This window comes from Echiichthys vipera (assembly GCF_963691815.1).
Source record: "Echiichthys vipera genome assembly, chromosome: 2".
Lineage (NCBI taxonomy): Eukaryota > Metazoa > Chordata > Actinopteri > Perciformes > Trachinidae > Echiichthys > Echiichthys vipera.
The window spans coordinates 28,941,257-29,085,435 of record NC_139827.1 but is presented as its reverse complement, the minus strand read 5'-3'; the positions used below and the strand labels follow the sequence as shown (position 1 = coordinate 29,085,435).

Genomic DNA, 144,179 nt, shown 5'->3' with positions numbered 1-144,179 from the left:
GCACAGCTTCACCTCCTCCACCCCCGGCGGCAGTAGCTCAGTCCATAGGTATGTGGACCATGAATGGAGCGTGGACTGGTGGCTGGAGAGGTGCCAGTTCATCTCCTGGGCACTGCAGAGGTGCTGTTGAGCAAGGCACCGAACCCCCAACTGCTCGGGACTCCGATCCATTTGGCAGCCCCCTCACTCTGACATCTCTCCATTAATTTCATGTATATAGTTCCTGTTTGTGCATGTGTGTGTGTGTGTGTGTGTGTGTAACCTGAATAATAATAATAACTGAGTGAATAATATGGTTTATAAGTTTCCTCTTCCCCAGCAAAAGTTACAGGGGGATATCTATTCTTTCTTTTCTGAAACTTTCGGTCTGAAAACTTTTAGAAACTTAATCGCTAAAATGACCCTTTAATGCTGCAAAGGGCCACAGGTCGGAGTCGAATCAGGGCCACTGCAGCGATTTGTCTACAGTGGTGGTTATTTTAAATAGGAGGACTCCGGGCCAGTGTGAGATTGAGGTGGGAGCAGCCGTACATTTCAGCTTCCATGATAACTCCTCTTCACTTTTTATTTCCTTATAATCACAGATGCAAACAAAGTGTGTTGGTGACTGCTCCCATGAAACAATCATTTAGGATATACCAGTGCAGTGACGGGGCGTGCCCATTCTGAGCAGCCTGATCGTACGGTAAATGAATATGCATTGCTTCTCTGCTGGTTGCCTTGCACAATGGCCAGCCAAGAAGTACGGCTGTCTTGCTGGCCAGGTTCCTCACAGTGCATGGACATCTTAAAACCCCACAAGATTAATATCACCCACATCATCTATTTTCATCTTTATTACTTATCATTACGTATCCTCCTCCCTAACTTGTGTCCCTCAGTGTTTTCTTGGTCATTACTTACCACCCACCCTCATTACTATCAAACTCTAATGGGTGCAGATCCTGGGGGGGACATACCAACCTTTTTACCAGCATCACTAGACCATTTCAAAGTTGTACACATAAACATTCTAACTGTGTCCTAGTTTATTTCCTGTTGCAAGAAGATAACAAGGACCGTGAGGCTGTTGCCTAGCAATAGAATTCCATTGAAAATGTCTATAAACATGATCGGTTAGTTTACACGACTTGGTTAGGGCTTCGTATTTTGATATCCATCCATATCAGTGAATCATGCATAAAGTAGTCCCATACACTGGGAGCAAAGGAAGACGCTGAGAAGAACTGGGAGTGACCTGAGACCTTAAAAAATATGATTTGCTAATATAACAGTTTAGTAAGCAGTGATACGTTGGCTGTTTAAACAAGAAAGTTAATCACAGTATATGATTCCATGTGCAGTAGCTACTTTTTGAATGATATGGTGAGCCTCTGCGGAGGTCGTATTTATGGTGGAATGGTATGAGTTACAAACGGGCAAAAAAAAAATAAAATCACTTTTGTGCCTCCAATCCTGACATCTGATCTGCACCCCTGCAAACTCTATCCAAACTCGAACTACTAGATCCAGCATTTAAGTAAATAGAGAAGTGTTTCATGACCAAAGTTCAGAAAAGTCAGACTTGTGTATTGAGACATTAAGTGATGATCTCCACAATTAAGAAAACAGAGAAGCACATTCATAGGCCATGAGTGGCACATACGGTAGTAAACACAATATGCAAAGGATGAAATGCTTTGACAAAACCACTGCCATAAACAAATCCAAACCTTTGACAAGTGGTGGAGGTGAGTTGAGACTTTGACACAAATAGTGATGACCCTCACCCGTCTTCCATTTATATCCTCTGTTGGCTCAGTTTGTTTCCATGCCTTCCTTATATGTCAGCTTGGGTTCAAGTCCATGGTGAGTTACTCTTTTTCTCTATGTCACCACTGTTGAAAATTAACCTGTATGTGCAAGATGTGAGACAGCAACTGCGGTGTCACGTTGTAAGGACCCTTAACAGGTTATGTATTATAATTTGTATTTTCTAACATCTTAAAGTCTGTCACTTGGATTATGCTCTGACACAACAGCATGTGGTGGGAATGCTTGTCTGAATATGCTCAGACTGGTGCAGTATTGTAGCTACACTTTCAATGACTATTATTTATAGTATTTCTGCATGTCTGTCATTTTCCTGAATTTTATTTACGTGCCATTTAAACCGAAAATGGTGAAAAGTACTGTCAGTAAAAGCCAGGAGTCTACAGCATTTAGCAGCTTTACTTTAATGAAAGGACTCAAGCCGCCTAAAGCAAATGTTTTCCTGTGTATTTGGAGGCACATGTTTTTCACTGTAATACTTTGCAGATGCCTCAATGTCTGAGCCACTGTTGGACTCAGGGAGGCCACTGCCCCTCTTGGGCCCCCATGTTAGAATGGGGCCGAGTGGAGCAGAGGTGCCCTCTCGGATGCCCTCATGGTAGATCGAACATGATAACTGGCCCTTTACGGTGGAAGAAAAGGAGATGCAGTGCACTCACGGGTGCAGTTAAAGCCATGATATCTGACACTTCCACATCCAAATGTCTTAAAATTACTATACCTTTGATATATGTTTAGTAAATGTATATTTAAACCTGATTCTTGTCCTGCAAATGAGCCCACATATCTATGTTTTTTATTAGCTTTGTAGTTGTTTCACTAACATTTACAAATGTCATATATATGGTATATATAGTGTAGTACATGAGAGGCACAGACTAGGGCTACAGCACAATATACAGGCACCCATGTTCCATGACTAGAGCAGAGCTATGCCATTATGTCATTATGTAACGTTATGTAATTGCATTGAAGTTGACAATCAGTTCAAACGATGGTCATAATGTGCACTTGAACGCAACATGAGTTCTACCCAAAGGTAGTGACGCCCCAAAAGTACCGCGCGAGAGGGTTGGCACTCATGAACCGCGTGCGCAGCCCACATACTGTATCCCATTTTCCTTTGACCTTTCTCTGACGACATGAGTGTAACCAACCGCGTCCGTTAACGGGGCTGCGGTGACAACAATAAGCCCGGTCAGTCCGTCGAGAAGGCGTCAGTCATGGACGCTTCACCTGAAACACCAATTAAATATTCGGAGGGTGTGAAGGAAGATTTCAAGGCGGTTGAAGCGGCTTCTTCTGCGCGGGGCACCGGTGGTGTCTGTGGCTCCTGCCTGAACATGTGTGGCTTCATACCGCAGGAGTACCGGCATGAGCTGGTACAACTTTTCAAACTAGCCGGACCAGTGGTAAGCCCGAGTCCAGTGTGTGTGTGTGTTTGAGCCCTGGACTGAATGAAACAGTGCCGGTCATTGAGTTATCAGTGCTGGCTTTGAATGTGGACACGTCCCCCTCGCTTTATGTGCAGTGTGTTTGCATTAGTCATTAGTTTGTTATGACGGTATTGAGGTTTTTGTACACTGCTGTGTGAATTAAATGAGTATTGACTCGTTTTATTAAGAACTTTAGTGCAAAAATAACATAATGTACAAGGTTCAGAACGTAAAGTGTCGCTCAAATGACGTAAAGTCGATAGAAACATGTATAGAAAAACATACAATAGACACTTTGTATCATTTTGATGATCTATGTGTTAGGGTACTTCTTCTACCTCTTTGTATCATATCTGCTGTATATGAAATCATGGGTTATGTAATCGAGCTGATGTTGAGCACATTGAACTGTGGTAATGTTAAGTTTGATTATAAACCAAAACTGCAATTTTCAACTGCATTTGTCCTCAGGTGTTTCTGATAACGTTAAGGAGAAGTTTGAGTTACAGCAATGTGCATATCATTGTCAAATTAGACAACGTCATTGTGTGTCATGAAATCTCAATAGGATTTTTTTTCACAATATCGATTCCATTGAAAGTCGATAAATGATCATATTGGGTTATCGCCCAGCCCTACCCTTGAGGGTCTGTGGTCTCTGAACTCTTAAGCCCTTAAATCAAGGTTAAAGTCAACACATAAACCTCATAATCGTTGATAATCACTGACTAAATTCATTTGGAATTGAGGCCGGTTGGCGAAAATGATCCAAAATGAGGAGCCGGGAAAATATGAGCATCACATTATGGATATTGTAAAACAATGCAGTGACATAGGAGTGCATACAGTATATTGTCTTTATTTTATCAGTGTAAATAGTAGTCATAGGACTCAAAGTGCAACAAGCTTGTCAAAAAACAATCCTTATTAAATGAACGAACCAGTGAGTTTTCACTCCATTATTGGACTAAAGGAAAGTTTGAGGCTCTTGTCCTTTACTTGAGTATTTTATTTCCATGTTACTTTATTCATCTGCTCCACTACAAATCAGTGGAAATATTCTACTTTTTACTGCACTACATTTATCTGATTACACCAGTTACTAGTTACTTTACCAGGCTGACAAGTTCATATGAAATATTAGTTTATTCATCAGAAACTGGACAAAAATGAACATAACATAGATGCAGAGTAGCATGAATTTTCTGAAAATGTCTTATCAACGTCTCCTCTTTACACTCCGATATGGCTGCAGAGTAAACACAGGCTTCACAGAGACAGAAACTAAAACTTCTCTGTCTGTTCTCTGGTGAACTGACGGTTTTCTGTGACAACCTTTCTTTTTTCAGAGTAGAAAGAAACATCTATGTGATGATTTAACCACGGATTTAACCAGACAGAAACGATTACAGCAACAACAGAACGGAGCTTAGCGAGCTGTTGCCAAGAGGATTCAGGAACCCACGAAGAAGAGCGTAGCGGGAGGGTGCGTAGCGTTGTGGCCGCGCGCCTACAGGGAGCGCATGGAGCAAGTCTCCCAGCGCGCCGGGACTTGACGCTCTGAGACGGTAGCAGTGAGATGGATACGAAAGAGGACAGCGGTCAAAAATGACTTTTTCACACAGGCTTCTACTCAAAGGGCCAGGAAATATTCCCTGGCGGGCCGGAACTGGCGTGTGGCGGGATGTAGCAGGAGCGTACCTATGTTCCCTGGGTCCCCTGGTCCCCATTTTTCACAGAAAGGGTCCCATGTTCCCCGGTCTGTTATTTATTACAAATTCATTTCCAACTTCCTAAGGCAAATAGGCGTATGTAGACCCTAACACTAGCCCCTAACCTTGACCCTAACAGTAACCCCTATCCTAGGCTTATGTAGACCCTAACACTAGCCCCTAACCCTGACCTTAACAGTAACCCCTAACCTAGGCTTATGTAGACCCTAACACTAGCCCCTAACCCTGACCTTAACAGTAACCCCTAACCTAGGCTTATGTAGACCCTAACACTAGCCCCTAACCCTGACCCTAACAGTAACCGCTAACATAGGCTTATGTAGACCCTAACACTAGCCCCTAACCCTGACCCTAACAGTAACCCCTAACATAGGCTTATGTAGACCCTAACACTAGCCCCTAACCTTGACCCTAACAGTAACCCCTAACCTAGGCTTATGTAGACCCTAACACTAGCCCCTGACCCTAACAGTAACCCCTAACATAGGCTTATGTAGACCCTAACACTAGCCCCTAACCTTGACCCTAACAGTAACCCCTAACATAGGCTTATGTAGACCCTAACACTAGCCCCTAACCTTGACCCTAACAGTAACCCCTAACCTAGGCTTATGTAGACCCTAACACTAGCCCCTAACCCTGACCCTAACAGTAACCCCTAACATAGGCTTATGTAGACCCTAACACTAGCCCCTAACCCTGACCCTAACAGTAACCCCTAACCTAGGCTTATGTAGACCCTAACACTAGCCCCTAACCTTGACCCTAACAGTAACCCCTAACATAGGCTTATGTAGACCCTAACACTAGCCCGTAACCTTGACCCTAACAGTAACCCCTAACCTAGGCTTATGTAGACCCTAACACTAGCCCCTAACCTTGACCCTAACAGTAACCCCTAACCTAGGCTTATGTAGACCCTAACACTAGCCCCTAACCCTGACCCTAACAGTAACCCCTAACCTAGGCTTATGTAGACCCTAACACTAGCCCCTAACCCTGACCCTAACAGTAACCCCTAACCTAGGCTTATGTAGACCCTAACACTAGCCCCTAACCTTGACCCTAACAGTAACACCCTAATCTAGGCTTATGTAGACCCTAACACTAGCCCCTAACCCTGACCCTAACAGTAACTCCTAACCTAGGCTTATGTAGACCCTAACACTAGCCCCTAACCCTGACCCTAACAGTAATCCCTAACCTAGGCTTATGTAGACCCTAACACTAGCCCTAACAGTAACCCCTAACCTAGGTTTATGTAGACCCTAACCCTGACCCTAACAGTAACCCCTAACCTAGGCTTATGTAGACCCTAACACAAGCCCCTAACCCTGACCCTAACAGTAACCCCTAACCTAGACTTATGTAGACCCTGACCCTAACAGTAACCCCTAACCTAGGCTTCTGTAGACCTTAACACGAGCCCCGAACCCTGACCCTAACGGTAACCCCTAACATAGGCTTATGTAGACCCTAACACTAGCCCCTAACCTTGACCCTAACAGTAACCCCTAACCTAGGCTTATGTAGACCCTAACACTAGCCCCTAACCCTGACCCTAACAGTAACCCCTAACATAGGCTTATGTAGACCCTAACACTAGCCCCTAACCTTGACCCTAACAGTAACACCCTAATCTAGGCTTATGTAGACCCTAACACTAGCCCCTAACCCTGACCCTAACAGTAACTCCTAACCTAGGCTTATGTAGACCCTAACACTAGCCCCTAACCCTGACCCTAACAGTAATCCCTAACCTAGGCTTATGTAGACCCTAACACTAGCCCTAACAGTAACCCCTAACCTAGGTTTATGTAGACCCTAACCCTGACCCTAACAGTAACCCCTAACCTAGGCTTATGTAGACCCTAACACAAGCCCCTAACCCTGACCCTAACAGTAACCCCTAACCTAGGCTTATGTAGACCCTGACCCTAACAGTAACCCCTAACCTAGGCTTCTGTAGACCTTAACACGAGCCCTGAACCCTGACCCTAACGGTAACCCCTAACATAGGCTTATGTAGACCCTAACACTAGCCCCTAACCCTGACCCTAACAGTAACCCCTAACCTAGGCTTATGTAGACCCTAACACTAGCCCCTAACCCTGACCCTAACAGTAACCCCTAACCTAGGCTTATGTAGACTCTAACTCTGACCCTAACAGTAACCCCTAACATAGGCTTATGTAGACCCTAACACTAGCCCCTAACCTTGACCCTAACAGTAACCCCTAACATAGGCTTATGTAGACCCTAACACTAGCCCCTAACCTTGACCCTAACAGTAACCCCTAACCTAGGCTTATGTAGACCCTAACACTAGCCCCAAACCTTGACCCTAACAGTAACCCCTAACCTAGGCTTATGTAGACCCTAACACTAGCCCCTAACCCTGGCCCTAACAGTAACCCCTAACATAGGCTTATGTAGACCCTAACACTAGCCCCTAACCCTGACCCTAACAGTAACCCCTAACATAGGCTTATGTAGACCCTAACACTAGCCCCTAACCTTGACCCTAACAGTAACCCCTAACCTAGGCTTATGTAGACCCTAACCCTGACCCTAACAGTAACCCCTAACCTAGGCTTATGTAGACCCTAACACTAGCCCCTAACCCTGACCCTAACAGTAATCCCTAACCTAGGCTTATGTAGATCCTAACACTAGCCCTAATAGTAACCCCTAACCTAGGTTTATGTAGACCCTGACCCTAACAGTAACCCCTAACCGAGGCTTATGTAGACCCTAACACAAGCCCCTAACCCTGACCCTAACAGTAACCCCTAACCTAGGCTTATGTAGACCCTAACCCTGACCCTAACAGTAACCCCTAAACTAGGCTTCTGTAGACCTTAACACGAGCCCCGAACCCTGACCCTAATGGTAACCCCTAACCTAGGCTTATGTAGACCCTAACCCTGACCCTAACAGTAACCCCTAACCTAAGCTTATGTAGACCCTAACCCTGACCCTAACAGTAACCCCTAACCTAGGCTTATGTAGACCCTAACCCTGACCCTAACAGTAACCCCTAACCTAGGCTTATGTAGACCGTAACACTAGCCCCTAACCCTGACCCTAACAGTAATCCCTAACCTAGGCTTATGTAGATCCTAACACTAGCCCTAACAGTAACCCCTAACCTAGGTTTATGTAGACCCTGACCCTAACAGTAACCCCTAACCGAGGCTTATGTAGACCCTAACACAAGCCCCTAACCCTGACCCTAACAGTAACCCCTAACCTAGGCTTATGTAGACCCTAACCCTGACCCTAACAGTAACCCCTAAACTAGGCTTCTGTAGACCTTAACACGAGCCCCGAACCCTGACCCTAATGGTAACCCCTAACATAGGCTTATGTAGACCCTAACCCTGACCCTAACAGTAACCCCTAACCTAGGCTTATGTAGACCCTAACACGAGCCCCTAACCCTGACCCTAACAGTAACCCCTAACCTAGGCTTATGTAGACCCTAACACGAGCCCCTAACCCTGACCCTAACAGTTACCTCTAACATAGGCTTTTGCGACCGAGGGACATTGGAACCTTTTTCGGGGAACATAGGACCCGAGGAACATAGGAATGCCCCCGATGTAGCCTATCGGAGTTGCTGTGTGTGATGCTAATACAGTAGATTAAGTTTGTTACAAGATAAAATAATCCTTTATAGTTGAATTATACACTCCAAGCCACCTCTGATCAGTCACATGCCTTTCTGCAACCATTGGCGTTTAGTTGGTTATTTGGAATATGTATCAAATTGTTACACGTCACATAATTACCATGTTTTGTACAGTAAGGCTAATGGACAGTTATGTGTTTGTTTTTGTACTCCAGGTCATTTCCCAGTTGATGGTCTTTATGATCAGTTTTGTCAGCACTGTGTTCTGTGGTCACCTGGGGAAAACTGAACTTGCAGGGGTCGCATTATCAATTGCGGTGAGGAAACGTTCTTGCATCCTATCTGTGTCTGGTCTTCCTATACTGACCACTGAATGATCTATCCTTTAATATATATGTTTTTCCCTGAATCATGTTTATGCTCTTTTTTTGCAGGTGGTTAACGTCACTGGTATTTCCATTGGCACTGGTTTGTCATTAACTTGTGATACCCTCATATCTCAGGTAGTGTCCTCAACAGAACTTGCTCTTTCACTTCATTTATCTAACCAAGACAAACACAACAGTGCTGCTGGGTTCCCAGGTTTTCCTGGGGTCTCCTTAAAACAACTCAACAATGAGCTCAGTGTCACGTTAGTTTTCTTTGACCAGTTATACCCTTTGTTATCGGCTTGATTTGGTGTTCGCTAACTTTGCTTATTTGAGTATCCGTCTACCCGTTTCATGCAGACGTATGGGAGCGGTAACTTGAAGCGTGTGGGTGTGATTCTCCAGAGGGGGATTCTGATTCTGCTGCTGGCCTGTTTCCCCTGCTGGGCTATCCTCATCAACACTGAAGCTCTCTTACTTGCTGTCAAACAGAGCCCAGAGGTCGCCAGGTCAGTCACTATTTAATCCCCACAACAACAGTCACTGCTGGACAAACTGGTTACATTAAACCTGCATTGATGGCCGCTTATGGGAAGCAGAAGAAAACTCTAAACACAACACTGTCACTTATTAAGTATAATAATGGCATATGCTAGAAAATAGTTGTTAATTTACATATCCAGGAGCACCAGTAGCATTAATCCAGAGCTGTGTTTCTGGCCACCTGATGAATATGAGTTTAACATTCACTCTCCTTTCAGTTTCTTTTTTATCTTCACCAACTGAGGGAAATATGGGACTTTTTAGCTGCTAAATGCCTTTTGATGTGTTAACCAGTTAATCTATGTGTTCAGTGTTTTACAGACATTATACCAAATATGTCTGCTTTTTAGTTTTTAATGCTGTTTTATTTTGGTGATTTATCATGTTAAGTTGTGTGTCATGTTTAGTTGTGTGTTATTTTGATTTTAAATGTGAAACTTGTATGTTTATGCTGCTGTCTTGGCCAGGACTCCTTTCGAAAAGAGATTTTAAATCTCAACGAGAATATACCTGGTTAAATAAAGGGTAATGAAAAAAATGAAAATGAAAAATTGTGTAAAACGAATAAGACCCTTTTCAGAATGTACAATTTTCCAGACATGTGAGTATGATTCAGGTTTTAGATGCATTCTTTGGACGGCAATTTCAGAATATACTTCCCAATTGGGGTTTTTGCAGCAGTTTGAGTCAGTTCACTGCCTCTTGCCTGTTTACACCACACAGTCAGCTCTGTGCATTTCTATAGTTGCTAGCAGTTTGCAAGGCTAGATAGTAGATACGTATGCCAAAAGAAAAGCCTGCATTTCTGGCCAGTAGGTGAAACAAAGCTGCTTTTTAACATTATGAATGATTTGGATATCAACAGGTTTTTGGATATCGCTTTTGAACAAGGTGGTTGAAGGAAACAAAGAGGGAATGCTGTGTTCACATGCACGAACAAGCCCTTTGAAAAATTCCTATTTTGCATGGCAGCCAGGGAATTATTATCGCAACATTCATTTCAGTCGCCATGTATACAACTGGAAATATTGTCTTTTTTAATAATTGCAAAAACCATCATATTTGCTTAATGTAAACATTGTTCCTGTCCTCAGAGGATGAGTCCTGATGATGCATAAACTCATATTAAATATATACAGTATATTTATTATATGTACGGACATAAGTTTCAACCCCGCAATTGCATTTGTTTGTTGCTTTTCTGCGTGAAGTCTCGCCCAGCTGTATGTGAAGATCTTCATGCCTGCTCTGCCGGTGAGTTTGGTGCATTTTAAACACTGTGTACAAAGAAAAGGATACAATACTTACACAGGTTTACTCTCAAGCTCAAATATGCCAAAGCGACACCGATTATGTGTTCTGTTTTCTTCTCTAGGCTGCTTTTATGTACCAGCTGCAAGGGAGGTATCTTCAAAATCAGGTGCAGCAATGATAACTCAATGATGTTACAGTTTATGGCTGGACCATAGTTAAGAAAATTCATACTGATACCCAGTGCTGTGGTTTGCAGGGAATTATATGGCCTCAGGTCTGGACTGGAGCGATTGCAAATATCCTCAACGCAGTCATCAACTACGTCTTCCTCTACCGTCTGGATCTGGGTGTTGCGTGAGTTTTGCAATATTATTTTGTAGAAGAGCTTACACATTTTGTCAACAACCAGATGTGTATTCATTTCTGCTTGTTATGATTAAAGAAGTAAACTGTATTAAATACGGCAGAGGTTTCAAACGTCTGAGACTTTGAGCCTCCCCTCAGACAAAACTTGGAAAAAGGTGCCCCCTCACCACCCTCCTTAGTTGACTGGCTCTACTCCTGGATTCCCATGGAATAATGATTATGTTATTTGATCCCGTTGACGCCATGGATGTTCGACTGAAAATGGCGCTCTGTTCATTCCATTGAGAATTGTATTATTACAAAAATAAAAAGTCCATGGGTTAAAATTTATGATAGAAATGGTCCAATCAACCTCATCTGCAGTTGGAGGTGTCCTGTCAACAGTTTTACAGACATCTCTTTTACAGTGGTGCCTATGGAGAAAGTGCTTTTTTGGTGGCAGGGGGATTTTTCATTGCAGTTCCACGAGTGGCCACTGGAAAGAAATGTCTGCAAGACTGAGCAGGGTCGCCCTGTCCAGGTCTACTGATACAGCCATGATAGCCCAAAACTACTGTATCTCTGAACTGTTGCTTTAACTAAATCACACACATTCAGGCTCTTCTATGTGATCTTTTTTTGATAACTAAATAAATGGTTTATTTACTGAGCCTCCACTCAAACTGTTTGGGGCCCTCCTGGGGAGACCTGCCACAGAAGTACATTTTTTTTTTCACTCTAAAAAATGCATTTTAGCTCCATATCAGAAATAATCTCCACCCATATTCAAATACACTAGGCACATGCTTGCCGGTGTAAGCGTCTCTGTTTTAGGGGCTCGGAAACGCTGGAGTAGTTTGTGTGTGTGTGTGCAAAGTCGAAATGTTTTTTAAACAAAATGCAGTGTGTAGGGTTGATAACGGCCGTCAACGAGATTAACGTTTTTTTTATTTATTTGATATTGTTAGTTTCTTCCTCTGATACTTATTTTTGTTATTAACCAATCATTTTTCTTATTAATATTATTTGTATTATTCTTATTGGTCCAAGGTATGGCAGCTGCTATCCCTTGTCATGCGCCTATGAAGGATTCGGTGTAACGCAAATAAACAGATAAATTCCTATAGATTCTTTACAATTAAAGGCCCCCCTTACTTTGTTATATTAACGCTTTTATTGTGAAGCCACAAAATCAAGAAAAGTCATGTTTTCATCAGCATTATGGAGCTGTAAGAATGCGAAAAGGTAAAAAAAGGAGAAGATATCTGAAAATATTAACAGAAAAACTAAACTTCAAACCACAAAGTTTCAGTAAGAAGCTGCAAAAGTCCTGAAAGCTGAACACAGAGACTTTTGGGAGCGTAGTCTAAAAGTCTCGCAGTCTAGTGAGGATTACCTCTTAGCTAACGGGAGGCTAACATGACCGACCATGACCATGCCAAGTGTAATGTTTTTAACGAACACTAACCGTACATCACTCTCACGTACTGCATAACTCAATTTCCTTGCGGGAGTCGCCCCAAAGGGATCAATACAGAGGAGTCTAAGTCTAAGTCACTCACATGCAGGAAAGCTTGCTTTGCCACCGGGGACTTTGGATATTGAATATCCAACTTAAAACTTACTTCACCCCGGTTCTGTACCCTGTACTGTCTGTTTCAGAGCACCAGAGAGAAGTACAGGCATTTAGGTGGCATTTCGAAATGAGGCGCTAAAATCTGCATTGTCATTCTGTCCAGTAGATACCGTTTATTCAGGAACCAGTGCCATATAGGCACCGTGTTTCGGTACCCAACCCTAGTAGTGTGGATGTAGCCTGAGTAAACTATACCAATTCAATCTGGACACAACATGTACATGACGCCTAGTTTTATAACCATGAACAGCTGGCAACAAAATGTGAATATTATAGTGCTTTCTGTGCTTTGTTTCCCACTAAATGTGCTGGGTTTTTTTTCTTTTTCTTTAAGCGGATCTGCTGCAGCCAATGCTATCTCACAGTATTTGCTGGCTGTGGTCTTATTCGTCTACATCTGCTGCAGAGGTCTGCATAAGGCCACATGGGGAGGTCAGCAGATTTGTCTCTAGCAATTTCATCCTCTTTCATAGTTCAAGTCTCTGGTCTTGTGGACATTCCAGTTATTAATGTTTGACAAAATTAGTTACACTCTATAACTGTGTAATGTAGTGTAGATGAGAGGTTACAGTGATGATGCTGGCCGAGTTAGGATTAACGATGCTCTAGTTTGGCAGAAGGCTGTTGTTAACACTGGCAATCATTTGAACTTTTATTTTACTTGAACTAAAAGTTCAGGATTTAATTATGTACTGATTGAACCTTTTTTTAACTTGGTCTCTGTTAAGCTTTAAGCCCACTTTATAAAAAAAGAATCGTGGTATACCAAGTATACTCAGATTCTTTTCAAGCATAAATCTCACATCCTCATATGTCCATCCTTTTCTGTGTCCTAGTTTTAGCATAACCAACAGGAGTTCTACAGGACTAACACCTGGGAGTTAGCTCTAACAGGAAATGAGAAATGAAAAGATAATGTACAGCTTAAAGATGTACTCACCTCTGACCCGCAGGTTGGTCACTGGACTGTCTGCAGGAGTGGGGACCCTTCGTCCAGCTGGCCATCCCCAGTATGCTCATGCTTTGTCTGGAGTGGTGGATGTTTGAGGTGGGAGGATTCCTGGCCGGACTGATCAGCGAGGCTGAGCTGGGAGCTCAGTCCATCGCTTATGAGCTGGCGGTTGTAGCTTACATGGTATCTCTAAATGTTTTTTTTTCAACCATTAATTATGTAGTAACACTAACCCTCTGCTTGTGTGTTGGCCATTGCTTTAATCAATTATAGTTAAGGAAAAGTAGCTTTAATACACTTTTGTTTATCTATTTTTTTCCCACAGTTCCCATTAGGATTCTCTGCTGCTGCCAGTGTTCGGGTTGGGAATGCTCTTGGTGCAGGAAACATAGAGCAGGCAAAGCTGTCTTGCAAAGTCCCCGTTGTTTGTGCATGTAAGCCCCAAATCATACTCTACTGTACATGTTACATGAAACCACTTTTTACTTGAACGGTAATAGTAGTATGCAGAAAACATGACATCCATGAATATAGGTATTGAAACAGAGAATACATAGTATTACATTCGAACTGCAGGACTTGTTGTTGAGTGCGGTGGCACGGTGGTTTGGTGGTTGGCACTGTTGCCTCACAGCAAGAGGGTTCCTGGTTTGAATCTGTGAGTTTGCGCGTCTGCGTGGGTGTTCTCCGGGTTCTCTAGCTTCCTCCCACAGTCCAAAGACATGCACGTGTCAGGTTAATCGATTACTCTAAGGGCGCACTCACACTGTCCTTCTGGCCGGGGCCAAAACCGTTTTTTCAGCTAAAGTCTAGTACCTTTAAGCATCGTGAGTGCACCCGTTCCGCGCATAACTGCGGCCAGCGGGCCGTCCACGGCCCACTTGAAAGAGGTGGGCTTTAGCGGAGCCGTTTGCACATGTACAAGCACGAGCGTGCGCACGTGTACGAGCACGAGCACGAGCCCTACGGCGGTAGCGTTATGTCCACCTGTTAGGACATAGAAAATAGAAGGACGGACCATGCGCGGACATTTAACAACAACAACAATGGCGGTGAAAGGTTCACGTTGTGGGAGTACGCCCTTAATTGCACGTAGGTGTGAATGTGAGTGTGAATGGTTGTCTGTCTCTGTTTGTCTCTATGTGCCCTGTGATAGACTGGCGTCCTGTCCAGGGTGTACCCCGCCTCACGCCCGATGTCAGCTGGGATCGGCTCCAGCCCCCCGCAACCCTGATAGGGACAAGAGGTTGAAGATGATGGATGGATGGACTCGTTGAGTGATCCGATAGTCATTGGGTCATTATGTTCCACTGCTGTTTTCTGAACGTAATCACCACTCCTGCTCTGAATGTGAGCTTGATGTTTGGTCTGATTGAAACTGAGACAATTCAGAAGTTCCAGTGGCAGCATCAACAATAACACGTACTATTTAATATTGATCATTGAAGCCCAAACGTTTGAATGTATAAACCAGCGTTTTGAGTAACAAACCACTTCTTACAATTGAACTACCCATTCGTAATATTCCACTTTCTTGTGTTCACTTTTTCCCTGGTAACTTTAATATGTAAATTGTTCAAAACACAATATTCGTTCAGTGTTAAATTTATACACAACTTTTGTGTTTCTTTTTTTCATTGCAGTCATCATTGCATGTTTTGTTGGAGCCAGCCTCGGCTTAGCCAGAAATGTCGTGGGCTACATCTTCACATCCGAGCCGTGAGTAAATTCTTTGACACAATAAAAGATTGTCTGTCGTCTGTCCCATCAACAACCTCATTTGACTGCATAAGAGAAAATACACTGTTAACCTGTTTAACTGAAGAGAAGGAGGAGAAGTGCTGCCCAGTGATGCATGAAGCAAAAAAAGTTCAACTGCTGCATCAAAATATACCCAGATGATTGGCACTATCTCTGCAGCATTTAGCGCTCCTGCTAACTTGAACGGGCTGCTCTGTTAGACTTGCTAAATGTTATCAGACCGAATTAATGAAATGCTGATATTTACAGGAGTCATTTTGCCGGGGTTGTGACGCTCAAAAAATAATATAAAATGTATTTATAGACGTCTCTTTCCCCATGTAAGTCCATGGGAAAAAAGTATTTTTGGGCCCCATGGCATCATGGCTGACGTGGAAGTTGCAATTTGGCCTCTAGGTAAAATTGGCTTCAACGTCAGGCACACGGAACTTCTGCTGGTGGGGGGGACTGGTGTGGACACGTGGAGCGAATTTGATGTCATTTAAATTCACTTAACGCTTAAATCATTTACCGGCCACCCACCCAAGTTAATTATTTATACTGCTCCTCTACTAGTCCTTGAAGGCAGTTGCTTTTTAAATGGTGTTGTGTTGATGTATGAGTATTTTCTTTAGCGGCTTACTTGATCAGAGGCCGCTTTCGGTAATTTTAAACGTTTCCATGTGCGCAGTACAGGCAAAACTGTTGATTTAAACTTGACAGAGGAAAAGAACCAAGATTTTAGCTTTTGTAATAATCAATGAAGTTACTGTACCTCATGCGTAAATGCGCACAGTGGAGCAGCAGCTCTGCTATGATCTCTGCTCCGTCTACATTTTAGAGAATGCGATTGCTATTTTCCTTAATACTGATGTATTATTTCATCCATCGTTATTAATGAAAATGTTTTTTTATGACCATCCGTGGATTTACCGCAGGACTGTGGATATTACTGCAGTCCACGTATCACTTATCTTACATTGACCGATAGGAATCTAACGATAATCTGCCAGACAGTACTGTAAATGTGCAATACAAATATGTGACAATTCATATTGGTGACATTACAAATGAATTGCAATACTTTTAAACAGTAAATGGCACTTTCTCGTTGTTCTCCCACATCTCTTGCGTCAGTAGATGGCGGTGTCAAGACAGTGGCAGCTGCAGTGGGCAAGGATCATGGATGAAAATCACAAAAAAATCTGAGTTGTGGCAGTTTTTTGGCTTCCTTAAGTTAGAAGATGAGACGGTATCAGACAGGAAAAAAAACAGTGTGCAAATATTGCACGTTTAACATTTTGTTAAGAGAACCTGGGAAATCATATTTGGAACCCAGTATCATGAATCATGAGTTGAGTGTATCGTTTAAACCCTACTAATGCACCCTGTAAATATACTGCAAGTTTGATTTTAGACCAGGTCAATGGCATAATCATTTTATGCTACCTCAAAATAGCAATGCACCAACAGTGCACCTGACAACTCCTCATTTTAAAACCAACACACTCATGGACACACATGGGGGTCCAGGTACATTTGCTGCATACACAACGTGGGCAGCGGGCGTGAAAATGACAACTGCGTCGGTCTGAAACAACCATGACAGTTGTGTTTCGCTTTGTGTTGGGTTTAAGATGGAGCCCTTAGTTTCATATTTCTGTCCAGACTGTTTTACATTAACAAGGTCATCTTCATGCTGGCTGAAACACACTCAACTCCTTGTTCCTTGTAACCCTGCTAAGACATAATTTAATCCCATTTTCAGAGTCAACCTTACAGTATCTGTTGTCCAGTCTGATCCATTTAAGTTAATCTAAACAAACCTAATCTGAACATGATCTGACCTTGACCTAATATGAAGAAAACATGTTCAAATGTCCATAAAGAATGTCTGTCTGCATGTTTTTAGAGACATTTTACAGAGGGTCTCTGCTGTCATGATCATCTTTGGCTTCTTGCATCTTTTTGATGGTGTTGCGGTAAGAAACGACTTCATGAAAGTAACCAGGATTTTAGACCCAATACTGATAAATGCAAAATGTGATTTGACCAAATCTCTGTTTGATGTGGACAGGGTGTGGCTGGAGGTGTTCTCAGGGGAGCAGGAAAGCAGTCGGTTGGAGCTCTGTGTAACCTGGTGGGATACTACTTCATTGGCTTCCCTATCGGTGTATCCCTAATGTTTGCTGCAAATATGGGCATTGAAGGTAAGACCAGACCTTCTATATACAATTCTGAAATTACTGCCGTATGTAGTCTCATCTCCTGCTTGTCAAGGAGCGTTCAGAAAAGCCATTCAAAATCTTCTCTTATGTCTGGAAAAGGGCTTTGGACAGGACTGACCATTTGTGTGATTATGCAGTCCATTTTCTTTGTCACCTTTTTGTGCAAACTCAATTGGAAGAAGGCTGCTGAAGAGGTTCGTACCGTCCCTTGACCAATCTAAACTTTTTACGTGGTCTTTAGATGTGTTTGAGGTTAAAAAGTCTGCTATGAACAACTGCCTTGAATGTCTCTGATCAGGCTCTTGTGAGGGCAGGAGTGCAGATCAAAGAAGAAAAAGAGATGGTCGGGATGGAAAATACAGGTAAAGCTTTAACTGAAACATCCTTGTATGACAGTATTTCGTTAATGCTAAAGGTTGTCTCTCAAACCTCCAGACTCGAATCAGAAGCAGTGCCAGGTCAGCACAACGGCATCCAGTTGTGAAAGTGCTGAGGAGGAGCACACCTATCAGGAGGCGCATATTCCAGGCCAGAATCCAGCTACTACTACCACAGTTGGAAATGTTCTGTCAATAACACAGCTGGTTTTACGGCGTGGCCTCACATTGCTGATCATGGTGGTCATCCTCGTCGCTGGAATCTTCGCAAGCAACTTCCTCACCATGCTGCTGAAATGAGTCATCCAATGATTTAAAGCCAGCTGTGAGACTGATGGCTGTCAGGATTGATAGTGTCAAGATCCAATCTAAATCATTTAAAGCTACGGTCTACATTCTGAAAATCAATTGAGCCTCTGAGGCAGATTTGAACCCCAAACCAAACCCCTCGCCTCAGTGTTCCACGATTCCTCGACAGACCCCCCTCTGACAGAGCAAGAAGCTGGCCCGTAGACAACAAAAGCCAAGCCAGCCTCAAAAGCAAACTTACAATGTCGGATTTGGAGTTTATATCTACCACGATAAAAACGAGAAAATGACCTGTTCAACAAAGTCTGCTGTCTCAGCATCTGTTTTCAGTCTCAAATCCTGGCGTAGCCTTCTCCATCTCTCAAAGGAATCCCAGATGTTGACTCGTCTTTGGTTCCTATGTAGATCACATTTCCTTTTGGTTTCTGCCTTTTCCTCGCTCCACTTACGTTTTCTTCCAACCTTCGCCTTAGGGGCAAGCAGAGGCCACTTTGGTTGCTCTTTCCTTCTCCATGGCAATAGGAGCTCTGGTAGCTGAGCTGCTAAGCTAATCACTAGCCGCTCAGAGTTTACAGAGAGGTCGGGAGTGGGAGGGGACGAGGCAGGGCTAGGCGGGATGACGAGGAGATTGGATGGAGGGTACGAGCCATAATTGCTGTATAAACGATGTTAATAATAATTACCAGTTCCAAATGGTAGACCATATCTCTAACGTTAACATTGAATCCCCTTGTAGTGAAAGGGTATCTGGTGCTGTTGACCCCCGGACGATCAACACCTGAGTTTGCAGCTTTTTAGCCAACAACCCTCTCATATATAACTTGGCAGTCACTCAGTGGCAGACATCTAAATAAACAAGGCCATGACGTGGGATATCTAGCAAGCCAAAGAGAGCCAGATATTTTTTGAGGAGTTAGCGGAACCTAACCACCTCACTACATGCAGGACAGCAATATGAAACTGGGCCTACTATTGCACATTTTGTATTGTGTGCAATAATGGAACAAGTAGCTCAGGTAGAGTTAAAAAAAAGAAAAGGTTTGCACACTGTGCATTAGGTTCGGGTGAAAATAAGGTGAAGGCACTTGAATGTATTTCTATCATATTATATATTATATATATTATATAGGTATTAGTACAGGCAAATAATGACAACACATCCCCACAGCGAGAAAGGTGAGTGTGGGTAACAGCTGTTAAGTCGTGACGTAACTCCCTTTCAAAATATGATTTCCGGATCCAAGCCTATTTTTACAACGCAGCAGTGCCCTGTTCCCGTTGTTTGAACAGATCTGAGTTTTTAAATAACAACGTAATAGTCATTTTACCTGTTTCTTATGGATGAAAAATTTGTCTAACTGATAAAAGAGGTGATTGTAATTGTTCACAGGTTCGGCTGTTGTCTCATTTCATCTCATCTCATCTTCAGCCTCTTATCCGGGGTCGGGTCGCGGGGGCAGCAGCTTTAGCAGGGGACCCCAAACTTCCCTTTCCTGGGCCACATGAACCAGCTCTAACTGGGGGATCCCATGTCTGTTTTATTTCAACGGAGCATTTAGACCCAGATATCGTATTTTGAAAGGGTGTTACGTCAGACTGAACAGCTGCATAGTACTTTACTATACATGTAGGACCGCTCTCGTGCGTATGGAACGGACTAGAGGGAGTTTCAAAAGATGCATAAAACAAATCATTTTCATGAGGAGGGAGGAATCTGATGGGGTTATTATTATTTATGTTTTTTTTTCTTTTCACTAAGAAAATGCAATCATGTACAAAGTAAGTAAGTATTAGGATGGATACAAGGGATGAGAGTTTGTTGTAATAAATGTATTGAAGATTTCTATATGTATGGAATAGGGGTAGGACTAGAAAAGCACTGTGCTTCTTCCTACTCTTCTAAAACATTTATTTACAAATTTCTTTTCTTTTTATTATGGGCGATTTTGTTTTTGCTTTAAAATATATTTTATTGATTATTACTTTTTTAAATGTGCTAAATAAAGTTGATTCTATTCTATTCTAGATGAATATGTTCCTGAATCAGCGTGTGGTATACTATGCACATGCATTGCATTTAGTGCTCTCTCTTCACTCTTCACTTCTCTTTCTGCCTTTGTCAGCATTGGTGACAAAATAAACTCCAAAGTGAAAATCAACAATACCAGGAAAGTTATGTAAGCAATACGCAGTTTTCTATTATGAGCAGTATCCTCACAGCGACAGGGTTCCTGCTTTGAATCCTGGCTGTGGCCCTTCTGTGTGGAGTTTGCATGTTCTCCCCGTGTCTGCGTGGGTATTCTCAGGGTTCCCCGGTTTCCTCCCACAATCCAAAGACATGCTCGTGTTAGGTTAATTGATGACTCTAAATTACCAGTAGGTGTGAATGTAAGTGTAAATGGTTGTCTGTCTCTGTCTCTATGTGCCCTGGGGTCCTGTCCAGGGTGGACCCCGCAGCTGGGATCGGCTCCAGCGACCCCGACAGGGACACGCGGTTGAAGATGAATGATTGCGAGGTGTTTTATGTATGTGAATATTTAATACTAGATGTACAGTATCTCACACTATCTCATATTCAAAGCTACTCTGGGGATTTACATCACACATTGATCTAATTACCAAAACGGGACGGCATGGTGGAGTGGTGGTTGGCACTGATCGCCTCGCAGCAAGAGGGTGCCTGGTTCGAATCCTGGCTGGGGCTCTTCTGTGTGGATGCTTTTTGCATGCTCTCCCTGTGTCTGCGTGGGTTTTTTCTGGGTTCTCCGGCTTCCTCCCACAGTCCAAAGACATGTCGTAGGTGTGTATGTGAGTGATTGTCTGTCTCTATGTGCACTGTGTGTCCTGTCCACGGTGTACCCCGCTGGGATCGGCATGAGAAGGGTTTGCATGTAAACGCATCTAGGCCCTAATCTGGATTTAAACTGCTAGTTGTAACGGGTAACTTCTTAATGAAACGGTTGTGTCTTGTTAAAAATGACCATTTCCATTACTGCACAGGGGAAAGGCCAGAATCATTATTTGAGGAGATAATGTTACAGCACGTTATTCAGGGATTAAAGTTCTCTGTCGCTATGGATATATTGAAATGGATCTTTCGGATCAATTTGAAAAAATACAAATTGTGGATACGGAATATAACTTATATAAGAATATATATTGTTGGTTGTTTTTTTGTTTTTTTTGCTTTAATCCCTGTGTTCTACCTCAACAGCTTTTCAACAGATGTAAAGTTAACCCAGGTAACGCTAGCGTTACCAGAACAACCGACTGTGGTTGAAGTCAGGATGTCAAAGTAATATGCACCAAAATGTGTTGTGATCTTAGCTATTTTATGTAGCTGGATTCTCTCAGAGCCCATTCTGCTATGCCTTAAGCCCCTGTTATTGCTCCTAAGGCGATGAATACATACTGAATTGAATATAATCTCCTCCACTCGTCATGGCGACCCTTATAAAGATTTGATTTGGCTAACATTAGCTACCTGTAAATTGGTGTTAAAATCAGGGTGCAAAAGCCAAAATAACAGATTTAGTGACCATAATCAAATAAAAACAATGTATAAATGAATCATTAGGCTTACAAACATTAATACAGTACATATTTTTTATGCTTTTACATTATGGTTACATTTAGTTAAAAATATGGAGTCTTCAGTACACATCAATTCAGGAAACTAGATCAAAGAAAGCAAAGTTTATTATTTGCTAACTTTGAATTTACTTTAAAAAAGCTGAATCAGGATTACAAGGAGCTAACACTGCTCCAAATCCAGGTTCATCCAAATCAATATGGTTGCTGTTTGATCCACTCGACCTGCAGAGTTTGGCATTAAAGAGAGAATGTTTGTCAAAAACCAACATTTACTGCTAACTGTTTATCATTATTAATGTTTTGAAAAAGCACCAAGCATAATTTAAGCACACAATTCCAGCTGCTGGAACATCTCCTTACATAAAGTCATGGGGGCTGTTGCAAGAAACCTAGATAAGGGATTAAGCCGGGATATTCCGGTTATCCTGGCTTACTTAATCCATGATTCGGTTGAACAAAAGCCCGGGCTCAAGTTGCTGTCTTTCCGATAAAAAAATCAAACGTGTTTCGCAGCTATTCCATGAGCTTTTAGCCTAATTTAGTTTTTATTAGCCATGAATTTATATACATACATATACACAGGGTATTTACGTGACTTCTGCGGGTTTAGCTAGTTAATAACTATATTCTTCCTCACATCAAACTTTGCAGGTCAAGTGGAACCATCAGCACAGCAATATTGATTTGGATGAACCTTGATTTGGAGTGCTTTCGAAAATGTGACCTTTGTTCCTTGCCAGCCGTGGTCCGTGTATGGTATCTGTATTTGTGTGCTCCATAGGGGCTGACCACCATGGCTCTGAACATCCCTGGTGTGATTGCTGTGATGCTGTTCTATATCCTGATTCTGGGGACAGGAGTGTGGGCTGCCACTAAGTCCAGGAAGGCTGAGAGGAAGAGCCATGGAAGCAGGACCGAAGTGGTGCTCCTTGGAGGCAGAAATATCAGCTTACTGGTTGGGATTTTCACCATGACTGGTGAGTTCTTCTGTGCGGGTTAGAAGCTCATGTTAGCCAGAGTGGGTAGCGGTTCTTTCTATTAGTCATTAGGTATTTTTTTGTAAATTTGTGAGCAGAACTTAGGTGTTGTGCAAAGATGCAGAGGATGACCCTGGTTGCATTTTTTTTATCCTGTTCTCAATCTCCATTTAAAATATGTTACTTAGTTTAACACAAAAGGCTGTTTTCACATTTATCAACTGAACCTCGAACTGTGCTCTGTGCTCATTTAAAAAAAGCTGATTTTAACGGTGGGCCTACAGTCATGATCCGTGATATTAGAACTAGTCAATCCTGCTCTAATACAAGTGTGATGTAGAAACTTGAAGCAGCCAGTGCACACACACTGAGAATGGGGTTGCAGTGAAGGTGGAGACATCTAATGTTGAACAGGGAAACTTTAGTAATTAATTTAATTAGCATATTCATCAATTCTGGTAGAAGGTGTAGATACCTTTTTAAGGATTTAAATGTGGAATACTTTTTTGTGGAAAGGACATATCAGACCTGCTTCATTGTTCCAAGCAGACTGCTTGTATTTGTCATAAACATCTTTAATTGTCTGATTGTGTTAAAGCTGTTTCCTCGTGGTTAATGATCTTGTGGTCTGAAGAAAAGTTTGTTTTGAGAAAACAAACTACTGTCTGTTTCCAGTTCATATATCTTACAACAAGAAGCCAGCTGTTTCATTTCCAAACCTGGTAGTAGTGACTAACATCACATGTAAACACAGCCGAATCAGTCAAATCAAAGTCCAGGTAAATAAAGTGTGTGTGTGTGTGTGTGTGTGTGTGTGTGTGTGTGTGTGTGTGTGTGTGTGTGTGTGTGTGTGTGTGTGTGTGTGTGTGTGTGTGTGTGTGTGTGTGTGTGTGTGTGTGTGTGTGTGTGTGTGTGTGTGTGTGTGTGTGTGTGTGTGTGTGTGTGTGTGTGTGTGTGTGTGTGTGTGTGTCATTCTTCTGCAGCTACCTGGGTTGGAGGTGGATTTATCCTGGGTGTGGCTGAGGCGGTGTACTCTCCTAAAATGGGCTTGATATGGGCTCTTATGCCTTTATATTACTCTGTGTCCTTCATAATAGGTAAGATGAGTCATACTCTATAGAGGCAGAAGGCTGTGCTCATCTTGATAATGTCAACTTATTGTTGAACTCTGTGCAGCATATTTGATCAGTTTTCATAAACATTTTACTAAACAGCTACAGTAAATGTACAACACTTTCAACAGTCAGTCATTTTTGGGCCGCTTAGCTTCAGGAAATACTTGTTCTTATATATATAGCGCCTTTCTAGTCTTCTGATTACTCAAGGCGCTTTCACACCACTTGTCACATTCACCCATTCAGACAGATGGTGGTGGACATCTAGATACCATCTAATCTAATCATTCACACCACATTCACACACCCATGCGCAGCACAGGGAGCATTTCAGGGTTCAGTGTCTTCAGTGTCCCAAGGACACTTCGAGCTGGGGATCGAACCGCTGATCTCTTGAATGGAGGACGACTCACTCTTCCACACCCGCCCCACCTCGGTATCTCCTCTCCTCTTTGTGTGTGTAGCACGATCACACGAAGCACCACGACTTCCATACAACAGCTGTTGATTCTAAAGGAAGCGCTCTGCTGCTCTGTAGCTGGCATGCAGCAGCAGATGTCTGTGTCAGGGTCCTGCCAAGCCCCCACCACAGCCACTTCCTGGTTGATCCAATAAGGAAGTGCCAAAAACTGCAGTTCTCTGACTGTCCACTAACAGAGCAGTTTCTCACTGACCCCCATGTTAAACAGGCTGTTTTCACACCATCATTAAACCTGTTTAAGACCTGTTGACATTCTAGTCTGTATGTTTAGGTCATATCTCCATGACACATGAATAATTAGGGGCGCAGCTTCTTGAGTGACAGCTAGCCACTGGCCCTCACTTCGCCTCAGAGGCTAGTTGTCAGGATTAGCATGCTAACTCCGTCATCTCGACCAGGACTGCGGTCATTCATGTGGAGGTGTTATCATAAGTGAAAGATGGTTTGCTCTTTGATCGACTGTACAAACAGATGTTTTAGGAACACACCGTGTAAAAGTTATTAAAAAGGATTCGGTCCGTGAGGGTCTGTGTTTTACAGTCTGAGTATGGTACTGTGTTGGATATCAGTTTAAATTATAGATCATAAATGCTGGCTGCACTTCACTTGACTGGCCGAGCCGTTGTAATCTCCGCCGGAGACACGGAGTGCCGTGTCAGTCTGTACCCCCTAAAAAATCCTGTTCCCGTTACAATATTAAAAAAATGACTCCCGGTCCCAGACAATAATCTCAACATTGACTCCCACTCCCATTTATGTAGTAGCGTGTGCTGTTAGCCTAGTTCCCAGGCGGTGAAGCTAATGTGGCTAATCCAGTAAACGTCAGCCAGACTGATGTAACCCCCCCCAACGTCACATCAATGCCCTTTTTTGGTCAGAGGAAATGAGGAGGAGTCAAAGTCTGACAAGACAGCGGCTCCCAGAGGCGAGTATGAGTGGATCTAGTTGAGAGAACGGGCCCCGACGGGTATGCTACGTCCATTTTTTATACGGTCTATGGCACCTGCCCGTGTATTTCAACACTCGGTAAAACACAAGAGAAGAGGATATTCATTTTCGTGTGAAAGCAGAATGAATACAGCAGAAACACTGATTGGAATGTATTGAAGAGTTTTAGAAGAAGTAAAAAAAAGGTGCATCCACTCAAAATGTTGATGTTGACACTCATCATCAATTATGATGACTAATTGCGGCATCTCATCCACTGCTCAAGGTGGTCTTTTCTTTGCTAAGCCAATGAGGGATAAGAAGTACGTCACCATGATGGACCCCTTCCAGATAAAGTATGGCAAAGTACTGAGTGTTGCTCTGGTGCTGCCTTCTCTGCTGGTGGATGTGCTGTGGGTGTCCTGCACTCTGCTTAGCTTAGGTAAACATATATACCTACCACTCAAAACCACACATTTTCAAGTAGCGGACTTAATTAAAACATTTCAGTTTCTTTGTTTGTTGGTCTCACTAACAGGCGGAACTATGAGTGTGATACTGGACCTGCCCTATGCCTATTCTGTTTGGATCTCATCAGGTGTGGCCATAATCTACACTTTGTTAGGAGGCCTTTATTCAGTGGCCTACACTGACGTTATCCAGCTCTGTCTAATTTTCCTCAGTTTGGTGAGTAACAGTACAGTAGCACATGTTCATGATGTACAGTATCTGCAGATATGTTTATTGATATCTGATATTAAATTCCACCAGCCAACATGTATATAACTTACATCTTGATAGTATGATTGAGTGCTACACAAACAGCATTTAGTTTGAGGTCATGTCATCAATCAAATAGTTCAGTGACTGTTGTGTGGTTTGTCACCCTCAAGAAGACTTTTCCAAAACTTAGTTCTGAGCAGAGAAAGTGTGAAGGACAGGGGGAAGGGAAAACTGAAGCTGGAGAACTGCTTTGAGATAGGCCGATGATATAGAGCCCAGAATGATACATTAGTAAAAAAAAATTACTAGAAGCAAACGTCACAAACAACCAAAGAAAGTATTGCAATTCTGGGAAGCCTCCTTGGCCTACTAGTTAAAGGGGCATACTGTGTAATTGCAATGTCTCTGGTTTTCAGATTCCAACTAGAATTCTTTGTCACATGTCCATCCCTCACGCTTTCGCCCCATGTTTTCTGTCTGTCCAATGCCAAATGCTGAAAACAAAAAGACAAAAATAAATCTTTAAAGTCACCCCAATCCAGGTAATCCTGAACAGCAATTGACAGTATGGTAGATACTGCCCCTTGGGGGAATATCATCATCATAACAACTCAGACAGTCAAAGTCAATGCAGCAATAAAAGTTCTTTAATACACAGTTCACATCTTTTGAATCTTTCAACGGAAAGGAGGAAAACAAAACGTACAATCAAAACCTCCAAAAGCATCTATGCAAAACAGCAATGTTAGGTTTGGTGTGTCAACACAATGGATTGAATGTAAGGTAATATATGTATTATTACATCTGACAAAATAACTAACTCTGATGTGCTAAGGTCTCCAGTCTGATGATATCAATATCTTTTTGCAGTGGTTGTGTATCCCCTTCCTGCTGCTCAACCCCACATCTGTAAACATTGCCCAAACTGCTTTCAACCACACATTCCAAGAACCCTGGGTCGGCACTTTAGAGCATGACAAAGTCTGGAAGTGGATTGACGACTTCTTAATGATTGTAAGGAAAAATTATTATATAGGAATTGTACTTTCCTGCTGCTGGACAGACAAACCACCATCGATGCCTTTACATGGACTTAAAGTCATACTCTGAAAGATTTGACATACGTTGTTTCTTGCTGCCTCCTTGGTGGTAGGATGTAATTGCAGGCGAGCCTGTTCTTTCAGAGCCCTCCATCTTGTCACATTCACGGCCGCTTTGTTCTAACTTTTTTTTTTAGATGACATTTTACGGATTGCAACTTTAAGTAACCTGAATTCTTCAATGTCATGTACATGAGAAATCCTGTAATTTTAAGGGAAACTTTCCCAATTTTAAACCATTTTGTTTCATTACAGTAAGTACAGATGGATGGTGTATATCTCCATTTTGCCAGCGCCTGGAGCAACAGTGGGTGTCTGTGGGGTGATGCAACGCTGACCATGTTGCAATGATTCAGAGCTGGTTGAGGACTGGCAAAGTTCCCTTATGTGGAGCAGAGTGAAGTGAAAACAAATTACGATGTTGGGTGATATTGAGGAGACATGTCATCTATGTAAACACACTCTGACGATAGCTGTAGTTGCTCCCCTGGCGCTGACTAGCTTATCGTTATTCCCCCCATGGTGCTTACTGGAATGATTGCTTTCTCAACCGAGAATCCACTGTTTTAAGTCACAATGCCAGACGAATTAGTCAATGACTATTGGTTGTCCTTACTTTTGCCCAGTGCATCCTGGGAGTGTAACCTTTGAAGATGTTGTGAGAATGAATGAATCCCAGGCTCTGTGCAATATTCAATCTGAGGGAGGAAAGGGAAGTGCTTGTGTATGAGTACAATTTCTTCTTTGCTTTTCTTTCACATTTTTCCTTGTTTTCAACATGCATCTTCCTCCTCTCTCTTATTTTTTTTTTTTCCAGGGTCTTGGTAGTCTTTCATTTCAGTGCTTCCACCAGAGGACGCTGTCTGCCTCCTCATCACAAACAGCCCAGTTAACCTGCTATGCTGCTGCTCTTGCCATCGCCATACTAGGAATCCCCCCTGTCTTGGTTGGGGCTGTTGCAGCCTCCACAGGTGGGAATTAAGTTAGAGATGAACTGGAAGACTAAATTAACTAGATTCCTCTGAGTCAACAGCTGATTACATTTTATAATTGTTTGCCATAGGATTTCAGGCTTTATCCCCACACTGTACATCCGGTAAACCAGAATAGGTAAGAGATGACAGAGCTTTACAGGAATACTGACACTGTGGCCAGGAGCTATTTGTATTTGTGGCCAATACCCATGTACTGTATATACAGTATACCCATTGCTTTATAGCCTGGCATCACCAGACTAATAGGCTTATTAGTCTGGGCCTCTCGGTTCATTTTTTATTACCCAGAGGCATTATCATCAGTGCAGACCAAAATGCCTCTGGATGCAATGAGATAGAACTGCAACCAACCAGAGCAACTTAACGTGACCCACAACCAATCACAACAACGAAACGGCGGTGCTGACTGTATAAAATATGTATACAGTCTATGGGTGGTGCTTGCTTAGTGGAAAACAATGGTGGTCACAAACTTTAGAGCTAAATGGTATACTAACATGTTTTTCTCAAAAGAGAATTTTCTGTGAGAAATCATCAATACAGTAACAAGATCTTGAGTTATATTTGATCAATCCTGCCTGATCCGCCATTTTGATCTGAGTTTCCTGAGCATTAGAAACTGAGCTGAATGGACCTGCAGACTGGACGGTGACGCTGTCAGTCATCATCCAAACCCGTCCAACTTGAGATAAACGGTTGTGATTGGTCAGCCTATGGCTGGGTAATCTGTCAGTATGGGAGTGAGGCAATACTTATCTGCCAGAACAAATAAAACAGCAGTATGAATGAGTATGAATTCAATTCAATTTTATTAATAGTGCCAACTCATAACAAAAGTTATCTCAAGACACTTTGCATAATGCATATAGTACTGCATACCGTAGTAGGTCTAGACCACACTTATTTACGATTTACAGAGACCCGACAATTCCTCCTTTGGGTCCTCAGTTAAATAGATTTTTTTGTGCATTTAATCAAATGCTGTCCAACGGAGTTGTTGACTGAGGAGGACCCTCAGCTTTGCTCACGACCAGATCTGTTTCCTTCTTCGCTTCTCCAATTTCCCAGACCCACCGTTTAAAGAACAATATGCCGGATGCACACGCACCTGACTTTTAAAGGGAATGGGAGCTGACACTTATTGGTTTCATTCATGTTACTCCCAAAACACAAACCTGACCAATTAAGAAACTAAATACAACCCCTTTGCCCCTTGTGCCTTGCTTTGCACAAAGAATATGTGGCAAAATTGGAAGTGGGTTAGACAGGTTTGAGTTAAATACACTTGCACCATGCACTTTGGACCATGCACCATAGATCATCTCCAGCCACTTGAAACTTGATTCATCTTTATCTCAATACAAACTATAGATGCTGTGTCTGCAGGTTTAGATGAGGAAGGCTTTTATGATTTCATTATAGGTTAGGTTTAAGATTGAAAAATACACCAATGTATTCTGTTATTTCTGTTACCCAGACTGGAACATGACGCTGTACGGTTCTCCATCTCCGTATGTACGTGGTGAGCTTAGTTTGGTCCTGCCCCTGACCCTACAATACCTCACTCCATCTTACATCTCAATCATTGGGATTGGAGCTGTGGCCGCTGCTGTCATGTCATCCACAGACTCTGCCCTGTTGTCTGCAACTTCTGTTTTCTCTTCAAACATCTACAAGAACATCCTGCGTACACAGGTAAAGAGCACAAGATACAAAAAAAAAAAAGGTATGTGAATGAATAATGAGGTTTCTCCTTTTGTATGGTTCCATGTTCATAGGCATCAGACAATGAATTGCAGTGGGTGGTTCGGGTCACAGTGGTGGTGGTGGGTCTGGTCGGGACATCCATAACGTTCTACACCAAAAGCCCCCTGATTCTCTGGATTCTTGGAGCGGATGCCTCCTACACCCTTGTATTCCCCCATCTGGTCTCTGTGCTCTTCTTTAAAGTGACAAATGGTTATGGTGCCATGGGAGGTTACATCATAGGGCTGACTGTAAGAATTTTATTGGGGGAGAACAATGTAGGTCTTCCTGTTGTTCTTCATCTTCCAGGTTGCACACTGGAAGATGGCGTCTACGTCCAAAAGTCTCCTATCAGGACAGTCTCCATGCTCTGCACTTTGGTAACCATCTTGGTTTTTTCCTGGCTAGCTTTGTTCATGTTCAGTCATGGCCTGTTGCCTCAGAGGTGGGACATTTTCAAAGTTAAACGTAATGCTACTGCGTCCCCCGCGGATCCCGTCACGCAGAATCTCAATGCCGAAGCTGAAAGTGATGCTGAGTGTGATGGGAACAGACATGGAGTTGCCTTGCAGCCAGTGTTTCAGACTGGATCGTAACCTGCTGTCTTTCCTTTTGAAAGGTCGCTGGCCTTAATTGTATTATGATCTAGATAAATGTATATATTTAGACAAAATGGTTTATTTGAAGTTGTTAATAGTTGCTGATGATGTATTTTATGCTTTTTGTATTTTACGCCCTCTCAAATGTCCTCTCGCTCGGTATGTCTCCATCACAAAAAATGACTGCATTTCCCAGCTTGGGATCAATAAAGTATTTCTATTCTATTTTATGATATACATTATAAATTAGTCGTTGCCTGTTATAGGGAAGGTTTTCGTTGCCACCATACTCTACGGGGGAATTGTTGGGTCTCTGTAAATCATAAATAAGTCATAGAGTGTGCTCTTTACCTACTCTGTAAAGGGTCCTGAGATAACTTTTGTTATGGTTTGGCACTATAAATAAAATTTAACTGAATTGAAAATACCTGAACGGCGTTCCGACACTTTTCTCCAAGTGAGAAAAACAGAATAGTTGCAATTTGAATAATCTGGTTGACATTCAGACAGTTTCATTAGCACTTCGAGATCAGACCATAACTAAAATGTGCTGCCTTTTTTTAGGGGAGAAAAAGGCTCTGCTCTTCACAGAGGCGGATTAGTGCACAGGCTGGCATAGGCTGCAGCCTCGGTGCCCCAGATTGGCCAGACTATTTTAAATTTATTTTTTATTTACTACACTGGGGAAAACATTTTTTTTTTTTAAAAAGGTCACTGATTGGGTAGAATAATAGAATAAAATATAAATAGATAGATAGATAGATATTGGCTACATTTACCCAATCAGCTGCCGTCACGTCAATGACACGTCACTCACTGTTACTAGACAATATAGCGGCAAAATGTCAGAAAGGAAAATGTGATAGAACAGCGGGAACAAAACTAAAGAAGGATTTTTCAAGGTTGCAGACTCTTCTTCTGTTCTAGCAGGGGTTTTTCTGATAAAACATGATTAATAATGTAGCCTAGGGGCCCATGACCACCTTAATCCGCCACTGGCTCTTCGGCAAAGTCAGCAAAAGCCCTGTCAAATGACCTCTAGGGGCAGCTCACATTGAAATTAGGGGCATTTCAGGGAGGGAGACCTGCCTTACCCGCTATTCCACTGTAATTGAAATGCCACTACTGTCACTTCAGGTAAGTGAGACATATAACTTCAAATTACCATTTCAATTATAGTACAACCAAGACCCGGACCTTGATATATCAGGCCTAACCAGTTTTCCTGTCTTCTTTCACAGTTTCCCCTGCCCTTCCCTGCTCCCCATGGCTGTACACTTTCCTCCTCTCTTCTTTCTCCTCATCTTTCCTCAGGGATCCCTGTGTTGGATCTATGGTCCATCTCTGTCTGTCAAAGTAGTTATTTATGTCAAAAAGGCCGGTCGTCCAAGTTGAACAAGTGCACGAGAGGACAGGATTATGCAAGACTCTCAACGGGGAATCAGTTCAACACTGCAGCTGGAGTTGTTCGCTATTTCAGTGCTGAACAGGGCAAGGATCTGCATCGGCACATAGTGTCTCATGGTTTAAGACTTTTTAGACCGAAAGCCCATTCTGCAGTGACCAAACCTCTCATCAGCAGAAAGAATAAAAAGGCTAGACTTGCCTTTGCTGAGGAGCATGTTGTGTGGACAGAGGAGAACTGGTCCAGACTGTTCTTCAGTAATGAGAGTATGTTCTTTATTTTTTTTGTGTCTGATGGGAGACATTGTGTCCGGCGTAGGACTGGAAGTGTGTAAAGAAGTCAGTTAAATTTGGTGGAGGAAGTATCATGGATTAGGACAAACACTGAAATGTCCAGCCCAGAGTCCAGATCTAAACCCCATAGAGAATCTCTGGAAAATCCTTGGCAACAAGGTAGTGTCTAAGAAACCCACTACAGTTACTGAACTGTGGAAGAGACTGAAGAGGAATGGACCAAGATCAAACCAGAGCAGTGTGAGAAACTAGTGATGTCCTGTGGGTGCAGATGTGCTGAAGTCATTAAAAGCTGTGGCCTCTACACTTCCTGTTCATTTTTGAATCCTATAGCCCCAAGAAAACAGTTTAAAGCTTTGTTGCTCGCTGCTTTTTTTCCACAAAATAAAGTTTGTTGAAGTGCATTGGTTATTGTACAGCAGTGGTATAGCCACAGTGGATATTCATTAAAATTCTGAACAATACAAATAACAGTATTTCAGAATAAATCAAGAAGTAATCATTTGTTCTCTAATTTTGATCTCCACCGTATAACCAAATATACCTATCCAACAGAGTGGATTAGAAAAAAAGTCTATTTCTAATATAAGCCTGCTTCAAAGGTCTGATACCCTCTGCAATTGAATTAAATAAATTGCAATCATTTATTCATTTATTTATTTTGAAAGAGCAAAGGCCAACAGGGAAACCCCAACACCTGACCGAGCAGTAGTGTAACTTCACCATCGCAGTGAGTCACACAGAAAGTCAGGAATTTTTACTTTTGCATTCATAGGGCCGGCCCTGAGAGAATTTGGCAGAGAAGTTCAAACCCTGCCTACTTTCTTACCTTTGCATACCTGGCCTTTCACTGCATGGGGTGGTGTCCTTGACAGTTTGCTGGACGCAGGCCAAACAGGTTTAAGACACTATTAGACCGTGAGATCCATCAGTCAGTTTTTTGTGACGCATACTGGCTCTGCTCCAGCCGACATGGACTACCACCAGGTTTTCCATTCAAGTAACTCAATGTCTCATCAAAGGTATAAACAAGTATTACCCAGCACTCCATCTACCTATCTTGGTGCTTTAAGCTATTTCTTGGATTAACCCATTCTATCCAAATGATCAGTTTCATCAGACCATTTGATATTTGTCTTACTAATTATTTTAAAATTATCACTGCAGCACTAAGTGGTCATTCTGTCAACTTCCTTTGATAATCCTTTAATTAACTTTGATAATTTCCTTGTTCTCACAAGTCTAATTTTAATGCTGTTTTTTTACTTTCTTTGTCAGTGTTTAGTTGTTGTCCTAGGTAACAAATATGCATATAATAAAGGTGGATTTGTCCTGTGTTTGTGCTAAACAAGCCCATTTTGATCATTATTGTTACCATAGTAACAATAATAGAGAAGGTATTCACCCTATGCATCCTAACTCAGTTTGAAGTTATATAATAACAGCAAATCTTTGCCAGTGAGCTAAATTTGCGCTTGTAACATGATCTGTGAAGGGCAGATCATCCTCAGCAGCTGGCCTTCTGCTACACTTGGCTCTGTTATTTTTTAACAGGGCAGATTCATTCTGCAAAACAACCCAGTATGTAGATTATGACAGTGCAACTACAGTACTAATCACGCCGGGGATGCCCCATTGGCTTAGCTGAATACGCTGAATATTTTATCTGAGCTGCAAAGAGACTGATTTAATGACATGTCTAGAGTTGACCTTTTGTCAGCATGAGGTTGTCACCATATGCTTCTGACACGGATGGATAGGGTTGTAAATGGCCTAAAAAGGCAGCTGAGTTAAGAAATGGGTCAATCTATTTTAGGAGAGGAAGTTTATAGGCCTGCATTATAAATTTAGACAAGAATCCCGACATACATATTTCTTTGTGATGAGACTGGTGTCATGAAGATCCCAACACCAACCTTCTTACGGGATGTGACCCCTGGGTTCAGAAATAAGAATAGTTCTCACAGAAAGTGGCAACTAACCCTCTGATGAAGGCATATTGTATTTAAAGTCACTAAAGGCAGATGTTATATAACGAGAGATTCATGTTCAACCTTAGACCCAGTTGGTGTTATGCCATAGCCAACACAACAAGTAATGTATCCCGTAGCCTGGTCATCAAAATGGCCTACCGTCTAATTTGTCATGGAATCAATGTTAGTTAGTGACAGCTAACAGCTGAATGAACTGCACTTTTTCATTTTAGTGCCAGCTCAAAATGAGATGCTGCTACCTAATTTCTTTGTATACAGAGCTTTGCTAATGAGAGTCAGAGGTTTTTGTATTGTTAGATTTTTATCAATACTACCACTCTTATCGATGCTCCTATCTGTCATGATCTGTCTCCTATCTGTCTGTTATCGATAAACTTGTTTTTTTTGGGGGGGGTTTTTTTTACCTTTATTTAAACAGGAAAAATCGATTTTACAAGAATGTCCCGGCCAAGACAGGCAACAGTACAGTCATACATGCACACAAACACAAGGTGGACACAAACATTAAAAACACTTAGCATCTAAAACAGCAAACTGTTCAAGGTCAGCTACAATAATAAAAGTCTCAGGCAAAACATCTGCAGCCAGATGTTTCTGCCTCCCGGTCATTCAGTTACCCCTTAAAAGTGTTCAATGAGACCAACTCATTTGGTTTCAAAGTTTTTTGTAAAATGTTCCAGGCAGAGGGAGCAGCAAACCTAAATGCTTTCTTTCCCAGTTCAGTTCTGACTTTTGGGACAGAACAAATCCTGAGACCAAAGACTATAAGTCCCAGCATTATTTCAGTTAATTCAAGACACAAGGTCAGAAGGAAGTAAACCTATGATTGCCTTGTAAATGAGAATATGCAGCTGTCTCAGTCTATGAATTGATAAGGAAGACCTTCCAACTCGTTCATACAGTGTACAGTGATGAGTAAGCCCTTGCATATATACATCACCACAGAACAGACATAGAAGTGGCAGCAACCAGCCTCTTTTTTGTTTTAAAAGAAAGGCAGGATTTGATCCTAAAATAAAAACCCAGTTTCAGTTTCAATCTTTTTAACAGCTGCTGAATATGATTTGCTAAAGAGAGGGATCCGTGAATGAATATACCAAGAAATCTGTAACTGGAAACACACTCACTCTTCAAACCCTGAGAAGAGAGGATCGAGGGCAGATTTTGTGGTTTTGATTTTGTATTAGAGAACAGCATGACTTTAGCTTTGTCAGCATTTAAAACAAGTTTAAAATCAAACAAATGTTCTTGAACCATGTTAAAAGTTGTAAGTGGGAGAGGGTCCCTCCTGGGGAGGGTGCTAAACTGTAGAGTACAGCATCATCAGCATAAAAGTGAGATTGCATTTGACACATTTAGATCAATGTCACTGATGCACAAAATAGAAAATGAATAGGAATGGCTCCAGGACTGACCCCTGGGGTACATCTTTACTTACAATGTGAGTACTTGAGGTGCAGTCCTCTGTCTGCACACACTGTGTGATATAATTAACAAACCAACTAACGTTTTTTGAGACAGTCCAGCTTTAGATAGTCTGTGCTTAAGCACAAAAAGGTCTGGTGTCAAAAGGTGTCAAATGCCTTAGAAAGACCAATAAAGAGGGCTGCACAAAACTGCTTGTTATCGATAGATTCAATAAAATCATTTAAATACTTTAGTTGATGACTAACAAGGGATTTCAAAACCTTTGCCAGGAAAGACAGTTTTTAGATTGGCTTGTTGTTATTTAAAACAGTTGGGTCACCCCCTTTAAGCAGGGGAACAACAAAGGCTGACTTCCAAATATAAGGAATAACATTTGTAATCAAGCAAAGATTAAAAATGTGTTAAAGGAGTGGCAATACAATTTGCTGCTAACTTTAAAAAGTAAGGGCCCAGTTCCAAGGCCTACAGCTTCAGGTGTGACCAAAAGCCAGAGGGCTTTATGTACCTCAGAAACTGTAACAGGTCTGAAAGTAAAAGTCTGATTTGATGGATCCTGGCCAACAGACTCTTCTGTGGAAGAGCAGTCATGTTGAGGACAGAAGGACTCAAATAAATACCCAGAGGCTATAAAATGTTCAATAAAACAATCAAGCATTTTGGCCTCGTCTGTACTTTTTTCTTTACTTTTGCCAATGCATGGGGGAAGCTCTATACCTTTATTTTTTTTTTCTGATAACGATTTGTTACAACTTTTTTTTAATTATACCGATATACTGTTAAAACCTGAAGGAAAAGCCAACCATGATCAACATCTGCAATTAAACGTTTTTTTCTCCCAGTTAAAGTAAATTCTGAAAGAATCCTTGTTCTGAGAAGTGTTTCAAATCTCTTGACTAAAATACCTAGTTTGGTTTTTGGTATTTTGACATGTCTAACTTCTAACACAGTGGTCACTGATGTCGTTCGCTAATATGGAAGCAGTGGAATGCTAGTGGGGAACATTTGTTAAAATAACATATATTAAAGAGGATTTTTCTGTATTTTTTTATGTTTGGCCATGTGGGAACATCATCAATCTGGGAGAGGTTAAGTGAATCACAGTAAGCCTTGAAATAATCAGAAACTGGTTGCTACAAGTTCAAATTTCCAGATCTACTAATAAGCTTGTATTAAGAGGGCAGTGCCCGGCTATCAGCTGAAGGTGTCCTATAACAAGCAACAACAGTTACAGGATTGGATTTAGAGACTTCAAGCTCCAAGGCCAAACATTCAGATTGCTTAACTACAGATATTGAAAGCAGAACATTAACTTATTGTTGATGTAGATTAGTACACCCCAGCCTCTTTTAGGGAGGTCAGTCCTAAAAACATTATACCCCCTAATCATGATATCTTTATCTGAAATAGAATTGCTTAGCCATGTTTCCGATGACAAACAATAACATCAGCATCTGTAGAGTGTTCACAGATATTCATTAAGTCCATTTAGGAAATCAGTCTGCATACATTCAAATGTAAGAAACCCAGACCTTTCTTTGATTTATTGATTCTTTGTTTTAGTAAAAAAAAAAAAAAAACGTATTCATTTTATCAAATCTAAACTCAATACATATTATCTCTCACATCAATACACTGAGTTAAGAGAACATGAAAATCAGTTCCTATCACTAACCCTGTTCACTGTCCTCCCTCTCACTGCTGTGGATTGATTTGCCTGGCAGGTGGTTTGGTAGTGGGGACCAGAAAGTCGACAAGACTTTGCTTAATTTCAGTGCTGCCTTATTTCACAATTCATAAGCAGTCCGGGACAGTGCGTCAGAGACCTTTCGGCTTGGGCTAGTTGTTTTAAGTGGGTCATGGTGGAATCTTGCAGAGTTACCTACCTGGGTTCATTCTGTCCTTCGTGGCCTCTCTGCTCTGCTGCCTGCTTTTCTCTCAGCACAGAGGGTGGAGGACAGGAAGACAAAGAAGGCTCTTATTTTTGTTCACGTATATAAGCAAAATGCACAGTACAGCCCTGCATGAATGTCCGTCCAAAACTTGATTGCACTTTATCCATTATTTGTTGAGGTATTTCAGTCTGGATGAGTGGTCGTCCTACCCACCAACAGCCCGACATGCCACCCCTATAGCCATGTCTTTACCCTGGCTTTAAACCGAATCATCAAGCTTTTTTCCAGTATTGCCAGATTTCTCTACCTGGAAGTTGAATGTTAAACTTCTCTCTACAGTTCACAACTTTTTTCTGCCTCCTCACGCACCCCTCACTGACTATAAGCAAATTGCAAAGTCATGAAAGCACAATGGCTAGCTTTGCTCTCCCCTAAGAAATCACAGTTAAAATCAACACTGAAGTGCAGCTTAAAGTGCCAGTTTTAGTCCTATCAGACGTGTACACAGCCAGCTGAGGTCACCATGGACATGTAGTACTTTTGTTTATATTTTCTGGAGTTACATTGCATTCCACACCTGCACAGTAGATCGGCGTTTATGAACTGTACTGCACATTTGATTATCTCGTTGCATAAGTGGATGTCCACACAAAGCCTGCGTGTACCCCCTCTGATGATGAAATGTACGGCATACAGATCCTTAAGCACCTGTGGACACAGAAAGTATAATCGTGATTTAAGAGTCTTTACTGCTGCTATCCTGCTGCATCATGTTTTATATTCCCTGTTGATATGGTGTAGTTTTGAGTTTAGGAACAGTATCCTTGGGTTGTGGATTGCTATGAATAATAAATTACCTAGATATTTAATCAGGTCTTAAAGTAAGTACATGCCTGGCCACCAGACATACACCATTTGATCTGTTTCTCAAGTTTCATTAGCAATGACAATGAAGCGTCATATTTCCTCCCTTGTTTAACAGAAGATTATTCTTTTTCTCCTTCTTTGTTTATTCAGCTCCTACTGTCTGGGAGCCCGGCCCTCTTTTTTTTCTTGGCTCTCCTTCTATCACTCAGTAAGATTGTTGCCCCGTGTGACATTCCACAGATATCTAGCAGGCCACTTCCCTTCATCTGTCAGATCCAATCTTTTAGCTTTATGTCTTTCTGTTGGAACCTCTCTCTGCGTCTGCTTATGGTTCTCACCACATGTTTGTCCATGTCTTTGGCTGACCCAGTTCCTGTTTCCCGGTCGGAGCCAGAGCCTATTTCTCTTGTCTCTTCCTGTTCCTATGTTCCTGAAGTTTTTTCTGAATGTTTTCTGTCCCTTATGATGAACTTTCCAGTGTGAAAACCGATCCCACTGATACAATAAAACCTCTGATTCCTCTTGAACTGTCCGAACATGTTCCTGTTACCCAGTCCTCTGTTTCTTCCTCAGCCTTTACTAAGCCTCAGCCCGACTCAGCATCTATAATATCCCCACCCCTCTCTTTGATCCAGTCAGTTTGTCTTTATTCTCGGCCTGAACCCTGCCTCTGTTGCCAACATTCTGCCTGTCTCCGAGTTGCTGCCAGTTGCAGCTTCCAGCCTGCTGACAGCTGCTGAAAGACCTTGTCCTTGCACATTGCCTTTTAACTCTATCTGCTGTCCTTAATGAAGCCAAACTTCCTATGTGAGCTATCTGGTTCATGACAAGTTTAATGAGTTGTAGTAATCTGTATCCCACCTTGGACTTATGCCTATCCTAAGACTTGAATAATTTAATTGGTGCTAAATGATATATTACATGTTTGGTCTACTACGAGATGGTTCTCTTTTCTACAACAACCACCATTATTAAAATTAATTAATTAATTTAATGGGGAAATTCTGTATTTTCCCATGTACACTGGAGATCAAAATTAGAGAACAAGCTATTAATACTTGATTTATACTGAAATACTGTCATTTTTTACTGTTCAGAATTTGATAGAATATCCGCTGTGGCTATAACTCTGCTGTACTAACATGTTTTTTAACAACCATAGAGAACACTTTGAGATCCCTCCCAGTTATTGGTGTTAATCTGCACTTGGTGACAATAGACTTCATTGTTGGACACACCCTATTTATCTGCAGCTCTCCTCGTTACTTTGTAAGATGGCAGCTGCTCTAAGGAGACTGAAATCCTGAGACAGCAGGTTGTCTAGATAAAGGCCAAAGGGATGACCCTCTCAGCCATAAGAGAGAGGTTGGGTGTTCACAGTCTGTGATTTCAAGAAGATTGAATCTTTACAAGGACACAGATTAATTTAAGTCCCTCAAAAAGACCAGTCGTCCACGTAAAACAAGTTAAAACAAGAGGACAGGATTATGAGAAGACTCTCAATGCGGAATCGGTTCAACAATGCAACTGGAGTTTCTCAATTGTTCAGTGTTGAGAGGGCGAAGGTGTTTGTGTCCCGGGTCAAGCGCAGAAGCAAGAGGTGCTTCACGCGTGCACACAAAAAACTTGAGTACTGTGGTTACCAATTGAGTTGATTTGAGACAAGGATTGATCAAGGAATCGATTACTTACGCCCATCACTAATACAGACAAAAGCATGGTGCGATAACAGCATCTGCTACATCTTTCCACAATACAGTCTGACACTTATGATAATAATCTGAGCAGTGATAAAAAGAAGCATTTTAAGTGGATGCACAGGTGCCCCTTTTGATTACATTGCAGTCTGGTAAACAGCAGCCAGGCTGCAGTGTTTAAACTTAATACTGGATCAATTTTTTCAAAAGTCACTTACATAGAAGTACAGTATATACACATCGAAACATATCAAATTTCCCCTTTAAGTGTGAACATTGCTGGATGAATATTACATACCAGAACAACAAAAAGTTGAATGTTATTTAAGGAAGCAAGCAAACACTGTTATAAGCACCAAGGAGGTTATGCTTTGTTTCTTTGTTTCTTTGTTTCTTTGTTTCTTTGGTTGGTTGGTTGGTTGGTTGGTTGGGCTGTCTCTTTGTTTGCAGTATTACGGAAAAAACTACTGGCCCGATATCCATGAAGCTTGGTGGAAGGGTGTAGCATGAGCCAAGGAAGAATATTAGAGCAGAACTGAATCACAGGGCAGATATACAAATTATTTCACATGGCCTTGGTGGATGTCCTTTCTCTCTGAATTCCCTTCTAGTTATACTGTGTATTTATTTTAATAGTGCTTAAGTAAAGAGAAAATGAGGAGGCATAACTGAACTACCACTGCTTCAAAGTGATATGATACTGAATGAATTAAATGGATTAATATTTACCAAATAGTCTGTTGGCAATATCATATCTGCTATGAGTTGCCTAAAGAAGTTTTTACATACTCAATTTGCCAAATTACCAAACTTTAACTAATTACAAGAGAGATCAAGAGCAGATTAGACTACACCCTAGTGTGCTTTTCCCATTGAGGTATTCTAACAGAACACCCAATTAAACCAGGTAGCTAGAGGTTTGGGTGTCCAGATACTTAAGTCACATTTGGTAGAATTTTTTGAGAAAAGTTTTTTGACTGATTTTTGAAACAAAGATCAGCTAAATTGAATCACTTTTTTAATTTGTTTTTGTTTTTGATTCAATTTCCATGAAAATGGGATTACTTTGCATCGCATGTGAATGATCTTGCTGTGTTTAAACACACACACACACAGATTGTCTCAGCAAGGCATTTAAGTGTTTCCTCTTTTCGCCACTCTTTGCACGTGTATGTCAATTTTAGGATGTTGCTTAACTTCAATATCACAGTGTCACGACATAGACAGACATTTTCATCATTGCTGTTGTATGTCTTAAGCTATATTATTGCTCACATCCTCTTGTATTTGGATGAGACAAACTGACGTGACAAAGTGTGCAAGGTTTCCTTTCAATTGTAGATGTTCTGATCATGAAACAGTAACCATTACTGTTTCACATCCTATTCATCCATAAAACTCTACTGACAGCACCAGTGCCATTTGTAGTTTTCAGTACGTGTAGCCTTTCCTAAAGGTGTCGCTCCATGACAGGTCTGATCTTGTCCTTGACTATGGTCAGGTCTGTATTCCTCAAGTTCCTGTTGGCATTCACAATGCAAACGCCGATCTGTTATGCAGAAAAGAAGCCTGAGGTCACAGAGGAAATATACTGCACACACATACTCACGCACCAAAGACGTCATGGAAAAACACTCCACTGTGATCTCTCTCTCTCTCTCTCTCTCTCTCTCTCTCTCTCTCTCTCTCTCTCTCTCTCTCTCTCTCTCTCTCTCTTTCTCTCTCTCGCTTTCTCTTGTTGACAGAGCTCTGTGATAAAAATCTGTCAATTATTTTAACAGAGTCGAGACTGAAATCAGTTCCATATATCTGCTTGCTTAGCTCTCTTTTGGTTATAACAACAAACCCAGTTATTGTCCAGCATATTCATAAGAAAACGGGCTGTATTCAAACTATTTATGACATCCCCCATGCCCATTTTTTTCAAATACCTCCAGGTTAGGAACGTCGTTATCTCCGAACAAGTTGGCCATCTTCAACCAGTAAAAGAGCAGCCTCTAGATAAACTTGGGAGGGAGGGGGTTCATATCCTACTCTTACTCAGGAATTTCTCAGATTAGAGGTTGGGATGAGCTAAGAGTAAAATGTAAATGGGAAGAAGACCTGGAGTGTAATTTTGAATAGGGGGATTGGGAATCATTGGGTACTAGTAGTCAGTGTTTTTCTTTTAAATCTAGACATAAAATTAGACAATACAATCTTATTCACAGAACATACTATACTCCCAGTTGTGCCAAAGATGCAAATCAGGAATAGGAACGTTGGCACATATATTTTGGACTTGCCCTTGTCTTAATTCATATTGGGTGTCTATACTCAAAGTGCTTAATGATATTACAGGACTAACCTTCACCGCAGAGCCAAGAGTAATTCCCCTGGGTGACGCATCTGGGATGAAAGTCAATCAAAAACAACTCAAATGTATTATAATTGCCTTTTTTACAGCCAGCAAATGTATAGCTATTGGAAAGATGGCCGAATAAACAAGCATCATGCATACCATAGCATCATGTGAAAAGATTATGTATAATCTGAAGGGTAAATCAATACAGTAATTTAAATAATTTCATGTGATAGTTAAATATGCTTTTTCAACATTTGGTGCTGTTTCTAGCCTATATTTATTTGTTTTAATTTTCTCCCTGCTGCTACTTACTCCCTCTCTGCAAGAGTTTTGTATTAGGCTAATTTTGTTTTTGCTTGTTTGTTTTATGATATACTGAAGGCTTGTGTTTACTCTTACTTATTTGACTTGGTACACACTGTAGGAATGTATGGTCGGACCTGTAGGGGCGGGTTGAGTGTAAGGGAGGGAGGAGGGAGGGTGGGATGGGCTGATCTGGCATGTACTTGACATATTGTTGTACAATACCCTTTCATTCAGCTCTAGGGTTGTTATGTTAAATCCAATAAAGATATAACTGAAAAGGAAATCTGTCCTGTGAAAAGGCGATGATATACACACTGCGTTGCATCTTTGGCTTTTAGCCTTGAATGATTAATAACCTGGCAAGCATCATGAACTGAAAAGTGAAACATTGAATTAATGATTACTCAACTCTCTGGCTGTGTCTCAGAGGTAAAGCGAATTGTCTTCCATTCGGCTGTCGATTCCTGGCTCCTCCAGGTCTGCATGTAGAAATGTCCTTGGGCAAGACACCTAAAATGCTCCCTGTGCTGCGCATTGGTGTGTGAATGTGGTTTGAATGATTAAATGAGATGATGGGCAGGTAGCCTCTGCCATCAGTGTGAATGTCTGTGTAAATGGCTGAATGTGACAAGTAGTGTGAAAGCACCTTGAGTGGTCAGAAGACTAGAAATGTGCTTTATAATTTATTATTCATTGACCAGAGGTTGGCAGGTATTTATGAAACACAAGTGCGTAAAACGATAATAAAAAAGGACAAATAATTAGATTCTAAACTTACAGTAGTCTTCAAACCTTCTTGCCTCACTTCAAGAATAAGCATTTGTTTCTGCTTTTCATTTGTACAGTACAGAGCTGTCAATGAATATTCTAAATTTGAATTAAATTTGAATATTAAAAAACACAGATACTCCAATATGAAAATTATAATTAAATTTGAAAAAAACTACTAATGTACTTCGCTGGGAAAAAGCAGACACCAGAGACGGACAAGATGAATGTGTCCTGAGGGGGGTGGGGAGTCACGCAGAGGGCCCATGTAAAAAAGTAGTACACTTTAATGTTATAGATATATCATTCCATTTTTTAAAGGTTATAACAAGTAAAAATTTTCCAAACTTGTGTACCTTTTAAAAGTGTAAAATACATGTCATTAAGTTCAACTTTAGTGTACTAAAAATAAATATACTAATCCTGCAAAACTTACCTATACATACCTATATTTCAATGTACTTAAAAAGTGTACTTTATTGTAAGTGTATATAAATAAATGCACAATAAAAAATATTCTATATTCTTCTAATGCACTTTAAATCTGCTTGATTAAAGTGTACTTTAGAAATGTAGTGAAATATATTTAAGCGCATTTTATTTTATTATTTTCAGTGTATTTATAGAAAAATATACTTGCAAATACTTATAGGTGAGAGTTATACTTTTGAAAATAATACTTAAGTAAACAAAGAAAGTCCACTCATAGTAATTAGAAAGGAGGACTAGCACAAATTAGTGTACGAAGTGTGTTTTTTTGACCAATGTCTTTGTATTTTAGTATTTTGGTAATTTAGTGTAATTAATAGTATGCTGTTATTCTAATATAAATATATCAATGTGTTTATCACTAGTGTATTTAGAGTATGCAAAATAATTGCAGTAGTATGCTTGTACTGTCCCCATGTATACTTAAAATAGTCCCAGTTTAGTACGGTCAAGTACACTAAACACATTTAAAGTTAAGCTTTTGTACAACTTTTGTATAACAAGTTCACAAATAGTTGTTCCACTATTTAAATATATTAATATATTATATATTTCTGCTAGTACACTTTAGTGTGAAGCAATTTTCTATAATTTAGTATACTGCTTTTTTCACTTAAGGGAACATGGCTTGCAACAGGGCTCAGTTCTTCACTCCTACCACAGGGCTGAGAGAAAGAGGTCTACGTCTTTAATTAAGTATTATGGTTTGGGAGATTAGTTTATTAGTAATTTATTATATTATATATTGTATATTATTATTATATTAGTTATCTTGTTATGTGTAAGTATGTAGATCTTTTAAGACACTCCAGTTGTATTGGTTTGCACTCCTATTGACATAACATGCAAAAACAGACATTTTGATAAGTTCTAATCTATGTGTTTTTTCACAGCAAATATTCAGAAATTATTTTGACAGCCGTGTGTAGTGTGGGCTTTACATGGATAATGGCTGCTCTTTCTTATCTGGTCTCCCTATAGTTCCTGTCCACCAATCCCACACTGCATCTGCAGGTTGCGACACATATAGCTGGAATTGTGAGCTTCCTCCCTGTCATCAAAACATACCAATTAGCTGTTCTAGCACAGTGTGTCCCTCAGCTTCAAATGTCCGTCGGCAAAAGAGAAACAGCTTTTGTCAGGCAGTGGGCAAGAACAAAGGAGGTAAAGACAGTTAGACAAACAGTTAAGAAAATGGCTTGAAATTTCAACGTAAGGGAGAGAGAACTAGCCGGGAGAGCCGTTTTGTTATTCTTGGCAATCTACCCAGGTATTATAGGTATAGGTTTGAAATAAATAAATCAATAAAATGAAAGCTAAGAGTACGCTGAGACAAACTGGGGAAATAAAAACAAGGGAGCTAGCTAAGAAAGACACGTTAGAAGGGGTGGAATTTGAGGGCAGTTTTCAATGATGGCAGTGTGGTAGCATTTTTAATGTGATTAGGGAGCGAGTTCCATAGGGAGGGGGCTGCGACTGAAAACACCCTATCACCCCAGGTTCGGCGTTTGGTCCCGTGGATTTGTAGGAGGTGGTTGTCAGCAGACAGGAGACATCAGGAGGGGGTGTGCTGGTGGAGGAGGTCAGAGAGGTAGTGTGGAGCCAGGTTGTTGAGGCCTTTTTTGGTGGTGAGAAGACAATTGAAGTTTATCCTGTGTTTGCCCGTGGAGGTCATGGAGATGTGATCACGAGAGAGGGTACTGGTAAGTAGGAGAGTTCAGAGTTCTGTACATACTAGATTTTATTGAGGACTTTGTTAGCGGTATCTTAGAAAACGATATTGCAATAGTCAAGCCTGGATGTAACAAATGCATGGGTGAGTGTTTCTCCAGCAGTAAGTAACAGTAAGGGTTGAAGAATGGCAACATTACGGAGATGGAAGAAGGCTTTTTTGGTCATGTGGTTAACAGAGAGGATGGGGACTAAGATGACTCCAAAGTTGCGGATTCAAGTGGAAGGGGCAGCGATGAAGTCATCATCGTTGAGTGTAAAATCTCCGTCGAGTGGGTAAGGGAGTCTAAGCCAATAATTTTGATTTCTGACTTGTTGGAGTTGAATGTAAGGAAGTTGCTTTGCATCTAAGTTTTAAAATCCGTCAGGCAGGTGGTAAAGGTGATGTGAGTGGTAGCAGTGATGGTTTTGGAGGAGAGATAGAATTTAATATCATCTGCATAACAGTAAAACTTGAGGGTGTGGCGGCGGAGGATCTGTCCAAGCACAGTAGCATATAGAGAATGAAGAGATGGGGACCAAGCACCGAACCCTGGGGGACACCACGGGTAACAGGAACTATGAATGATATGAATGTGGAGTGGTTAATGGTCTCAAAAGTAGCAATAATAGGACACGAAGTATGAGGATAGTGTAAGCAGATTGACAGTGTGTGCTTGTGTCACTGTTGTGTAAATATCTCAACAGTGTGAGGCTCTTTACCTGCCTGTTGATCTAATCTCTTTGTCATGACACTGAAAGGAATATGCTCATGCTTACCTAACAAACATGTGCAAACACAGTAAACTTGTAAAGTAAACATGATGTTCCACGGGCTTCAGCGTGTAATGCTGCAATACACAGCAACACAAGAAAAATTAACAAATGAAGCAATAATGTAACTTGATCATGTCATTATCAAACCGTCTAACTGGAAAGGAGCAGCAGCGATATCAATTTGAAACATTCACAACCAACCTGTCTAAGCATAATCAGCAGTAGAGTTGCTTTGCACCAGGCTGAGACATTGTTTTCTTATGGAGAAAGACATGCAGCTGATCTTTGTGGCAGTGTTATCTTGCATGCTACGCACAGCTTGGATTTGACACTTTGCTGTTGCGTTCTGCATGCAAACTTGAACTTGAACTTTAACCGCTGAATATTTCAAAGCACATCCAATCGGACTGCAGCTTGCCAAGAAGCTGGAACCCAGAGAAAGAGAGATAAATAGATAATATGTTATTCAAGAATGAGTGTGTTTTACTGCCTGCATTAGTCTAACTTTTAAGGTATACATACAGATTATATGATGACGGGGGTGGCCATGGGAAAGCAAACCTGAATGAATGGCATGTGATATGCGTTATTAACTAATGCAGACATTGTTCATAAATGAAAAAAAACTCCTGGTAGCATTGATTGTAATGTTTGTAGACCTGATTGATACAACCTAGAACAGCACTAACATGCAGTTACCATAGTATTCCCTATTTCTTATTCAACTTTAACCTAACAGTCATCGAGAAGCCTTGATTATGTTATCAATATTTTTAATCAGTAATTATGTTCAGGAACGGCTATATATTTGATCCGTTTACAGTTGTGTCAAGCCCTGATCACATATCACTCATGACTTATCATTAAGCTTTGATAATCATCTGCAGGAGCGTTGACATCCTGTCAAAGCCAGTTTATATACGTCTACAGCTACTTTTATCTAATCAAACAGTCATAATGTGCAAATAATAACATTATATCAATGGTAAAAGCCCAGGTGTGTCTTTGTTGTTGCAGGTGTCTTTAAAGTTACAGTAACGGACTGTGGTAACTGTTCATGTTAATGTTCGAATGTTTAAAGAATCACTGTTCAAAATGAAACATTGAAATTTCCTACAGGCCAATGAAGTAAACATGTCATTTGAGATGCTGTGAAGCCTGTCTGCATGTCAACTTCCTATGAGAGTGAGCCGCAGGAGTATATACAACTGTAATTGGCTGACAGCTAAGATAATGCTAACTGCTGGTTGGTTTCTGGCTGGGCTAACAAGCTAACGTTAGTAATGTGTAGTTCGTCTACTTTTAACTGCTTCTAAGTGCTAAATGAAGTTTCACACACTCAGCAGAGAAGTTGACCTAACTTAAACAATAAATGACCATAACTCTCAAAGAATAAACATGTTATGTTTTCATTGCTGTTAACACCGAAGTCCTGAGGATATCAGTGACAGGTCCAAGAAATCCAGCCCTGTAGTGCACATGTGCCGTTTTCAAGACATTTGCTGACCAGAGATCAGCTCTTACGGCCACAGTCCTACCATTACTGTAGTAGTTGGAAATTACAAACTTGTCCTGTATCGGCAGATAAGCTGTCGTAATTGATTGAGCAGCGTTTGTCCCGGCCGTGTGTTGATGAACTTCACTAACAACCTATCAGATCTGGGGTGGCCAATGAGATTTCAGATTTTCCCCCTAAAACCGCCCATTGCTCTGGTTCCCAAGCCAAGTCCCCACAGACTGAGCTACTGCCGCCCAGCAGTCTGATTATCATGTCTTGATGTTTGGCCTGCTTAGCCCTCTTGTCTGGATACCATTAGCTGTTAGGCCAGCCTTGTGTAGAAACTGGAATGTGATTTTATTGCCTGCCAGTGGTCGACAGGGCTGTTGATGCTAGTTGTTCGGTTCTGTTTATCTTTGCAGGAAATTTAATGTCCAAATCATTGGCTTTGGCAGCAGAATTCAACAAAGAAATGGCTCAAACCAAGAAACTGTAAATAAAGCCAGACCATGGGGCACATACAGTAGCACCAACAGGTCTGCAAGGTCCCAGTGACTGACAGGGTCCCAGACCGAGCCAGGGCTCTTTTTTATTTTTGGTGGGTGCAAAGCTGCTGCTAGATGGTGCTAACATGTTTTCAAATAAGAAGCAATCCATAGTATCCTCTGTGTGGGAACTGGGAAGTTACAGAAGACAAAATTGTTGGATAAAATTAATATATCAGCCAAATCCTCTCAGTTAATCCACTAGCCACAATGGCTTTATATAGTAGTATATTCAATAATCTAGGCTGTAACAGCTGCCCATAGCAAGAAAGAAAGCATTGGCCAGAAGTGTGGACTGTGCTTCCTCTGTGACTAACTCTGTATATATGTTAATGTGGTTGAAAATTGTTGAGCCTTTAAGGTTCAATCGGGGCTGAGTGACACAGATATTATAATGTCAAGGATGACATTCAGTGAGTCACTGATATGTTTATTATCCTGTAACGATTTTATATGGATGAAGAAGGAAGATACTGTGGCAAGTTGTTTCCATTCTGTGGGTCGGCTTTGAATCTCAAGGTCAAGACAATGCTGATAGAAGTTGTGCGTCAGACAACAAAGTGACTCTCTGCAGAAACAACAAGAGGAAAGTCTGGGCAGTTTACAGCCACACTACAAACACTGATCACAATGAGTTACATTAGCAGGGTTTTCATCAGGTATTTGCCAGGTTTGTAGAGGTGAGAAAGTAGGCAGAATTTGAACTTCTCTCTCACAGTGCAATACCACAATTGTCTTTCAGGAGAGACTGTATGAACATTTGCAATTTCACCCATTTGTATCCACAATCAATTGTGATGAGACTACAAAGATACACAAAAGACACACAGTTCTAGGCGAGAGGTCACGGAAGCATTGTGATGTAGCCATTAGGGGGCTGTGTCGTCAGGCATTTCAGAAAAAAACAATAGCTTCTGTGTACATATACATGCAGGTCAGGTGGCTTATGGTGCCATAACAACAACTTTCCTTTGAAGGTGTGCTGTGGTTTTAAAAAGTCTTGAAACCACTACTGTAAAAGAAGAAGGCTGCATTCAAAGTTGAGTTTGTGTACTTTTAAGGCGGAGTTGGTGTGGCAACAGTAAAATAAATATGTCATATACATAGAGAGTGTAGTTAGAGAAAAGCACACACCATAAGCTTTGGTAATATGTGTCACCCACACAGGGGGTCATGAGGTGGCATGGCTCAGGGATTATAATGGTTCTCTGATAAGAAGGTTTCTGGTTTGATCCCCAGCTCCCCACAGAGGGGAACAATGAATCCTACTAACTTGTCTGAGCAAGACACGCCCTGTGTAGCAGTAAGCTGAGTGGTAAGGCTGATGGCGGAGGTAGGGCATTGACCTAGTGTGGTTTGGGTCAGGATAGCCCCTTGGTCAGAGGATAGGACCTGAACGCACAAGCATGGACACCTGGCCATTCCTAGCACTTGAATGCTACTCAGGACGTGTCTTGGCAAGAAAAGTAGTGTGATTCATAATAACACTTCAGAGAGAATGTGGAAGTGTCCTTAAGCAAGACACTAATCCCCTGACTGCTGCTGACGAGCAGGATGGCACCTTGCCTGATAGTCTCTCTCTATCATTGTAAAAACTCCACAAAGAAGGGCCCCAGTCGGGATTCCTCTTGCTGTGAGGCGACAGTGCTAACCACCACACCACTGTGCCGCCCCATTATTATTATTATTATTATTGCAATACAGGAACAACTAATCTATAATTTATTTCATCCTCATAACTTGCTACTGTTTTGTATATCATTAAATTGATCTTTTTAGTAATTTTGTAAACCCAAACATATAATACCATTGAGCTCAGTTTTCCCCTGTAAGTGCCATAACTATGATGTCCCTAGTGCTTGTGTCTGTAATAGAAGTAGAAAATATCTCTGTTATCCTGCCAGAATGGCATTCATAAGGGCACTCATTGTGTTTCTGTTGTGGTTTCAAGTTCTACTGCCATGGAGACTAGATGTTGAATGACTTATTGGCAAATATCAGAAGGTCACGCTGGTGCCATGTTATTAGGAAAACACAGAGATCGCCATGTTACAGTTTACCTGCAGATTATTTCACATTGTGATGGCTGAAGCCAATTAAACACTTCTGTCCACGGGCAAATGTGTTCTGTGTCAATAAAAGATTAGATATATTAACAGATATTTAACAGTTTATTATTTACTGTACTGTTGTATTAACAGTCTCTCTATTAAGCTTGTGACCCATCAGAGGTATCACAGGTCTCATGGTGCCATCTCTCACTAATCTCCTTCATGCTCTTGGCAGATTTTGATCTGTACTCCAAGGCATGTACAGTGACTTGGAAATGTGCTTATATCCACCCCCTGGCTTGTGATTTTCAACAAACTTTTCATGGAATTATTTGTAGTGTGTCTTTATTTTCGTGGTGCAGGTGTTGCCGTAAATCTGAGTCACCTTCCAGTTAAAGTTGTATTTATACTAAAATCAATTAAAAGCCCTTGGCTACACACTTCTTTGGAATCTCTGTCCAACAAATTCTTTGGCTGTGAAAACCAATTGCGTATTCCAATGATGATTTGGGTATGTCCTATTACAGGGTGATTCCCAGCATCATGTCTGCTTTGTATTGCAGTTTTCTTTAAATACTTTGGTGAATACTTTTGTTAGCCACTTATTTGTCCATTCAATTACCACATGAAGTAATGAACTAAAGTTATCACACCATCTAATACATTATTTATATTATTTCTGTGTTGACACTAGTATTAGGCAATGGCCTTCTATTACATAATAGCATTTATGTCATAATGCAAACTGTACCTGTTGGACAAGTAGGTTATGTAATACAGTGATGGACAGCACACAAAGTGATCTGGTATCATTTGATCAGATTAAATAAAGCATCTATAGTGTGTGAAAGTTGTACTCTGTAAGATTTTCATCTATTTAATTGTCTTTAAAGTTACTTTCTATCAAAGAGTGAGTTTTAAAAAATGGTTGTATGATCATATGACCCACTTCTACTTGCCTTTTTGCTGAGTATTCTGTGAACATGACAAGTTGGAGGGCTCTGAAAGAACAGGCTCGCCTGCAGTTTCATCTCACTGCCACAGAGGCTGCTAGAAACAACGTATCTCAATGTATCTCAGAGCTTACGGAGTACAACTTTCAGTGTTTAGCCTGAATGCAGGTTTAAGGCATTCCCGTACTGGCTTCACTCTTCAGATCCCGATGTGTCATCCATCTTTTTGAACCTGTCTCCCCTTGAAAGAGAATTCAGACGTTCATAGGCCGTGAACAAGCTGACAGTTTTGATACATTAGCACCTCAAAGAGAATCAGAATCAGAATCAGAATCAGAATCAGGTTTATTGCCAGGCAATTTTCATTGCAAGGAATGTGACTTGATTTGACAGTGCCTACATAAATATAAACATGAACACAAGCAAACTAAACATATGGCATTGAATTATATACATGAACTATAAGTGAGTGTGTTTGTATGACCAGTGCAGGTGGTAGTGTGCACACCCAAAATGTCTTTAATAATCCTGTTGTATGCAAAACTATGGAAAGTACGGTAGGCCAAATCTGAACCACAAAGCCTATAAACCTGGATTTATGTTTATTGGGGGCAGATTTGGTACTAGTTTTACTGTTTGTCTTTGACTAACTTTGGGTTTCGTTAGAAATTTCATCAATGACTGGTCCGCTATTAATGTGAATTAGAAGGAATGACAGACCATGAAGCAGTTGACATGAACATTGCACCACCATTTTGACATTTATGTCAGAGTGGCAGAGTTGAAGTAAGTCGTACATCATATGAAGTAAGTTGGTGTTTGTTTTTATGTAATCAGTCATCATGTTAAACTTCCTCAGCTAGTGAATTGGAAACCGCAGACATGAAATCGACCACACTGTTTCACAACATTTGAGCTGACTGTGAGGCTTCAATTCACCACTGAAACTGCTCCGTGTGAGTGTGCCATGTACTGTAAGTGATACCCATGCCTCTGCATATTACTGTGTACAACAGCCGACCTGACACAGATCACTAATGGTTAACATTCCAGCTTTGGGTGTGTTTGGCATCGTTTTCTTTCCTGTATGTTTGCACTCAAACCTTAACATCAAGACCATAAATAAACTAACTAAGGGTCCCACTTTAGACACATATTAAAGTATGTAAAAACGGGAGCATACCTATGTTCCCTGGGTCCTATGTTCTCTGCTTTGTATGTGAACGGGAACATCTGACTCATTATTATGTTCCCCAGTTTGTGATTTTTTCAACAATCAGTGCCCAATGCCCCGGCAAATAGGCTTATGTAGACCCTAACACTACCCCTAACCGTAACCTCTAACCCTAACAAAATGCTGAATTAAATCAGCGAAGGCAGAGGCTTATGCGACCAGGGAATATAGGACCCAGGAAACAAAAAGATGGCATACATACTATATAAACTGCTATGATTAATACTTTGTTTAACATGGTTTTCCTTCATAGAAAGTAAAACAAATTAAGAAGGGTCTGGAAGCACATCTACTCGTTCTCCCTTATTGAGAATTCTGGATCCTGCCTACCTCGCCCACTGCTCTCTCGACACTTCAGTGACTACGTTCTAGCTTCTACCTGAGGTGGATGAAAGAAAAGCGTGCAATCCGTCCATCAAGATGACCAAACACATCAGAGCGAATTAGCCGTAGGCCTACATGATTGAGCTGGGCAGCAAAGTCCCTTGGGCAGATGAACATCTCGGGTATGGTGGGTGGATGGATAGACATTAGAGATCTTCAACTAGCTTAAATTATGGTTTTGGCTTCCTGAACATGGCGTCAGTTAAACCTAAACTCAGATGCAGAATATGTTGGGCACTAAAAACAGCAACTGTTAGCTTGTTAACTTGTAACTATCTATCACTGTCAGTGTGTTTTCTCTCTGTACTGACAGTTCACTCTAGTTGGAGGTTGCAGGTTTCTTAACAGTGTTGTGTCAAAGTTGTTCCCCGTAGAATAGGGTTTCACATATTAAATACAGATTGGTTTATGGATTAGTGATGTACCAACTAGGTATAGCTTACCAGTGATATGTTTGAATCTAAAATTGCACAGACATCTCCTTCATGTGAGACCATAGGAGACGAATGTGAAAACACCTCTCTAGTGACAAACTTTGCTGAGATACAAGTCACTATAATCATGTAATAATTATGTATGTCAATCAAGAGTATTATTGGGATGTTAGTGCACATTAGGCTTTTGCATCCGGAAAAGCATAACAAAATATCAGACACAAAGCGAAGGGTGTGCAGGATTTTGAGCCACAGCACACATTTAATGATATATTTATAGTAATGCTGTTGTTTAGCACAGGAGCTTTGCCCACATCTAATCAAAAACAGAGTTTTTTCTTGAGTGGATAAAACATCCTCTGTGGTCTGGTGCATCTCGTACATCTGGTGTGATTCACCGTACATCATTGACAGATAATGATCAGCCTAACTTTCACTCACTTTGCGTTTCAGCTGCTCTTTTCCTCACACCGTTGTGTAACCATACACACACACGCTCTTTCTTTGCAACAGAAGCAGTCCTTTACAATTAAATTCTTGAAGTTAAAAGTAGTGCAAAGACAAGGTGCAGGTTCAAATTTACATGAAGAGAAAGATGTAACGTGAATATAACGTAAGATGTAGAATAAATGAAACGTAAACAAAATAGAATACAACTGATTAGAATAAAATACAATCTAATAATAATAGCTGTAAAAATAAATTAGATTGGAATAACATCAAAATATAGTATTAACTGTAAATGAAATAGAACACTGTACATGGAATATACAAGTGTGAATTAAGAATATTTATGTATAATATGTACAGATGTAAAAGAGTTGAGTGATTATGTATAAATAGATGCAGCATAAACAGGCGTGAAATGGAAGCAGACATTTTTAGACAGTTGTCGACTGTAAGAGTGGCATAGTGGTGAGCTAGGAGGTCAGCAGTCTTATGGCCTATGGGATGAAACCCAGGATGTCCCTGGGTCTGATGGTTGCGAGACCGGATACTGCAGAAGCGTCTACCAGACGGCAGCATCTGGTACAGTTTGTTGCTGGGGTTGATTAGGCTCTTTAATAATCCTGTTAGTCTTCTTTCTGCAACTCTGAGTGTAGAGGTCCTCCATGGATGGCAGCTCCATTCTGGAAAAGGAAGAAACGAAAAAGAGAACAGTGTATTCTTTCATGGAAATACAAACACAATCAAGTTTTCCTCTAACTCCCGTTTTCCTACATTGTTTTCTTGGTTCTTCTGGTCTCAAGGTGAGGTATTCCAGCTATGATGACTGCAGCATTCTAAAGTGTTGGTGCATGCATTCTACACCTGGACACAGGCATGTTATAGGTTGTAGCTAACAATGAAAGCTTTAACTAAAAAAAAAGTACTTGGGTGACATTTATTTACAACTCTCATACACATTGACTTGTTTTTATCTTTAACTGTTGGTATTCTTCGTAAAATATGTCATAAACAACATGAGAACATCATGCAAACCCAACCACTCACTCCCCTCCTACACACACACACACACACACACACACACACACACACACACACACACACACACACACACACACACACACACACACACACACACACACACACGGGCGGCTGTGGCTTGGCACGGGCGGCTGTGGCTTGGTGGCAGAGTGGGTCGTCCTCTGTTCAAGAGATTGGTGGTTCGATCCCCATCTCCCCCCAGTCCACATGTCAAAGTGTCCTTGGGCAAGACACTGAACCCTGAATTGCTCCCCGTGCTGCGCATGGGTGTGTAAATGTGGTGTGAATGGTTAGATCAGATTAGATGGTATGTAGATGTTCACTGCCATCAGTGTGAATGTCTGTGTGAATGGGTGATTGTGACAGACACTGTGAAGCGCCTTGAGTAGTCAGATGACTAGAAAGGCGCTATATATGTACAAGTCCATTTACCATTTACACACACACACACACACATTATGGTAGCGATATACCTTTTGTGTTTACTTATTTAGACATATGAAACAATATATATAGTGTATTTATAGTGTATTTAATTTTTTTTCAAAAAAGTTTGAAAGTGGCATTGTGGTGAGCTAAGTCAGGAGTTCAGCAGTCTTATGACCTATGGGATGAAAGTGTCTCTGAGTCTGATGGTGCGAGACCATATGCTGCAGTGGCGTCTACCAGACGGCAGCATCTGGAACAGTTTGTTGCTGGGGTTACGGGGGTCTTTAATAATCCTGTTAGTCTTCTTCCTGCAACGCTGAGTGCAGAGGTCCTCCGTGGACTGCAGCTCTGTCCTGGTGATGTGCTGGGCCTTTTTCACCACCTTCTGAAAAGTCTCACTGTTGGGGGCGGACCAACTGCCATACCAGGTTGTGATTCAACCGGTCAGGATACTCTGTATGGTGCATCTGTAGAAATTGTGTTTTGGAGTGCATGTTGAACCTCCTCAGCCTACGGAGGAAAAAGAGCTGCTGTCTTGCCATCTCTGTGATGGTGTTGGTGTGGTGAGTCCAGGTCAGGTCTGGTTTGGACCCCCGAGGTTTGGACCCCTGAGGAACTTGGAGCAGGTGACTCTCTCTACTGTCGTCCCGTTGATGGTGATAGGGCGTGTCCTACTCCATGTCGCTTCCTTTAGTCCGCAATCAGCTGCTTAGTTTTGCTGACATTGAAATGGAGCTTGTTGTCCTGGCACCAAGATGTCAGGGTTCTGACCTCCTCTCTGTAGGCCATCTTGTCACCGTCTGTGATCAGGCCAATAGCGGTTTGTCATCAGCAAACTTTGCGTCGTTGTGGACTGAGCACACAGCCCTGGGGTGTGCTTGGGTTGAGAGTCAGGGTGGCTGGTGTGGTGTTTACCTGGGATCTACCCGTCAGGAAGCTCAGGATCCAATCACAGAGGGCGATGTTGAGCCCGAGCCTGAGCTTCACAGTGAGCTTGAAGGGCACAATGGTGTTGAGTGCTGAACTGTAATCAATGAACAGCATTCTTACGCATGTGTTCCTCTGATCCAGGTGGGAAAAGCTAGTGTGGAGGATGAGGGCGATGGCGTCACCTGTGGACCTGTTTGCCCTGTATGCAAACTGCAGGGGGTCCAGTGAGTCAGGGAGGGAGGAGGTGATGAATGATTTCATTCAAAGCACTTCATGACAATGGAGGTGAATGCTACGGGTGGTAGTCGTTAAGGCAGGATGTTTTTGGATTTCTTGGAGGTGGTGGATTTTTTGAGACATGTGGGGACAACAGACTGGAGCAGTGACATGTTGAAAATGTCTGTAAACACACCTGCCAGCTGATCCGCACAGCCAGGGATGCCTTCAGGTCCAGGGGCCTTACGTGAATTAATAATTTTGAAGAATTTGCACACATCTGCCCTAGTTATTATTGAGCAGGGGTCCTGGTCCTTCTGTACTTCCTGAGCCAGGGAGTATCCCTCAAAACGTGCAAAAAAGAGGTTAAGATCATCTGGAAGAGATGGAGACACTTCCTCAGTCACGCTCATTGTCCCTTTACAGTTTGTTATTGTTCTTAATCCGGTCCACATGTGTCTTGAGTTGGAGCCCTGAAAGTTAGACTCCACTCTGTCCCTGTAATTTCTCCTAGCACTGTTAATAGCTTTCAGGAGTGCATACCTAGACTTTCTGTACTCCTCCAAATCGTCTGAGTAAAGTTTGGCTCAGCCTTAAGTTTGGCTCAGAGGAGGAGCTTGAGACACGACAGCCATCTGCGGTGCCATCTTGTTCATCATCATTTACAAAAGAAATGCAATGTAATGGCTACTGAGATTACCATATATTTGTTAGCAATGCTATTTATGTCAGATTTGGTCTACTCAGCAAGATATGAACACATTTGGTGCCATTTCAGTTCAAATGTTGCAAATGAGGAATGTTACCAGAAAGAAATTGCCCCTGATAGCTAGTTAGATGAAGAGCTCCATTATTTCAAAAACAATTTTCTTGTAATAACACATAATATCAGTGACAAACAAAAAGAATATAAGCCCCGAGCAAATGTTATTAACAAGTCATTGTACGATCAAGAAACCACAACACATATATAGCCGGTAGCTAATAGCTGCATTCCTGCTCGTGTGGTTGTGCGAAAGCAGGTTCCCACAGGTCCTTAAAAAGAATTACATTTGATCAACAAAAATGAAGGTCATAAAACATCCTCTTTTTGTTTTTTCTCATTATTATTTTTCACTTGTTGAAGGTCTTAATGTTGTAATCTGTGTGGACTGTATGATGTCAAACTTTAACGTTACCCTTCATTGCACTTTTACTTAGAGAAGCTGGAAGTTCACAGTACAATGGAATGCAGCATTATCCGCAGTGACCAGCTCCACCTTTCTTTATTACACAGTTTAACAACATCAATTTATGTACAAAAGTACAAGGTATACAGTGACAAACAGCACATTGGTGACATAATTATTAAATTCATTTGGACATATTAAGACTTGGACCTGAGGCTTTAGAAAATTGGCTAATTCGAGTAACAGCAGTAGAGAGTTGATTCTTGTCTTTTTAAAAAAGTTTATTGTCATCTGCCAGTTGGAAGGTTTTTAATTTTCTGCCAAAAATTGAGATACCTTCAAATTTCTCATTGTTACCATACTATATATATATACTATATTAATTGACAATAACTCAGTGACTAAAAGAAATCAAAGATGGATACAGGGCAGCCTTGTCGGACACCTCTGTTAATTTGAAATCTTTTAGATGTGTCCAAGTTGATTATCACAGAGCTGTTGATGTCGTTATAAGACATAATGACAGTATTAACAAAGTTGTTGCCAAAACTTAATACTTTGAGAGACTGAAAAAGAAAGTTGTCCTCAAGTGTATCAAAGACATTGTAAAAGTCTAAAAACAAAATAAGAGCCTTGGTGTTACTCTAATGTTACTGCTATTATGTGGATTTTTCATAAAACCTGTTTGGGTTTGTGCAATATTCGTGCATATATGCGTGCATGCGTTTGTGCGTGTCTGTGGGTAGGTGGGTGGGTGTTTGCGTGCGTGCATTGGAATGTCAACGTGTCGTCGTGTTGCACTTTTTAAAAAAATCCACAAACAGGCCCAGTGCCTCACGGTTAACTACTGGGAAGCAGGGTCTGTAATGAGTTAATTAGTTAATTATCAATGCAACACGTAGCACGCAAATCCACGAAAATGAGTAATCAAAATATATAACGCTATTTAGACAGAGTAATATACTGTAGGCGGATTTAGTACATCACTATCTGCATGCTTTTGTATTAACGAGAGCTCCTCCATCCTCAACATTAAATGGCCTGATTTCTCCAGCCTTCACACATTATGGTAGCGTAATACCTTTAGTGTACTTATTTAGACATATGAAACAAAAATGTTGTCTTTATAGTGTATTTTATTTTTTAGTAAAAGTTAAGAAAAAGTTAGAAAGTGGCATAGTGGTGAGCTAAGTCGGGAGTTCAGCAGTCTTATGGCCTATGGGATGTGTACTCATTTAGACATGGGGGTAAAATGTTGTCTTTATTGCGTATTTAATTTTGAGAGTAAAGGTTAGGTAAATATATGTTCTCCCAGTCAGTCAGAAGGATGGGCCAGTTGTACAAGTGGGCGCGTCTGGGCCTGTAGGCAATTTAACCAAGATAAGATCTTGACTTTTTTGTTATGACAAATAATGTGATAATGATCCACACACTGAAATTAAAGTGAAAATGTCATGGGTTAAAGCACGCAGGTGGACCAAAATGCAGAGAAAGCAGGCGGAAGATGAAAACCACAGAAAAAACTATTAATTTCAAAGGAAGACAGAGATACGGACTGGAAACTAATGCAAAGCTGAACAGGCTCAAAAACTGGAACTAAACAGTAAAATGCACAAAGAACTAATGAACATATAGAAAGAAACACAAAGACAGGAAGGGCAGTGAAACACGACATGACACAAGAGGATAGTGATTTTCAAAATAAAACAGGAAACAAACTAAACCCTCAGTATTGCTGGGAACTGTCATTTTTGTCACTCTTGTTTTCCATTACATGTGATAAGACGGAGTAAAAATAGAGTTAAACATGCAGCTGTTTCCATGAAGACAGGAACCAAATCTGACCAAAGACAGTGCCCTTATGTGCCAAATCACAAACGTTTGGCATGAATCAAACTTGTTGCCGTAATAAACAGTACATCCAGGAAGCATTTTGTTTTGTACAGAAAGCTGAGACAGGAAAAGCGAGAAGAGAACAAACACAGCCAGAGCAAACTTGTTTTTCCCTCCGGTGCGTCTCTAATAGGCACCATTGCATAACTTCTGCATGCTGGAACCGTAGTGGCTCACAGGCACACACACATATGGACTTGAGCCACCATTCCTTGGTTTTGAACACACACTCGTTTTTGTCACTGTGCATCTGAAGAAATGATGTTTACTTCCACATACATGATACTGTCATTTGATACACGTGTGCCTTTCCTGCTATGACATCCACATGTTTCAAATTTACACCCAAATCCAGGTGTTTTTACTTATTAACCATCCTCCCACTTTTGACTGGTTGTGGACTTAGACCATGCTGAGTAACACCAAAAACACACTAAGCTATAGCACAATGCCACTCACTGCAATAACAAATCATTTGTGCCACTGGCAGACATGTTTATGTGGGAAGTAATTCTTGGTAAACATAGGCCCATATTGTATCTGGGTTAGATTTAAAGCAACAACCTATGAAAAAAAAGCATAGTTATCCTGGAATTAATCTTGTGATTCTGATGCAACCATCTTGGAGCTCCGAGCATCACTTTGAGCACAGAGTATGTCATCTCCTGTTTTAATTTGTTACATTACAAGAAATTCACAACTTATTTGAGACAAATAATGAACACTTGACTGCTCCGTTACAGGAAAATATATATTCAAATGATACCAAACACACAAAATTAAATCCCATAATATGACCACATGTGTACAAATGTACACATTATTTCAGAAACTGCTAAATATTACCCTGAAGTGCTTTTGCATCTTCCCTTTCAGAAAGAGTCCTCAAATCTGAGAAATTGAATTACTTCCAGCCCCACTGCATAGCTCAAGCACACTGTCAGTGGCTACTGCTTAAAACAACAGGCTTTGTCCACAACATTGGGGTAAAACTAGTCTCCTCTTTTTCACAATTTTCGCTGCTGTTCTGACAAATAATTTCAAGTGTCGTGGCTAGCAAGGTCAATCTCTTCTCAATATGCCTCGAATTCTATTTACATAACTCCAAAAAGTTTCAATGTTTTGCTGAACTCTCCCTCTCATCATGGCCTTGAAGAAGAAGATATCTCATCATATCAGCAACGTAGAGAGCATATTCCCCAGGGTTTAATGCCACTCAAGGCTTTTGTGATTGGTTTAGTGAAATACGAATAAACCGGATCATTTTTCTCCTATACCAGAATGTTAACCTCCAGCCATTCCAATCTCCAGCACTCGCATGGCGCTGTGTAGATCTGCGGAGGTCTGGCAATGCGGAATACGGAACCAGTGGTTTTCTATTACAAATAGCATTGCCATTGCTCCATGCCATGCCGATGTGCACATACAAACACAGTAGAGAGTTCCTGAGCTTTTCTTGGTACAGCAGAGACGGCATTGCCTCAGCTCTGCACAGCTGATCTCTTTGTTGATTCAAGCTGAGGGAAGAAAGCAGGGGAGAAAAACTCTGGATCAAGCTGCTAAATAGTTGTATCTGATGAAGGATGAGAGTGGTTGCCAGACAGGAGATGAAGTTGATGAATGGTATTGAAATTCCCTTTAGCATTCAATTATGAAAAGTTATTTTTTTTTCTTACTGAGAATGAACTGGTCTTTCTCTTTTCTCTCTCGTGATCTTTACCAGCTCGTAAAAATAGCTATATCAATGTTTTTTTATAAGCTTGATTAACACTGTTGTCATTTTAACAATTATTTATGCCTGTTATGGTGGTATGACCATTTAAACCACAGACTGTATAAAAACTAGACGTAGCATCGAGGTGCATTCTCTCAACTGGATCCAATCGTAACCGATTATGGGAGTACAAAATGAGGGTCAGCAGCTAGCTGTCACTCAAAAGGCCGCGCCCTTAATTGTTCATTAACTTTAACCTCCAATAAAATAAAAACTAGCCTGGTATAAAATAATTTCCCCCCCCCCTCAGTGTTGTCATGGAGTTATGACCTAAACATACAGACTTGAATGGTTGGTGGGGGCTTGATTTAAACGTACAACATGCTGGAAGGGTTTTGTTGCACTCCCTGCCACCAACGGACCACTTTGCTCGGAGAAGAGCGGACAGCAGCTCTGGAGATGGACGGACCTTTAGTTAGCCGAAGTAGCAACTCAGATTCAGCCGAGCGCAAACCGCAGCTCCAGGGCTCTGATCTTGGACTGCACTGCCTCCCCTTGGTAACAACAGCAAACTTTCCGTTACTACTGTTAGCAGTGCCACTGTGACCCCCGGCGGTGGGGTTTGTGCTGGCTGAATTGGAGTTGCTATTGTTGCTAACTGAAGGCAACTCATTACCTCTCCGGTGAAATCTCCGAGAAGCAGCAGGGAGTGAGGTGGAGGGAGCAGGGTGCACTGGCAAGCTAGATGAGTGGATTACCCATACAGCTACTGCATGTCGTGGGGTAGCCTAGCCCTGTTGTTTGTGGTCAAAACAATCAGTGTTGCAATGTTATGAAGTACAAATACTTTGTTACTGTGCTTTACTTCGTTATTTACATTTTTGACAACTTTCACTTTTACTCTGCTACATTTGCTTAATAAAATGTATACTTTTACTACACTATACGTTTCCCATCAGCATCTTTGTTACTCGTTACTACAAAATAAAATCAGAAGAAATTTGTAAAGCTGCATTCAGATGGACGCAGCTGCCTTTAGTTATGATGACAGTAAGACATTTCTAGCTGACGTTAGCATGTAGCTATACTCTGTGCACTGTGTGTGCAAATACATAAAATTAAATCACAAAATCGACCACACATTGCTGGGTGTCATGTTAAGCCTGTGGAAGCCACAATAAAGTTATATTATTATTACAAGTTTTTTTTACTTTGCTTTTACTTCTAATACATAAGTACAAATAATATCAGAAAATTACTTTTTATACTTTTGTGCAGTAAAAAAAAGACGATACTTTAAGACTTTTACTCAAGTAATATTCGAAAAGGTTACTTTAACATCGACCAGAGTCATTTTCTGGTAAGACACTTGGACTTTTAGTCAAGTATTGCTTTCAAGTACTATGTACAAGACTGAAAAGAAATCATATCAAACAGAATCAATATCACATTAATAAATATGGCCTCTACTGATATGTTACTGTGTTGGAAAATGACATGTAGTTATTGCAAAGATAATGCTGTGTGGCCTAAACAATTATGTATTACTGTTACTGAGTGTAATTCTGTGATATTGTGTTCAGTATCATGTGGTATTTCTGACTTTCTGACTGAAGCCCTGGAGGGGCCCACTATTCCTAGAGGGGTTAAAGGTTATATGACGCCACTGACAAGTGACAAAAGGACACAGTTTGTGTTGTTGAATAAGATTACAGATTCCTCTGGGTTTTGAATATTGTTGGAAACATTTGGGATAATGTGAGTACACAACTCAACAACATACGTATTTAAGTAAAGTTGTTTTGGACACTTTAGTGCAGAAATATTACATAACATATCTTTAATCTTTGTTTGATGTGAAGCTGAATGATGAGTTGCCCAGGAATGTTGCTCCGTTACTATAGAAGGAGGCAGGAATTCACACATATTTCATGTTTGTTTAATGTGACATGGCTTCGTCTTTCCCCACTTGTGTGAGAATATGTGAAAAGTGTCTGAAAATGTTTGGCTTTGAGACTTTGAGATTTGGATTCACCTGGACCATACAAAGACGCCTTTACAGCGCTCTAATTGAAGGCAGTCTTTCATATTCTCATGTTAAAATTAAATCATTTTATCTTGAGAAGAGAGCTTCTCTACAAACATGAGCACAACAATTCCTTTTCTGTCTATTTTGGACCGACCTCATGCCTATTTCTCCACTGCAACTTCTTCTGGCCCACGCTTTCTGTCTGGTTCTTCCCATGTGATTTACTAAACGCTTGATACACTAAACCATATGGACAGAACAAGCAAAGCTTTGTGGAAGTCCTGGGCAAGGAGGCTGTTGTGCGCGCCCACATTTACACATGAGCACACTCTAATAAAACTGAGGAAAAAAACAGGGACACGCTGGAAGAGGAGATGTTTTTCTCCATGAACTTGGAGGCATCTGTCACACAGTCACTGTGAAACACAGCAGGTAGGTGAGAGCTAGGGAGGTGTCGTGAGTCATTTCTGATAACGTTTAAGAATATGAGGAAATAGATTTGCAAAAAAAGAGACAATTTGAAGACAGTGGGTAGTCACATTGAAGGGAGGATAAAATGAAAAGAAAGATATGCTTGAGTTAGAGAGAAGCAAAGTTGAACAGAGAAGGCAGGAGTTGTTAATTAGCTGATCATGAGCTGCTGGAGGAGCCAGTTCCGCCCCACAGTCAAAGCCATCCTCGTGTGTACCAAAGCTAAACAGGGGCTGGGTCTGCCCTGCATTCTGAACACAGCTAATTGGCTGCAGACAAGAGCACCAATACAGTCACCAATCAGATGGCAGTAGTTGCGACTTCCTTATTCTGTGTATGCTGACCCTCCCACCCCATGAAGCTTAAAACCAGGGGAAGGCTGAGTGCTGATTCTAGAGAGTTCCTTCCTCGATGAATGAATTGCCCTCATGAGCTTTGAGCATCAACTCTGACTCCTCTCCCTCTTCACTGCAGAGCACTTTGTTAAAAAAAACTATGTAAGAACAGTTTTGAAACAGGCTTTTCAGCTTCTTAAGTGTAAGACATTGTAGACCACCTGTTAATCTTTTGTGTTGCCCTCCATCTCTTGGCAAACTTTTTCACTCAAGAACACTGTGGATGAATGCTGCATGAATCTCTCTCCTCCTGGACTGAATTTATCACCTGGCCTGTTCTCTGTCCTGTGAGAATAGCTTCTGTTCCCTCTTCACATCATCACTAAGAACTGACACGTACTGTTAACCCTAGGTATGTATACAATCAGCGAATATACGCACTTACGTCTCCTGTGCTCAGATTTTTTTTCTTTGCTTTCATGTATTTGACTCTGCATACAAGTGTTTGCTTAAAGGTATACACGCGTTTCAGTGTGTATACTTTATTTTTTCTTTGAGAAAGCTATTTAAGGTCAAGTTAGGGCACACTAAGTGAGAGTGCATGCCTATCCTAGAAATAGCCCTGAGCCTTGGGACACTGCCGTGGAGCCAAATAGGCTCTTGAATTTTGTCTTCTGTGGGTAAAGCAGCTCTTTCATTCTCTCTATCAATGGTTGGGATAAGATGTCATTTTCCAATGCACTTGGTCTGTGAAGTAGCAGAGTCTGAGATAACCGTCAGGCTGCAGTGTGTGTGTGTGAATATATACTTGGTACTATCAGACTGACTTAAACTAATGAAAATACATTTGAATTGAATTTAAATGGTCGTATCTTATTTTGAAAAAAATACTTTGTTGAAAAACAACAACTCATAACCAACTTAATGTTAATCCTGACTGACTGTATAAACTACAGCGATCGATTATTACGTTTTTTGCAGGCATTGCAGAAGCAAAGTTTGTTTAAAAGTTTAGAATTGTGATTTTGCGGGTCTCAAATTATTCTTTTTCACGGGGGTCCTGGCAGTCCTTACTATGTGGAATAAAAACATTTTTCCTCCCTTTATCACCCCATTTATCACTCTTCAGTCACTCGAAAGGCAAACTCACCTAACTTCACCTTTGACACAACCTTATCACACCGCCTTGAGTGAATTAGTATAGTGAGGAGCTCTGGTATGACTGCTCCCCCTCCTACTCTTTCCTGCGGGTGTCAAAGATCCATCTTTCTTTCAAAGTGCTTTTCCGTGTCTTATCCACCACGTGTAAACTCTAATGCAGAAATCACTCAGAGAGGACCATAATGTCTACTGATATTATACAGCAACAAGTAACATTTTGGCATTGACACTGTAGGAAAACACATGAGTGAGAGACTTTATCTTAATATAAGACAATCTATAAATCTAGAGGACAATTTTTACCAAAGTCAACTTTTACAGGCAATATTTAATATTCTTGTTAGTTCAGTGTAAAGCCACAGAGCAGCAGTAACTCAGTGTGATGTTTACAGTGACGGCTGTCTCTTCTTTGCAGTTGGCTTGGCTGTTGTAATGCCTGTCTCCGTAGCAGATTTCCCAGAAACATTTTAAATCAAGGCTGGATCTGTTTCAGAGAACTACTCCCTGTTGCCAGACGTAAAAGTCAAATTGTCCATGTTAAGAGAGCCGTTTTAGTTGAGGAGAAGTCTTATTTCATGATCACTCTGTCGGTACTTGCTCTTTCTTCTTTTCCCCCTGTGAAACACAACATAATTGTGTCTGGAGCCTGACAAGGTCACATTTCACTGGTGCTGCACATCAGCCTGAAGTCTTGTAGCTTTATAGCATGTATGTGCACATTCATGTAGCGAAAGTTAACACTGACACTCAGTTAGGTGCTACCTACTAAGCAGAGACGATAACGTCTGTAAACACTCTCCACATCGTCATATTGCAGTGGGTTTAGAGGCAGAAGAGGGAGGCGGCACACACGCAGTTGTCAGAAGAGCTGAATGGAAAAGTACTGAGAGGCAGGGAGATGGGGGGGGAGGTATTTGTAGAAAGAGTGTAGCTGCGCCCTTGCCAAGAAACACTTCTGCACCTGTATGAAAAAGAATACCACATGGAATATTTAGACAGAGAGAGCACTCATGTCTAAAGATACTCTCATCACAGAGGAAATCAATCCTGTACCTGCTTTCCCTCAGCTAGACACAGCCAAAGGCTACATTCAGCCTTGAAAGCTTTCAGATAGTATCTGGTGCTGTCAAACCTGCAGTATTGTTAACATTAAACATATTCCAGGGCTGTGGGACAACTCCTTGTACAGAGTTATGCGTTTTTAAAAAAATCCTTTAAGCTCAGGTGACTGAAGGGGAGCGTGTCTGCTTAAGACGCACTACAGTGTTGTTGTTTTATCATGTTGTATCCACTGTTTAGAACAATAATATCACATTTAGGATTGAATGAGGAACAGTGAAGAAATGACCAACACTGATAGAACAAAATGCAGAAGTTCAGATGCAACTTGTTGCTCGTCCATGCTTAATAAGTTCCCGATTGTCACAGAAACAGAAACAGGTTTTTTAACCGATAGTAGGTCTGCCAGGCCTGTTTGCCGTTACCTGCTGTCTGCTGACAAATATTTGTACAGCTACACGGTGTCCCCTGTGAGTCATTGGTGTTGTGTAAGAACCAGAATAATTAGGCACAATCAGAAGGAGAATCAAAAAAATGGAGACAATGGGAACTTCAGGCAACTTGAATCTCACATGAATGGGATTTATTTTCTTTGTGGGGTGTGCATGTTGAAGGGATTTTTTTTTTTGGTTTACACCACAAGAACCAAGAATGTAAGTTGCTTCTTTATTTGAACAAATGTAAATGAATAGAAATGTGCGTGTATATTCAGAAAGCTAGGCCCCACCCTTAAGCGTGCTTTTTCTGTTGCATTGTATTCATACTTGAGATGGTTGGAAGTGGAAAGTTACCAGGTACCAGGTGCTGAGTAAGCAAACTGCACAAGTGTCATGTAAAGAAAATGTATTTGACGCTGACACATTAAATTGATTGAGTGTGGTCTAAGTGTGAAAAGGGTCTTTTTGGTGCTCAATGAGACAGGGAAATTATGTTTTTTTCTCTACGAATGATGACTGTTTTAAAAAAAAAAAAAAAAAAACTTGTGTTCTGCTTGAGATAAATGCATGCTTGGCCAACTGGTAATATTGGGATGCCTGAGACCAATTTAGAGGCAGGAGAATAAAGCAGAGTGTTCTCTTTTTCTCTCTCACACACACACAAACACACACACACACACACACGTCTCACATGGAGCACTACATGTAAGAGACCATCCATCTGCCCACAGTATACCTCAGAATGTTTCTGGGTGACCTCAGTTGCCAATGAGAAGTTAATTCATATTCATGACCTTATGTGGTTATGTGTGTACATCAGTCATTGATATAAATGAATGATGTTCCAATTCACAGCATAACACTCACAGGCAGTTCTTCAATTACCAGCATTTGATTTTTTTTTTGCCTTATAATGTCTGTAGCAAAAACCAAAATGGATCATGAGCTATGAACATAGAAGTAAAACTCTGCTGTTTTTTTTAAATGTTTTTTAAACCCTGTTTACAACTACTGTTTACAGGTGATTGAGTCACACCCTTATCTTTGAATTTCTGGCTATGGATTTAGATGTCAACACATGAGTTATAGTTTTGACTAAAAGAGTGACTCATGTTTTATTTGGCAAGCACTGATCTGAAACTTTTTTTCAAGTTTATTCTCTAGAGAGAAGCAATATTTAGAGACACTTGACACAGGAAATGTAGACTTTACTTCTATTACTACAAGTCTAACTATTAATATTATGGTCATACTGAAGAAGATGTCAGAAGCAATAATTGTGGAAAGCTCCAACTCAGCAAATAGAAGAGCGTTTGCTTTACTGAATTACTACAGAGTTTTGTTTTGAAGCTTGTGCGTTTGCTGACATCTTTAGTCTGTCTCACAGGGAAAGCGTCACCTAAAGCTAGACGTATTCTCACAATATTGTAAGTGAAATCTTAGGAACAGACCTTGCCGTTGCTTCTTTCTAGCTGACTAATACCAACTTTTGAAAGCAAATTAAAGACACTAACCTCTTAACCATGTCTACACGGTTCATGCTCCGGTAGACATGACTGATGTGACAGTGACAGTGATGGTATCCTCATGCAAGGAAAAATGTGTCTTTACGGTGTTTAGTGAGGGAGGGGAACATATAATGGGACCCTTTTTTTAAAAACTCTAAAATAGGTCAATAGGCGTGCAATCCCTATAGAGGGACTCCGGGCCTCTCTCCGCTCTGTGAAATATCTTGCATACTGTTACAAAGTGGAGAAGGGGCTCACAAAAATAGTCTGGACTGTGAAAATCCTCCCTGGCTGAAAAGAGCTAGGGAGGAATTTCACAGTCCTGACAATTTTTTAAGAGTATTTTAACCAGGTTTAGCTCCTGCTTTTACTTATATAGCACATTAACTGGATAGTTTAATATGGCTTATCAGCCTCATTTCCAGCATCAACAGAAACTTTTTCTTTAGCAAAAAACAAACAAATATATGCTACCTGCTACAGCAGAAAGATAAAGTTAGGGACTTGCTGGTAAAGATGGACGCAAGCTTAAACTGACATTATACCTGCCCTGGGTGGGGTTCACTCCACATGGACTAAATGTCGTCTTGTCAGCTCAAAAAAGTGCCCACACAGTCTCGCCCCTGCAGCCGCCCATAGTTTAGATAGAACTGCTGCAGCTATGTATGTTTGATTGGGAGTGGTAGGTTAAAATTAAGACATAAAGGTTAGCTAGTAAGCTAATAGTTAGCTAGCGAGCTAATAATTTTGTTGTGAAAAAAGAAAGCTAAAAGGAGAATGGCATACAGGCCAGAAACATAGGTAAAGATCTAAGTCATAATTCTAAGTCTACTGGATGTGCGAGTACATAACTAAGCCTACTGCTAGCATGTTAGCCAAAACAACAGTGATATTTAAGGGCTTTGTAATGTATCTGTAAGCATGTGATGGTGTTTGTCTGCCGCCAAAAGGCTAAAAGATGAGTTGACGCAGCTTTAAAGAAAAACCCCAAACTGGTGTTGTGCATAAATTCAGAAACTGAGGGTTACTATAGGGCAAATATCTCAGGAGCAAACCTCTTAAAAATTCATTGGACTGACACTGTGTCCTCTACAATTCCTTCCTTTGTTTTACCACAGCACAAAAAATACCAGCATCCAACAGGGAATTCTGCCACCCCTGCGGTTACATAAAGCCCCATAAAAATGTTACAATTCCCTGGAATGCTTCAAAACATTAATTGTTTTCTTAGAAGTAAACTAGTGATTTAAGGGGTGGCTAGTCCCCCATAAAACTAACTGTTGCCCATGTCTTTTCTGAGCGTTGCTTGCTATATGTCTCCACCCAGTCTGGCAGCAGCAATTAGTTGACTAAGCACTGGTGGAGTATCAGACTTCTTGTTTGTTTGTAATTAGAAAGGGCTGCTTGTACTTGTACTCCAACTGAGAATCTAGTAAGTTGAGCTTTAATACTGCTAAAGAAAAACGTCTTTTTGATGCCAACGCATTCATCTGTCACATTAACCCTAATTATGGTGCGTATTTTATGTGTTCATTGCATGTAACATGTTGTCCTGCCAAACGGCTCTCATCTGCAACTGTCAGATCAATAACGAAGTCAAAAGTTGATAAAGTCACTCTGAAAGGTTTCTGGAGTAAAATGTATAGTTTCTCAAAAGGAAGACTGTAGTACTGTAATGTGATGCAGCTCCATTAGCACTATTTACAGACTGCAGTTCTTGGTTCTTTGAGCCAGTTTAGCTTGCGCCACAAAATATCATCGCTGTAATCAAACAAAGATGCCGTTTGGACTCTGCAGTGTCTGGTATGTAGGGGCTGCAACAGTTCACAAACACACATATAGAAACAGAAAAACACATGGTCCATGTGAGTGAGGTTTTCAGGCTTTTGTTGACTTTGGCATAGAGCCGCCCAGCCCCACACCCCCTCACCCATTCCTTACATGCCCCCATAACACACACACACTGCACACACACACATGTATTTGACTCCTACCCGTATTTTCAGTCCATTCCTTTCACAAACATTTCCTTTTTTCCCTCTCCCTATTCTCCCAAGTGGATATACATGCATTCTTTCCTCGTCGACTTTTATGATTGCAGCAGAACAAATGTCTTGTTCATTACGTTGGTCAGGGGCCATGTCTTTTTTTTCTCCCCATGAAAGTGATGGCTGTGTTGATGAGTTTCTGTTTATAATAAAGAAAAAGTTTTATGAAGAAACTGCTTTACTGTGATATTTTAGATATCTTGGACTGCATTAATACAGTTGACACAGTACAGTCAATATAAGCCTTGTCAATGTGCAGAGTAGTGGGTGCAAGTAGGTGCAAACCAGCAGTTAAAGATTAACGCTTTTTTACAGACACAAAGCCATTATTAATCTTTGAATCCTTTTTTAGAACTGTCCAATTCACAGTTAAAGTAATTGCACACACATAGACTCACATGTGTACACACTAACGTGGCTCTGAGTTGTGTTCACTTCACGATGTTTGGGGTCGAAACTCGGGCTGCCCAACCACTGAAGACGGGGGACAACATCTGTCCGCCATCTTTGTCAGTGCTGCCAAGTATTATGGTGAGACCACTTTCGCCTCTCTGACTCTTCATTCTTCCATCCCTCACACCCTCAACTTCTTTTTTCTTCCTCCACTCCACCTCTTCTCCTCCCCCCATCTCCCCCATCTGCCAAGCAAGCAGAGCAGGTCATCCACAATACTACAGCTCCTCTTTTTTTCCACTGCAGCCTTTTCTTTATTCACTTTCTTTCTTTAAGAAGACATATAGAGTTCCTTTCCCACCTCACCCCCCATCTCTCTGCATTGATTTGAATACAAGCTACTGTCTTCTATTCATTATTGTTTATCATTTGCGCTTAATAGCTTTCCGCTCATGGTGAATGTACTTTTGTTTGTCAGAATCATCTTAGTTGACACTTGAATATGTGCAGACTTGCCTCCCCTGTCCTCCTTGCCCTGCAGTCCTACACATACTTTTTACACAAAAAGTCAATGGAATATGTATTGTAACATGCTATTGTTTTTGCATTTACCACTGTATGTTATAGTGATTCCAACAAGCATTACAAATAGCATTTGCTTATTTCCTTTTCTAGCTGTTAGCGACTCTTCATGTTTCTTTATTCTGTCTCTCTACAGGAAAGGCAGCCGAAGTAGTTCAGGATGACTCTCAATGTGCCGGGTCTGGTGGTGATGGCAGTGTTCTACCTGCTGATCTTGGGCACGGGCATCTGGGCGTCCATGCGCTCCAAGAAGGAGGAAAAGAAGTGCACAGGGGATGGCATGGAGATAACGCTACTGGCTGGACGCAACATAAATTTGCTAGTCGGCATCTTCACTCTTACTGGTAAAGCAGCGGCATTCAGTTATACACCAGCTGATTGTTTTCAGTCTTTCTGATATGTTTATATCATTAGAATTATTTATGTCTGGAGAGAAAGAGTTGCAAGAGATAACTGTCTAGAGGTGGTGTGTACGAAAAACAATGATTGTTTAGTATGTATGATGAAGTCATGCACAAGATTGTGTGGTGTCTACTTATGTTTCCATTTTAATATATGTTTGTCTCTGCAGCTACATGGGTGGGTGGAGGCTTCATCCTCGGTATAGCTGAAGCAACGTACAACCCAACACTAGGCGCAGTGTGGGCTCTCATGCCTGTGCCTTATGTCCTGACCTTCTTCTTAGGTGAGTAGCACCGCTGACCCCCAAGCTTTAAACCCTGAAACATAAACCCTGACCCCACTGCAAAGTCTAATTCTAGCGAAGAATCATCCCATGGTCTTTTTCGGCACTTGCATACATCAAATAAGCCATCGAGACAGTTTTTTTCTTGTATGAACTATTTAAGGAGAAATCCGGTAGAGTCGCTAACAGCCGGACATGGCTAACACTGATTAGCTCGGGGCAGTTTGGTGAAGGCATTAATACGGCTTTTTTAACCACTAATACTGCTCAAAATAACACCAAACCTCTGCATTAGCATGAGAAGATTCCCTACACATAAAACAAAGCACCAACAACGTAGTTAGTGAACCCAGAGTTTATCAAAAGAGTGTTTTAAAGACTTACCAACTGGCCCCAGTACCAGCTCCTCTCATAGTAAAGGTCATTCAAGTTGATTACCCATTGGTGCTTTGTTTTATGTGTAAGGACTCTTCTCATGCTAATGCAGAGGTTTGGTTTTATTTTGAGCAGTATTAGTGGTTAAAAAAGCTGTTTTAATGCCTTCACCGCGCTGTCTTGAGCTTATCAGTGTTTGCCATTTCTGGCTGTTAGTGACTCTACTGGAATCTCCGTTAATAGTTATTAGACGAAGAAAAACCGTCTTGATTGCTTATTTGATGTATGTAAGTGTTGTAAAAGACCCTGGGAGAATTTTTGCGCAGGAATTACACTTAAATGTTTGAGGGATCAGGGCTCAGTTCTGGAAGAAGAACGATTGTTGTTGTCAACATTTAACAGTTTATGAATGCATCCCTTGTTTTACACTAATGAAAGTCATGTTGGGTAATGACACTCGGGTTCTAGCTTAGCAACAATTTAATTTGCTTTATTAAGTGTTTTAGCAACAAGCACAAGCATGTAAAGGAGTAACATTTTCATCATAATTCATCTAAAATAATACACTAACCAATTTAGGAAAACTGTAAAATTAAGTTTCCCAAAGTTTCTACACACAGTTAATTAAATATCAAAATTTCAATGTGAGCAGACTTCTGTCTCGAGCTAAAGCGTTGTTGACCAGCCATGTCATTGCCATACCCCCAACTCTATGCACCAATAAAATTGTTGCTCACTTTAAAAATAGGGCCATGAGAAATCAGTTTAGGATTGTAACTTGAAGCAACAGGTGCAAAGGGAGAGATGACCCAGAGACTTAGATTGCCCACTCGTGAATTCATCAAATTGACAAACTCCGTGGTCAGTCTGTAAACATTTACAACAGGTGATATCATCAGCGCTCCTGCCACAATGTCACAATGGCTTGCATGGTGTGAGAGTAATGGGAACTGGAAACTCCAAAGTCCCTGATCAGGAAATATAAAAAGTCTCCATTGTTGGCCAAGTTGACCCATGGTTCAGCTGAAGGTGTTTATCATGTTATCTGGAGGGAACACTTGTTTTGCCTATTGTTCACACACACACTTGTTCTTTGACTTTCTAGATTACCCTCTTGTTCCCATCCCAGTTGGGGTTTTAAATGATAGAAATATAGCCATGTTTGGCTTATCATTTCCAAAGAGAGATTATTATTATATGCTAATCCCTTTCCTGTTGCTCCAGGTGGGTTTTTCTTTGCCAAGCCTATGAGAGAGAACAAGTATGTGACAATGATGGACCCCTTCCAACAGAAGTATGGGAATGTTCTGAGCAGTGCACTGATCTTTCCCGCACTGGTTGCTGATGTCCTATGGGTGGCACGCACACTTGTCAGCCTGGGTAAGTAACTTCACACTGTAAAACTGTCTGGCACTATAGTGTGTGCACACTCATACTTATGCAATCATGCAGGCCACCACAAATCTGGGTACACAATGTGCACATAAGAGGAAAGAACAGCTGGGTGTTGTTGGTTGGTGCTTTTTTGGCACAGCGCTGTAGATTAATGCAAGAAGGCAAGTGGAAAAAAAAGTAACATCTAGCAACATAATAAAATCACCACCACAAACAACAGCTTTATAAGTTAACACCCCATACCTTGTCAAAAGGTTTTCACAAGCTATTTAATACTCTGCCATTATACTTTTCATTGTCAAGTGTTTCACACTACTGTATATTTAGCTGCTTTAATTCAGTAGGTAAACCATTACATTACACAATACTAACTACATTAGTTTGTGGTGGGACAGGTTACCCTTAGAAGATTCCCTGTTTACAACTGGCACATCCACTGTGTAGAAGTTGGCCTGATCAGAATTTAGCCAATAGCTCTGTCCTACCCTTTATTGGACTTATTGGAATGTTATCTGAGATAATGTTATATTTGGTCGACAGATCAGTTAGTCCCAAAAGCCTCTTTTTCTGAAAATTCAAAAACAAAAAACACTGTAAGCTAAGAAAGAACAGGTTCACATTATTGATCATGCTTCTAGTACAAGGACTAACTAATTCTAAACTGCAATAAGTGAACATTTTTTATTTACATCCATGTCTTTTACATGGATCATCCACGGGTTGCAGAACTGTTTGCTTTGGACATGCTGCTTTAGCCTCAATCTTTTAGCACAGTACATGTGTATGTAGCCATGATGACGTAGTTAGTTTAGTTATAGTCTTAACGTAGTTAGAGACTGTCATCCCCCCAAGAAAACAAACAGCCCCTAGGCGACCCCTGTGGCCATAACAATCATGAAGGGAGCAAAGGAGGAGGTCAGGTGATGTAGCCTTAGCCTTACCAAACTACAACCTTTAATAATGCTAACCACATGTTTATAACTGTGACTGATACATTTAAGTAAAGTCACGCTCCTAGGGGTCGTATGGGTTAGAGGACTTTTTATGTTGTAAAGACCCTTTAGACACAATTTTAGCTTTAAAGTATGTCAGCTGTGAACATTAATAAGTCTGGAGACAGCTTTTTAACCAACTTGTGGAACTATTGTTACAAAAACTAGCTAGCTATAGCTGAATAGCAACATCTATAATTTCAGCTAATCACGAAGTGCTGGTATAAATAAGAAGCCTGTTTTTGCCTACCTCTGTCTGAAATATAGACTTAAAAAATGACTATGAATTTCAAACACTGCATAGGGAAACACACAGCACATGAATCTATAAAGAGAACTGGATACAGCGTTTGAGGCGGAGCCCCGTTCATTCTTATGAAAGTTGCTCACTGCTGTATCTAAAAATACCCGGATGATCGGCGCTGCTTCCACACTGTTTGGCCCATAGAGCAGGCACAATAGAGACTGCCGCAGGCCAAGCCTGCTTTTGGTTTAGTGCTTTGGGTAAATTGAATGAGGGTTCAATGATTCAATCAAGTGGGTCTTCTAGACTTTCAAAATGTTAGCAGACTGAATGGATCAAATTCTGATAGTCAAATGAGCCTTTTGTGGGGGTTGTGACAATCTAAAAAATGTATTCACAGAGTTACACTCATCTCTTTCGCTATGTAAGTACAGTATATGTGAAAAAATATTTTGGGGCTCGAAGGGAACAGGACAAACATAGAAGTTGTAATTTCCTACAATGGCCACTATGTCAACTTGACTTCAGAGTCAAAGGTCTGGCATCAGGGGACGCAGCTTATCGAATGGTCAGTTAACCTGAAAAAAAAAAAAAACATAACAGTGCATAATGACCACACTGAGCTGTTCATTTATACTTTACAATTTACAATACAAAGCTCACGGGGAGAAAAGCATGAAGGCATATGAAATATTTGCTGTAAACACATTTTCCACCCAGATTCTGTAGACGCTTGTCGTTGCTGCTCTGCTGATATTAAATAAAGACACAATTGTTGACCATAGCATTATAAGCACAATGATTGTCAGTCATTAAAGGTAACTAACTGCCGCCGTGGAGTATTATTATTTATATGGATTATTATTGTGTAGTGTGGGAAATTGTTACTTTGTTAAACTTGTTTGAAGATTAAAGTAGCACTATTGCTTGTTTCTCTAATCTGTAAATGTGTGTGTGTGTGCGCGCGCGGGTGTGTGTGGGTGTTCAAGCACTTTTATAGTGTAGTGTGTAAGTGTGCGAGTGCTTTGCAGTGAATGTGTGTGAGACAAAGAGTGTGTGCACATAATGTTTTCTTGTGTGTGTTTTTAATGTTGTTTTCTTTTCCAGTGATATTTGAAAAAGGGGGTTAAACATCGAGCAGCCTGTTGATTGTGAAAGGTGATCAATTATTCAAACCAAATTGTTGTGTCATTAGAGACGTTTTTTACATTGTTTGTGCCACGGGTCTGACTGATTGACAGAGGGTAAATGTCACATGCTGAATTATCATTATCATGTTATTTGTGTGTGTAAAAAGACGTTTCGACTTGAAAAAAAAAATCCATTGACAGTGTTTGAGTCTTCAAGGAAGCACTGTAGGCTGTGCTGACGCTCCACAAAAGGACTGGTAGGGAGACAGAAATGTTTGTGGGATGTGTCAGTCCAAACCTATTAAACCAATATAGATTCAGGGGTCCCCTCACTACTCAGTAAAACCTCCTGCTGTTGTTTCTGGAAGTCATGCATTCATGATCCCCAACATGCGCTTGGCATTGCACGCACACAGACATTCACATACACACACACACACACACACACACACACATAAACACTTGAAACTCCAGAGAGTGCACTTAGCATTTGACCCACAGGAGTTGTTGCTAGGAGACTGTTTATGCGTGTGTACGTGTAGTATAAACTGAGAGTCATGGTCTCTCTAGCGAGTGTGTGTGTGTGTGTGTGTGTGTGCGTGTGTGTGTGAGGGGTGGTTGAGAGCCAGAAAGGATTTAAATTTTTAAAAACACTCTCCTCGTGCTGTCAGTTAGCTGTGCAGTATCAACAGTACACAGTCATGGTCAAATTTCTGCCAGGAAGGGATAGGGGATAGGACAGAATGTGTGTGTGTGTGTGTGTGTGTGTGTGTGTGTGCGTGTGTGTGTGTGTGTGTGTGTGTGTGTGTGTGTGTGTGTGTGTGTGTGTGTGTGTGTGTGTGTGTGTGTGTGTGTGTGTGTGTGTGTGTGTGTGTGTGTGTGTGTGTGTGTGTGTGTGTGTGTGTGTGTGTGTGTGTGTGTGTGTGTGTGTGTGTGTGTGCGCGCACAAGTTCATGCATGAGTTTTAAAAGTGGAACATGGATCTAAAAACAACACAGATGTATTTTGGCAGCTCTTTCCCTCTGTCCATCGTTGGTACTGGGCATTAAGTCTCAGAGGCCCCTAAATCTCACTCCACCTTCCCTCTAAATTTAGCATGGAGGGAAACCACACAGCTCAGCACAGAACAGAGTGCCCTGTTGAATCTGGATTTGTATCCAGACATTTTCAGGGTGTAAATGTAGTTAAGATAGATTTGAGTTCACACATGGCATCAGAATGTATCTCCACTGTCCACTTGAGTCTACGAATATTTCAGTTAGCACAAATTACGTACACAAAACACTGAAAAACTTATAATGAGAAGAAGTTTAAAATAAAAGTTGTAAATATGACAAAGAGTACGTTCTGAAGCATGTTATGCGTAAGTAAACGTAGCAATTTGTCATAGTGGTCATCACTGACCACCTCTAAATTTTGTTTAGGGCTTACCTAACAAAATGCCTTTTTGTGCCAAGTGTGAACAGGTCACAATAACTGTAGCATATACCATCTTATTTGAATGGCAATTACTGTAATTGATGGGCTAGTGTCATAAAAACAAATGCATAAGGATATGTTTCTTTTCATTTATTTTGAAGAGACACCAGTGCAGGTGCAAACACAGACTAAATGTTCCTGCTGGGGACTGAGGTAGCATCCACAACTCTGTGTCCATTGCTGTTGTAGCTGATCAGGTCCCATGTTGCATTTGCACTCACCATAGTTTGACTGACCCGCACGCCAATCTGTCTATTGAGCTAACATCCGCAAATGTTGCCAACAGCGTGAATGTTTACTGGAGTATCTTGCAACTGTGAACTTTGGTTCCACATCACATGCATCAATGTTCATATCGTGATCCGCGGACTGTTACAACCCCAGCCTGTAGAGTGAAGAAACTAAAACAAACTATTTTAGACAGTAAGATAAAACAGCTGGACAAAATAAGGTGGCCAAAGCTTCCAAGGTAACAGATCAGATTTCAGAAATGTCAAACACATGAGGTGAGAGGACAAACAGCTAACGGTCAAGTATGCATCGTCAAGATGGTGCAAAGATGGGGGGGTGAGGGGTCAGCGGGGTGGTGAGTGGCGATCGATGGTGCCGATCTGACACTTCTCTGTTTAAGGGCATTGTTGTGGTGTGGCTGCAGGCTGCGGCTGGGGGGACCCTGGCAATGTGGGAGAAGAGACGGTGAAGGTAGTGATGCTTTGCTTGCCTTGTTTGAGTAACAAGATGTATTATTTTACTATTCACTTATTTACATTTACTTATATATTTTTTTTTCCTTTTCAATTTTTATACATTTCTTTCATTACTTGAAGACACTTGTCTTTACCTTCTGCTTGAATTTACTTAATTACGAATTATCAGTATTAGGGTGATAATTCATCCAAGAGGGTAAAAAGGCATATTTTGGAGTCACAATCAATAGGCTGCTTCTGTAATGTGTTTCTGTAAAGTTGTTTGAATAATTTATTATTTTCACTTTTATGTTGACTTGTCGCAGTATCCAAGCTTTTGGTTGCTTTTTAAAAGTTTAAACCAAAGCCACCCATCCTTAAGTATAACTTAATTCTTGACTTATATGGTATAAAATAAATTTATTTGGATGTGTTTTTTGAAAAATAATTTTATTATGAACAGAATAACAAGACAATGCCATTGCATAGCTTCTTAGTAAGCAAGTACATGCAAATGGATGCATGTATATGTGTGTGTCTGTGTGAAAGGTAAAACTTTTAAAAGCCAAAGAGAGACTGAACCTAATAACACACTCGAGTCAATTATCACAGAAGGCAGTTGCATGTTTCTGTACATTAGACAACTTGTTTTTAGACTATTTGTCATTGTCACCCTCCGATGCTCATCACTTTGCTGTGTTGCTTCAGGTGGAACTATGAGTGTGATCTTGGACCTTTCCTACGTCTACTCCATCATCATCTCCTCAGTGGTGGCCATAATCTACACACTGCTGGGTGGGCTCTACTCTGTGGCCTACACAGACGTCCTACAGCTCATCCTCATCTTTGTCAGTCTGGTGCGTAACATGTATTGACCAAAATGCCACTGCTTTTCTTCTCTCCAAGCCCCCGGGAAGAGCACCGAACATTTTGAATTTTGAATGCCAATTTGACATGGTCGTTTTCCATACTCATGGGCTGGCTCGGCTCGGCTTGGTTTGGCTTTGTCCGTCAGCCCAGCACAGCTGCGCTTTGCATCTCCAACAGGGCTACCTGCCAGAAGGTCTCTTCAGTGGTGTAGCCTATTTTGGCCGTCTTTGTATTTCAATATTTAATATTTTTAGTTTCATTGAATTTACATGTAGGATATTACTATGTTCCTGTTCTTATGTCCCAACGTGTGCTGTTGTAGAAGCCGGTGAGTTGCGAAAGAGTTGCTGTGAAACAGAAACACATTTCATATCCTATAAATTATTTACAATAAAAGTTCCCTGTAATGTTGTTATTTGGTGAAAAGCTTTTACTTTGAAGCTAGAATTACTTACTAAAGTACTTACTTAAGCTAACCGCTAACAACGCGGTTAGCCAGGAACATGCTAGTCAGTCACAACCGTCCTCTGAACTTTCTATTGTCTGTACTGTATGTTCCCAGGATGGTACTTATTTCATTAAATAAAAGGATAATGCTCACCAAGCAAATTACCTAACAATCTTACCAAATAACTGTCAGTTAGCAAGTTGTTAGCTTGTTTTCTAACAGTACAGAAGCAATTACTTGATATTAGTCAACTTGAAGTGATACATTTGTGTGGATTTATGTAGCCCTTGCAATCAAAACCATTGATCGACTTCGACATTTTGCCATTTTAAATGCTGATCGGACCCAGGCCTTCAAGCTGCTTAAAGCTGCTTTTGACTGTCACTCCTTAACACCTCAAACTCTGTCTGGTGTGGCTTACAGCCTGAATACTGATGAGGCTGAAAATGTCATTCTTAACCTTAGAAACAGTAGCTGAACCCCACAAAGTCTATTTAAAATTTCTGTTTTTTTCTGAGCTTCTTTACTTAAAAGTTGAGCTTCAAATTCCCTGAGATTACATTTTAAAACCTGCATAAATGACATAATGTGATATGACTGAAAAGCTGAAATTCTGGATCATTGAGACCAGTGCAAAGCTCAGAAACCGGAGCTTTAACTCTTCCCCCACTGAGCTCATAATCAGATTAGCTTGCCTCCTTGTGTTTGTGTATACAGTGGGTGTGTGTTCCTTTCCTGTTGACCAACCCTCACTCTTTGGACATCTCACTGACGGCCTACAACGAGACCTTCCAGGCTCCCTGGGTCGGCACGGTGGAGCTCGATGAGGCCGGCAAGTGGTTTGATGACTTCATGCTGCTGGTGAGTGGAGTGGAGAAGGTCATTATATATACACACAGACAGCACTAAATGGTGTCTAAAACATAGCTTATGCAGTATTTACATAACTCCTGCCATCAGGGCAGTTAAATTAAATTGACCCCAGCAGTTAAATGAAATGGTCTTATATTATTAGATGAGCAAACAGCCAAGCATAACAACAGCAAAGTCAGGGGAGGATTGTTCCGTCTTGTCCTGTACTGCTGTGAAATGATTCCTGTCATCATGTCTGAACTGTGTGTTTGTGCCAGGCTCTGGGGGGGTTGGCCTACCAGGCATTCTACCAAAGAATCCTATCCGCCTCATCTTACACCCAGGCTCAAGTGACTTGCTTCGCCTCTTCGGCCTTTTGCCTGGTGCTAGGTATCCCCTCCATTCTGGTGGGGGCTGTAGCTGCGTCTACAGGTACACACTCTTTTAACTTTTGCATTTGAAACCCCTTTTTCTGGCTTGATTTATTTATTCTTCCCCTTGGTCTTTTAGACATTCCTTTGGTGTTTATTCAATTATCCATCTGTCCTTCCTCACAGACTGGAACTCAACCAGCTATGGATTGCCCACCCCATATGAGCGTGACCAGGCAGGCTCCATTCTCCCCATTGCCCTGCAGTTCCTCACACCCCCCTACATCTCCGTCATCGGCATCGGGGCAGTAGCTGCTGCTGTCATGTCCTCCATGGACTCAGCCCTTCTGTCGTCCGCCTCATTGTTTTCCTCAAATATCTACAAGAACATCATCAGGAAGCAGGTGAGATTCTTGGAGGAAGAAATCAACATGTACATCTCCATAAGCAACTGTTGAATACTGCTGTTTGGAAAAAAACGGTTTTGAAGTTGAGTTTGAAGAAAGCTTTTTGCCAAAAAGTGTAACAAAATGTTAACAGTAAGCTATGCCTTGTAGTCTGATCCGATCATCGTCACAGACCTACCATAGCATAAAATAATATAACTGAAACATTTAACTTCTATGGACCATCAGGGCATGAGGAAAACACACAAGTTTTCTTGTTTCTTCTTCAGCTACGATAGACATAAATATTATTTGTCTTTTAAATTAATTTCCATACAGAAGTCCTGGCGGCTCGTTTAAAGCTGCAGTTTCTGAATACAGGCTGTGTGTATTTCTCTGTGGTTCGAGTTTTTTGATACTTTCACAGTATTTATATAGCACCTCGAACTTCTTTATATAAAAAAAGACATGGAAATCTCACTTTTTACAATATGGGAAATTTAAAGGTTGATTGACCATATCAAATCATGCAGATTCCACTGGAGGCTGCAGAGAAGGTCAATACTGCTAGTGTGTTAGTCTGCTAGGCTAGTTACAATTAAGCACGACTAGCTTATCTTATTTTGTCCGTTTTAATTCAATATGGCTATTTTCCTATGTATGTAGTACCACAATTGTAATCCCTCTGATGTTAGAGGTGCAGTTATTTTTTTAAATGTTTTAATATGTCTTAGTTCCCGTAGTTATGGCTGGAGTACCCTTTTGATGAAATGCCTTTACAGGCATTTACAGCCCAGAGACTATATCACTATACAGTACTCATAACACAGGCTGGAGGCAGCAAAGAAGCTATTGACTTTAGAATACTGTAAATACTGGGCATAGTTATGTGGGCATACTGTATATACTGTCTCAGATGATGTCTTATGTATGATGTTTGTTCTCTTACAACAATGATTTCATTATTACACCCCCAAGGAAAGTTCCATATAATGAGCCACTTCACTGTTGGGCTCTTGCAGTGCTGAAACATATGTGAACTGCATCCTCATATGGAGATCTCCTGGCCTCAACCCCAAATGCTCCTTAGATCCTTACTGCAACAAGGTGTAATGTGAAATGTAAACTCTAAAGTAAACTCTTTGTCTTTTTTTTTGTTCTCTCCACCCCTTCAGGCATCCGACCGTGAGATGCAGTGGGTGATCCGTATCTCAGTGGTGGTGGTGGGAATGGCTGGCACTGCCCTCACCTTTCTGGACAGCAGCGTCCTGGTCTTCTGGCTTGTGGGCGTGGACATGTCTTACACCATCATGTTCCCTCAGCTAGTCTGCGTCCTCTTCTTCAAGGTGTCTAATGGATACGGAGCCACCCTTGGCTTCCTGATGGGAATCATCATGAGGGTTCTGAGCGGCGAGCCCCTCATTGGCCTCCCACCTGCCATCCAGTTTCCCGGCTGCCGGCTGGATGCTGAGGGAAAGCTAACCCAGTACTTCCCCTTCCGCACCACCATCATGGTCATGTCGCTCGCATCCATCCTGCTCTTTTCCTGGCTGACGTCCATCATTTTCAACAAGGGGCTGCTGTCCGAGAGGTGGGATGTGTTTAAGATCAAACGCAAGGAGAAACCAACAACCAAAGCCGTGGACGACAAGAGGACCAACTCCGATAACGAAGAAGCGTCTGTGGCCAAGCAGCTACTGGACACCACCAGCTGCTGAAGAGGTTCACAAAGAGGGAGAGAAGATGGGAGCTGGCTGGAGGCGAACATATTTGTTTGTCTGCCATGCAGGAGTTCACAGAGGGGGAACAACGTCAAAGGCTGGACATTGTAAACACATTCTGTGCTATATGACAGTGAACTGGTGGCGATGACATTTACATTAGCGGGGTGTGATCTGAGCTCTCTGGCACCCTACTTTATCATTGCCTCATAATCTTCGACAGAGAATACAGTCATAATATATAAATATATCATCAAACATCAAAGAATGGAAGCAGTCCACACAAAGTTCAGCCATTAAGCCATTTAAATTCATTTCCATTTGGGGGAAAAGGATTAAGCAGACGTTAAATGTTCTCAATAATACAACTTATACTTCATATTCATTAGATAGCCTAAATTGGACCATTTGTCCAGATTTATATAACTATTTCTACCATAAATTGATGAGTGGAGATACAACTTTGAGATTCCTTTTTTGACAGACCTGAACTTAGTTCCTAAAGACCATCGCACAAAACTTCATCCTGAAGGAACAATCGATCCAACAGAATGATGATAAAATAATTCACAAATGTTGTGATTATTTATTAGATTTTGCATTTTGTAAGACAGCGCATGTCGCATATCCTTTCTGCAAACAGGAATTCGACAGTCCATCTGCTTCTTTCCTTTACTGAATAATCATTAATCAGCTCAACCCGGGTGTGGCCGGCAGGAAACATGTCTCACGACATTGTATTGTACTGAAAGTGCACCTTTGCTTCTCTTTCAGTGTTAGCCTCTAGAAATGATATGCAGCTATGTGCCGCATGACAAAGCCCTCTTTCACACCAGAACAAAGAAATGCTATCGAAGGAATGGTTGCACGCTCTGCACTGTTCCATGGCGCATTTTTGAAACACATTTCATTATTCAACCGTTTATTTGAATGCAATCCGATCTCTTCCTTTCTTGATCTGCTGCCCCAAGCTAAACTTAATAGCACCTGTGAATCCTCTTGACTTGCTAGTAAATACAACTTCTAAAATAACAGTCCTTGCTTATACACCAACATGTGAGTTTATTTTAAAAAGACAGACTGTGCTCTTTTCTGATCGCCAAACTGCTGAGCTGTTATCAGACACTTCTGTTTTGCAGAAGTCCACACTCCTGAAAAGGTTTCTCAGTATTTGTAAAAAGTAAAAAAAAAAAAAAATGATTCTGTGTACAAGGAGAGGGTAATCCGATTTGTGTGAACCTATCTAAGATGTGAAGATCTATAGTTACATGTACATTTTCAGAGCAATTTTTACCTCCATCTCTCTACTGCTCTGTAGACACAAGCAAGTGTAAGACTTTTGTTTTTAAACTGCCCAGGTACAGATGACTAAAGTGTCCCACTCTATCTGACTGCTCAGATTTTGTTCACAGTGCAATGCAGGGGGCTTTGGCAATATTCAAAATCACAAGCAGCAACCGATAACACTTTGATGGAGGTGACACACACTATTTCAGGTATTTTAAAAGCTCAATACTTGTGTTCTAATGCCTATTTAATTACCTGCTTCGTCATGAATAGCAGCAGGGAGAAACAAAACTGCAGAACTTGATCTCCCAGCATGCAGTTATGGTAAGCCCATTCCCCTCACCTGCAGTTTACTCACATGATAAATAAACTGAATGTAGCAGTTTTCTACAACTGCATGGAGATAAAGAATGCAGATGTATCACTCGTTTTCCTCCCCCTTGTTTTTCTTCTCCGTCCATCCGTGTGAGAGATGTGCCTTTAAGTTTGTCAGTGACTTTGTACTGTATAGTTTTGTTTTTGTTGTATACTGTATGCAAAGCTATAGTTTACAGTGGGATCATTTTTTTGCTCTGAGGTGGTGAAAATGTTTGCATCTAAGATCCTGAAAATTAACATTAAAGTTTCACAATAGTACAGAGTTTAGTTCCTATAAATGGGTAGAGTTTTTTTCCACACTAGACTGTTCAGTGACCCTTGATTTTAATGTATGTTTTGTTTTACTGAGCCTACATTGTAGTTTGTTGTCATAAAGCTTTCCTGTACCATACTGTTGCTCATAATATCACTGGAAGCTGGTTTCACTCCACTGTTAGTGGTTATTTGCTGGTCGTCGTCAAAGGGGTGTATACTCTCTATACTCACTGTTCGAATACCTCATTGAGTGGTAATGTTGGCTCTAAGTATACAAAACTTACCTACGATTCTGACTTCTATCCAAAGCATACTGTATGGATGTCATTTTCCAAAGACTGATTGCACAGAACAAACTGTTTTTAAAACAGGATGCCTTCAGGATACAATGCATCCATCTTTTTATGTATGATTGTGATTTTTTACCTGTATTATACTCTTGTATACTGTACAGTCTAATCATGATTTGTATATTTACACTTTTTTTTAATCTAAGGTGATCGCTATGTGTTGTGAGTTTGAGCAGGAAAACACACTAGCTGTTAAAGTGAAATAAATTCACCTTCAATTTTGCAGAACATTAAATGTAATTTCACCTTCCCATGTGTTTAAATCACTGAGTGGCAGTTAATTTGTGTCAGCAGTGATACTGAACAGGTGTGTGTTGTACACATATCACAGGAATTACATGTTACATACTGCTGAGTGAAAGTAATAGCCATTAAGAATGAACACTCCTGCCAGATAATGTCTGCAGACATGATCTGAAGGAAGAAAACTTGCCAGCGGTCCTCAGCAAGCTGTCCACAATATAATGAAGGATGGCAACGCCTTAATAATGGAGTGTATGTATAATGACTTCTGTGCATTTTGTCACTTTTTGATGAGAAAGGTTTTATTTTCCATGAGGTGTTAGTTAAATAGCATATGAAAGTACTGAACAGTTAGTTTTATAAAAAGGAATAAGTAAGAGTTCTATATTGTATTTCCCCTTAATATGTATTTGGTTTTATACTATTATGCATGTTGATTTTCATTAACAATGTTGTTTGTATTCTGAACTTTTGTGAAGGCTGTTCTCTCTTGCCACTCAGCAAGGTCCTACTTTGTAATCGATGTAAATCCCCATTGGGTGATGTTCTGTCAGAATAAAGGTTGAAACCAAAGTACTGTTTCTTTGCTGTCTAAATCCTTTTTGGTGGGTCATGGCGCATGTGAGCTTTCCAACAAAGTTTCCCAAGTTGTAAATATAAATTATTTGTTTACAAGCATTCAAAGAACTTTACTAGTTAATGGTGGACAAGCTGCTTGAAGAATGCAGACTTTAAAATTGTAATACAATGGCTGGCAACAAAAAAAACTGATGTAAGAAGTACATAATATGCCTTAAGTGCTTTTTATTGGTAAATTAGGGAAGCCAGGGAAAGGTGTTTCTCTTCATTCTCAGTATAACTTTATAATATTTTTTTTTTCTGAAATTTTAACTATATTCTCACAGCACAATGAGACCGAGGATATGTGAAAAAGTAATATACCTCTACCTCCACCTTCTGCTCCCTGTCTGCTCCTAATGGCATCTGCTAGATTTCACTGCGCCCAACTAATGATAATATATATGAATAACTTTAATAATAGCAGCAGGAAGTGTCAAGCAGGACCACGGCAGCAGGCACCACTACGATCAGCAGAGACCTGCGAGACAACTAAGCAAAACGACTTCGGGGAAGAAGTGAATTAGTAATATGCATTAATGGAACATGAATGATACAGATAGAGAGGAGAAAAACTCAGAGTATCACAGGAACAATAGTATCCCCCAGAAGACTAGGCCTATAGCAGCACAACTAAGGGATAGTAAGCCTTAACTATAACCTTTATCAAAGAGGAAAGTTTTATGTTTACTTTTAAATATGGAGACGGCGTCTGCCTCCCGAACAACACTTGGGAGTTGATTCCACCATTCCATCCTCAGGTAATAGAGAAGATCTGGTGTGGCTTTGGCAGGGCAGAAATCAATTTATGGATTATTGCTGCCTTACAGGATCTAAACAAAGGAACTGAATGTAATGTACGGGTGGCTAAGTCCACCCCCAACTTCCCAGTCCCAAATTTCACCAATTTCCATTTGGTTACCTTTACTCCAGTTGTCATAGACCAGAACTTAGACTAGTGATCATCAACACCCCAAACAGAACTATTAATACAAACTGCTAAATGTAAATTGTTTCATGTGTGTCCAACCCTTCTGGTCCAACAGGCTGCCGTTTGGATGACATTTGAGCTTGGGGCTAAATAACCAACTACGTGCTTCAACATGTCTTTCCTACATGAGGCTGAGGATGGTACGAGGTTGATATCGGGTTCTTCTCCTGCATTTAGACTTGGTTTTGTCAAACCGAGATATCTCATTGATAGCTGGCTCGTCCAACATTTAAATGTAAAATTCCTCTGGAAAAGGAACAAAGGATCCATTTCAGAGGGGAAAAAAGTTATCTACGGCTAGTTTTGGCTTTCTTTAATAAAGTATAAAGTGCTTAGGTGAGGAATAACAATGATCTTTGCAAATCTTTGATTTAATGGCTCTATTTTTGAAGGTAGATCTGACTTAATGAAAAATACTGCTTTTGTGTTAAAATAATTATATTGTGATTTCTTGTTCAAACAAAAACACTTTGTAGGTACTTTGAACTTAAAGCTGCCAGTTCAGAGGAGGAAAGGGATCATGCGCTTACATTCTATTTATAACTGGTGGATGCAATCATGTTTCAAAGCAGAGGATACTGTTGCTCTTAATTATAGCAGTTCGCCAGCTAATTGGTATATCAATGCAGATAGCTTCCCTGAAAAACAAACAGACTGTTTTGGGCGAGAAAGCCATGCTGAATGAAGGGAAGTGAAGAGTAGCAAAATGCAGCATAAACAAAATGTTTCACCTTATTAGTTAACTACAAATATCTATAAAACATAATGGGACTGTGTATAGGTTCCAACTTGGGTTAAACAATGTAGATATATGGTCTGACGGCATCATATTGTGAAGAGACTGCGTTTTCCACGATATCTACAGTACCAGACAAAAGTTTGGACGTGTTTTTCTCATTCACCTTTTACTGGTAGCCAATATGTCCGTGCGCTTACAATTACGGTTAGAATTGGTTGTCAATTAAAGTTTTATATATTGTGTTTATAATAATACTATGGCGTCATGTTGATTTTTTTTGACAATTTCCTTTCAATGGAGTTACAGTATGTGAAAAAATCTGTCCTGCTCTAGTGTTCAGGCTGTACCCCATTCTCCTTTCTAGTCCTGAAAACTTCATTTCTTTAGTATATTATACCAGGGATGCCCCTTTATCTCTGTTAACTGGTCTTCAGCAGCTAGTCGAACATGTCTTCCACATTGATCACTTTAGAACTGACATCCAAGTCTTCAGGCCAGGGTCAGGAGGACAGAAACACACACATGCCATCTTTTTTTAAACCAGACCCTCCTATTGGTAAGAATAAAGTTCAGAGGTCCCTCAGGATACCTCATCAGTGCCAGTGACTGCTCATGAAGATACGGCATCCCACCCCAACTTTTTGAAATCAAAATGCTGTTTCCAATATACAAACCAGATCTGATTACATGGCTACCCTACAAAGAGGGCGATAGCCAGCAACTACAACATTCTTTAATGTATTTGGAAGCATTTACCGGAAGATAATGCATGTATTTGTCCTGAACGGAACTGGAAAAACACGGAGAACTGGGACCCAAATGCAGACACGGAACGAAGAGTCAGGTTAAAGTTTTTAATGAGTGACAATACTATATACAAAAATGCCCAGTGCACGAGGGGAAAAGGGGTGAGGGCTAAGGGAATGTAATGCTCTCCTGAGTTCTCAACTCCAGATGGAGCGTCCCTCCATGTGGCAATGTGTCCTTCAGGTTGCGAACAATTGCGAGATGGTCACAGGGAGAACACAAGCGGGTGGCAGGCAGACAGGTAGACAGGATCACGGCTAACTGAAGCAAAAGAACATAGGAGCAATTCCTCATATATTCAAAGAGAAGAGTTGGAATCACTAAGTACATGGGAAGCCAAGGATCACGACACAATACCGCTCTGATGATGTAACGATCTGGCGACGAATGGGTCTCACGTCCAGTTTAATATACAGGCAGGGAGGTGATAAGTGAAAATGGGTTTCACCTGGAACAGCTTGCCCGGAAAACCATGCCTCCAGCTTGCAACAGACAAACACAAAGAGGGGAGACACATACAGGGAAACACAGACAGAGGGAGACAAAACAAAGGAACAAAAGGAAAGAGAAGGGCTGCCAGGATGGGAACCTGACAGTATTATTGTAATCTAAATTACAACATATTATGTTTTTATATGTTTAAACAGATAGGCTGCCTGCTCCTGCGACATCTGTGTTGTCCTGTGGGATCCACCCAATCACCAGACAAGAATGTTGATATTAGTATATTCTGCAAAATGCTGGATGTCAGTGGCAGTGTTTGCCAACATCTTTAAACCCTTGCTTACTGCTAGGGCTGCACAGTTAATGGCAATATTATCAAAATTGCAAATGCTGCACAGATGTCCCGGGCCTACAAGTCAAATGATGCAAAAATGATCATTCCCGGGGTGGCCGGTGGCACAGTGATTAGAGCAGTTGCCCCATGTAAAGAGACTGAAGGTCCTCGAGGCCGCAGTTTAGACTCCGACATGCGGCCCTTTGCTGCATGTCTCCCCATCTCTCTCTCACCCCATTTCCTGTCTGTTCTATATAATAAAATGCTTGAAAACTGCCAAAATAATAATCTCACAAAAAAGATAATTCCCTCCAATAATGTGAATCATATTGCAATTGCAATATCAGTCAAAAAAAATCACAATCTGAAATGTTCCTCATATCTTGCAGCCCCACTTTCTGCAAGCTCCTTGCATGGCAACTGTGGTGTTTTTATGGTTAGGTAGAGATTGTTGCTACAGTTAATAAAAGGGAAAATGATAACTGCATCTGTGACACAATGCAAATTCCGGTCTCCTGCATTAAAGACCAACTAACTACACGTTCATCCCGTCATATATGAACATAATTCTCATTTGTTGCAGCCCTTTTTTTCAGTGCTGCTGGAAAGGATCCCCTGGAATGATCCTTTAAACTGCAGGCTTTTACATGCACACTGACAAACATGTTATTGTATATAAACAGGCTAAGGCAGGTGAGGCTGGATTGATCTGACTGCTTTTATACCCTGTACTTGTTCGTTGCATACTGGAGATTTTTTCAGAATCAGTACAATATCCGGATATTTTCAGCATACTACAGATTTTGCTTTTGTTTGCATTCTAAGTGCTACATATTGGCCAGATCAGTACGCACTGCTGGTATAGTAGGTGGTTTGGAATACAGGCTCTGTGAGATGTCAACCGTGGTTTTGTGTGTCAGACTGTTGATGGCAGTGATGAGAGTTGGTGTGGCTCTGCCTTATCCAGTACTTTTCCACTTACTGAGCTACCATGCTGCGTGTGTGTGTGTGTGTGTGTGTGTGTGTGTGTGTGTGTGTGTGTGTGTGTGTGTGTGTGTGTGTGTGTGTGTGTGTGTGTGTTTGTTCGTGTGTGCGTGTGTGTGTGGGTGTTAGAAGTGCCTTGTGCTGCACTCAATGAACCATGTCAGTCAACCAGATTGAAAAGACAAACAAGACAAAAAAACAGTAATCCTTTGATAGAGTGCTGAAGTCTTGTGGAGTAGAGGGATTCAAAGACAGGATTTCAAAATCACACAGCATGTGAACAAATTAGATGGTATTACATAACAGTTAATATTGTGTACTTAAGTTAAAAGGGGACAGCCTTTCCAACATTTTGCACAACAAAGTGTGGTTGATATGGTTCCCACAAAATCTGAAGCAAAGGCAGAGGTGTGGCTGAGCAAGGGTATGTGACTCCTTTAGTGCCATGTACTGAGGTATCATAACAAGCTCTGAGCCGTATGCAACTCTGAACATGTACACAAGCCAGAGTTCTAATTCTGCGCTAACATAGAAGGATTACTGAATGGTCTGACAGGGGTCAAAGGGGTCCTTACTTAAAAAATGTTGCTGAAAGAAACACAGAATGATCACAGACACCCAGAATTACAAAGAGACGCAAAACTACTAAAAATCAATGCAAAACAACGAAAATGTGATGTTTAACAACCACAAGGAGACAAAAAAAGGCTACAAATGACCTAAAATTAGTACAATGAGGCGCAAAACTACTAAAAATCACTGCAAAACAACGAAAATTTGATGTTTAACAACTACAAAGGGACACAAAATTACTAAAAGTCCACTTTTTGAGACTTTGAGGTTGGGTTTGTCTCATAATCCACCCATGATCCCCAAAACAAGCACAGGTTACACACCCTCTCTCTTTTAAAGCAACATATGCACATGTAGATATAATTTGAGTGTCCATTTGCATCAGTCATTAGGTTTCGTATCAAATTTGTGAGAACTTCCCTTCCATGGTTACAGGTTTCCTCGAAACGGTGTGGAACGGGCTTTAAGGAATGTTCTCCTCCATTTGGTGGGTGTGTCAGAAGTGTTACCCATTCAGCAAAGGCGTGTAAAAACCCAGCATTATTAAAAAGGCAGTATGTTTGTATAACACAACGCACCATCATTTCTGTTTAAATAAACCCTTGCTACGTTTTGTCAGGAGTGAACGCACCCCTGGTCTACCCATGAGATCTAGATAAGATTTGCCCGATGTATTTGACTGAATTCCTGACTGTGTGTTGCTCCACCAGTAAGCCATACGTTTTTTTAAGACAAATACTGCGATGCCACTCCTCTACACTCAGCTACACGCACACTGCCATGCACGCACATGCTGAGATTTTCCCTGATAGAGCTGAGATGTTTGTTGATGATGCATCAGTCTGATAAAAGTCGAGCCAGGACAAGAAAACCACCCATGGTAGTTTGTGTTTTCACCACTTTCATATCTCCTCCTGTGTGGGGTTTGTTTATAATCAGTGTGTGTGTGTGTGTGTGTGTGTGTGTGTGTGTGTGTGTGTGTTTGTGTGTGTGCTTGTGCGTGTGTGTGCGTTTGTGTGTAAGATGACAACATTTAATATTACTGTACAACTTGCAGATTGACTGAAGTGTTTTCGGTTTTTGAATTCTTTGGACAAATGTGTTTTGCAAAAACAAAATGCTTGATGATTATCTTACTTCTGAGAAACCGACGAGAGGAAATTCACAAGCGGATACAGGAGATCTACTTTACCATGTGAGTAACCTGCTCTGCTGCTGAAATGTGCCGCTGTTGGGTGCTAAAGTATGAAGAGTGACAACAGTGGGGAGTGTTAAAAGACTGAAATTCCACATAAGAAGGAAGCTTGAGGTGGTGCATGAGCAAGAATGCTACTAACTTTATAGGACTGTCAGCAGGCAAGCAAGGAATCCTTTCAAAGAGCTATAAATCTTTAACCTGCATTGTCAGATGGTTTGGTACTCACGTTAACTTTAAAACATATATCATTCATAATGAAAAAAAAAAAAGAACACAGTGAGCTTTACATACAAATAACATATAATCAAAGCTGCATGCAGCGATGAACAGGCCCTCGCACTCCACGGGGTTGCTGCCGGGGTGCTGCCGGGGTGACACGTACGTGCGGTTCCGCAAACGTCATACAGAACTGGATATTTGTCAGGTAAGGCTACCTTTCTGTTGCCAGTAGGAGGCGCTATGACCATGAGTCAATATTGAGACGTAGAATTCTTCAGGTTTGGACTCTTATCAAAATTCAAGATTCAAGATTCAAGAAGCTTTATTTATCCCGAGGGAAATTATTGTGCAACAGTTTCGATACAAAGGCGGAAAAGGATCAGAGTAACAATAAGCATAAACATAAATCAAATCAAAATAAAGCTCACGTCAGATAAATCAAGCAATGAACCAAGTGTGACAGAGTGCAACAGACGTCGTGGTTAAGCGTAGGTATATACAATATACAACAATATGCAGCGTGCAGTTTAGCAGCAGATTGAAACAAGCATGAGAACGTTGGGGCAGATTGAACAAAGTATGGTCAAGTTACAACAACCTTTTCACAGCGAAACATTGAACTTTGCTGCGCCACCACAGCAACATTGTTCATTGAAAATGTAGATGCATATTGTAGATGGTAGAAGGCTGCTATTGTGAGGTGACTAATATGGCTCTTGAATTTAGATAACTGTCTATGATTACACCCAGAGACAGAGATCTCAGTTGATCCTCTGAACCTTGCACCAAAGATTAGACCAAAGACCAAAGAGTATTTCTGTTTTGTCTTTGTTATTGAGCAAAAGGTTCTCTTACATCCAAAGATTATTGTCAACAGCATAGCACTTTACCATTGTTGATATTAGCTTGAATGAATTTAGAGGAGAAATACTGTCTGGCCTGTTTAATTTATTTGTTGTCATCTGTTATCCATGTAACGTTAGCTTTCATGGTGAACACAGAGTATATCCACCTATGGTGGCTTACAGGAACCCACCTATCAGCCAAAAAGTTTACCCACTCCACCTCATTGCCATCCACTTAACATTAGCATATCCATCAGTAAATCATAGCTGCTGTTTCTTGACCGGGGGTGCACGGCCGGTTAGCTCAGTTGGTTAGAGCGTGGTGCTAATAACGCCAAGGTCGCGGGTTCGATCCCCGTACGGGCCACTCCGTAGTTTTTGTCTGGTGCACTGATAACAGTGGCTACTCAGCTACTTTACATCATGTCCGTGTTTTCTCACCATATAAGTGCAAGCTAACGTTAGCCAACATGTTAATCGATAGCATTATCAGTCAGTGTTTTTTTTAGTTGTCACGCGTGCATGTTGAAAAAACAAAACCGTCTTCCGCTGTATAGACATAATTGATACTGAACTCAACGGCGAGCGGGGGTTCCATGGTGTAATGGTTAGCACTCTGGACTCTGAATCCAGCGATCCGAGTTCAAATCTCGGTGGAACCTGACTTTTCCGCAACGTTTATGAGTTTATGCCGTGCCCGTTTGCGTTTTACTGGAATAACAAGAGTATTCAGTACTGAGGTAGACCCTTCACAGACTCAAACTGTGCTTTCTGGGACTATATACACTATACACAAATCATATCTGTATACTGGCAGTATCCTCCGTAAATGAATGGTTGTGTTGTTTCAAACACACAAAAAATAAAATTGATATATATACTGTATGTTGCTTTTTTATTTCGATTCGCAATAAGCACCACCCTTTTCCTTAAAAAATCATAACTTTGCAAACATAACTGAAAAGTAAACGTCTGTTAAACATCCAATATTGTATTGTAATATTGTATTATTTAGGATCTCATCCTACCCATCAAAAACATTTTAAATCCTTCCATTGTTAAAAACAATTATGTAAAAAATATGTTTCTATACATTTGTGTCTGTTTCAACATCAATCCAAGTGACTACAAACAAGGAGCAGACTTGATGTTCTTAGGTTAAGAATCCAACACATGGAAGTATTTCTGTACAGTAACATGTATTTGATCCCAATCCTCAGCTTAAGCAGGGAGGAACCACTCTAGGCAGGACAGTGGAGTCTTTATTATGAAGAGGAGCTGCAGAGTCTGGCACTGCTGCAGATCTGCAAATCACTGGCTGCAGAGCTCATGCAGAGCTCATGTGGCTCCGGCTTTTATTTTTTCTGGCTTTTCTTTGATGCTGCTGCCCCCTTCTGGTCAGAACTGGATCCTTTGTTTCTGAGAGTAAGAAAAAGATTCTTAATTAAAAAGCAACACCTCCTCAGTTGGTAACTACAGTACATCTCCTATGTATAGAAAAGACAACTGGTGCACCTACTTAGGAGCTTTGTCAGGTGTCTCTGGATGAAGTATGACCACTTCCTCCTCTTCACTGTCAGATATCTCGACCACATCTCCTGCAAAACAAATGTCCAATTTATGTTTTCAAATTCTCACAGAATTATTCATTAGCACTCGGGCTGCCCTTGATAAATGCATTCTTAGTCGACGAGTCTGGCTTACAGGGTGTACAGAGTATGTATGACGCCTGCTGTTAGCTATCTAATCTATCTGTTTTGGAAGGGCAACATTGTTGCATCCGGTCACCAAGACGATTGTGATTGGTTTGAAGAAATAGCAGAAAAAGTAGCCCAGATCATTTTTTCCCGTACACCAGAAAATTAACTCATGAAGCCAGACCATACTGCAGTGCTGTATTCGACTGACACTCGATGGGTTGATTTAATCAGCGTATCTGTAAAACAAAGACTCATGCACAAACATCACTTTAAACCTTGTGTTTACCAGAGATGTGCTCTTAAAGGTTGAATATGTAGAGTCTTTGTTAAAAGCTATATTTTTAAAACAAGAATACACCCACGGGGCGTTTTGAGGGGTACAGAATGAAAGTACTGCTTTTCCATAAAAAATAGATTTAGTTCGAATTAATATTTAAAAACTTTTTTGACAGGTTTGACAATGACTTTCTGTCATATTCTGTTTACATTGTAGCAGCCAAGAAATGGCCGGCATTGCAACTACAATATGGAGACACTAGATGGCGGTGTTCTGCTCATTCTCCATGTTCAACTTTCAAGTTTCTGGGAAATAAGTAGCTAAAAAAAAGCATTAAAAAAACAAAAAAACAATCAAAATCTAGTTCTACTCAACTAAATCTACAATGACTGATTTGTTGATTAGGGGGCTGCTCTATTTATTACCTAAAGTCACATTAATTTATATTTGAGCCTGTCAATTTGCTGGTTTGACATCCGATTCCTAACTATAGCACCACTGTCTTTTTCAAACTTCTGATGGGTGATCATGCTCTTTTCCCATCTGTCTCTTTAGAAAACAGAATTCTTTACTGTAGAACTTCTACTTGATAGTGAGAAAAATAAAAAAATAAATGAAATCACCTCCTGGGCTCTCCTCATGCTGTTCCTCGTCCATCTTTGTTACTTTTTCCTCCAGCTCTTCACCACTGGTGTCATTTTCCTCCTCCTCCTCTTCCTCCAGTCCCCAGGTGTTCTGCAACCCCTGCCCTACCTGACCCACACCTGGGACGGGCACCACTGGGGAGGGCACCCTGGTATGTACGGTTAAGGAGTCACTGTGGACGGAACACGGCAAAGGTAAAAAGACAGGTGCTGTCGCTATTGGAGCTCGGTAAAGGATACGGCTGAGCGGGGGCCTCGGCTTTCTGCACGATGTCACTGGCTCTGTCTGCCACATCCATCATCTCCACTGGAGTCTCGCCCATCTTCAGTGCTGTGATTCGCTCCTGAGGCATAGACTCAGCGAAACCACACCTGCCACCCGCCTTCCTGGAAAATGCAAAAATACAGAGTTTTTGTGTCTCTCTTCTAATAACACCAGGAGTTAAAATAGCGGTCAGTACGTCCACTTCCACAAATGATTGGAGACGCGTGGGAACATGAGGTCAGGGCCTACCTTGCTTTCTTGTCGTTCTCCAGGGCTTTGCTGATGAGTTCGGTGATTTCAGACACTTTGACGCTGGCTATTTTACTGCATCTCATCACCTTCAACACACACACACGCACGCAATTAATGAACTGGTTTGTATTTCTCTCATGTGCTTTGGTGAGCAAAAAACATGGATGTTTGCTGCGCTCTAGTGACAGTGTCTTTTTCACAATAATTGAGCTTCATGGCCGCAGAGCTAAGACAACAGCGTAGGATTATGTAGACCCCGTTCACCTGCTCTTTCAGCAGCATGATGCCCCCGCTGGACTGGATGGAGCAGATCTCTCTGTGTTTGTTCATAGCGATCATCAGCAAGCCGTCCATCACCCGCTCCTCCCGCTCACAGGGGTCCACCAGCAGATAAGTTCTGCAGAGAGAACGGGAAGTACGGAAGAAGAAAGTCTGCTATGAGGAAAGATAACGTTCATCCAGTGACTAGTGATAACTGGGTTTTTTTTGGTAGTTACTCTCAGCCGCCCGTTTAATACGTACACCTAGCTAAAATGTATGCAGTAGAATACAGCAGCCGTGCAGTAAACCCTACCCTCGCCAAGCTTCTGAAGTGTCGATTCAACTTACATAGTAATTTAACGCTCGACTTTACACTTCACCAAAGGAAGTGCAGTGTCCAGTTCGAGCTCTACAGGACATTTTTCAGGGGTGTTTTATGTACACACTGTGTGCAGTGTATTGAGAGGGGACCTCTTTTAACTGTTATAAAACGGGTAGCTCAGATCACACGATCCTATTGGTTCACAGCCGCGATAAAAAAACAAATCCTTTGCACAATTCAGTTTGACTTCACACTTGGGGAAAAAAACGTTCCAAGCCTTTATCTAAACAATCAGACTGCTTTGACAACAACTGAAATGTACGCCACAGAACACAGGAGCTGCTGGTTTACTGCTGCCTTGATAGCTTAGTTTATTTGTTTGCGTCTTTGCTATACTTGACCGTTTCGCAAAAGCAATAGCTAATTACACCGCCATACTGCATGCTGGGAACAGCTCGATTTCCGTAGCTTGCTACATTACATTGAGGAACAGGTGAAGACAGAGAGACCGGAGATGTTCCGTTGTAGAAAACTCAAACATTTCAAACATTATCGGTGTAACTTTCGGAATGTGCGCTTTTGTTCCTGGAAATAACCTGATCTCAAATAAATATTAGCCAATGACACATGAACTCTAGCGGTGGAAGAAGTGTGGTGGAAGAAGTGCCGTGTCAAGCGCAAAATTGTTGGGATGAGCGGTTCTCCAGAAAGCCGCAAACGGCTAAACTGCAGGCCAAGCAATCAGCCCGTTCTGAACATGCCCATTATCAACTGACACCGCATTCTCCATAATGACCGCACAGTTGAATGAACAAGTTAAACATGTTGGTACTTTGAACAGAAAACCAATCTGTTTATTCAAATGTGGTGCCTTACCCTTGTTGGAAGAAGGAGAAGCTGACACTGATGGGCATGTGGTAGATACTCAGAGGAATAGGGTCCCTCTCCTCTGGAGTGTACTAAGGGAGCAAAGGTGTAAATACTGAAGCACAACCAACACAATGAACAAAATAATCCAAAAGCATTTGGACAAAATAAAATCTGCGTTGACAATGAAAGAAAACCGTGTTAAAAGGGAGGTTCCCACATTATATCCCCTGTGAGAATCAAAGAACTCCAAACAACAGAGCAGTTTGGTGTGTGAGCGTCGGGCGTGAAGCGCGCGTTTACTGCCGACTCACCACCGTGACTTCATCTCCCTGGATGCTGACATCGGGACGTCTGAAGTGGGACAGGGCGGTGATGGCAGCGATGCTGGCGGCATCCATCAGATTGCCGTCATGATTCAACATGTGAACGTCCACTCTGATCTGCCACACCTGAACACAGACACACCATCAACGCACTGGATACGGTTCTTTTCTCTTTCTACGTTTACATTTCTGTGTGTGTGTGTGTGTGTGTGTGTGTGTGTGTGTGTGTGTGTGTGTGTGTGTGTGTGTGTGTGCGTGTCTGTGTGTGTCTGTGTGTGTTTTACCTTCTCTCCAGACACTACACACAGGGACTCAGTATCAATGCACTTGGAGTTCCTCAAGCATCTCTCCAGCTGTCTGTTTAGCTTCACTGACAACTCGGACTGTCTGGAGAGAAAGAAACCCCCACAGATCATACACACTCCCTGCACTGAAGCCACGTTACAGACGCAGTCCTGGTCTAATATGTCCCTCAGGAATGTCACCAGGGAACACGAGGTAACACTTCATCAGTAACGTCAAATGTAAAAGTAGTAGAAAAGCACATACAAACAGAAAGCTCTTTGGTTTTTCTCACCTGCCTTGTTCAAATGCTGGCGAGGCCATGGGTGACAGCTCGATGTTGAAGAACATGATCCCCTCGTTTGGTCGACTCTCTTTCGGAGTCACCAGCTCACACGACGCCTGGGCCATGACCCTGTAGATCATCATCCCAGACCCTTCTTTTAATGTGTATAAAACCCCAATATGCAACATAATTAAGCTAAGGTTAAAGGTTGAAGGTCCCAAAAAAGTGAGATCACCATTCCATGTCGTTTTTATTATAAAGCAGGTTGAGGTGCTTTATAAATACTGTGTAAGAATCCACAGAGAAGTACACAGAGCAACTTTACTAATGGAAGTGCACCCTCAGTCATTCCGTGGCAGCAATCATGGTGCAGAGACACCAAAGCTGTGTTCGAAAACGTGCCCCATCACAGAAATAGTGCACTATATAGTGTGTTTGTCATCTTGCAGTGGTGTTAATTTCATTCTCTATATAGTCCACTGTAAAATACCCACAATGCACAGCTAATGTAAGAGTGTACATACATGTGTACATACACCTATTGGAAACACTCCTAATGTACCCTTAATTTTACTCCCATGTACCACAACGCAATGCCGTCGTGTTGTCCTGGAGGAGAAGAAGTGCAGTGTCCGAAATCTTGTTCGGTCATTCTCTGTTTAGTTTGCTGTTTAATAATCACTATAAAAGGTATGAGTGAGTGAGTGAGTGAGTGAGTGAGTAAGTGAGTGAGCGGTTTTGAACACAGCTCAAAAGTGCAGATGCATGGAAACACTAGTCGTTTCTCAATCTGTGTTCTTGTCTGTACTTGTGTTCTCGTGGACTTGCGAAACGTCATCGGTTCCACACGTACTGTTCCAATTCAATAGGCCGGATCGCGCATCTGAGTCGAACTTGCCAAGTCTGAACTTCTAAGCTCACAAGTCCAAACTTGGAATACTTGGTACTATCAGTGGAGACTGGGCTTTTTCAGGAGGGGGTCTTAAAGAGAGATGCCACTAAAACTGAGCGTTTCAGGCAGAGGGTGAATACAGGTACATTAGGGCAGACAGGATGAGAAAAACTGTGTTTTTTAGACATTAAAGTTGTTCAACATGTTCATCTAAACATTAACAGGGTTACATGTTAGAGAATACACTTTACACATACAGCATCTGGGCATAGTTTCACCTGGTCTTTCCCAGATCCACAAAGCAGCATCCATAGTCAGTCCCAAAGGTGATCTTCATCTTTCTGTAGTCGTAGGTCTGTCGTCCATCCAGGCGCTGCAGGGAGGGGACAGGTGCAACTCATGAAGGACTAACGTTACTGTAGGACACATTGGGCATAGACGACAAAGCCTCACTGAAACCTTTCCATTTACAACTACCAATATCATCTTCTAATGAACATCGGAGGAAGATTATGTAGTCTATATGAGTTTGGTTGGCTGGGAACAGGAGGGTCGCCGGTTCGAGTCCCTGTTTGGACCATGAATGGAGCGTGCACTGGTGGCTGGAGAGGTGCCAGTTCGTCTCCTGGGCACTGCCGAGGTGTTGTTGAGCAAGGCACCGAACCCCAACTGTTGGGGGCGCCTCGCTCTGACATCTCTCCATTAATTGCATGTATATAGGTCCTGTTTGTGCATGTGTGTATTTCGGGCCTGTGTGTGAGTAACCAGTATAATAATAATAACAGAGTGAAACATATGGAACGTCCCTTGCGGGATAAATAAAAGGAATTCTTCTTCTTCTTCATAAGTTGCATGAGTCAGTGCAAAAAGTGAGTGGACACAATGTTCAGTAACCAGCTCACCTTTTTCTCTTCGATGGCTTTGAGCAAGAAGTCCCGCTCACAGTTAGACAGCGGTGTTTCCTTCATTCTGCAGGCGTTTCAGTGGCTACGGTTACACTTCAATCATTGAATTCACGACTGCACCGCGACAAGCATGTGGCGATCGTCAATATTGTGTGAACTCTACCCCGGAAGTACAAACGACATGCCAGAGTAAAGGCGTCACGGGATCATTTTCTGTATTTGACTCGTTTAGGGTGATTTTGAAATGGCTTATATGTTTGCTTATTACTTGTGTGTACTCATTATGAACCAGATCTTCGCTTCACAGTGTCCGCGGAATATCTGTTGTAGGAAATATTGAAAGTGAGCTTTTACTTTGAAGTGCAGCTGCGGAGCGGATTTCTGATGCCCTGAAGTACTCACCGTGAGCTCGTAGTTTGGAGCTTTAAACGTTTGACAGTCAAGTACCGTGCGAAATATGAATGCGAATAATATGTTCTTTGTTGGAAAACTAACACAATGGATCATGTTGCTAAGACATAGTTTTGGGTGGCTGTATTTTGGGGTAGGTAAGTAAGTCGACAAACTGACATTTTGAGCTGAGCATATTTATTAAAAATACTTGAAAACTTTCACTACAATTATGTAACTTTCTATGTTCCATAAAATACTCTTCAGGTATTGTGAACACCCAGCCAAAAGCTCCGCTGCTCGGGCCAATATTTTTTACAACTGTCAGTGGTACGTGAAGGCACCATTCGCGCTCTCCATCTGCGCGGTGTGCGCATGCGCCACACTCATTCGCACGGGCTTGCACCGTTATCCTTACGAGCTGTCATCTCCGGTCCATCTTCTCCAGCCAACAACCGTAGACGGCGGGCCTCGGTGATACTCTCAGCGGGCCAAACGCTCAAGATACTTCCTCTGTTGTTTGCCAAAGCGGATGAACAGCCTTTAACGAGTGATACATTTTCTCTGAAGTGACAAGAAGGTTTGTTTGTGTGCGCGCTCATTCATTCTCCATCCCTCTGTGCGTCACTACTGCTAATTCAGCAAGCTAATGTTAACCGTTGCCATCCACTTATCTCTTCAGCCCGAGCCATTTTGGGCCACCCTTTACTTTAAAATGAATTTCTGCCGTCTGTGGGGCAGCTTTAATTAACGGGCTCCTTGCGTTAAGCCCATTAGTGTAGTAGCTAAGCTTGTGTTATGCTAACGTCTGCTGTTTTTGATTAGCGCGCCGTCCAGTTAGCATATCTAGCTAGCGGAGCAGGTGCTGCAGCCAGAGCCATTTATAAGAGTTTGGATACTGCAGTGTTCGGTGGCAGCCATGTTAGCTGCTAACCCTGTCTTAAGACCTTTTCTGTTCCCAGACCGTTCATTAATAAGCTTTCCTTACATTCTGATAAAAAGACCTTGCTGCCACTGAACCTCAGGCTGGTTAAGGATGTTCCCCCAGTGACTTCTACTTGGACTATGAATTGGATGTTGTAGTTGACATCCAGACGGGACAGTCAGTTGATTTTGTTAGATAAGTGTATGGCCTATTTATAAGCACCTTATTCATCAATATGGTTTGCTGTGCCTTCTAACTCTGCTGCATGACTTATGTGTCAGGTGAATATTACCATTTACCAACTCGTTACTACCCTTTATCATGTTATCAAGATCAACAGTATTGTGTTGGTAGTGGGTTTTTTTATGTAGGCATGTCTGCAGCATGTGTCAAGAATGATTATTATCAGCATTGCTTGGCTGTGTTTTGTTGCTTTGTTTTGTTTGTATAGCCGCATGGACAAAAAAAAGAATATTCTTGCTGTATTATTTCATGTTTTACTGTTTCCTGTTGCTCTGTGTAACAAGTCTAACGTCTCTACACAATGCCCAGTTTAGTTTACCCTGTTATCCCCCAAAGCAATTTCAGTCAAAAGCAACTGGACTGGTTGTTTGTCTAGGAAGACGTTTCACCTCTCATCCAAGAGGCTTCATCAGTTCATGTACGCATCTGACCAGGACCAGGACTAGGCTGGGACTGGTTCAACTATCTGGTGTGGAGATCAGGGTATTTAACCTCTCATGAGGCCGATGATGTCACTGGAACCCTATGTGCTCCAAGTGCCAACAACCGTCGTTAAGAGTGACAGTCGTTGGTGGGAAGTAGGTTTCGACTTTGTTAGTTTTCTAGTGGAGCACAAAGGGTTCCAGTGACATCATCTGCCTTGTGAGATGTTAAATACCTGGATCTCCACACCAGTTAGTTGGACCAGTCCCAGCCTGCTCCTGGTCCTGGTCCTGAGTCCCAGCCTGGTCCTGGTCCGGCTCCTGGTCCAGTCCCAGCCTGGTCAGATGCGTACATGAACTGATGAAGCCTCTTGGATGAGAGGTGAAACGTCTTCCTAGACAAATAACCAGTCCAGTTGCTTTTGACTGAAATTGCTTTGGGGAGAACGATGACCTGGACAAATGAAAACATTCACAGGCTTACCCTGTTATGTTACATCTACTAGGTGTTTTAGGTGTATCAGTATCTGCCGATGTGGGCTTCTGAGTTCGCCGATAGTTTTTTCCCGGCATTATTTACAGACAGGTGTCAACAGGCAGCCCTGTGTTGCTTGACTTCTTTTTTAAGTTCAATAAATGTTTTGTTTTTTTAAATGAGACTCGTAACATTTGTTATCATCATTGTGTCATTTTTATGATGTAAATTTATGGAGCAAAAGTAATATCAGCTCCAAATATCAGCTCAAGAAACTCAGCGGTCCATATCGGGATATCGGCTAAGGCTGAGGAAGAAAAAAAAACGGTATCGGTCCATCCCTAACACCTACATGACTGTAAATTTGAACCATAGCCTTATTGGTTTTAAAACATCTCGCCAAAGGACTGCAGTTGAAAATCAGCCGGCTGGCTAACACTGGCACAATGTTTCTTAATGTGTGCATTGTCGTTAAATGAAAGGAAGTTGGAGTACGGTTTGTCAGCTAGCAAGGTTAAGCTCTGATGTGTTTAATGAGGAAATTAACTAAAACGACTCACAGAAAGGCAAAAATTAGAATAATTGACTGAAAATGATATTCGTAATTGCACTGTTTAATCTAACACTGAAGTATTCACCTTTAATGCCTTAATGGAATTGTAACCATTGACTCATTTCATGTCTGACATACAGAAGTTTATGTCATGTAGAACAAGAAGATGTGGACTTTGATGCCTTCAACCAGTAAAGGGTTTGCCTCAATTTTCTCATTTTACTGTTGAGGGTGCCATACAGTAAACACTATAAAGTAATTTCCTTTTGTGAAGTAAAGGTAAATGACCCTGGCCTCTTCATGTTACTGAACCTAAATCACATATTATGCATCTTCAGCAGTCAGTTACTTTTTTAAACACAAATAAAAGTCAATAGAAAGACCTCTGGCTTTCAGCCATCCACTGCTCTGAATGTGACCACTTCATATCTTGACGGGAGCAAAAGCCATCAGCTCCAAACAATTGTGTTGCATTAGGTGAGCACGATGTATGTTGATTTCATCAATTGTCTCTCCGCTATGTTTATCCTTTCGATCCTCCTGCGCTCTGATATTAGCAAATAGAGCAACAGCCGTATGGGAATTAAAGTTAATAGGGAATCATTAGGGAAGCGTGCTGCTGTGCTGTCTGCAGTGATGCTTTTCATCCCTGCCGCTCGCAAGAAGAGTGAGCAGGTGTGGCCCGATCAATAGGTCATTGAAGCTGGTGTTTGCTGTCAGATCTCTCAATTATATATACCAGGGTTCAGCAGGGTCAGGTTTCAAACACACATTGGGACATTCTAATCTGATGCATTTACTGTTACAAATTAGGACAAGTTAGGATGTTTGGGAAAGAGGACATTACAAATCCAAAGAGGCCAGTTGTATGCTACCAGCGCAGATGTTTCTGGCATCTGCTTAGAAGGAGTCTCTCTTTATGATTAATCTGGTGTGAATGCATTACAAAAGAGAAGGGGCAGACTTAAAGGTTTTGTAAGGAAATAGTGTGAAAACTGTGATAGGATGTGATCTGAGGACACAGGCCCTAATCAAGTAGCACAGTGTACTAATGTGACCTCAATCTATTATCATTTTTACACACTCGTGTTCTCTATTTATATCATTGATGCCCCCCACACACACACACACACACACACACACACACACACTCACATTGTTGCTCTCTATAAATAACATCTCACTCCTGCCTCTTCTTCCCATCTGTCTCCTTCAACTTTCCACACCACTTCCCCCTCACTCTGCTCACACCATGCTCATCTCTGACCCTGTTCACCCTCCTGCTATCACCACACCCCCTCTCCACCCTCCCCTTACAGATGAAGTTGGACAGGGGTTGGATTTGGTGCGTGCTGCTGTTGTCCTCCATGGCAGTGGCAGCTGCAGCGGCCCAGGAGAAGCAGCTGGAAGTTGATGTTTCAGACATCGATGATGATGATATGGGGTTGGATGAGGAGGAACTAAATGTTTTGATGGCGGATGAGGGAGAGGATGAAGAGGAGGAGGAGGAGGCTGCGGTGATGGATGAAGACCCCACTGATGAGACAGACGGCACAGCACATGGGAAGGCTGGAACAGATGCAAATGTCTCCTTCCAGGTCAGGAATGGGTCATATGTGAAAGCGAAGTATATATATGTGGATGCACTTTTTGAATTCTTTTTTTTTTGTTCCCCAGGTAACATACAAGACTCCTGTCCCCACTGGAGATGTCTATTTTGCAGAGACGTTTGATGATGGATCACTGGACAGGTATAGCCTGACTAATCTACCACCAAGGCCTGCTAAAAATCTGGCATAAATGTTTAATGCGTGCTAGGATACGCAAACCTTTGATTGTACTGAGTGACCAGGATAAACTTTCACAGTTAGTGTGTTTGTGTGTTCACCTATTCTTGTCTAAAAGTTAAGAGTTTTATGATGTTGATCTCCACAGTTGGCAGCTGTCAAAAACGGTGAAGGGGGACGCAGATGATGACACCGCCAAATATGACGGTTTGTTGCCTTCCCCTCTCTGAGAGCGTTTAGAGGCACAACTGGCTGTTTTTATCTTTATCTTGCACAGACTCATTTTTCACATGTATGACACGGATAAAGGTACAACCATGTTGTTTTAGTCTATCCCTATTGGTTATGATGGCACTTCAATTGGCAACATAATTGCTGAGATACAAGGTCACAACGCCTTAATCCAAGACACTTTGCAATTTTCTGTTGACTACTCTAAAGCTGTCTCAAGCAGAGACCACACCACGACTATGAACATTAATTAGTGTCTCATCTCCGTCTAAAGGGAAGTGGGCTGTGGAGCAGGTTAAGGAGAACAAAGTTCCAGGAGACCAAGGTCTGGTGCTCAAGTCCCGGGCCAAACACCATGCTATCTCTGCGATGCTCAACAAACCCTTTGTCTTCCAGGATGAACCTCTGATCTTACAGTGAGTTCAAACAGGCACACATATACACTCATGTTTGTCCATGCAAGTGGACTTTTTCCATGAGCTGCAGTGGCTAGCGGATGTATAAGTGAGTGACTAAAATCTGTAATTTGCATTCCACAGTTAAGTTGTGAAATAATGTGTCCAGACTTGTTAAATTGCTTTGTTGTGTTCTGATTGCAGGTATGAGGTGAATTTTCAGAATGGTATCGACTGTGGTGGGGCATACATCAAACTGCTTTCAGACACTGGCAATCTCAACCTGGTTGGTATACAAGTTGTCATTCTACCTTACTGCATTTATAATGTGTAAAGGTTTAATGCACACTGGCCATTTGATTGGTATTTATATCCAAAGCCTCTTATACTAGAGCAAGAACTTAAAGGTCCCACAATTATGCTCGTTTACAGATTCAAACATGTATTTCTAGTTTCCACTATAACATGTTTGCAGGTTTACATGCATTTTCTCATACGGTCTCTGAACATACCTGAATTCACCTGTCTAAAACACTCTCTATAAGCGCCTGTCTCTTTAAGAACCCCTCCTGAAAAAGACCTGTTTGCTCTGATTGGTCAGCACTTACAGGTTTTCTGTATCTGTAGCTGCACTTTCTACCTCCTATATAGTACAGTTGTGACATCACAAACGTATAGAAGTGTTTTGATCCTTTCACAGTATATAGCACCTCAACCTGTGTTACAATCAAAAAAGACATTGTTTTGGTGGAAAAAGAATCCAAAACCTTCAGAGCATTCCTCCTCTGGCTTGTGTTGGAATAGATCTGGGTAAAGGTTGTCCAGATTTAAACCAAATAGACTCACCCTTTTAACTCTTTAAACTCTTCTTCTCTAATGTAGGAGCAGTTCCAAGACCGTACACCCTACACTCTCATGTTCGGACCAGACAAGTGTGGTGAGGACTACAAGCTGCACTTCATCTTCCGCCACCAGAATCCTCTCAACAAAGATATGGAGGAGAAGCATGCCAAGAGGGCCGATGTCGACCTCAAGAAGTTCTACACTGACAAAAAGACTCACCTCTACACGTTGGGTACAGAGACATTTTGAAAAGAGAATATATATGTTTTTATACATAACCCCTTATGTATGACACATAAGCTTAATTAATTAAGTTCACATGTACCTGCATACCTCTATGTGCGTTTATCAAATGTGAATTTCTCATTTTGCGCACACATTCATTCAGCATTTTTCCCTGTTGTCAGTCCTGAACCCAGACAACAGCTACGAGATGCTTATCGACCAGTCCAGTGTGAGCCGCGGCAGCCTGCTGCATGACGTGGTGCCTCCAGTCAACCCGCCCAAAGAGATAGATGACACAAATGACTCCAAACCAGAGGACTGGGACGAGAGGGCCAAGATTCCTGACCCCGAGGCTGTCAAGCCTGATGACTGGTGACTACAACCCCCATACTAGTAGATAGTACAGATTATGTTGCAGATTGGACATATTTAAATGTTGGGACCTCAGTGACATAGTCATCAATAACAAACATGGCTGTGTGTGTGTGTGTGTGTGTGTGTGTGTGTGTATGTTGCACAGGGATGAGGATGCTCCAGCAAAGATTGAGGACCCTGATGCTTTGAAGCCTGAGGGCTGGCTGGATGACGAACCAGAGTTTATCCCTGACCCTAACGCTGACAAACCAGAAGACTGGTATATAAACGCCTTCATCAAACTTAACCATAACCAGCACTTAAATGATGTTACAGTAAGGAAATGATCAAGCTGTCCTCTGTGTGCAGGGATGAGGAGATGGATGGAGAGTGGGAAGCCCCGCAGATTCCTAACCAAGCCTGTGAGACGGCCCCCGGCTGCGGGGAGTGGAAACGTCCCAACATCAATAACCCTCAATACAAGGGCAAGTGGAAAGCCCCTCTGGTGGACAATCCCAACTACCAGGTAACTATAACTAAACCAGATACTATCTTTTATTTAACTACATAGGTGAGAAAAATTAAGCATACACTGAAATCTGTCCATTTCTCCCATATTTACTGTTCCTAGCTTTTGTTTGTTAAAACATGAATAATGAGGTGCAGGCTAAAGCCAAGAGGCACTTTCCTCTCTGTGTCCTGTTGGAGATGCTGTATGTTTGTGCACCAGCTGAAACCATCTTAATCATTTTCCTCTCCGTTCTTTGCCTTCTCCCAAGGGAGTCTGGAAGCCGCGTAAGATCGATAACCCAGACTATTTTGAGGACCTGCAGCCGTTCAGGATGACACCTTTCAAGGCTGTGGGCTTGGAGTTGTGGTCCATGACCTCAGATATCTACTTTGACAACTTCATTATCACCTCTCACAAGGAGGTGGCCGACCGCTGGGCCTCTGACAGCTGGGGGCTGAAGAAATTGGTGGCCAGTGCTAACGAGGTCAGTGTGATGATTTGTAAGGGCAACTGGAGCAGCACCCTAGCAGACACTAGCATTGTCACTATGTGCATATAATTTACCACAGGGCTGTCTGTTTCTCCGAGCGAAAGGCTCACTATTTGTTCTTGTTCTCTGGCCCCTCGTCTTTACTCGCCCCTGAAATCCCACCAGCCGGGGATTTTTGCTCAGCTCATGCTGGCAGCAGAGGAACGACCGTGGCTCTGGGTGATCTACATCCTGACAGTTGGCCTGCCTGTAGGACTGGCTGTGCTCTTCTGCTGGCCAAAGGTACTGTGAACCTCATGAGTTTATTTATCGTTTACCTCTGCAAACCCTCTAAACCTGACTGTGATCCCATCTCCTGTTTGTGTCCTAGAAATCAGAGGACGACTACACGTACAAGAAGGTGGACCCTCCTCGTGCCGATGTAGAAGAAGAGGAAGAGGAGGATGAAGAAGCAGAGGAGGCAGCAGCAGATGAGGATGACAAAGCAGCTAAGGCTACAGAAGGAGCACCAGCTGCAGGTTAGAGGGTCAAACGCAGGACATTACACGCTCTCCTGCTGGTGCTGTATTGTACTTTGTCTGCTACATTGTTCTAGAGTCGTATTTCTTTGTCCTCACTGTCATCACCTTTAATCTCCTTCTCTCAAAAGCACCAGAAGAGGAGGACGAGGACGAGGAGGAAGAGGATGAAGCCGATGCGGGAGGTGACAATCTAGAGGGGGATGATGATGATGATGATGAGGAAGAAGAAGAAGAAGAAGAAGAGGAGGAGGAGGAGGAGGAGGGAGAAGAAGAGGAGAGCAAAGCCCCTGAGAGAACATTAGAAGAGGAGGTTGGTGTCATTGTGAGTTTTTGTACATGCACAGCGGCGTGATCATAGTGTTGGGAGATCTGTGGGGTTCATGTGCACTGGTGGAGTTAATTTCTGGAACCAGATCCTCGATTTTCACCATCACTGCACCTGCTTTTTCTTCTTTTTACCCAACATTCATCTGGTTCAGGTTAATAGGTGTTGTGTATGTATATCGTAGTTGAATTGAATTAATGACATTCATTAATTATTCAATCCAATTGAATTTTTGAAACCTCAAATACAGGAAGAAACACTTATTCTCTATTTTCTGAGGCTTTAAGATTCCAAAATGTATTGCTAATGCAAAACGTAGGGTAAAAATTAGATGAGTAATAAAATAAGACCATTGATGTGCTTAGTAAGTAAAAATCGATATTTTATTATATTTTTAAATTACATTATTTCCAACAACAAAGACAGAGCTTAATGCGAACAACAAAAAACATCACAATCTGTTGGAAATCAATAAGGAAAAAATAAAGTAAAATAAAGTTTCTGTTCCCATGCTGTTATATATATATATATATATATTTTCGTTGTTTGTACATTGTGTCAAAGACAAAGTTCACATGGAACAGAATATGTATTAAAAAGAGTTCGAATAGGAAACTGCAGTGGAGGGGTGTTGTCACGACACCAAAGTTAGGACATTAGTACGATAATATCCCGATACCGATACTGAAACAATACCACACTGGAAACCCAAAACATCATCTAGGGGAAATTTGTCATTTGCACTTCATGTTGATAAATTTCAAACCCTGCAAACTACAGTAGTGCCCTAAAGAACAACACAAATTACCCTGACCTGGTGGAGGTCTGCGCTCTAGTCAAAAAGTTACATGCTGTGATTAACTTACTAGTGCTGTTGACTTAAAATAGATCATTTATAACTGGTGTTGTTTATCAGCGTACTTGTGAACACTAGCACATGTTATGGTATAGTTAATGTTAGCAGCTTGGACGTTGTGTTGTCATACAGAGATGTGTGAACCACATCGGACAGTTAAACAGTTAGCTTTACCCCTTTCTTGTGCAACTCTGACAGGGAAAAAAGTTATAAAAGATAAAATAAACACTCGCTTGACTTAACGTTACATCCAGGGGATATTTATGTTATCTACCATTAACCTGCAGCTCTTTGAACTCTTTGAACAAGTCCGCATCTCTGTCAGTTCGATGTTTTTGGAGTTGGACATGTTGGCTCCCTTGGTCTGTATCGATTTAAAACATCATTTACCGACAGGCTTTGCGGTGTCTGTGGGCTTGTTCTGTTTTTGCTCCGTGCTTCTGCTTATAAAGACGCTAGGACGGTTGGCAGAAGCCCTCAGGCCACTGTCACCCATGTCTGTCTCTCTCTCTGTGTGAGTGACATGTCACTATAAAATCCACGGCCACTCTGGCTGCAGGTAGTGATGAAGTAGAGGGAAGCTGCACACAGACACACTGCCCTGCTGTCACAAAAAAAAAAATCATAAATACCAATATTAGTAAAACGGGAAATAATATGGCATGGTTAAACTCACGGTTAACCCAGTGTCCTGTGGCCTGCGGACACTGAGCAGGTTCATTCACTCACCTCCCTTCTGTTTAGACAGTTTCCTGTCACGACACCGTGTCCTTGTCCTGGTGAGAACCGTGCACGGTTAGGCAGTCTGACTCCTCTTGTTTTCATTTTCACTGAGTTCACTTTTGCGTATCATCGTCATTCTACTTTGCATTTAAAAGGTCTTAAGTCAATTTAATTAGACTTTTAAGATGGGGCTGACTCTGAGCTTTCGTTAACATTTTGGTAATGTGGCTATTGCTAGAGTGATGTTTTATGTCTCTTCCATTAAATTTGCCTTTTTCTCGCTTTGTATTCCATTTCCATTGTGGCCCACAGCCAAAGGATGGAGGAGACATTGCCGAGGAGAGCCACAAACAAGCCGTGAGAAAGAGGAGGGTACGGAAAGACTGAGGAGGTGGACCCCACGCCTACTGTCTCCTTTCTCCCCCGATGCAGAGGAGGTGGGAGGGCCGTCTCTGCTGCTGCTGCTCCCCCTCTCCGAGCGGAGCAGCATGTATTTCCTCCAAACCACCTGGTAGCCTGCCGTCACCCCGGCTGACCCATCCATCGGCTACGCCCATCACAGGACCGCAGTCTCCCAAACCACATCCCGGATCACCCCTCTTCCCGTCTCGTCTCTCCCTCCTGCCTGTTCATCAGATGAATCCTCTGGAGATTCTGTGCATTTAGATGTTTTCCCTCCTTCATCCTGAGCTTCCACGCCGTCTTCATCCCTCTCTAAGCCGTTGCTGTCAAAATGCCTGTCAGCTTAAAAAAAGGTCCACCTCTTCCACCTCTGTTCCTGTTCACCCCGTCTCTGCTGTCAGTCTTCTCTCTGAATATATGCCATCATAGATCTACCAGTCTGTCTCCTCTGAGAGTGAAGGCAGCAGGGGAGCAGTGCGCTGCTGTCGACTCCAGTTGTTCATACCATTTTACAGCATATCATAGGGGCTACGTCTCAGAAGTTTAAACTTTATTCTCGCGTCATTTGTTTTAAAAGAACATGTTCGAGGACGCCGTTTGACAAAGTTCCTTCCTTGTTTGCTATGGTTTTAAGAACGGGCCAGGAGGAGATGTTACTGCTGTGTCAGGACGTTTGAGCTGACGAGTCGCCTCAGCTTAGGTTTAAAAGTTTACCTCTTTAAAAAATTGATGTTTAGATTTCAGGTAGTTTGTAAGAAGCATCAGTTACCTTTGTGTTTTTTACTAAGTTCTAGCGCTGTCAGAATTGATTAGCACAGATGACCCTATTTATTGGTTTTGTTTAAGATTTGTTTATAAATTAAGATTAAATAATGCAGTGTTTCGAGTGACTTGAGGCGGTTTCCTTAAACATGACATGCCACTGGTGTGCTTATTCTGAACCCAGGTCTGTTTGAAATGCTTCACCTGACCACAACACCGAATGCCTTGGCCATCAGTCGTCAATAAGACTGAGTAAAGATGTGGGTTTCTGCAGCAAACAGCTGGATGTTAAACCTGTGCTAACGTGGCTCATTCAGTTGGTACACAGCAGTGCTTTCCCAGAATACCTAGATCAGCCGGAGTTCAGATCCTGGATCACTGCCTGGGGAAAACATTGACGCTAATTTATTTGTTTTATATTATTGTCTCGAGCTTTTGTAGTTCATGTTCTTGCCAGATTCTGGCAGATATCCCTGTTTACATTTGTTTGCAAATTGTACATTGCTCTTGAAAATAAAAAAGTATTTAATAGAAAAACACTTGTCAAAAGTGTGATCAAACGAGGCACATGTGATTTATTTCCCCTTGCGCTGACGGATAACGTAGGGTTGTGTAGATGACAGAAGAGCCAGAGAAAGGAGTGATCTTGAGTTTTTATTAAAACAAAAAAGTTTAAAGGCAAAGGTGCAGGGTATCTACACACAAGACAGTTGGTACCAAGGTGTGTAGGTAGGGCATATTCAGCATGCCAGACAGAAATGAATGACTACTATACAACTGTTAAGAATATCAAAATAACCTCAATAAATTACAGAATATACAGTGTTTATAGCCTTCCGTAATATTACCAATTCCCCTTTCAATTGGTAACACAGTAACTTGATGTTTACACATTACTGCTTTGCACATCTCTAGTTTAAAGAGAATACAAATTTGTTCAGATTACATACAGATTTCATCTCCTTCCCCCTCAGTCCTTTTTTTCTTTTTATCCGAGACAGCGGCGGACACACCCTCCACTCTGCTCTACAGAGGACATCAGCACATTTTACGGTCAAACCCCTCCTCTAGCAGGTGATGTATTCCAGGCCTGGCTGAGTGGATCAATAGCACTCAAGGCCTCTTTACTGCTTGCAGTTAAAGGGGAAAGCATCTATTTTCCCTCCTCACCACCAAGACCTCGTGTCATCTGGCCCTTTTAGTCCCCTCCCCCCATAATGCTACAGAATAAGGAAACAAAATGTAATAATGAAGGGTTTGGCCCAGCTGCATTTATGAGCCACAATTTCCTTTGTCACTCTCACATTACAGCTTGGACCACAACGCTCATTCCTGACATGAACTGAGGGGGCTACACTTTAAAGTAGAGAACGCAAATTCAACCACTTGCAATAAAAACATCAGTGATGTTAGTCAAGACCTACACTTTGATGGAGTTTACACAACTCTTAGTTTATCTGTGCTTTTACTTGCATTGTTGCTGATCTCTCGATGATATGTGTAGCTAGTATCCACCTATTGTTAAAAAGTTCTCAGTAGATTTAACGTCTGAAATTTAGTGATTATTGACTTAGAGATGTTTTATTAGATAGGCTCAGCTTTCAAACTACAAGCACTCGTACATGCGATCCAAACACATTTCTCATTTTCAGTAATACTGTTCATTTTGCCAGCTTCTAAACTCAGGAATACAGTCATGCTTCGTACAGACACGATGACATACAAGAACTCCCGAAAACTCAGATCCAGCTGACGTAGAAAATACTTTACAAAAATAAATAACAAAATAAGCCAGTGTTGAAATGAGGTTCATAGTGAAAGAGTATTTGTAATATTTATGGTGGGTTTTCACCCATTTACAGGTCAGTTGGAGACAGGAACATTGTCGGAAAGTCGGGGAAACCACAGAAAAACAAGCACGTAAAGCAGGACTAAGAATTATTTTACAAAGAGTACTTTGACGGAGAGCATTAAGAAGAAATTCAAGGTACAAATGACCTTTAACTTTATATACATAGTCTTGTGTTTGTGTTTGTGATTAAAGGGTGATGTCTACCTCCTCTGTCGTGTGGAGGGGAAGCTGCTTCAGACCTGGGCCATACTAACATTGAAATGATCTATTTCTGAGCCGGCGGGCGAGTGACAGTCAGTTTGTTTTTGATTATTAAATAGTTAGTTTTGACTCAGGTAGGCTCTAACGGTTAAAGAAAACACCCAGGTCTGCTGAGAAAACAAACCCCTCTCCATGTCTCCACAGTGGGTTTCCTCTCCCAGCTGCCTGCCTGGGACTTCAGGGTGTTTTGATTTTTTCACTGAGGGCACCTCACTTCCGTTTGCCCTTGGTGTCGGTGGTCTGGAAGACGCTGGAGGCGGACATGAGGTTCTCGATGTACTGACCCAGGACCTGGTTCTCAGACTTCAACTTCAGGTTCTCCTCCTTGACTGCGTCGACCCGCGCTGACAGGTCTAGAACAGAAATAAAGAAAGGAAAGCTAAAACTACTTGCTCTGTCGTAGGTTTGATCTACATTCCAGACTTTTTGTTCTTCGCCATATTTGCTAAAGGTCCACATATTGTGGTGAATGGTCAAACCTGCAAGAGGGACAGACTGAAAAGAAGACTGTAAAAGGATCTGCACCCTTGTTTGTGTTTGTTAACAAGATATTATCTGGAGAGGTGAAGCCACTTGTGTCAACAGAACAGTGACTAGATTGTATTCAGCCTGTCCGTACCTGCTGGGTAGACAACACTAGTTTGCAGAAAGGCTGATGTCAAGACACACAGATGGATCAATGTGTGGACGTTTCTGCTTTATCTGTGCTGACACTAATTACTAAACACGATGTCCATGGTCGAATTAGTTGAAGTAATTTAGCACAGTCCACAGCTGCACAGGATAACTAGTATTTTTGGAATATGCTTAACAAGAACAGCATTGCAGGTGGTGCAGATCTTATATAATTCTGGCACAACTTTCTTACGAATGAGAAAAAAAACATGATGTTTCAATCGTGGTTTTAGTCTTCCTGCATTTTGAAAATGGGGAAAAGTCCCCGAGTTTGGAAACAATAAATGAATTAAAAAAAACAAAAATTATATATATTTCTTTAAATTCTTTGTTAGCCCTAGATGCCCTCATGTAAACGATGCTTTTAATAGCTTTATACATTTGTGCATGTTTTGTTAAGAAATTGCTATCAATTATGCAAATGATAAATGACAATGAGGTTACAACATTTGAATGTGAACAGTATCAGGAGCGTCCACAGAATCTGCCTCCGTCTGTGGTTAATTTGCTAAACTCTATTAAGAGAAGACAAAAAAGGCAACTTTTTAACATTAACTGTTTTACTTGAAAAGCTGGTTGGGGACTTTTAGCCCAGTGAAAAGGTTTATGTCACTCAGAGCACTGTTAAAAGATTAACAAACTGAGTTGCTATATTGAGACGTTTTCCAACATGAACTCCGTCTCATGATAACTCCATCTCACATGTAGCATAACTCGATTTCTCTGTGCTCATGTAAACACCACATCCCAAATATGATCATAACCGGGATAAGCCTCATCCAAAAGTTGATGTAACAGAGAGGTAAACATTATCCTATCCCAACTTATTTCAATGTTTATTTCTTACTGGCATCAAATTCAAAATGGCCATATCTTTTTCAAAAAAATTAACATTTGATATGTCGTCTTTGTGCTTTTTTTTCAATTAAATATGAGTTTTCAATGTTTCGCAAATCATCAAGAGAGCAAGAGAAGGTCTTACACACAGATAACATTGTGTGTGTGTGTGTGTGTGTGTGTGTGTTACCTTCAAGTGTATGCTGAAGTTCCAAAACTTGATTTATTAACCTTGTCTTCTCCTCCATCTCCACCTGGTTCTCCATGTCTCCTGCAATAGACACAAACGCTGATGCGACCGTATGTACATGCACTTACAACACATTATCTCATTATTGTTACATGAGCAGACAGAATGTTTTTCTTAGAGTTGCATGTACGCAGACATACCATCTATGTCGCAGTTCATGATGAAAAGCTCGTCCTCCTGTTTAGTATACAGGGCTGCAGATCCACTGTCCACTATAAAGGAAGAAGAAACAGACACTGAGTGAGCCCCATAAAGCAGTCTGCAGGCTACTGATAATAGTTTGTTTCAACATGATGAATATTTCAAAAGCCAGCATTTATTCCTGCCATTATCCATTTATTTGTTCATATAAAAAAAAAAACAGCAATCTTCCCTGGGAAACTGTTTAGTCAAGGTGGTAAGCCACTGAGATCCTGCCACATCTTATGTTGTGGTAGTAGTAGATTAGATAGATAGACAGACACATAAGCAGGACTGTAAAAAAAAGACAGTGCAAGTACGGGTCAAGACACCAGCATTAAATACTAAACATGTAATATATATAGATATAGATATGTAAATAAATAGATATGGTAGGCGTGTTAGAAGAGGCATGTAGCAGCGCAGAGACTGATTAAAAGCCCAATAAAATGATGGCCTAAACAATAGTTACATTTGGCATTTGTTGTGTGAAATAGCATTTTTTTTTTTGTTCCAATTTCTAATATAGGGTGAGAAGTTCAGCCATCTGTGAGGAACTCGGAGTAGAGCCGCTGCTCCTTTGCGTTGAAAGGAGCCAGTTGAGGTGGTTCAGGATCATCTAGTAAGGATGAACCCTGGGCGCCTCCCTAGGGAGGTGTTCCAGGCACGTCCAGCTGGGAGGAGGCCTCAGGGAAGACCCAGGACCAGGTGGAGAGATTAGATCTCCACACCGGCCTGGGAACGCCTCGGGATCCCCCAGTTAGAGCTGGTTAATGTGGCCCGGGAAAGGGAAGTTTGGGGTCCCCTGCTAAAGCTGCTGCCCCGCGACCCGACCCCGGATAAGCGGATGAAGATGAGATGAGATGAATTTCTAATATCATGAAGGGGTTTACATTTTTAAGTTAAAAGAGGTGCTGTTTGTTTCAAGCAAGGTGGTCACCCTGCACTATAGAACACCACGGATACCCTGAACTTTATCTGTAAAGGACATTATAATAATAAGTATTTACTGTGAACAGAATCCCTAAACATTACTGCATAGCTCGGATGTGCTAGGAAACGATGCTATACATAACATGTTGCTAGCATGTTTCCTGCTGAGTGTCATAGAGGCAGAAGTGCAGGCGCGTTGTCCCTGCTGAGGCTGACAGCAGCATGACGGGAGCTCACACCGCACCCAGGGCGTGAGCTCGTGTGCTTCTGCTATCATTGGAATACCTGCTTAGAGCAAGAAGCTGCTTCAAACGTATGTAGACTGTGGGTCTACTTTTCAACAATATGGTGTACATTGCCACTACAGCCAAAGAGCGCCACATTAGCGTTACGGGTCCTTCGCTAGCTTGGCTCGGATGTGTCCGATAATGGACGCGTATACATTAGCTATGTAAGCTAACTAGCGGTGTTGCTAGCTCCGCCAACGGTGCAACACTTCGAACGCCACATGCGAGGTTAGTGTCTCGCCGGGAGGAACCGCGCCGCAGTCCTCCAGGTTGTTTCATAGTGAGAAGCGACTCCCTGAGGACTATATTTGATTAAGTGAAAACAGACGTCCGCCGGGGCGCTGCTAACTGTTAACGCGACGAGCTAGCCGCTGATGCTAGCTAGCTTCCGCTTCAAATGGAAAGGCTGCCTGCGATTAGCTGCTCATTCAAATAAACCAGCACATATCGGCGTTTAAACTCACCTACAGCAAGAAATGTCTTCTCCGTGTAGCGGAGTTACACCTACAGACGGACTAGACTCTGTGGTGGTGTCGTGATGAGGAGGATGATGATGAGAGTGACGACACTGTGCGCGACCACGTCGGCCTACAGGGGGAGCACCTAGCTGCTACCGCACACTATGGTCTCATACAGTCCACGCATGGTCCAACACACTGGCTCTCCAAGTGTTGTCCTTGTACCACCGGTGGTACCCAAGCTCTCTCTGGTGGTACTTGAAAGAATTTCCAGAATAAAAAAATACTGTCAAGATACCACAACATTTCAAAAGAAAACGATTCAGCTTTTAAGATCTGTGAAATGTAATTGTAATTAATATTTTTGTTTCAATAGCAGCCTGCATGTTCATGAGTCGAGAGCTAAACTGTGATGGAAGAGAGGAAGCAGAGGTACAACAATGACACTGCAACCGTGGCTCCAAACGGGAACTATTAGGAAGAGAAGTGCGGATCAGGAGTAGAGTCCTTCTGAAACTGAAGACAGTCAACAATAAATAATCTTCTGATCAGGAATACACCTTCCTGTCCGTAGCTGAACAGTGTCGGCCTACGCTGCTGTATTTGAACATTGGTCTTAGTGGTGGTACCTGAGAGAGCCGGATATTTTCTGAGCTCGTACGTAATGTACAAAGTTGGAGAACCACTGGTCTAACAGATGCCTTCAGTCATTCCCTCTGGTAGCATATCACAAATACGCAGACAGCCTTAACCACAGTTGGCAATGACAACCTGACCAGACGTGTGTGTGTGTGTGTGTGTGTGTGTGTGTGTGTGTGTGTGTGTGTGTGTGTGTGTGTGTGTGTGTGTGTGTGTGTGTGTGTGTGTGTGTGTGTGTGTGTGTGTGTGTGTGTGTGTGTGTGTGTGTGTGTGTGTGTGTGTGTGTGTGTGTGTGTGTGTGTGTGTGTGTGTGTGTGTGTGTGTGTGTGTGTGTGTGTGTGTGTGTGTGCGTGTGCGTGTGCGTGTGTGTGTCAGCACCCTTTCTGTCCATCATATGCTGCTGCTTGTAAGCCAAACCAAACCCTGGAGACACTGCTCGATCCCCCTCTGTTTTGCCAAATCTGCCACGCTCCCTACCAGCACTCGAGTGAAGACCCACTTCTAGTTCAAGTCAAGTCCAAGCCCAGGTCCAGTTGACTCAGATTCAAGACCAAGTCCAGAACAAATCGAGTCCTGTTCATGATCATAATTACCAATAATGTATTCCCCATGCCAATATAGTGATTAAAGCTGTATCTATAAACTAGACTGATCTATCTTAGAACAGCAAACTGCTAATGCATATCATTAGGCAACAGTCTGTACAACAGCAAGACATGAGACCAAGACAAGTGCAACACTTCATAAAGTCATCCATCAAAACAATTCATCAGTAACAAAGCTATGACATGAGAAATTCAAGCTGTAACCGATTTGCAAGTCAAGATTTTGGAGAGTGCAGAGGGGGTTTAAAGCCCTCAGGTTACATCACACAGGCTCTTTTTTCACCATTTATTAGGAAAACAAACATTCAGTGAGAATAGTCTGAACCACAGCTGCCGGAAAAGTCAGAGCTATGGAAAAGTATATTGTAGCAACAGGAAAAGCTGCTGGTGAACTCTAAGAGCTTATGAGCAGTTTGGATGTCGGAGTATCTACTGGCTGAAATGGAAAAGAATATGAATGAGGATGTTTTCATTAGTATATAATAGCCTGAAAATAAGAGTTGTTGTGTTTTCGCTACCTTATAAAGAGCTGTTTATATCTACATACAGTACGCAGCGGGTCCTCTTCCATGGAGTCCACAATGTTGCACCGCCGTTTTTTAACAGTAAAGACAAGCCGAACACTAGCTCTAGAAAGGACATATTTGTATTTGCATTTTTCCTTCTGCCACCTTGTGTTCTGCAACATACTTGGCACATAGAAGAAGTTTCGGTTGCAAGAAACTAAATTGCTGTTGTTGCTACAGAAACAAGGAATTCTCATTTTGAGTTGAGAGCTAGCTAACCAATTACACACCACTCAAAGAAAGACTTCCAGCTGAAGACTGGATAACGTTAAATACTGTTTAATTGACTGATTAGCAGAAATTGGTCATTACCCTGTATGATTCATCACTTGACATGGAAATGGCTGATCACTTGACACACTCGACAACGAACCTGGCAACCCAACTGCTGGAATTGTTTTCTGCTGTTGCGACTACGATCTTGAGACACGGTGTTCTGCTCATTCTCCATAGTCAACCTTTAATATAAAATGAAAGCAAATCAGCTTTACCTCTGATGTACTAGAGTTTTAGTGATCAGTTAGAAATAATTTGAATTTCCCACAACAGATATTCATTTGAACATTTTAGGCAAAGTCCGGTGATGGCCTAATTAGGGTGAAAGTCCAGTATAGGTCTGCGAAGGGCTTCTTTTGATTCTGGAATGAAGCACAGAACTCAAACAGGAAATGATGTGTACAAAGGCCTAAAAAAGCACTTACAATTGGTGGGTGCTCCCCACTTTAAACTTTGCTCTCTACCACCAGCATTGTCTCCACTGGTTCTACCACATTCCAGGCTCTTGAGAATGAAGAGTATTTGTCACAACAATGCTGTGTTCACATTCAATGTGTATGTTGTCACAAGGGGTTTAGGAGCGCCTGTGTCACTGAGCACACCGGACCATAACGTCACGCATATTCATAAGTGTAATGTTTATTTGATTGGATTGAAGATGTTGGTCAGTCAAGAGTATGTAAGTGCTAACTGTGAGATTCACATTAAATGCAGCTAGGTACTGAGGTGTGGCTCCTATCAAAAGCTGCGTGACTTTCTTTTGGGTATTCACTGCATGTCTGATGGATAAAGTCACACCTCAGTCCTGTCACAACACAACCACTCTGGTTTTACAAGCTGCCTTCATTGCCCTTTGTTCAGTCACAGGCTCATAACAACGGCTTCAACCGTCTGTCTTGTGTCTGACATTCACAACAAAAAGTAAATATATAATGAAATGACATGCCTGATGAAATGTGCATATATTGTGACAGCCTACACAAATAGTCACTTTACAGCTGAAGAGCATGTTCTATATTTACAATCTGTCTTTGAAGAGCGTGGAGCTGTCTGAGGCAGTTTCTCTATAGAAAACACATGAAACGTAGAATTGCACATTAAGAACAATGTAAGATTTAGAAATGCGGATAGAAAGATCCCATGTAACGTGTTTAGAAAAGAAGTTTGTACTTTGACTGCAGGTAAAAGGGGCCTGACTCTGAAAATAGACCCGAACAATTACCTGTGTCGTCTGTCAGAGAGATGTTAGTGAACGTCCCATCATCCTCGTCCTCCTCGGCCTCAGTGGCCTGAGACTCTTTTTCTTCCTCCAGCATGGTTTCTTCTTGTGTTTAGCTCACAGCCTCATTCATTAATGTCTGAGTTTCTTTGCCTCTTTCTTTGTTTCTTCTGTCTTGCTCTTGTCTTTTGGCCCTGCCTCCACACACACCTGCCGCCTAAATCATTCACATCGTCACTTTTACCTGCCTTACCTGACTGGTGGCTCAGGTTTCAGAGTTGTCACGGGAATTGGACTCCGTGGTTGCCATGACTACCGGACCAAAATATAAGACAGTCCGCCCCAGCAGGAAGTCTGTCAAGGGTCAAAGTTTAAGTCCCAGTCTACTCATGTGATAGGGAGCCATGAAGAGGCACACACACACGCAGGCACGCTCTTAGTCACACATTAACCTGAAAAGTGAGTATGAGCTGTTAATGAAGGCATGGAGATACAGTCACATGTTCCAGCTTTTTGTTTTCTCTCCTGTTTTTTTCCCCATTTTGCTGAAAAACAGAAATCTGCAGTGCTGTAACGCACATTCCACAATATAAATAAGGTTTTAATCAGTCAGATATTTTCACCTAATTAGACCACCATCACCACGGTGCAGTGTTGTCCTGAAATGACAGGAGGGGACATGAATGGGAAAGCGGTTTCTTTAGAACTGTGGGAGCATCCTGCACTCTGGTGGTTAATGTTGAACACTGCAGGTCACAGCGACAAGTAACAGAGACTCCATCATGCTTCATCAAAGAGCAGCCTGCAGTGACGGAGCAGTTTATACACACACACACACACACACACACACACACACACACAAACACACACACACACACACACACACACACACACACACACACAAACACACAAACACACAAAGAAGTAAATGTTATCAATTTTAGAGGTATTTAGGTTAGATTTCGTCACTATATTATGCATCAACTGTAGTCAAAAATGCTAACAAAACTAGAGACCATCGTACATGGGATCACACCAGCTGCAACACCAAAACGGGCCATGGGCGTAAAGTGGGGGGGAAATGGCCCCTTCCCTACTCTCGTCATCGTTGCTTGGACCACACACATCTTTGGACTTGACCTTCATCATCATCTTAACTACAAACCTGTAAAGTTTCGTGACTATCTCGCACGGTTGTGACTTATAGATAAACACCTGACAAAAATACTTGAAACCACCTCTATGGTAGTTCCCGTGACAGTAGATGTCTCCGGGACCACATTCTGCCATGACTCACACAGAATCACAAGATGAAAACAATACCAGGTAACTTCAGTGTGAAAGTTCAGACTTGATGTTGGTAACCCCCCCAAAAACACTCCGCTCTTGGAGTCTTCCTCGAGGGAAGAAGTTTGTTGTCAGAAAAATAGCTCAGTTGTCACCAAGTGTGGAACTTCGGTGACCAGCGAGCAAACTCCATCAGCTAAGTAAAACCTTCAGATGTGGTTGAAATTTCTAGAAACAGCGAGTTACTGAATCATGAGTGGAATTTAGTTACTGTCAGATCACATGACGTAACTATGGACACACTTTAAAAACCTCATACCCCGTTTAACATACTTAGAGAACTGCTTCAGTTCCCCGATTATTCGCGCATGTAAACACATTCTCGTGTTATTATCGGGTTTCTTGTCTGCGCATGCTCCCCACTCCGCGGCAGTAGCCCGAAAATCGAATAAACCAGGAAGCAACTGCACCATAAACGTGAAAAAAACAAAACAATAATAGAGCGTTACCTTTAAACCAAGGGAGGACTTGGTTTCGGAAGACTCGTTTCAGTCGTAATTCTGTCCAAAAGTCGGCCATTTGTGATTTTGACAAAGCTAAACCGGAAAAAAAGGCTGTGTTCAGTCCAGCTGTATGTTGGCAGAGCGCCACCTACTGTTCCGGAGGTGGAGTTATTCCGTCATTTTCCCATTCAACCCCCTCTCATGAATACGTGGGGAACTTCAATAATCCGATCATTCCCTTTACCTGGGTAACCAGTTTCAGGTTACTGATGTGCAAGTAAACATACTGAATGTTACGATCATTTGGGGCGAAAGAGGATTCAATATTTCCGTCCTTTTCTGCTTTGTTTTGACAAAAAGACCATTGAATGAATAATAATATGAATAGCAATGCTAAAAAAACACTTAAAGACTGTGCTAATAGTGTGAAGGACTGGAATATAACCATGCAAAGAGGAAAGGGACACTCAGGCACAGCAGGCAAGTCAAATCAGGTATTTAAGTCTAGCCAGCTGAAAATAACTACTTACATACTGCAGATAGTATGAATTACAGCTGCATGTGGTTTCGTTGTCTGAAAGACAGTGTGTTTGCATCTGCATTTTCTTAGTGTGCGTGTGTGTCTGTTGTGTTTCCGTTCACTTGTGTGTAGATCTGCTCACGCTCACGTTTGAAGTACTTGAGTCTGTTTCTCTTGTGCTGTTTACATGATCACAATTCAGTGTCTATATTAGCTTTATATTCTGTGTTTGTGTGTGTACTTGGGTCTTTCTCAACTATTTTTGTCAACAATTTGAGAATTTAGAAACAGTTTTTGTCGATTTTTGCTGGTCCTCACTTTTTCAAAGGCCTGTTTGGGCGTAAAGACTTTAAGGTTCAGGTTTGAATTAGGTGTAGGTTCGGTTTAGTGTAAGGGTCAGGCTTAGGCATTTAGTTGTGTTGGTTAAGGTTAGGGTAAAGAGAGATGTACGAGAATGTGTGTGCGTGTGCGTGTGTGTTCACATGCACGTGTATTTGCAGAGGATTTATCTGCTCCATAGAGCCAGGAAGAAATGGACATTTATGGGAACAGTTTCAGGGGGAAGAAATATCCATTAACACGCAACAGTTTGCTGATAATCCAAACCTTACCTTCTGACTGCACTCCCTCTGAGCCCAGCTGCTGATCACAGATCAGCGTTATCGCTCACACAGTATAAAGAACTACTCTGCCAACTAAACTTGGCGGGTGACACCGAAGCAGCGGTTCCACCCAAAACACTCGATAACGCTCAAAGGCGAGCAGAGAACAAAGGTTTCAAGTTTACAGGCTGATGGAGGATGATGTTTCATGATGTTTCCTTTTAGAGCGGAGTTCTGAGTGAATGACAAGCACGCATTTATAGTGTAGTGTGTGTTTGTGTGTCAGTGTTCTAACACATGCAATACTCAGGGCCCCAGAGACAGTTTGACCCCTATACAACCTGGAAGCGCTCCACTGAAATACACACACACACACATACACACACACACGTGTGTTGTTAATTATTGTTAAGCAGCGACATCCAAGAACCAGAACAAGATCTGTAGCAGGATTAGCTGCATCCACAACTTCAGAGAGAGAGAGAGGAGGGTTTGTATTGGCGTTCCTGTTCTCTCCTCCCTCTCTCTCTCCCCTGTGATAGTCCACAGACCAGATGCCCACTTTGGCACCAACACTGTGCCAGTGTTATGCCAGGAATGAGGCAAAAACATACGCATACACATACAGCACACACACGCCGAACACACACACACACACACACACACACACACACACACACACACACACACACACACACACACACACACACACACGCACACACACACACGTACATGTTCATACACACAGGAGGCTGTAAAAAGAGCACTCGTCCATCTGTCCATCTCCCGGCTAAACTGGTACTGAACGCATCAGCATGTTTGTGTCTCCCAACAGTGTCCTCAATGGTGTGAGAGAGAGAGAGAGAGAGAGAGAGAGAGAGAGAGAGAGAGAGAGAGAGACTGAGTTCAGCAGGGAATCTCTGCAGAGTCCAAGCTAAATTCAGCCTTGCGGAAAAAGAAAAAAAATGCTGCTAATAGTTTTCTACAGTTCAGTGATCATGAAATTCACATTAGAAAATTACTCAATTTTCAGATGGACTAAACAGTGGTGTAAGGTAGCTATGATGGGCCCCTGTGCATGCTATTTTGATGAGCCCTCTTGCACAGTAGTTATTAAGCACACACACACACACACACACACACACACACACACACACACACACACACACACACACACACACACACAAAAGAGCCTGAAGGTCCTCGAGACAGCGGCCGTGGGTTCGACTACGACCTGCGGCCCTTTCCTGCATGTCTCCCCCTCTCTCTCTCACCCCATTTCCTGGCCTCTATAATAAAATGCTTGAAAAACCACAAAAAAACATTGCAGTTAGCCAAGTGTCCACTAGGGACAGGGTTCATAACAGAGCAGTTTCTCATTGACCCTCATGTTAAACTGCCCGTTTTCACAGCATCATTAAACCTTTTAAGGCCTGGAAAAAAAAAAACATTCTAGTCTGTATGTTTAGGTCATATCTCCATGACAACACTGAGGGGGTGATTTTTTTTTTTTGTACCAGGCTTGTTGTTAGAGGCGTGGCCTCGCAAGTGACAGCTAGTCGTTGGCCCTTACTTTGCCTTGGAGGCTAGTTGTCAGGGTTAGCATGCAAACCACACTGCGGTCATTCGTGTGGTGGTGTTACCATAAGTGTATTTACAACTAATTTGTATGTTACAACCATAAACTGTATATTATAGGATGAATTAAAAGGGTGTTGGTGTCGCAAGTGTCACAACGTGTTAGCTCTGTTATGGGTCTTTCAGAATGGTTGTGATGGATTAGCGTGTCGCTTGATCATATTTGGACCATATATATGACACGTTTGGAGTGACGCCTTTAGCTCAGCCGGCTCAGCCTGCAGCTATACCCTACTCTGCTGTTGTGCTAAATGAGTATGTATGCCAATGCTAACGAGGAATCTGTATGCTTCTAAAAGAACAGAAAGGAGCTCTCAGATGAAGTGTGCGGCGCGCTAACGTTAGCTCCTGGCCGTGTGCTAATGTCGCCAATTCGGTATACTTCGACTATGTAGATAGGCGTACGATTGGATTAACTTAAAATAATTGACTTTGACAAAGAGGCTTCATCCATTTTATAGACTTTCTAAGGCCTTAACCTGATACTCTATATCGTCTCTGACATTGGACAACATCAATATAGTATACATATTACCTAGCAATCATATTGCATATATGTACATGATAAAACATACGAGAAAATAAGAAATGATTCATCCAATTGAAAGTCGAGCTGAGATAAAACTGATGATTGTCCCATCCCAACTGTTGACTGATGACTTTCCTTATGCTGGCCACACACTACACAACAATCAAGCTGATTTTGGGCCCTTCCTGACAATCATCAGCAAAGCCCAGATATTTGATGGCTCTAAAAATGATCTTGCCAGATTTTCCTGTTGTGTTAGGTACGTTAAAGCGGAATTCTGCCGTAAAATCATCCCAGGGTCTTTTTGGAACATTCGATTATCAAATAAGCCATCGAGACAGTTATGTTTAACAACTATTAATAGAGATATCCCGGAGAGTCGCTAACAGCCGGCCGTGGCTAACACTAATTAGCTCTGGGCAGCACGCTGAACGCATTAAATCGGCTAATGCTGCTCCAAATAACACCAAACCTCTGCAGTAGCCGAAGAGTCCCTACACAGAAAACAAAGCACCAACAACGTAGTTAGTGAACCCGGAGTTTATTAAAAGAGTGTTTTTATGTCTTTTATCAAGGATAGGGTGAAAAAGACGAGGTAGAAAACAAAAGTAAGGGGGCATATACTCACTAAATAACACTATACTGTATGTCCATATGTCCTTGGGGCGGCGTGGCTCAGGAGGTAGAGGGGCCGCTTAGTAATGGGAAGGTTTCTAGTTTGATCCCCAGTTGTTGTGTGTTGAAGTGTCCTTGAGCAAAAAAAAAAAAAATATATATATATACCATTCACCTTAAGGCTACTATATGGTGTGTTTCCCAAACATTGGTCCCGGCTTGACTAGACTTGGTGCACCAGTACGGCAGGGATGTGCTTTTCGACTGCAGTGGCTTAGGTGAAGGTGAAGGTGTGGCTTCAGTGGCGTTGCTGCTCAGGGCTACAGCTCTATCATAGCTCTGTGGTTTCATTTTTAAACATCATAAAAGTAGTTCTCATGTCACAGAAACCACTGAGAGTGAATTTTGTGTTATGGAGGTTATACTGTCAGTTGTATCGTGTTCTTGTTCCAGTGTTCTTGCTCTTATCACCGGCTACCTGGAGCCCTGTCTTCCGCTGTTGTCTGGCAAAAGGTAGCATCGTCTGCATGGAGGTCAATAACCTTATTTTTAGTCTCAGAAAATGTAGGCTACCTGAATTAATAAATATGTAGGATATTGCTACAGACATTTCTGTTCTTACATCACAATGTTGCTTTAGCTATTCTGAAGCAGCAGTCAAGTAACGGATAAACAGGCTAAACTCCACTTTGGGGGTGGCCTTCGCCTCATGTAAAGAGGCCGAAGGCCCTCGAGGCAGCGGCTGTGGGTTTGACTCCGACCTGCTGCCCTTTGCTGCATGTCTCCCCCTCTCTCTCTCTCTCACCCCATTTCCTGTCTGTCCCATACGATAAAGGTTTTAAAAACTGCCAAAAAATAATCTTTGGTGACGGCTCAGCTCGCTTGGAATCTCGACGGTGGGAGCACTAAAAGAAAAGTAACAGGTACCAGGTGCTATCCTCAAATTTTGCTACTGCAGTAGCAAAAAAGAGCGAGTCGAGTCGAGTCCTCCAGCTAATAATCACCAGCCTTGCTTGACTTTGTGCACACCCTTATAAACAGTGTCCACTTGTGGTACTACATTTGTGTGTGTGTGTGTGTGTGTGTGTGTGTGTGTGTGTGTGTGTGTGTGTGTGTGTGTGCGTGCGTGTGTGCGTGTGCGTGCGTGCGTGTGTCGCGTTGTAGCTTATCTATTGACTAATTGAATTGCTCTAAAATATTCAGCAGCTTGTGGGCAAACGAGGCATTTGAATGAGGATCAGTTTTGTCTCTCTCTCTCTCTCTCTCTCTCTCTCTATCTATCCGTCAGTCAGTCCTTCTGTCCTGTTCCAGTAAAAATCCACTCCAGGGTTTGCAGGCGCCCATGAAAGGCTACAGTGTTAGTTTATGATCTTCCCCATACATGTGCCCCCCTTCACCTATGCTCTGCTCTGCTCTCCCCCCCTTCTCCCTCTTCTCACTCTATTCTTCCTGCCTCAATCTCATCCAACTCACACATACTCTGAGGGGGGAGCACACACACACACACACACACACACACACACACACACACTCCTGTAAGAATGCTTGAGTGAGAAGAGAGTTGCCTGCACTCTGAACTGCCATTTCTTTTGACTCTTCCAGAAACCACAGGACAGAACAGAGCTGCAGATTTATCCCATCATCAACCTCATGTGCTCCACAGAATAACACACTGACACTCCATAACAAGAATCAAACGTGTGTGTATCAACCATGTAGCACAGCATGTTTTAGATATTTTAGGTTTTATTGTTCCATGGGAACACACAGAGAACATAGGCAGTATAAAGAGCCTTTACTTTGCAGTAACTGTGTAATGAAAATCCCTGCTTGAGGCAGGTTGTATCAGTTAACAGCATACACTGTATATATCTATCACTTCCCTTGTGGTGACCAATAACCTTTGACAACAGTACATCTTTGTACAGTTCAGTATGTTTGCACGTGTTGCATTTTTGTGACTCTTACTTTATAATGATTAATGTTGCTGTTTTTTTTTTTTTTTACCAAGTTGCGAATGTTAAATGTCAAATTGTTGATGCCATTGTTTTTTTTTGGTTGTGTTTTTTAAACAAGTTTTTATATGATTCTGTAGCTTACCAGTAGCGTTCCTTATGTGTTCAAATCCCAACACTCACATTTTAGGTCAAAGTATGTATGTTTTTAGCATCAGGATGCTGTTTTCCTGAGCCCTTCTTAAAATGTTTTCCCATGTGACCTGATGTAGATTTCTGCATGATGACGCTGTCCAGGGTAAAGGTCAAAATATATTGGCGCCATCAGTTTGGAGAAGCAGACAGGAGTATCAGCATGGAAGATGAGAAACTTACTGCTGAGGACTGCTGAGTTTAGATTCAAAAGCCAAGCAGTTAAAAAAACGTTGGCTCACCAAAGGCAAACAAACAAAGTGATCGAGGCAGTGGAAGACTAGCAACTCCTGTGTTCTGTGATGTAAAATGACTGTTTTTTACTGGTGCAACATGTAGCCTGCTGTGGATGAGGGTAACAGCAAAAAATATTTTAGCATCCAGTTCAAGTGTACGTTATATTAAGAATGTTTTCATCGCTTTAACTTGCTGTCAGACAGCCCTTTCTGACAGGCGGCTGAAGCCCTAACATCATGCTGGTCTAACTTTAACGCTGCCTAATTTGGTGTCCACAGCAGTAACGCTTCATTGCATAGCCTCTGCGCTGTCAGTAGTTAACGTTGACTCAGTTAGTGCTAGCGTTTACATTATTCGTCAAATCAAATCAAATCAACCTTTATTTATATGGCGCTTTTCATACAGAAAAGTATCGCAAAGTGCCTCACAGAGATGTAGTTAGAAGAAGTTAAAAGAACCCAACCCTCCCACAGTCATGCACAGAGACATACACAAATGTATATACGTTCATTCACACATTCACATAAACACACACAGCCATGCAGGCACACAGATACACAGACTCACACCTACACCAACGCTAGCTGTCACTACAGAGACATGGCCGGGCAGCGAGACCTGAGGTACAGAGGAGTCTAGAGGAATCTACCTTTTGGAGGGCCAACCACACCGGGAGAGATCCCAGTCCAAGGTCACAGGGAGCACCGCCACAGAGACCACCTCAACCCGAGCAGACAGGAGCCTCCGCACCAAGGTGCAGAGCCCTCTAGCCGCCCGGGCCGGAACCGTCCACGGGACAGCACCCCCCGCAGCCAAGATCAGAGACAACTCCCAAACTGGCAGGCCCCCTGAGGAAACACTGGAGATTGAAAACTGTTGCCTAAAACAGTAAAGGGTTAAAATATGGAGGCTAAAAACGAGGGACCTAAAACATAAAAGCATTATTCATAACCTTACTGATAGGCTTGCTGTGGTAAACAGAGGTGTAGTCTACATAAACGCAGGTATACGGCGTATACCCACTAGGAATGGTCAAGAATTTCCGTATACCTACTTAAAAATGCAAGGATATGTAACAGCGTTGTTTTGTTACAGAGCTCCCACTTTCATTCAGAAATTCTCCACGACTGTGTTGCGACGCACTTACTTTGGGGGCTTACGTGGCCTGTGACAAGGCTCTGATGTCAAATACCGAGGAACAACAACACAGTTGCTTGGCGGTCATTCTCTGCACGAGTTTTGAAATGAATGTGAATCATTAAAGGAGATATGAAACAAACGCAATCTCAAATTACACTCTTTCAGTGTTTTTGTAAGCCTGCACCTTTGAAGCTGCTGCAGCTCCAGGTGACACTGCAGCGGCAGCAGATGACACAAACGTTAACGTTACAGAAACTACAGAAAACGACTCACCTATGGTACAGAAAACAGGCCTGATGCTATCGTGCTGTTACCTGGTAAGTAAAAGTAGCACATACGTTATCATTAACGTAACTGTAACAGCAGGGGATTGTTGGTATATTGAATTGTATCTAGAACTAATTTCACTAACGTTAGTGTGATGGATCAATGAATGCAGGAGAAGGGGAGAGATAGATAGTGTGTGTGTGTGTGTGTAGAGCATTAAACATTACACAAAGGTTATATTTACTTGTTTCAGATGAGGAGAGAGACGAGAACTCTTGGTCAGCCGTGTGGACTGAAAGTCAGGCCAGGATATTCATGGTTAGAGTGGAGGGACAGAAAGTTAGGTAAATATCAGCACACATGCAAAAAACAGATACAACTAAGTGAAATCCATAAAGTCAAAGACTATGCTCATGAGAATTAGTTCATGGGCATCCTAAATGTGCATTAATTTACACCATTCATTAATACTCTATGCTAATGTTAGTGATCAAAAGTTCTCAGATAATTAGCTATTGAAAGAGGGGGAGCATTTTCCACTATTGTTAATAATAGTTGAACTCTTAAATGTGTATTGAAAAATGCCAGCTGATAAAGCCTGTGCTCCAGGGACCCTATTCATATAACATCTAAGGCCAAATGTAGCTCCCAACTGGCTGAGTTAAATGATGATGATTAACACTAAACAGTAGAAAATCAGTCCAGTCTCCCAAACTGTAAATGCCATTGGCTGTTGAAGTCTTGTCTTGCTTCTAATAAATGGACATATTTATACACATAAGCAATCTTTAAGAATGCTCTCAATTACATGTAGATGCATACTGTATGTATTAGTAAGTGTGTTGGTGTTTATGGGGTGTCACTCTGGGACAGGCGAGTATGAGGCCGCCAAGAATCACATTCCCTTCAAAAAACTAGACTACACCACTGGTGGTAACCTAGCCTAGCTAACCAATCAACATAAGTTAGCAGTTATCTTAAATTAGCTATAATGGGTTAAGGTTTGGGTTAGATTAAAGTGAAATACCAGCGTAAAATCATCCCATGGTCTTTTCCCGCAAATACACTCATCAAATAAGCCATCGAGACAATATTTTCGTGTAACAACTTTTAACTGAGAAATCCGGTAGAGTCGCTAACAGCCGCTAACAGCCTAATGCGGCTAACACTAATTAGCTTGGGGCACAGTGCATTAAAACGTCTTTTTTAACCACTAATACTGCTCACAATAACACTAAACCTCTGCAGTAGCATGATAAGAGTCCCTACACATTAACCAAAGCACCAATGGGCTTTCTTCCTTTTGGATTGACTTTGGTAAACGACTTGAATGGACTTTACTATGAGAGGAGCTGGTACAGGGGCCAGTAGGTAAGTCTTTCAAAACACCCCTTGATAAACTCTGGATTCACTAACTATGTTGTTGGTGCTTCATTTTATGTGTAGGGACTCTTACCGTGCTACTGCAGAGGTTTGGTGTTATCATGAGCAGTATTAATGGTTTTAAAAAAAACATTTAATGTGTTCCCCGTGCTGCCCCGTGCTGTGTTAGCTGCATTCAGCTGTTAGCGACTGTTAGCTACACCCTGGGATGATTTTGCACCGGAATTTCACTTTAAAAGACAAGGCTAGACTTACATCTTGTTACTTATAAGGTTATAACTTATAAGTTAAAATAAGCTTCTGTGTTTTGATCAATCAATCTATGACTGTGGACGTGTTAGACAAATGGTTCATTCAAACACCTGCCAAGTATGTTTTGACAGTGCCTGTCCTTTTCCAAACTGTTTGCCACTGGCGGCTTCTCAGATGGCTCTGAGGAACAAACCATCTGATATTTTAACTATTACTTCCTACAATCATGCACAGAAATGACAGCACGTATTTTTTTCTTGAAACTAAGCCAAAGCTGGCGTGTCAGGTTAGCCCGCTACAGGACCATTGTTGTACTATAACAATTCCAATAACGCATACTGCAAGGTAAAAAAAAGACCACAGAGAAAGCTCGTCTGACCTCAGGAAAGAAACCGCAGAAGAAAAACTACTTCCCTGTGTGTAGAACAGCTGCCAAATCAGAAAAAAAGTTTCCAGTCAGAGCAGAGAGGAAATTGCGTAAATAAGGTGCTCAACGCCTTAACGAGAGGCCAGAGGCTCTCCTACTACTGTGTATGTGAGCGCAGCGTTTGTCCCTGAGGGTCAAGCTCAGAGAACCCTGGAAACTACATTTCCTATAATGCAACTTGACAATGTCTTTCTGTTAACCCTTAGACATTCTGCCTGCTGAATGTCTTTCAAACTCCACGTGCCCAGTTTGCAAAGAGCCTAATGACAACACTGCTAGCTTTCGAAAGTTTTCATAGGCTGAAATCTACACCCCATAATAAGCAAGCTTCTTTTCCTGTGTAGTTTTTTCTTATCCTGTCTTCCCTTCTATACATATGTGCAAGAACTTTAGACTAAACAACTTCAATAGACGCTTTGCAGAAAACTTTATGTTCAAAACAGCACACAAGGTGGTTACCCCTGTATACCAATGCAGTAAAACAAACGCAAATTGGCAATAGCTGTGATCACGTATGGCCTTGCATTCACACGTTCATGCATTAAGACACAAACAGCCTCACATATACTCGACCTCCATGGTAAATTTCAGCCTCATCGATAGAAGGTTGCTTAGTCCAGTGATGCCTGAAGTGTCTACAACAACCGGTGTGTGTGTGTGTGTGTGTGTGTGTGTGTGTGTGTGTGTGTGTGTGTGTGTGTGTGTGTGTGTGTGTGTGTGTGTGTGTGTGTGTGTGTGTGTGTCCTATAAAGTTTAGTCATGTTACATGAATTTACAAGAAGTTCTGCTCCTTTCTCCTAAGGTCACTCCCACTGCCTCACCCTTTTAGCATGAACAGTTCATCAGCTGTCCTTTGGCTCACGATGACCAATCTTTCTTCAAAATCTTCTGCAAGTCTATGAAACTGTTAAGAAGTCACGCCACCTTTTAGCTAATTGGCCACACACACACACACACACACACACACACACACACACACACACACACACACACACACACACACACACACACACACACACACACAGTTTTCCAAGCAGATATGTGCTCAAACAGACAAACAACATACATATGCATACATGTACATAATGCATATGCATACATGTACATAAACACACAAGCAAATGCACAAGGAGACTGTACTATAATCTGTACAGTGGCACATTCACACTTAAGAATCCTTAAGTGAGCGACATTTCCTACTATAAACAAACAAATCCAACCACAGAGATTAATTAGGATGCATGTTGAAGTTATATGTAGGAAGCTGTGTAAAGACGCTATGTGTAGGATTTCAATTTCACAGGCACTCTCCTGTTTGTGTCGCCTGTCCTGGGCCCAGAAGCACATTCGCCCATTCACTCTCATACACGCGAGGAAGGGGAGATAACCTCTGAAAAAAAAAATCTGGATACCAATTAAGAGGCTTATAATTATCTTGAGACCCTTTACTAAAACAATGAAGGCGGACACAATTTTAGACCCTACCAAAATCGAGTTATGGGCAGGAGAAGGAGGGTGCGCAGCTAAAAAGAGCCGGCGTGAAACACATTCAGCAGCTTAGGTCCCGTCTCCTTAGGCCCAGAGCAAGGCTCCGGCAGAGACACAAGTCTTTTGCTCACATTTTTGGTGCCTTGTGTCCGATGTTTTTTTTATTGTTTTTCTCGTTCCAGGCATGGTCTCGGGAACGCGAACATTTCTACATCCGGTAAGTCCTCCTGCGTTCATGAGAACCAGAAATGGCGGCGTTCTACAGCAACCCTGCGCCACTGTGCAGCTCTCATAGGAACGAATTGAACTTTGAATTTTTTTCAATATAGCCATGATTAAACCATACACATAGTTAATTCATTATAAATGAATGAATAGTTTGTTCTCGATCTTGGTACAAAAAGGATAGAATGCAGGTATCGTTTGACTGGAGAAGTTTTAATTAACCACTTGGCACTGGGTTATTTCAGTCAAGACCTTAAATGTATCGAGTACTGATTTTTTGCTGAAAACAGCTGCGTGCTGCTGCAGCCGATAATGCTGCTGATAAAAGCTGTGAGATTTAACCAAAACAATGCGTAGAAAGACGCTCCTTAGAGCTGAAGGGAACTGCGGAGTACTCATTTGATCCATTGTAACTATAAATATATTGAATATAGCTGTTTTAACTTTTTCAACAGGCAGAAAGGATTGACAATTGACTCCCTTATCCCCCAGTGGCTTAAAAATCTCTTCTTTGTGACGACCTTCATTTCATTCAAACATTCTGCTGTACCCTGTGAATGCCACTTTGTTATTGTGCTATGAAATTAAAACAACAACAGTGTGAAGAATTGTCATTGAAATCCAAAAATTTGGCGATTTTTTTTTAATAATGATTGATTTTGGCATCAGAGCTGCGGAGTCGGGGCCACCTTGTTTTTCTGTTTTTGCAGAGACAAAACAGTGGCATTTAATTGTTCTCTTTGCCTTGCGTCACCATGACATGGCGAGAAAGTGCCAAATAACAGTCATTAAGGGATATGAAAGTCTGTGTGTGTGTGTGTGTGTGTATGTGTATGTGTATGTGTATGTGTATGTGTATGTGTATGTGTATGTGTGTGTGTGTGTGTGTGTGTGTGTGTGTGTGTGGTGGAGTTATTGACATCGGTCGGCGGTGGTGGTGCTGCTCCAGCTGACCTGTGTGGACACGGAATGTCTGGATGGTGTCATGAAGTCATAAACGCACCCATGAAGTCATGAACACATTACGGTCTAAATTTAGGAGTCAGACTGCCACATCGTTACATGTCAGTGTGTTAAGTGTGTGTGTTGTTTTGATACTGACTTGACTGAAACAGACTTGGTTTCGATAAAACAGTTGTCATTCATTATATCATCAGTTCAAATTGATCTTTTAAAGTTCAAAGGACTGCCCATTGTGTGTGTGCTGGACTTGTACAGCAGCCTATATGAGATGTGAGTGTGTGTGTGTGTTTGTTTTGCATAAAACCCGATGTCACAGTATTGTTTATGGCAGCCATGCAATCCCCATCGTTTCCACGGGTCCATTACTGTATTAGTCTCACATGCAAATAGTGCCTCGTGTTTATATGTGTGCGTGTGTGTGGTTGTTAGAGTGTGTATATATACAGGGTTAAGATGTGTCAGTCATAATTGTGTGTGTGTGTGTGTGTGTGTGTGTGTGTGTGTGTGTGTGTGTGTGTGTGTGTGTGTGTGTGTGTGTGTGTGTGTGTGTGTGTGTGTGTGTGTGTGTGTGTGTGTGTGTGTGTGTGTGTGTGTGTGTGTGTGTGTGTGTGTGTGTGTGTGTGTGTGTGTGTGTGTGTGTGCACCGTGTGCGCGGTACTTAAGAAATTAACATATTTTGAAAGAAAAGATGATGTCGTTCCTTAATGAGAGCGGGCATATGCATCTCATTACGGCATCATTAGCATAATTACCCAGCATCCTTTGTGATCATGACACGCACATGTCGGTGTGTGTATAAGTGTATGTGTGTGTGTTTGCATCGTTTACAAAAGAGCTTTATCTGTGCCTTTTTCTTGTCATTACAGTTTTTCTCGATTGCTAAGACACATTTCTTGAAAGCTTCTCTCCTTTTCTCTAAACTGTGAACACAAACCCCAATTTTCCAGCTACGTTCACAAAACCTCAGACTCTTCTTGCAAAACCAAACTTTCACCTCAAAACAGTTCAATCTGTGTCCAAAACTGAACTTTGTTGTCAAATCGTGCCCCAAGTCAATCAAAATTAAAAACACTACTGAGCAGCCACTAAAAACTACATAGAAAAATAGAAAACACAACGCTCAGGACATGAAGCTGAATGCATGTTGCAAAACAAAAAAACTTGCATTTAGCACTTTACACAAAGACAAAGAACAGAAATCTTGTGCATTACTGTAACATGTAGCACTTGTACAGTACAAAAAACAAAGATCTTTTGCATTTACAGTACACATATTATTTGTACAAAACAAACAGAAACCGTATGCATTTGCCACTTGTGTACAGTTCGGCATTGTCCTCACGGACCATATCAACAATTAGGGGAGAACATACCTGTCCTCCCACCACCATGTGACAGTCTTTCAATTCTACTAAAAGAGAACATGCAGTTACAAAAAATATACATGGAATACTACAGACAGTTAGACTAACCCTCCATTACAATACTACAGTACATCGGCACAGTGATGTACTGAAACATATATGTACTTACAGTATACTGTGGTACAGTATATACTGTAATATGCCATACAGTAATTTGCTCTCAACATGTACATACTTTACTATAATGTCAAAAAAGATAATTACCTGTTCTCTTCTCTAAATCTTCGGATTATGGTGGACACAGTGAATCTACCGATGTTTGGTTGTACCCTTTGTCCGGCCTCCCTCATGCTCATACCATGGACATGAACATGGTCAATCACAGTAGCTCTGATGTCATCAGATATTTCTGTTCTTTGTCTTTGCTGACCACCTTGACCACCTTGACCACCTTGACCTCCTCGACCTCCTCTCACACAAACTCTTCCTCTTAGATTTCTGTCCATTGTAGTGCCTCTCAAATCAGTGCTCTCTGAACTGACTTTATATATTCCCTCACATCATTAGCCACAAGTGTTATCAATTTTGAGTTGTTGTGTTCAAGTAGTGACAACTGTGCTTTAATTGTGTTTGACTTTTGCCACCTGTGCTCACCATTATGCAGCACAAGTGCATCACAATGAAAATGTGTTGGTAAGTTGTGTCTAAACAGGTGAAAAGTGCTCATGGTTTTGCCAAAAGAGTGATTGATTCAATCAGTGGGTTCAGGCAACAGAGAAATTGGTTCAGACAACAGGGTTCAGTGTTTTAGCAATTAAAAAAAACTGTAAGAGTCCACCCCCATGTTCTCTGTACATTCATACCTCTTTGCTTTTCGTTACACCACCACAAAATGATGTCCGTATTTGTTCACTATGAAATGACCAACAGTAACAATAAGAAAGTGTCTTTGGCCTTTTTTTTTATATCCAGCTTTTTCACTTGAAGTCTGCTTTCAAACTGTTTGGCCTTCTCTGAAACAGCTGATCAGGCAGGAGGCAAGATGATACTCGTCTGCAGCCTTCACGGCGAGTGCGGTCACCACCTCCTGCCTCCCAGCCAGAGGTTTTAGACCGTCCCGCCACTTTTCACTGGGAGTAAACACTGTGGTAATGTGTGTATGTGTGGGCAACAATAGCATTCCTGTATGAAAAGCAGCAGTTATTGCAGCACGTGAGAGTCTAATGCCAGACCATGGACACACTGCAGGGGGTGTATACGTGCTCGTGCTCTCTCACACACACACACACACACACACACACACACACACACACACACACACACACACACACACACACACACACACACACACACACACACACACACACACACACACACACACACACACACACACACACACACACACACACACACACACACACACACACACACACACTTTTTTTTTAAAAGTTGGACAAGTGAAACTGAATTGTACCCTGATTGATTTCTGAGGGATTTAGTTTTCTGTCTCCTCAGTTTCCCGTGAGACCATGTGCAACATGAAGTGAGACATCACACTTCAGATGAGAGCTGCTAGCCTGCCATAATGATATATAGAATAGTCTGGACTGGATGCTTTATCTTCAGTTCCAGCAGCGATTGACGGTAAAGATAGACTAATATTCGCATTTATTCCACATACAGTAGAATGGCTAAATACAATAGTCTATTGCCTCTATCCATCCATGCAAAAAGCTAATAAAAACATTTCATACAGACATGTTTGTCAGATATTTTAGTTCAAATTTAGTTTAATTACATATTTATGAGTGCTATTTTTACAATGGATGCTTTGTAGTTCTATCCTTCACAGGGTGGAAGAGCTCATGTAAAAATGCTAATATAGGAGGTGTTAGGACTCACGTGCAGTCAGGGTATGATAAATGCAGGCTTTATTGCTGACACTCTCTTTAGACTGGGCAATAACTCAACAGGCTTTTAAACTCTAAACTCGTCTACACGGACGAGAACTTTACAAAGAAAACAATCGTGGCAAGAATCACCAAACAAATCAACTGAAAAATTGCTCCAGAGGGAGAACTGGACAACAGGCTGAAGCTACACTGATCTCCATAATAATCTATGAAAAGTTCACAAAATAAAAATCACTCGAGGAGGAAAAAAACAAAAGGTTACAAACAAACTATGCTGCACGGAGCTATTAAACTACAAATAAAAAACACTGCAAGAGGAGGAAAAACTAGGGCAGGATAAAAAAATAAACTAGCTCCTCAAGCCGACCTAACAACTTTAAGAAAGCAAAAGAAAAAAAATCACTCTTCTTCAGAGGTAAACAAGGAAACAGAAATATAAGTAATAATTAGACTCAAGACACGGCTGTGGTAACGGCTGGAGGTACACGATGAGACAACAAGACAGGGGAAGACAGGACTATACACACATGAGGGAGGGAGACACAGGTGGACACAATCAGGTAATCAGGGAACACAGCAGACCGGAGATACAGGAGGAAGGCCAAGTGACCTGAAACAGAGGAGGATTACTTTTCAAAATAAAACGTGAATCTCATAAGACAAAAAACCCAAGACAGGACACCTCTCACCACGGTGTGACAGGAGCGATGTGTTTTTCGTGTATTTCAATTTTTTAAAAACTCAGCCTGGTGGTTCAGCCTCGTTGTCACATTTGCTCCGGTAAAAACATATTCATATACATGAGTTGTGTTGTACCTCAGACACAACACACTTGATCATGTCTCTCATTGACCAGCAAGGCTTCCCAACTAGAGCTTTGTTCTCTGCCCAAACCCAATGGGTCGGTTTGGGTCACAGTGTAATTTCTCAAAATTCCTTTGGGTTGGAATTTGATCGGGTTTGCGCAAATTTCCTGTATAGGTATTAAACCTACACACAAGGATAAACATTGAAGCTCAAAACTGCTAATTTATCACTATAAAAAAGCAAGTGTTACAGTTGGACTACTTATGGACTACTGAGGATGATGGATATCAATATCTACCTTATATCTGAGCAGAAAGCTGAATGAATACAGACGATTTTTTCAGATCTTTCTTATCACTCACATGTTACCCACTGTGTTGGCATGCCGGTGTTGTGTTGAAGACCGTTTCCCCATCGACGGTGCCTGTTAACTAACCTTTTTTCCTCATCACAGCCATCCCTTCTCATGAGTTTCAGAATTGACCTGTGAGGGGTTTATCAGTGGACACCGAAATCATCGGCCAAACTCAAGGAATGGCAAGAGACTCAGTTGTTTATGACAAAGCTACGAACTGGCTACGTGACTGCGGGGTAATCTGCATCTAAACCGGAGTATTTCCAGTATATGACATGGACAATCTCCTGTTGTGTGTTACACGTGTGAAAGGGAAACTCCACACTATGTCCAGACCTGATTCTCATGACATTGTCCAGAGTTCATGCATGAAAACTTTCAAGGGAAGAAAACACTATTCAACGGGTAGACAGACTTTAACACAACACCGGTGCTGCTGGTGCATCTGGCAATTCAGACGCAGCTAGAGGCACCGCTGAAGCCAGTTCATATGAATATCTGAAGGAGTTTTATCAACAAATCAGTACAGTTTTTATGCAAATTGTGCCCGCCTCGTCTGAAAAAACAAGTCTGAACGACACACACGCGCACACACACACAATGAATTTTAAACGACACATCAAGGTTGAAGCATCTAGAAAGAGGTTCTTGAAAAATAGCAGCTTGGGAGCAGCTCATAAAAAAATTAAATTGACATGAACAAGTTAATTTTTGCAGACTGTGACTGTAGTGCTCAGACCCACGCACAATCATTTTGCCATAAAACAGAGCATAATAGAAATAGGCTTCAGGTTGCTATTACTTGCATATTATGCAGCCTGAGTAGCTGTATTGATTAAAACAGAGGATTTATTCAGTCAGACTCAACAAGCTGGAACATGAGGCTTCAACAGTTGGACAGATTACGTAGTGCATCTTCCACAGTTAGTCGGTTTAGTACAAAATTCACTCTGTGTAATCCTGCAGCTGAGCAAGGAAACAATAGCCTCTTGAGAGGTTCTGCAATAGAGCCGTAAGGAATGTAATGCGTAATGCTGCCCCACTGTGTGCTTTTGTAACAGGTATAGTTGTGGAGCCAAATGCATCACAGAATCAGGCAGGTTCAGTTGAATGAACTTTATTAATGGACAAGGGACAGGCGAAAGGAGAGTCGAAGCCAGGCATTGAGTCGAAGAGCCGTTGCAGGGATTCACCAAACAACTCAGGAGGGCAGACAGGAACCAGGAGGGACTGGATGAAGGTTGTGGTCGGGGTCGGGGACAGAAGGCAGAGGGGATAACCAGGGAGAGAGCAGAATGGGATAGTCAGGGGCAGGCAGGGTCAACTCCACGTAGGCATGTAGGAAATCGCTGAAGACTCTTGCATGAGAGCTGAGAACAATCTGGCAGAAAGTTAAAGGTGAGGAGAGTCTATATTCTGGGTTAATTGATCAGAGGCAGCTGAGTGCAACAGGTGAGAAGAGTTGGGCTGATGAGGGGGGAGGGGCAGGCAGGTGAGTAGGGGGAGGGGCCGGTGGAAAACTACTGGGAGACGAATGAGATGAGGAGAGGGCAGACTGGGACAGATTTCACATAGCAGCCGACATCCTGGAAAGCCAAAAAGCCGCGACGTAACGGATCAGCGTTGGCGTGTAATGTGTGTGTGTGAGGCGATCTGCGCCGTTACTCAACCACCCGACCCAACCCACAAACAACTTTATACATTGTAGCAGCACAACCGTCTGTAGAGAGAAGGTCTGACAGAGTAAGGAAGAGAAGGTGGACCGTTGCATGTAATGTTTCTGGAGGTCCTTATTAACCTAGGCTACTGGGAACACTGCTGCGTCACTGTTTGACCCCTTTCAACTGCATGATGACTGTGTGATGTTCTGCCCTGCCAGCTGTTCCATTCACACAGACGTCAGTTCGGCAGTGTTCTTTAGATACAATATAAATAATATTCAACTTTTACAGATCTGTGACTACTTCTGCTGCCAGATCTGTCCCTTCATTCTGTCTCTGTACCTTTCACACAGGCACACGGGGAGAAATAAAGGCGCAGCAGCCCCATAACAAATTCACACAACGAGTGAATTTCGTACCTAAAAGATTGTACTGTTTGGATGATACCAACTCAATTTGGATATTTCAGACTGCTGAGGCCTCATAATAACTTCTGCCTTTTAACAGATATTTAGCCATGTTAGCAGCGTGGCTTGAGGGAAGGTGACGTTGGTCGGTTGATCATCCACTTTGGTCCAGACTGAAATACCCTGACAAATATTGCATTGTCATTGTCGTGACTTTGGGGATTTCCTCACATTTCCACTAGCACCATCCACAGATCAACATTAAAAACACAATTTAGGTCGAACATAATAGCATTTTCAAAAGTTACCCGTATTAGTGTGGACATCTGACTGCAAACAAGCAACTCCCTCACCAACTACCTTTAATGTACCCTTGAGCAAGGCTGTGTCTCACATCCTTCTGTCCTCCTTCCTTTTTTTTGTTCCTCTATGTCCCACCCCTCCTCGTTCCTTCCTTCCATCCAATCCTGTGTCCTCCATGTGGCACATCAATATATCAGCCACCTTGATTCCCTCTTTAGCCCGCTCTCAGAGGCGGTGCTGCGTACATTAAATATTTAGTGGCAGACGGTCTAGTGCAACAGCGCGACAACCTCTTTCTTTCTCGCTGCCTCTCCAGAGAGGGGAGTCTCCGGAAGAGCCCAAAGGGTGGGAGAGCCCCGTTCTCCCCCAGGGTTCTCTGAGCGTGTGCCGGGGGTCATCACAGGGTGAACAGTGCAGTCTGAATGTTAGAACACTGTGAAAGTCGATGTGGTGAGTGCAGAGGAAGACGGAAAATACCACACGGAACAAGAAGAGGAGGAGGAGGAGCTATGTGGTCTCAGTGTGGGAGGAAATCCTCAAATTAGGATAAGCACATGTCTCTTTTTCTTCTTCGTGGATGTTTGCGTTGGTTGATTGGTTTATGATTTAACAAAGAGAGCAACACGCAGCCAGACAAATGCACAGATAGCGTCTTTTGCCTCGTTGATTTTTGCAACACTCCAGCTCTCACTTCTCAACCTTGAGCATGTTTAAGTGTGTACCTTTTGTGTAAACTCATTCTTTACCTCCCACACTTGAAGTCGTGAGCAGACAAACCGGCATGACAGTGAAGACAAGAAAAAAATGCGTCTCTCTCTGTCCCTTGTTCGAGAGCCAACAACAAATGATCTTTTGTGTGAGTGCACAACACAGAGGCAGATCCAGTGAAAACAGCTATTAACATCTCTTTAACCTCTCAAAAACAACTCTCCTCTTTAAAAGGGACGACTAGCTAACTACTAAGTGTTAAAAGCCACCTGAAGCACTATTATACCTTTGCACAGGCACACACTTTCCTAATGCACCACTGAGAGCTGTTTTTATGATGGGAAACCCATATTTTAACTTAACAATGGCTGTTTGAGTCTCCAAATATACTTTCACACTCCTTTGCTCTAAAACAAACATCCACAACCACACACTCCGACAATGTCCTTCATTACAACCAAAATTGATAGAGTAAACCCACTTCAATTTAAAACAAATTTGAAAGAAAGTCTGTCAGTATTATGGCAGCAGAGCAAGAGAAGAGACAGAAAGAGACTGAGAAAGACTAGGTGAAAGCAAGTAATTGAGAATGTGGATCATTTGTGCCGTGTGTGTGTGTGTGTGTGTGTGTGTGTGTGTGTGTGTGTGTGTGTGTGTGTGTGTGTGTGTGTGTGTGTGTGTGTGTGTGTGTGTGTGTGTGTGTGTGTGTGTGTGTGTGTGTGTGTGTGTGTGTGTGTGTGTGTGTGTGTGTGTGCGCGTGTGTGTGTGTGCGTGTGTGTTTGTGTGTGTGTGTGTGTGTGTGTGTGTGTGTGTGTGTGTGTTCATGTAAAACAACATTCCATTCATTCCTGAAGCGTTAAGCCGGCCAGGCTGGGCAGCAGCACCAGAGCACCAGTTACAGCCAAACACACACACAAACACACACACAAACACACACACACACACACACACATACACATGTCCATGGACTCACAGCTGAGTCTCTTTATCAAACTGTGCATGCAGAGCTACAACGATGTGATGCAGAGTACTACACACGGTTTGTGGTGCACAGGGGAGCAGAATAGGAAGTTTCAGTGATAACTCAGACTGAGGTTGCCTGGGAACCGGATTAATCTGCACGCTGGCGTTTCATTTGCCCTGGCAGATACGTCTGCTCCCACTCGGCCTCGGACAGGTTTCCAGCCACTTTATGTCTGACGAGCCAATCGCAACCATTTATCTAACACGGGGC

General features: G+C 41.7%; 6 protein-coding genes across 13 annotated transcripts; 4 read left to right on the top strand and 2 right to left on the bottom strand.

The window, feature by feature from the left end:
* Positions 1-3,140: 3,140 nt before the first annotated feature.
* Positions 3,141-18,489, top strand: LOC310961991 (multidrug and toxin extrusion protein 1-like). Its single transcript, XM_083934318.1, has 16 exons — positions 3,141-3,224; positions 8,831-8,932; positions 9,050-9,118; positions 9,344-9,492; positions 10,738-10,780; positions 10,902-10,946; positions 11,037-11,134; positions 13,096-13,193; positions 13,715-13,896; positions 14,039-14,147; positions 15,357-15,432; positions 17,366-17,435; positions 17,531-17,663; positions 17,781-17,875; positions 17,980-18,043; positions 18,117-18,489. Exons 1-16 carry the CDS (start codon positions 3,156-3,158, stop codon positions 18,356-18,358), a joined length of 1,644 nt encoding a protein of 547 aa, XP_083790444.1. The 5' UTR covers positions 3,141-3,155; the 3' UTR covers positions 18,359-18,489.
* Positions 18,490-22,739: 4,250 nt separating this feature from the next.
* LOC310956594 (high-affinity choline transporter 1-like) lies at positions 22,740-30,621 on the top strand (the record flags this gene model as incomplete). Its single annotated transcript, XM_083926883.1, has 8 exons — positions 22,740-22,938; positions 23,922-24,035; positions 25,748-25,903; positions 26,000-26,148; positions 27,055-27,198; positions 28,102-28,255; positions 29,757-29,974; positions 30,058-30,621. Exons 1-8 carry the CDS (start codon positions 22,755-22,757, stop codon positions 30,619-30,621), a joined length of 1,683 nt encoding a protein of 560 aa, XP_083783009.1. The 5' UTR covers positions 22,740-22,754.
* Positions 30,622-64,411: 33,790 nt separating this feature from the next.
* LOC310957704 (high affinity choline transporter 1-like) lies at positions 64,412-86,275 on the top strand. Of its 2 annotated transcripts, XM_083928397.1 has the most exons (10): positions 64,412-64,529; positions 64,641-64,779; positions 71,692-71,899; positions 72,127-72,240; positions 73,840-73,995; positions 79,250-79,398; positions 80,577-80,720; positions 80,990-81,143; positions 81,269-81,486; positions 82,644-86,275. In XM_083928397.1, exons 3-10 carry the CDS (start codon positions 71,716-71,718, stop codon positions 83,184-83,186), a joined length of 1,662 nt encoding a protein of 553 aa, XP_083784523.1. In that variant the 5' UTR covers positions 64,412-64,529; positions 64,641-64,779; positions 71,692-71,715; the 3' UTR covers positions 83,187-86,275. The 2 variants fall into 2 exon arrangements, with proteins under 2 accessions (XP_083784523.1, XP_083784522.1); XM_083928396.1 differs by having other exon boundaries at positions 64,441-64,779.
* Positions 86,276-94,487: 8,212 nt separating this feature from the next.
* Positions 94,488-100,857, bottom strand: exosc9 (exosome component 9). The gene is made up of 12 exons (XM_083934628.1): positions 100,731-100,857; positions 100,107-100,201; positions 98,946-99,065; positions 98,653-98,755; positions 98,357-98,494; positions 98,052-98,134; positions 96,857-96,989; positions 96,590-96,678; positions 96,316-96,462; positions 96,055-96,224; positions 94,974-95,052; positions 94,488-94,873 (listed from the first exon to the last, which is right to left on the bottom strand). Exons 1-12 carry the CDS (start codon positions 100,794-100,796, stop codon positions 94,810-94,812), a joined length of 1,287 nt encoding a protein of 428 aa, XP_083790754.1. The 5' UTR covers positions 100,797-100,857; the 3' UTR covers positions 94,488-94,809.
* On the top strand, positions 98,799-112,714 carry clgn (calmegin). Of its 5 annotated transcripts, none has more exons than XM_083934589.1 (15): positions 98,799-98,866; positions 105,061-105,339; positions 105,419-105,492; positions 105,677-105,735; positions 106,034-106,175; positions 106,359-106,440; positions 107,037-107,229; positions 107,405-107,594; positions 107,743-107,856; positions 107,946-108,102; positions 108,356-108,571; positions 108,743-108,859; positions 108,948-109,095; positions 109,233-109,408; positions 111,315-112,714. In XM_083934589.1, exons 1-15 carry the CDS (start codon positions 98,834-98,836, stop codon positions 111,387-111,389), a joined length of 2,055 nt encoding a protein of 684 aa, XP_083790715.1. In that variant the 5' UTR covers positions 98,799-98,833; the 3' UTR covers positions 111,390-112,714. The 5 variants fall into 5 exon arrangements, with proteins under 5 accessions (XP_083790715.1, XP_083790713.1, XP_083790714.1 ...); XM_083934587.1 differs by having other exon boundaries at positions 109,233-109,420; XM_083934588.1 differs by having other exon boundaries at positions 109,227-109,408.
* A 93-nt stretch (positions 112,715-112,807) lies between these two features.
* On the bottom strand, positions 112,808-121,361 carry scoca (short coiled-coil protein a). 3 transcript variants are annotated; one of them, XM_083935087.1, is made up of 4 exons: positions 121,208-121,361; positions 116,182-116,253; positions 115,982-116,062; positions 112,808-114,632 (listed from the first exon to the last, which is right to left on the bottom strand). In XM_083935087.1, the coding sequence occupies exons 1-4, from the start codon at positions 121,299-121,301 to the stop codon at positions 114,490-114,492; spliced, it is 390 nt and encodes a 129-aa protein (XP_083791213.1). In that variant the 5' UTR covers positions 121,302-121,361; the 3' UTR covers positions 112,808-114,489. The 3 variants fall into 3 exon arrangements, with proteins under 3 accessions (XP_083791213.1, XP_083791214.1, XP_083791215.1); XM_083935088.1 differs by lacking the exon at positions 121,208-121,361 and adding an exon at positions 117,906-118,105; XM_083935089.1 differs by lacking the exon at positions 121,208-121,361 and adding an exon at positions 117,910-118,105.
* Positions 121,362-144,179: the final 22,818 nt, after the last annotated feature.

Coding starts and splice junctions, on each gene's coding strand:
- exosc9 (XM_083934628.1), bottom strand. CDS start 100,796: ATGAAGGAAACACCGCTGTCTAACTGTGAGCGGGACTTCTTGCTCAAA. Junction 99,066..100,106: donor GTGGATCTGGGAAAGACCAG/GTGAAACTATGC, acceptor GATGATCTACAG/GGTCATGGCCCAGGCGTCGT. Junction 98,135..98,356: donor AGGGAGATGAAGTCACGGTG/GTGAGTCGGCAG, acceptor TTGCTCCCTTAG/TACACTCCAGAGGAGAGGGA.
- scoca (XM_083935087.1), bottom strand. CDS start 121,301: ATGCTGGAGGAAGAAAAAGAGTCTCAGGCCACTGAGGCCGAGGAGGAC. Junction 116,254..121,207: donor CTCTCTGACAGACGACACAG/GTAATTGTTCGG, acceptor CTTCCTTTATAG/TGGACAGTGGATCTGCAGCC. Junction 114,633..115,981: donor ACTTCAGCATACACTTGAAG/GTAACACACACA, acceptor TTTCTGTTCTAG/ACCTGTCAGCGCGGGTCGAC.
- LOC310961991 (XM_083934318.1), top strand. CDS start 3,156: ATGTGTGGCTTCATACCGCAGGAGTACCGGCATGAGCTGGTACAACTT. Junction 14,148..15,356: donor AGTCCCCGTTGTTTGTGCAT/GTAAGCCCCAAA, acceptor TTTTCATTGCAG/TCATCATTGCATGTTTTGTT. Junction 18,044..18,116: donor GGTCGGGATGGAAAATACAG/GTAAAGCTTTAA, acceptor TCAAACCTCCAG/ACTCGAATCAGAAGCAGTGC.
- clgn (XM_083934586.1), top strand. CDS start 98,834: ATGTCCCTCAGGAATGTCACCAGGGAACACGAG. Junction 105,493..105,676: donor GATGATGGATCACTGGACAG/GTATAGCCTGAC, acceptor TGATCTCCACAG/TTGGCAGCTGTCAAAAACGG. Junction 108,572..108,742: donor TGGTGGCCAGTGCTAACGAG/GTCAGTGTGATG, acceptor AAATCCCACCAG/CCGGGGATTTTTGCTCAGCT.
- LOC310957704 (XM_083928397.1), top strand. CDS start 71,716: ATGACTCTCAATGTGCCGGGTCTGGTGGTGATGGCAGTGTTCTACCTG. Junction 79,399..80,576: donor TCCTCATCTTTGTCAGTCTG/GTGCGTAACATG, acceptor TTGTGTATACAG/TGGGTGTGTGTTCCTTTCCT. Junction 81,144..81,268: donor GGCTGTAGCTGCGTCTACAG/GTACACACTCTT, acceptor CCTTCCTCACAG/ACTGGAACTCAACCAGCTAT.